The sequence below is a fragment of the Myxocyprinus asiaticus genome, chromosome 42, assembly GCF_019703515.2.
Source record: "Myxocyprinus asiaticus isolate MX2 ecotype Aquarium Trade chromosome 42, UBuf_Myxa_2, whole genome shotgun sequence".
Lineage (NCBI taxonomy): Eukaryota > Metazoa > Chordata > Actinopteri > Cypriniformes > Catostomidae > Myxocyprinus > Myxocyprinus asiaticus.
In genome coordinates this window covers 22,461,209-22,605,387 of record NC_059385.1, presented here as the reverse complement: position 1 = coordinate 22,605,387, position 144,179 = coordinate 22,461,209, and the positions used below count along the sequence as shown (strand labels likewise).

General features: G+C 38.7%; 4 protein-coding genes across 6 annotated transcripts in view; 3 read left to right on the top strand and 1 right to left on the bottom strand.

Annotated features, from left to right (window-relative positions):
* The first annotated feature begins 30,526 nt into the window (after positions 1–30,526).
* On the top strand, positions 30,527–57,196 carry LOC127432757 (serine/threonine-protein phosphatase 2A 55 kDa regulatory subunit B alpha isoform). The gene is made up of 10 exons (XM_051684164.1): positions 30,527–30,576; positions 37,845–37,922; positions 41,797–41,894; positions 41,987–42,152; positions 46,933–47,045; positions 47,423–47,600; positions 47,755–47,919; positions 48,080–48,249; positions 53,422–53,513; positions 56,337–57,196. Exons 1-10 carry the CDS (start codon positions 30,570–30,572, stop codon positions 56,614–56,616), a joined length of 1,347 nt encoding a protein of 448 aa, XP_051540124.1. The 5' UTR covers positions 30,527–30,569; the 3' UTR covers positions 56,617–57,196.
* Positions 57,197–57,338: 142 nt separating this feature from the next.
* Positions 57,339–88,789, top strand: LOC127432785 (BCL2/adenovirus E1B 19 kDa protein-interacting protein 3-like). Of its 2 annotated transcripts, none has more exons than XM_051684206.1 (6): positions 57,339–59,186; positions 78,324–78,543; positions 79,951–80,023; positions 80,146–80,243; positions 80,340–80,489; positions 83,423–88,789. In XM_051684206.1, the coding sequence occupies exons 1-6, from the start codon at positions 59,111–59,113 to the stop codon at positions 83,469–83,471; spliced, it is 666 nt and encodes a 221-aa protein (XP_051540166.1). In that variant the 5' UTR covers positions 57,339–59,110; the 3' UTR covers positions 83,472–88,789. The 2 variants fall into 2 exon arrangements, with proteins under 2 accessions (XP_051540166.1, XP_051540164.1); XM_051684204.1 differs by lacking the exon at positions 57,339–59,186 and adding an exon at positions 65,281–65,777.
* A 598-nt stretch (positions 88,790–89,387) lies between these two features.
* On the top strand, positions 89,388–132,268 carry LOC127432746 (dihydropyrimidinase-related protein 2-like). 2 transcript variants are annotated; one of them, XM_051684138.1, is made up of 14 exons: positions 89,388–92,753; positions 105,124–105,212; positions 105,502–105,686; positions 107,148–107,312; positions 107,483–107,544; positions 109,365–109,445; positions 109,817–109,885; positions 110,010–110,130; positions 110,934–111,090; positions 118,698–118,839; positions 119,070–119,240; positions 121,465–121,644; positions 124,536–124,701; positions 125,070–132,268. In XM_051684138.1, exons 1-14 carry the CDS (start codon positions 92,502–92,504, stop codon positions 125,159–125,161), a joined length of 1,932 nt encoding a protein of 643 aa, XP_051540098.1. In that variant the 5' UTR covers positions 89,388–92,501; the 3' UTR covers positions 125,162–132,268. The 2 variants fall into 2 exon arrangements, with proteins under 2 accessions (XP_051540098.1, XP_051540099.1); XM_051684139.1 differs by lacking the exon at positions 89,388–92,753 and adding an exon at positions 95,587–95,985.
* Positions 132,269–139,499: 7,231 nt separating this feature from the next.
* The window catches only part of LOC127432314 (alpha-1A adrenergic receptor-like), a 4,756-nt gene continuing 76 nt past the window's right edge, over positions 139,500–144,179 (bottom strand). Inside the window, exons 1-3 of the mRNA XM_051683211.1 lie at positions 143,355–144,179; positions 139,858–140,349; positions 139,500–139,534 (exon numbers count right to left, since the gene is read on the bottom strand). The exon at positions 143,355–144,179 is cut by the window's right edge and continues 76 nt beyond it. Of these exons, the coding sequence (XP_051539171.1) occupies positions 139,500–139,534; positions 139,858–140,349; positions 143,355–144,179 (1,352 nt within the window). The remainder of the gene's footprint in view (positions 139,535–139,857; positions 140,350–143,354) is intronic.

The following is a 144,179-nucleotide window of genomic DNA, read 5'->3' as shown; positions in this document are numbered from 1 at the left end:
TGTTTGCCTCTGTGATATCCTGGCCTCTTCTCCATTTCCTGTTGAGATTCTTTTTGACCTCGTTTTCTCTCCCTCTGATACCTCACATCCATCTGTCTGTCCCCGTCAGAGTCTTCTCAACATGAAACAAGCGGAAATGGCACAAAGATGCAGTCGACTGCTGAGCATCTCTTTCTGTTTCAATCTCTCCGCATCCCTCTTTTCCGCACCTCTTTTCTACTATCAGTTAGAATTGTTTGGTGAATGAGGAAATGAGTAGAAGTGGCTTTACCGGTGTAAATAGCAGTGGTTTAATTTGGGCATTCTGCTGGAAGCATATTGATTGATTAAAACTGTCACTATAATTAAGCAGGGAAAGGACAAAATGACAGCATTTACAAAGTGTGATCTTTTGAAGTGGTTTTCCAAGGTACCGTTTGAAGCAAGTCAATAGCTCGCTTCAAAACCTAGAAAGCTGCCAACCTATTCAGCATTTAAAGGAATATTTAACTCCAAAATAAAAATTCTGTCATCATTTACTCACCCTCATGTTGTTCCAAAACCAAATGACTTTCTTTCTTTTGTGTTAGGCAGAATGTTAGTCTCAGACACCATTCACTTTAATTGTATGGTAAAAAGATGCAATGAAAGTGGATGGTTTCCAAGGGTAACGATGAAAAACCCTGTGTGCAGGAAGTTACACAAAGCCAGCCAGTAAGACTATAGCTACTCAGATTGAGAAAGTGCTTTCCAGTTTTGTGGGCAATTTGCATGAGAAGGTCAGTAAACAGACTGTGGGCTAAATCTGAGACTAAGACTAATCTGATATATGTCTTTAAATGAGTCTTATAAAGATGTATTGAAGGAATAGTTCACTCCAAAATGAAAATTCTCTCATCATTTACTCTCCCTCATGCCATCCCATATGTGTATGACTTTCTTTCTTCTGCTGAACACAAAAATGAAAAAAGTTGACAATTTTTTTGGAAGAATATTTCACCTGCAAGTGAATGGTGGCCAAAACTTTGAAGCTCCAAAAATCATAGTAAGACAGCATAAAAGTAACCCATACGACTCCAGTGGTTAAATCTATATCTTCTGAAGCGATGTGACAGGTGTGGGTGAGAAACAGATCAATTTTAAAGTACCTTTTCGCTATAAATTCTCCTCCCTGCCCAGTAGGTAGCAACATGTGTGAATAATGTGAATCACAAAAAACAAAAGAAGAAGAATGTGAGAGTGATGGTGGATCAAAAAAAAGGACTTAAATATTGATCTGTTTCTCACCCACACCTGTCATATCACTTCTGAAGACATGGATCTAACCACTGGTCTTAAATTTTTGTGCTGCTTTAATGTGCATTTTGGACTTTTAAACTTCTGGCCACTATTCACTTGCATTGATTGGAACTACAGAGCTGAGATATTCTTCTGAAAATATTTGTTTGTGTTCTGCAGTAGAAAGAAAGTCATACACATCTGAGATAGCATGAGGGTGAGTAAACGATGAGTGAATTTTCATTTTTGAGTGAACTATCCCTTTAACATTTGTTCCAGTAATCTGAGTATTGTACATCATGATCATGAAGTGAATCTGAATTATTAGCACATCATTTACAGTGTGCATGTGTGGGTGTTTGGGGGGGTCCTAAATGTGCCTGAAACAGATGTGAACTCTCGCTGGAAGGATTAACCAGAGAGACACAAATAAAAACAAAAATAACATGGATGGAAAGAAACCCTTCAGGTCTCTTTGGTGTTAGCACAGAATAGAAAAGACAACAACTCCTTCTCTTTTCCTGAGGGACTAAAAAGAGTAAACATGAGGGAATAGGGAATCATTTTGCATAACCTGGGTAAACCTAGTATTAAATATCCCTTCAAAATGATTGCAGTAACAGCTGAATTGGTCTTTCCTTCTTCAGACCACAACCATGAATTAGGGCCAAATTTGGAAAACATTTTCTGAAGCTGCTTAGTAACTTGGACATCCATTTTTGTACTAAGAACTCTTTAAACTTTTGAGTGGTGCTTTCCTGTGCAACATTTGGCGCCATGATGCCAGGGTATTGTACGTGTATGCCAGGGTGTTGCCCTGCTGTTGCTATAGGGTGTTATGGCTGGTTACCAGGGCTAGGGTTCCCAAGGTCACGGAAAACCCGGAAATATCAGGGAATTTTAAAATTGTGATTTCCAATCCTAGAAAAGTCATGGAGACTAAAAAAATCCTTAAAAGTAATGGAAAGTGTTCTTGTTATGCTCAGCTCTAAAATATTTCATCAGCTTGAGATGCAATCTGTATGAAATGATTTATAAAAATATTTTCCCAGTAACCAATTATGATTGGAAAAGTTGCTGAAAATAATTGGTCAAAATTTGTGGGAACCCTGCAGAGCGTTGCCATGCAGTTACTATGGTGATGTGGTTGTTTGCCAGGACGTTGCTACAGATTGATCGCACCATAATTTCAGCAACAGTAGGTTGAAAGTTTTGCTGCTGAAATCGGTCTGTGCTTACAGAAATTTGAACCACTGCTCTCAGCAGCCAAAGCTAGAAGTGTTGTTGAATGTAGGGGCACGTGTGAGCTCCAGTTTCCAGAACAATTATACACAGAGTGGTGCCAAAAGCAATTTGTATTTTGGGTTGTAAATGATGTAATTTGGACTGTCAATCGATTAAAATGTTTAATCAAATTATTTACATGATGTGCCAATTAATTAACCAAATCATAATTAATCACATATTTAAATTTTTTATGAGAAAGGCCACCAAATAAAAATGATTTGGTACATTACTTAAAATTGCGATTAATACAATACAATACAATGCAATACAATACAATATAATATAACTATTATAATTCAGATCATTCAAATATATTTCAACATATGCAGTGTGCAGCAGAGAAGTAAAGCATTTAGACAATACAAAAAGTGGATTTAAAAGTCAAAATATAGTTTGTTTTATTTCTATACTAATAAACATAACCTTATTATTTGCGTACTTCCATTTGCGCTGTTTTAAATTGTTGGTCTATGTACTGATGCATCAGATGAACACTTTTGGAGCATCTCACTTTGGTTGCATCACATCTCGCTATTTTGTAGTCATATGTGCTGTGTTTTTAGTATGCTGTGTCAAGTTAATATGCTGCATCTCGAGATCCCTGCATTCTGTTGTGCTCGGTCCAGCTGTCATTGTGTGCATGATAATGTCATCTATGGACAGGGTTGGGGAGTAACAGAAAATGTAATGGGATTATGTATTTAAAATACAAAATATAAGTAACTGTATTCCACTACAGTTACAATTTAAATCATTGGTAATTAGAATACAGTTACATTCATTTTATTGTCATTTGTTTCATTTAATATTTAGTCCTTTCAAATGGAAAACATTTATACATATAAATGATGCGATCCAAAGTGCATTTGAACAGTGGTGAAACACTTTCTTATGATGTGTTACATTCATATGAACAGACAGAGAAGTAAGTTTGAAGTAATTTTGGAGCAGAAGAAATAGAAATAAACCTTGTGTAAACTGTCAGCTTTATACTAAGCTAAAATGCTTTTTCTAGCCATTTTACATGCACATGTTACCAGGCACGATCATATTTTTTATCAAGAAAATTCACGTTAGATACTAATTTCTTTTCTTTTTCTAGTAAGACCTTTGATATTAGGGCAAAAATCATATTTTTGATAATAGTTTTTGTATTGTTTTCCTGTAAAAAATATCTAAAAATCCTTGCTCTCAAGATCAATTTGTTTTATCTTGTTTTAGAAACAACACTGCATAAGATATTTGGGTTTTTCAAAGAATGAATTTTAACATGTGTATTTTGTCTTACTGTACTGGCAGATTTTGTATAGTCAAAAAAAGTGTAAAAATCTACCAGTGCTGAAGTAATCCAAAGAATTTAGAATACGTTACTGACCTTGAGTAATCTAACGGAATATGTTACAAATTAAATTTTACAGCATGTATTCTGTAATCTGTAGTGGAATACATTTAAAAAGTAACCCTCCCAACCTTGCATGTGGTTACAGACAAAAGATATAGACCAGTGAAACCCCTCACAACATTATATCTTCTCCTCTGTCTTGCTTGCACTTGAAACCAATATTTCACAGGAGATGGATGACGTGAGCTCCATAGCCTTCTCTCACATTGGTAGGCACTCCCGAATGTCGCTAGTTTAGTTTTGTTTGCTTATAAAGTTAAACTTTTCTCAACTTTGTTGTGTCGCTCACCATGCCCACATCTTTTTGGCAATGGCCTCTGTCGCTCGTTTTTGCCAGAAGTTGCTCTGCTCTCATTGAAAATGGATGACATCCTGTCACTTTGTGTCACTGGCGATGTGAATGGGGCTTTAGTCCCCATTTATTGTAAATGTGTGAAAAAAGCAACAATTGTGCAAAGTTTCTCCTTTTGTGTCCCACAAAAGAAAGAAAATCACGCTTGAATGGAATGAAATGAGGGTGATTTTTGGATGCAGCATCCCTTTAAGTCAAAATTAGCCTTGTATCACTGGCTGTGTTGGCAGAGGATTTTAATTTGAGAAATTTCACACTGTAAACACAAAAAGTACATAATACGTTTGAGTTTTCAGTGTACATTCAGCAGCAGGGTGCATTAGTAAAATATTACATTTTAGAGCCTCATTAAGCACATTACTGCTATAGCATAGCTCAACAGAGAAAAGTTTCTGTACATTTACTAAACGGTCCTCAGTGAAGGGTGAAAATGAGGTCAATGAGGTATGTGAACAGTGGTGTGGAAAGGTTAGTCTGTTAAGAGGCCTTTGGAGGGCATGTTAGCAATCTTTTCAATGCAGCTCCCAACGCTTGCAAACAGCGTGCATCAACAAGACCATTGTTCATGTTGTCATTGTGGCAGATTGTTGCAGAGGCACATAATTCCCTGACTTTATCTATAATTCAGAGCAGACTTTTTTCCCTTGGACAAGGGATCTCTTTACACAAGTCAGAATGGCAAACACATTAAATTTTTCATTGATTCAGCTTTTATGAAGAAGCTGGTAAATAGAACACTGAAAATTAAACTACAATAATACAATGTTTTGGGGCCCTACTAAAAAGTAGTCAACAAGATTATAGAGGACAAGACATAAAATTTATGAAATCTAAAATGGTGGGATTTGCTATTTAATCAATTATATATAACATAATCAGAAAATACAGTCTACCTTGTGGTATAAAACTATATGGAGAGAGTTTTGTGCAGTTTTATAGCTCTCTGCAATAGCATTTTCGCAGTTCAGAAATTATTTCCTAGTTAAAAGAATTCCTGTGGTAAAATAATTGCATATAGAAACTTCGCTAAATCATAAAATCCTTGCTAGTTCCTAATTGCATTTTAGTTTTGTTATGTTGTGAAGAACTACTGAGTTAACATGCTACTTATCACTGTAAAACCTGCATGTGTGAGTACTCAAGTAACTCTTGGAAATAAGTTAAAATATTCTTAAAGGGACAGTTCACAGAAAAATGTCTGTCACCATTTACTCACCCTAAAGTTGATCCAAACTCATGTGACTTTCCGAATACAAAAGGTCGGTCAATTTTTTTCTTTCTTTCTTTTTTTTAAAATTATTATTATTATTATTATTTTATATAGTTCACATTTTACAACCTCTGACTGATCTGACTGTGAAATCAGAAACAGTAAGTTGACTTTTCTTTAGCTAAAATCGGTCTGTACTTACCAAAATGCTAAACACTGCCCCCAGTGGCCAAAACAGCAAGTGTTGTTGGGTGTATAGGCACACGTGAACTTCATTTTCTAGGTGAAATGTCCACAGAGGGGCACAAAATTGAGCTGTGAACTATCAGTGCAGAAAAAAATGTATGTTAGAGGGAAATACACTATATTGCCAAAAGTATTCGCTCACCTGCTTTTAGATGCATATGAACTTAAGTGACATCCCATTCTTAATCCATAGAATGACGTCGGCCCACCCTTTGCAGCTATAACAGCTTCAACTATTATGGGAAGGCTTTCCACAAGGTTTAGGAGTGTGTTTATGGGCATTTTTGACCATTCTTCCAGAAGCGCATTTGTGAGGTCAGACACTGATGTTGGACGAGAAGGCCTGGCTCGCAGTCTTCACTCTAATTCATCCCAAAGGTGCTCTATCGGGTTGAGGTCAGGACTCTGTGCAGGCCAGTCAAGTTCTTCCACACCAAACTCGCTCATCCATGTCTTTATGGACCTTGCTTTGTGCACTGGTGCACAGTCATGTTGGAACAGGAAGGGGCCATCTCCAAACTGTTCCCACAAAGTTGGGAGCATGGAATTGTCCAAAATCTCTTGGTATGCTGAAGCATTCAGAGTTCCTTTCACTGGAACTAAGGGGCCAAGCCCAGCTCCTAAAAAACAACCCCACACCATAATCCCTCCTCCACCAAACTTCACAGTTGGCACAATGCAGTCAGACAAGTACCGTTCTCCTGGCAACCGCCAAACCCAGACTCATCCATCAGATTGCCAGATGGAGAAGCGTGATTCGTCACTCCAGAGAACGCGTCTCCACTGCTCTAGAGTCCAGTGGCGGCGTGCTTTACACCACTGCATCCGACGCTTTGCATTGCACTTGGTGATGTATGGCTTGGATGCAGCTGCTCGGCCATGAAACCCATTCCATGAAGCTCTCTACGCACTGTTCTTGAGCTAATCTGAAGGCCACATGAACTTTGGAGGTCTGTAGCGATTGACTCTGCAGAAAGATGGCGACCTCTGCGCACTATGTGCCTCAGCATCCGCTGACCCCGCTCTGTCATTTTACGTGGTCTACCACTTCGTGGCTGAGTTGCTGTCATTCCCAATCGCTTCCACTTTGTTATAATACCACTGACAGTTGACTGTGGAATATTTAGTAGTGAGGAAATTTCACGACTGGACTTGTTGCACAGGTGGCATCCTATCACAGTACCACGCTGGAATTCACTGAGCTCCTGAGAGCGGCCCATTCTTTCACAAATGTTTGTAGAAGCAGTCTGCATGCCTAGGTGCTTCATTTTATACACCTGTGGCCATGGAAGTGATTGGAACACCTGAATTCAATTATTTGGATGGGTGAGTGAATACTTTTGGCAATATAGTGTATGTAACCTCCAAATCGTGCATGTCACTGATAATGCGAACATGATTAATTCCTGGTTTCAATGCAGGATCCGAAGTCAGGTTGCCCACGCTGCTGATGCAATGTACTTCCAGTCATGCCACAGGAGAAGGTAAACACACCGGAACCGGTGCAAAAATGTCTGATAGAAGATGCCGCTTGTCGGTGAGTCAGCATATTTTGGCCAGTCCTAGGGTACTGGAACTCTCAGAAACAAAATGCCGACTTTCCGTGTGATCGTGTTGATGACCTTAAAGGAACGCCGTTTAATTTATTTACATGACCTTGCACATTGTCAGCTTATTAAGCATAATTGGTGTAAGAACCTACATGTAAAAGCGCTCATTGACACCTGGTGCGATGTGTCTTGACCTAAATATATATTTACCAAAACCTAAAAGCACACAAGCAATTAAAATTAAATCAAACTGGGTGAAGTAGTCAAAGCAGTCTAACTGGACTGCAGTGTCTAATTATTTAATTTTGTATTCAGTTATGCCAATTATTCCAGTTATGCCTTTATTCAAAAATGTACCTGTATAAACCAACCTAGTCTCATAGAATGAAAGACACTATAACTACAATTTTGCAAACTGACTTTTACGTGCCGCCCCTTATAAAATCAAAACTAGCCGAAATCTTGCCGCAAATTTTCCGCAGTTATGATATCGAAACACTTTTACTATAACATATAATTTGAAAAACAATCCATTTTAACGCTTCTATTACACACCCACCTACATTTACACACTTATTCCAATGTGTATTGCTTCTGTGGTAGCTCAGAAGAAATTGGCAGACAGCGGTTCAGGCCTAGCCAAACACGCAAGCTGACAGGTGAGAAGAAAGTTTCATAGAACCGGCACGAATTTACGTGGTTGCTTCAGTAAATTTGCTTTTGATATCACATTTGCTTTTTCCACACTGTCGGTTATGTTTAGATGTTGATTTAGGGTAACAATGTCTGTTTTGTTTACCTTTCATTTGCATTTACAACACTATCGGTTCAGTTTAGGTGTTAGTTAAGGGTAAAGATATCTGTTTTGTTCACCTCTCATTTACATTTAAAACACAATTGCTTACATTTAGGTTAAAGTTTTAGGTTATGAAGGTACTTTTTACTCATTAAAACCTCCATCTCCCGTACAAAAAATCTAGAGTTCTGGCAAACTAGCCACAAAATTTGCCATTATCAAATTTATTATTTTCACATGCAAATGAGCTTGTGATTTGTCACAAAGTTTTGCCAAAACTTTTCAGCTCTTCACCAGTAGTGGTGGTGAAACTGCAGCAAACCTTTGGCAACAAAGGACAATTTACTGAAAGTTTGCCAAAAGCTCATTTGCATGTGAAAATAATCTTTTTTAGCAAATTTGCCAAGAACTCTCGGTATTTGTAAGGGCGATTATTCACCTTATAAACCTTGTCTGCTTACAACATCATTTCACTTGTTTTTGGTGCTCCCTGCTGGACTTTTCACTAGAAAACTGCAGCATAACATGTTATGAAGCACGTTATTTCGATTTGTAAAAATCTTCATGGTCACGTAATGTTCATGAGAGCAGGCTTGTATAAACAGGTAAAACTCTCATTTCTGAAATATTTTAACCCTTTCTTCTTGTCAAGGAGCAACGTCTTCATTCATATCACATAATTGTAAGACATCCTGTAGCGTATACAAAATGTGTAGAGGCAGCATTTGCAATCTTCTTGAGAGAAGTCTAAGACAACATACACAAATTTTCCTTTGATATTCTTTTAACTGTGCCCATGAGAACAGTTGACAAAAGCAGTTTGAACCTGCCTGGATCATAGTGAAAAGATTTCAGACCGCCTTGCCAGAGTTATTTTTGGTCTGGACAGGGTGTGCTGTCCCTGATGCTTCTGTTGTTTGTAATGAAATGACAATCCAATGCCTGCCAAATTACTGTGCATCTGTGTTTCAATGTTACTGTGACATCGTTAAGGTATCTTGAGGCTTATTCTCATTCTCAGATAAATATGTAGACCTTTTAAAGGGAAGTTTTATTATTATTATTATTATTATTATTATTATTATTATTATTATTAAGCTGCTAAAATATGCTTGTTTTGACCAGAAAACGATGTGCACCTTCTTTTATTACTAATTTATGTTCCTGAGCCAATACTTTCTGTGTCTCTTTTGCATTTTGTAACATACTTTCTAGTTCTAGAAAACATTTTATTGGACAAAAATTTAGATACACCCCTGAGTGCAAGATGATGTCATCAATATTTTTGATCCATTTTCTCAGGAGAGAAAAACTGTACATTTTGAATGCACATCTGTTAAAACATTTTAGAAGTACATTATTATATACAGTAGATTGCCTCAAAGCTATATGGCATTGACAAAAGGTCAGAAAGGTCTAATTTTGATTTATGTTGGTCAAGTTTGAATATGTGAAAGTGCAAATTAGATTTAAGAGCTATGGCGGAGGGCAAGACTTTCTAAAACTAACATTTTGGTCTGTTCCTCACACAATGCTGTCAGATGGCTTTAAAACACTTGGAATATTGTGCACATGTCATTTAAATTACTTTTGTGGTACCTTTACGGTGCATTTTTGGAGCTTGACAGATCAGAATCACTATTCACTTACATTATGGCAACAAAGAACATCATTGTGCTTGTTGCAATATGAGGGTGAGTAAATGATGACAAAATTATATTTTCAGGTAAACTATGTGCCATTTTAGTTGTCCTCCTTGACATTCACATTCAGCTAACATAAAACAGATGTTTTGCATTAATGTGTTAAGCCACTGAACACTTAAGACATTTATCATTTGTAATGACTCCACAGAAAGTGGAGTGTAGTCAGCAAAAGATACCATTTTTGGGGCACAGGTTTAAAGGGGCATGAACACCACTGCTCTTATGCCAGTCTCAGGTTTTTATGATATTCATGAATTCCAGAGCGAGTGATCAGGCCTGAGCTACCCATGACCCTCAGAAACAAAGGCTATCCAAGCCCTCCCTGTGATAAGTCTGCTATCACTCTCCACACTTCAGTGGGTTCTGGAAATACATTCTCTCTCTCCCACAGGACCTGACCTTTTCATATCTGAGCCTTTGAGTTTTTCTATTAGCTCTGGGAAGATTACACAGACTCAGGTCTTTCACTTCTGACTGCCATTCATAACAATTTTCTGGACGTGACCAAAGCGGATCTAATCCTGTGGATCTATATACTTATTAAGCAGGACAGAGCTTATTTGATTTATGGAACAAAATGTTATTTTTTGGTGGGTGATCCTTGCAAGTTCCAAGCAGGTAGCTTCTTTTAAAATGTAGAGTTTCAACAAAATAACACAAAGTAACACTATTTGATATTATTTATTTTTAAAGTATTGTTCAATATTTGTTATGGACAGTAAATCAAAATAGAGAATATTTATATTTATACAACAAATATAAAATGAATAAAATAGCATTAAAGTCAACAAAAAAGGGCATTCACAATCCATTTTATTTCCAAGTGAAACTGGATTTTCAACAAGAACAGAAATATTTTGGTTTTTATTCATGGAGAATTAATTGAAATGCGAAAACTGGGTGTTCCATACCTAATTGAAACCAGACATGAACTCATGAATGAGTTTGCAGTCAGTTGTGGAGGACTACTCATCTCCTGAAATGCCAGCTTCACTTTTGAAAGGCTTTTTAACCAGGACATGGAGGCTGAGCATCTCCAGAGATATAGATATAAAACTTTTCATTTTAAAATGTAGTAGTTTTAAAGCTGTCGATTAAACATGTTAATTGAGAGCGATTAATTATATTAAAAATAATGTGTTAAAAAAATAACATAATTTATCATGTCCCCAGAGTGTAATAGGGAATATTACTACCATCATAGCAATTCAAGCTTGAAGTACCACCTGTTTTCAGCAGGGAGCAGTAAGCAAAACTCCAGCTGTATAGGCAACTTACAGCTGTACAGACAACAAACCACACTCAGGCTTGATTGACACCAGCGACAGCAAAAGATGAGAACATGTTCTTGTGTTCAAACACAGCTGATGGAGCGCAATTCCAGATGCAGGGATCTCGAGATGTGTTTCAAACTACGTTTAAGTTGACACAGTGACATAGAAACGCTGAGTAGACGTGACGCAACCAAAGTGAGACGCTCCAAAAGTGTCTGCCTGATGCATGTATACAATTACAAGTCCTCAGACAAGCCCTTATAATAAATCTATCTTGGACAGATTGACAAATTAATTGCAAAATGGACTGCTGTGGACTGTAGGCCCATGATTGGCTTATGTTCAATAAAATGGAAATAAACAATGCATTTCCTTCTAAAGCCAATTTTTGTACTGTTTTAATGCTTTACTGATTATTTAATCATTACATATTGTATTATTATTTTTAGAGGGCCTTTCTCAGCAAATATGTATATATGCGATTCATTGCGATTAATTCAATTTATCTGAATATTATGTAATTAATTAGATTACAACTTTTTAATCGACTGACAGCCCTAATAAGTATATCTGAAATGAACATTAACCAAGGTTAGTAAATGACAGCTATGTATCACCATCAGCTGCTACTGTACATATTCTTATTATTCTAAATATTAAGTGTCTGGCCAAGTCAAGAGTATTTTAGTCTGTGTCAAATCCGTGGTAGTTTTCCAAAAGTGAGTTTATTTTCCACCATAAGATTATTATCCAGCATGAGACATATTGAGATAATTTGGCACCACACCAGTTTATTGAAAATTCCATTTATGGAGAACTATTCCAGCTGATAAGACATCTCCAGAGTGCTACTGTCCCTAAAAAATGTTGCGATGTGTGGCACTCCCGAGTGTGAAGATGAGTGGTACACTCGGGAAGCAGTTCAGCTGAAAGAGTTGCTCACTAGCGGGTGAAATATAACAGTGAATGAGCTTAAAAGACTGAGGAAAGAAGGCTTGTGCTAATAGGCCTTCTAGAAACTCCACTCTGCCCCTCAAAACGCCAAAGTATAGCCCTTGTAACAAGCTGCGGGAAACTGATGTTAAGGAAGGAAAAGCCTATGAAGGTAAAACGATCAAGGGCTGCTCTCCCGCTGAGCCCTAAGGCCAAACCGACACAGAACAGCCGAAATGAAAAGGGAGGTGAAGACGTGGGTGCGATGAATCATATCTTAAAATATGAAGTGACGCACATCGGAGCTGTACATGCCAACAGTTGTGTAATCTGTTTCTGACATCTCTTTGTGCAATGCTCTACATTTTTATGTGGATGCTTTGGGTTATTTGGATTGGGTTCTTCAAAAAGGTAAAGCTATTTTCCCCGAAACGTCCTCATAAATCTACAACATTATTGCATGGAAAACACATCCACCTGTCATGGAATGATACAGCTGAGGATCTCCAATTTGGAGATCTGGACCCACCCAGATTGCAAATGATTTTTCATTCATTAAAGGAATAGTTCACCCAAAAATTAAAATCCTCTCATCATTAACTAATTTTCATGCCATCCCAGATGTGTATGACTTTCTTCTGCTGAATGTGAATCTGTGATTCACATTCTTTGTGCATATTGACACCTACTGGCCAGGGAGGAGAATTTATGGAAAAAAAAATATTACTTAAATATTGATGTTTCTCACCCAGACCTACCATATCGCTTCAAGATTTAACCACTGGAGTCTGATGGTTTACTTTTATGTTTCCTTTATGTGATTTTGGAGCTTCAAAATTTGGGTACCCATTCAATTGCATTGTGAGGACATACAGAGCTGAGATTCTTCTAAAAATCCTTATTTGTGTTCTGCAGAAGAAAGTCATACACATCTGGGATGGCATGAGGGTATTGATGAGAGAATTTTCATGTTTGGGTCAACTATGCCTTTAAAGCTGAAGTAACATCTAAAGGCCAATTTATGTGACTATGAGTTCTGGAGGAGGTCCCCATCTTCCTGTAAACAAAATTAACGGTGTGTCAGAGTCCAGACTTGCTATTGTATACAGTTTTTGTGGAAATGGACCACTACAACTGAGGTGGGCTGTTTCTGTTTAACCCTAAACAGAAGCATAAAGAGGTCAGTACACTGGGGAGGTGATTATCCTTTTGTCTGCTTAATGGCCCTCACTGACAGGCCTTAATGAGAAATAATGAAGACTCCACATCTCCATATCCTCACAGGAATATCACAAGGATAGTGGCTTAACAGATACAGTGCATGTCATATTCATATTTATTTGTCTGTCATCTTGTTTTTTAATTCAAATGTGATGATAGAAAGTTGTGATAAGGTTAACCCATATTAAATGAGAGTAAAATCATCATTGAAATAGATAATTAAATTGTCACAATTGTCACTAATATAATGTATATGGCATTTCTCAAAATTTCTGTTTTAAAAATTCCATGAGTAAGGTTAAAAATCTGAATCTTGACTTGAACAACAAGTTAATTTTTAAACAAATTCTTTAAATAGGAAATAATCTCATGTGAAGAAGGTCAATATTCTCAAACTTCCCTTGAGAGATAAACCAGTTAAAACATCACTCAATATAGGATCATTTAGTTTATTAAGACCCATGTTAATTGTGACTTGAGTTAATTGTGATCTTAATGGCATCTGATGTGCTAATGATGCTGCAGAATGGAAGGCTTTCTTATCAACAAATGAGTTCCACAAATACATTGCTGACAATACTGCAATCTATTTAAGCTCTATTTGTCAACACTCTGTTTATGACACATGTGAAAATTTCCAATGACAGTGATTCTTTTCTCATTGGCACTATTGCCATGTCCCATCTATAGGGGTTTTGACCTTCTCGATTGTATCCAACAATTACAATCATTCAACAATGTTAAAAGTTTGGCCATAATCTGTGGCTCTAAAGTGTAAATCCATTGTAGTAAAAAACTATTTATTACAAATTTTAATTACCATAAATGTAATAATTGCATATTTAATACCACATCAATACAATAAATATATTGTAATTGTTAGATTATTTTCAGGAAACTTAAACACATTTTACAATGATTTATTAATTGAAAGGCAGAAAGGAAGCACTACTTTGATGTAACTACATAACACACACATATACTGTGTGTGTGTGTGTATATATATATATATATATATATATATATATATATATATATATATATATATATATATATATATATATATAATCATGCAGATACAGGTCAGGAGCTTCAGTTAATGTTCATATCAACAACCAGAATGGGGGAAAAATGTGATCTCAGTGATTTCAACCGTGGCATGATTTTGCTGCCAGAGAGGTGGTTTGAGTATTTCTATAACTGATGAATAACTGTGTAATACCAATCCAGTCACTTGAATTCCACAGCCTATTTGAGTGTTGATCATGTGCATCCCTTCATGGTCACAATTTACCCATCTTCTAATGGCTACTTCCAGCATGATAAGGCACCATGCCACAAAGCAAAAGCCATCTCAAACTGGTTTCATGAACATGACAATGAGTTCACTGTTCTTCTTTGGCCTTTCCAGTCTACGGATCTGAATCCAACAGAAGACATTTGGGATGTGGTAGAACAGGAGATTCACAGCATGAATGTGCAGCTGACAAATCTGCAGAAATTTCTTGATGCAATCATGTCAACATGAACCAGAATCTGAAAGGAATGTTTCCAACATCTTGTGCAATCCATGCCATGAAGAACTGAGGCTGTTTTGAGAGCAAAGGGAGACCTACCGATAATTAAGTACAGTGTTCCTATTATATACTGTATATATATATATATATATATATATACCTTTTTTTTTTTTTTCTTTTTTTTTTTTTTTTTGTGGTAATGAGAATATTGCAATGACCACCTTTTTCACATTGCTGTAATTAGTTTTGGGAGTGTTAAAATGTCGTAAAAACAATGTCACAATGTAAGCACTCTAAATGGCTTAAAAATAGGCTTACATTTCTATAAATAAAATATAATTTCTTATTTGTTTCTTTTGATTTAGGTGTGAAATATGACCAGGACAGTTGCTTGACAGGTTTCGTGAGAATAATCCAAATAATCTTATTCCATTTTAACACTTTTTACTAAGGTTGTGTTGATTGCATTTATCAAACGCAACCTTCAACCATGCTACCAAATTTATTGTATGAAAAAATGATCAAAGAAATATTTTCTTTAATTTATGGGAAATATAAGTTTATCAATAGCTTTAAACCAACATTTGGTTCCATGCTAGCCACTATACTGAGTTATAACTTAATGTAGGCTAAAAAAAAAAATTCTAAATAAAAGAGAGCTTTAAACTGTATTAAAACATCCCGATTTCTGTAAAAGAAAAAGTTACAAACCTCATTTAGAATGAATAGAAAACAAAACAGCTTGTACAGTGTTTTCTTGGACCTCCTGAAGTTGACGATCAACATTCTTTCTTTGACCATTTATTGAAAAAAGAAATAAAAATGCTTTTTTAAAAGAGTTTTAGGCCCTATTTTGTACCAAATTCTTGACAGATGTGATTAAAAAGCTTACAGGTGCTACGACCATATCAATCCCCAGAAAGCCAGCACATTTTAGGGCTATTTCCAAAAGCCTCGCTCTGGCACACTGCACCAAGTGCAATCACACCAGATTCTCCTCTTTGAATGGACGTTCTCTCTGGAATAATTTGCAGCAATGGTCAAGTTCAGGGCTTGAGTGTCCTGGAGGTCTGGCACTCATGTGTGAGCGTGACTCTTAACACTATAATTAAACTGCTGTCCCTCAAAGTCTGTCAACACGAAAGACCGTTCCAAGAGAGCATTTGAATGCCAGAGACACTGCCCTCTACACTGCTGCATAGCCTAATGATGGTAATAATATCTGCCAGTCATCAAGCTTGCTGTTTCTTTTCTTATGGCTATAAATGTCAGTGCTAAACATATTGCAAATATTGGTGGTGAAGTGTATTAGATTTTGGCAGTCATCTCTTCATCTTCGTTGCATCTAATGTGTTTGTACTTTTATACGACCAGTATTGGCAAGAGTTATCCATATATGCTGATCCAAAATCATTTTAGAGGTTTAATAATACCATAGTGTATGGTCTGAAAGAGAAAATTGGTTGTTGATCAGCAAGGGTGGATCAATATTTAGGTGGTGCAAGACTGCCATCTGCTGGTATACTGATTGATGTCCTGGGTAACACTGTCAATAAGTCTGTTGGATGGGCATTGTAACCATCTGTTACAATATTCCCAGTTATGTTAACCAGAACATCCTTAAAAATGTGCCTTCCCCTAATTGCTTATATTGCTATTGGTTTTTTAGCATATTGTAAAACTCTGTAACCTTTTATTCTTTTCGATCCCATGTCCATCCATATGCGAGTTGAAATGTGGTTTAAAAGAAGCTAATTAAATCTTGTGAAGAGATGGGGAGCTATTGGAAACTGCTGTTTATGTACTAAGTGGTGCATACTATGTCACAGATCAAGTGTAAAATATATTGTTATATTGTTTCCACAACATTTGTCACTGAACTGCTGCACAACCCAGTTAATAATATTACAGAACTCTGAAGCAGCTCTAATGCACAGCTGCAGTACCCAGAGGCTAAGGACAAATGGTCACTACCCGCACTCCCACACAATGACTCACTCTCTGCTCTCCCCTATTCTCCATCTCAAATAAAAACTTCCAGCTACCAATCATGCACAAGTGCCTTGACTACACTTCTCAGAACCAGTGCAAAGAAAACTTTATTAATGTGGGCCTGAACAATCCTTCCTGCTACCTTTCAGCCTACAGTGTCTTGCACACATAAATAAAAAGGGAACATGGCAGTACTGTGATTTTAGCATATGCTGTCTGCACTTGTTCATCAAAATATAGCGTTCAAGTAACTAATAGTCAAAGTAGTGATAAATACACAGACATTACGCTATACCTGTTGTACCTCATTATCTAAAGGATTTTCATTACCATAATACAAAATAATCTTATTCTTATTACTGTAATGCAACACATTATGATATATTTAAATTGTACAGTATATATACATCATGGTAGTGAGTGATATATTTGTTGTACTGCCTTTAAATTATGCTCAAATTTAAATGGATTTGTTTGATTTAAACAAAACAAATCCTTATAAATAATGAGAATCACAACTGAGAACAATGGGGAATGAAAAGAAAAAAGCTCAAAAGTAAAACATCTGGATGTATTAAAGTAATGAGATTTTGAGGGGGAAATAATTAAATGAAATAACAGAAAAATTTGAATGGTCTTAAAAGTAGGCTTAGTTTTCTTTATTCAAAATATCATTTATATAATTTATTATAAAGGTATTGTTTTCCTTTTGACTGAATTGTGAATGTAATTACAGTAATTGAGTATTTTTTTAAATAATAAAAATAATAATAATAATATCATACTCTTTATTTAATATATACTTAATGTCATTTATTTTCTATAATTTCTTTCTTTCTTTCTCTCTTTTTTTTTTTTTTTTTTTTTGTTGAAAAAAACCTGTGACCTGGACATGTTTTCATGACATTCACCATGCAATGTAAATGCAATTACAGTAATTGAGTCATTGCATAATAGAAACCCTCTACTTCACCAATGTTTCAAAACTACAGTATAGTAGTATTATTATTATTTTTGTTGTTGTTGTTGTTACTTTTGAAATATTGGTCAAGTAGAGGGTTTCTGTAATTACTTAATTACTGTAATTATGTTGACATAATAATGATAATAATACTCAAGTGATATAATTCTAAGAGATGACTAAACTGGATTACTTATTAGAGTCATTTTCTGCGAAGGTAAAAAAAAATTGCGTTTTCATTTGGTTATTTCCCTTGTTCTTTAGAGTATCATTTTCATATACATTGCCGCCCACACAGCCTAGTCTGATAGATTATCACCCCTCCAGCTTGAATCAGACCCGAGGCAGTCTCTGGATGCACACTTGACTTGATTTTTCCTTGTATGAACTGAAACAGACTCTTGAAGGGGTAAGACACACTTCTCCAGGGAAGGATGAAGTGTGTTACTAAATGATTAAACATCTTTCAGAGGATTCATTAAAAGTTATTTTAGGGCCTATAATAAAATGTGGTAAATAGGAAAACTCCCTTCTATCTGGAAGCATGGAGTTGTTCCTGTTGTGAAACCTGGGAAAGATCATTCAATACCAACAAATTATCAAATCAAATCAAATCAAATCACTTTATTGTCACACAGCCATATACACAAGTGCAATGGTGTGTGAAATTCTTGGGTGCAGTTCCGATCAACATAGCAGTCGTGACAGTGATGAGACATATACCAATTTACAGTAACATCAAATTAACACAACACAATTTAAAGTCTAATATACACATAATTACACACAACACAATATACAAATAATAACATACAATGTACAGTATACAATACACACAATATAGATACACATTATTCAATAAAAATAAAAAATATATAAAAAAGTATATATATATAGAATGTACAGTATTGTACTGTATTGACATTCAGCCTGTCGGTTGATAGTCAGTTGTTAAGAGAGAACATAATATAATAATAATAATAATATAATTTATGACAGTCCAGTGTGAGATTAAGAGTAAGGGTAATAAAGTGCAGTGCTGATGTATTTTGATCGTGGGAGATCAAGAGTTCAAAAGTCTGATTGCTTGGGGCAAGAAGCTGTCATGGAGTCGGCTGGTGCAGGTCCTGATGCTGCGATACCGCCTACCTGATGGTAGCAGTGAGAACAGCCCATGGCTTGGGTGGCTGGAGTCTCTGATGATCCTCCGAGCTTTTTTCACACACCACCTTGTATATATTTCCTGGAGGGAGGGAAGCTCACCTCCGATGATGTGTCTGGCAGTTCGCACCACCCTTTGCAGTGCTTTGCGGTTGTGGGCAGTGCTATTGCTGTACCAGGCGGAGATACAGCCAGTCAGGATGCTCTCCACAGTGCAGGTGTAGAACCGTGTGAGGATGTGGTGGTTCATTCCAAACTTCCTCAGCCATCTCAGGAAGAAGAGGCACTGATGAGCCTTCTTCACAACGACTTCAGTGTAGATGGACCATGTGAGTTCCTCAGTGATGTGGACACCCAGGAACTTGAAGCTGCTGACTCTCTCCACCGGTGCTCCAATGATGGTGATGGGACTGTGTTCTCTGTCTTTTCTTCTGAAGTCCACCACAAGCTCCTTTGTCTTACTGACGTTGAGGGAGAGGTTGTGCTCCTGACACCAGTGTGTCAGAGTGTGTACCTCCTCTCTGTAGGCTGTTTCATCATTGTCAGTGATCAGACCTACCACCGTCGTGTCATCAGCAAACTTAATGATGGCATTGGAGCTATGTGTTGCCACACAGTCATGTGTGTACAGGGAATACAGGAGTGGGCTGAGAACACAGCCCTGTGGGGCTCCAGTGTTGAGGGTCAGTGATGAGGAGATGTTGCTGCCTGTTCTAACCACCTGGCGTCTGCTTGACAGGAAGTCCAGGATCCAGCTGCACAGCGAGCTGTTTAAGCCCAGAGCCCGGAGTTTCTCATCTAGCTTGGAGGGCACTATGGTGTTGAATGCTGAGCTGTAGTCTACAAACAACATTCTCACATAACTGTTCCTTTTTTCCCAGGTGGGAGAGAGCAGTGTGTATTGTAGATGCAATGGCATCATCAGTGGAGCGGTTGTTGCGGTAAGCAAACTGCAGCGGGTCAAGAGAGAGTGGCAATACAGAGCAGATGTAATCTCTGATTAGTCTCTCAAAACATTTGCTGATGATGGGGGTCAGAGCAACAGGACGCCAGTCATTTAAACAAGTTATTTTTGATTGTTTTGGAACAGGCACAATGGTGGATGTTTTAAAGCATGTGGGGACTACAGACAAAGAGAGGGAAAGGTTGAAAATGTCCGTAAAAACACCAGCCAGCTGGCTCGCGCACGCTCTGATGACGCCGCCCGGAATGCCGTCTGGGCCAGCGGCTTTGCGGATATTCACCCGTCGGAAGGATCGGGTTACATCCGCTACAGAGACGGAGAGTGAACCAACCTCTGTAGCTTCAGCCGCGAGAGCTCTCTCCGCGAGGGCGGTGTTATTTCCCTCGAAACGAGCATAAAAAGTATTTAGCTCATCCGGTAGAGAGGCAGCGGTGTTCATGTCGAATTTGTTTTTTTTAGTTTTTTTTTTTTTTTTTTTTTTTTTTTTTTTTATATAGACCTATATTCTTAACTTCTAATCTTTGCAAACTACGTGGTTATGTCTCGAGTGATTATGTCTCGGCTAATTTATGTCCTGGAAGCAAGGGGTTCTATATACCCAAATCAGAGTGGCTTTAGGAGGGGGCATAGCACATTGGATGCAGTTCTCTGTCTAGAGGCTGAATTAGGAAAGCGCAAGTGAATAAAGAAGTGTTAGTGGGAGTTTTCTTTGATATTGAAAAGGTTACGAAATGGTAAGGAAGGGCTTATAATTAAACTAGATAAAATGGGCATTAAGGGGAGGTTATATAACTGGATTATGGATTTTTATTTATTTATTTATTTATTTATTTTTTTGATGGATCGAACTATACAGTAAAATTTAGGGCAGGATCTTCCTACTCAATTGTATATTCTACTGATAATGGCTCTCCTCAAGGTAGTGTCTGTAGTCCTATCCTTTTTAATATTATGATAAATGATACCTTTTTAAACATTGGACCAGGGATAGGTAAATCACTATATGCAGATTATGGAGCTCTATGGAAGAGAGGACGAAACGTACAGTGTGTGGAAAGAGGAATGCAGGATGCAATGTGGGTCAGTTTGAAATGTGGGCCAATCATTGGGAATTTCGGTTTTGCAAAAACTCAAGTGATGTGCTTTTCGAGAAAGAAGGAAACTCCCACAGTTAATTTAAAACTATACAATAAAATATTAGAGCAGATATCAGTGGTCAGGTATTTAGGTGTGTGGATGGATTCTAAACTAACATTTGGTGTACATATTCAGAAAATAGTAGATAATTGTATGAAAGGAATAAATATCTTGCAGTGTTTGGCAGGAGTGGACTGGGGAGCCATACGTCATTCACTAAGGAGAATTTATTGTGCATTGATTAGATCAACAATTGACTATAGCAGTTTAGTATACAGTACAGTTCAGCATCAACATCATTGACTAAAATGATAAATGTAATTCAGTCTCAAGCTTTGAGAATATGCTGTGGTGCTTTTAGATTATCACCTATAGCAGCATTGCAAGTAGAAATGGGATAAATACCTTTAGACATTCAAAGACTCCAACTCCAAATGGTTTATTGGATTTCTATAAAAGATCGTTTTACTTATCATCCTGTTAAAAAGGTATTAGAGAATTGCTGGGAATATGAATATAAACATATAGACAGTTTCGGATGGACTGCATATAAGGAGTCTCAACACATAAGAATACATAATATTGAAATTAGCCAAACTGTGCCTGTATCAGTCTCAACCCTTTGTTTTTTCCCAATGCCATCAGTTGATCTCCATATAGTAAATATCATTAATGAAAAACAAAGGTGTGTTGCTAAGGATATAGTAGTACAACAGTACCTGGATGAAAAGTACTTCCTTTTTCTTTTGCAAGTATACACTGATGGTTCAAAAGATTCTGATTCTGGATGTTCAGCTGCAGCAGTGTTCATTCCTCATTTTAAATATAAAATTGCTAAAAGAACATAAAATGATTTATCAGTCTATACAACAGAGACAATTGCTATTCATTTGGCTTTACAGTGGGAGGAAGACATACATCCGATAAGTGTTGTGATTTGCTCTGACTCATATTCAGCACTTACAATATTATTGAGTGGCAAATCCTCATCTAGGCAAAACATTCTATTGGAAATCATGTATTCTGAGTTTGTTCAGAATACATCAGCTTAGAATAATAATTGTCTTCTTATAGGTACCTGTTCATGTTGGAGTGGAAGGTAATGAGGAGGTGGATAATATGGCTAAGCAAGCTCTTACGTATTCAATAATTGACATCAATGCACCATTAAGCAAATCTGAAGTCAAATGACTAAATAAAAGTGCTGTTAAAGGGATGTGGCAACAGAGGTGGGACAAGGAAATAAGGGACGTCATCTATATAATATCCAAAAACAAATTGGTTATGAAAGGACTATGGCAATAGGAGGAACGATACAGTGTTACATCTCGATTACGTATTGGACACTCAGCTCTCAATCACTCACTTTACATCATAGGTAAACATGAATCTGGTACCTGTAATAAATGTGGTCTTCCTGAGACTGTTGAGCATGTGCTACTAAATTGCACGCCATCTGACAGTTAAAGATTCCAGCTCAAAGAAGAATTAAAATCTCTTGGTATAATCTGTCAGACATTACAGAACATTTTGAACAAGCCTTCAAAAGTGTATAAAGTTCTCTTAAATTATTTAAAACAAACAGATCTGTATAGAAGAATTTGTTTTTTTCCCCTCTTCTACATCAACGCTTCACACTCATCCCAGTAGGTGGCGGAAATGCACCAAAAGCTGGTTTGCTAACCGCCATAAAACCAAAGAAGAAGAAGAAGAAGAAGAAGAAGAAGAAGAAGACTTGAGGCAGTTGCCCCACCCTCGTGCTCATGTTGGTGTGGATGGAAATGAGCAGGCGGATATTCTGGCCAAACAAACTCTTAAGAATTAAACAAGTAGATCTGCTAGTCCCATTAAGCAAAGCTGAAGCTAAGGTACACATTAGGACATATGTACAATCAGTATGGCAGAAATATTGGGATGACAATTGTTAGTAAAATACGATTCGGATACTTTATTCTGCCTTCCTCGCAGTCACTCTTCGATCAGGAGATGAATTCACTGATGGAAAGAAATACACGCACCCAGAATGTCACAAGCAGTTCTTCGATTTATTAAAGGAAAGCATGGGGTTATATGGTTCTTGTCACACAAGGCTGGTTACACCCTTTACCTCAAACTTTCTCAATCCTCCATATATGGGGTTGTTTCCTCTCCCTTACAGAAATACATTCTTATCATGTACATTTTGTGCTCAAGACAGTGCCGAAAACATAAAAGCAGATAAGCATCAAGGTCACATTGTTCCATCTGAGGCCTAATTCTCACATTGCCCACTTTTGTCTCGAAGAGACAAGTGCCTCAGATGGCTATTCAAAAATCACATCCTGTTTACCGTACATTCTATCTTTTACTCATTACCATCATAGTCCTCTCAATGTGTCTATTAACCATTTCTATCAGCATCTTAAAGGTTTATCAGAGTGTAATTAGCATTCAAAGCATTATCAAAGGTCATATTGACCAATGCTTTAGCACATGGAATCACACAACAAATCAGTAATGCTATAACAAGTAAAATTACTCCTATAGGTATTAAAGCATTCAAAAAAAATTTTTTTTAACATGTCAATAACTCGTTGACATAATCTACAGTTTCTCTCACTGTCAAGTCCGCTGCTATCTTCAGCATGTTTTTCAGGCCCATTTCTATGGCATGTCCATCTTCATTGTTTTCTGGAATGAAAGTACAGCAACTCGTTTCCACAATATCACATACTCCTCCACTGGCAGCTGTTATATGGTCAAGTATCAGTCTATTTTGTAGCGCTGTTAATCTTAGGAATTTTAGTTCTTTGCGTACTGCGTCAATCGTTGTTTTTGTCGAATTTATGAATGATATCAGTTCATATCTAGACATTTCAACTTCTTGCTGTATTACTGCAACACCCACTTGTGGGAACAGTGCTCCAAAGGTTTTCTCTGTTCCTTTCCATAATCTGTGTTCTCTCTGTGTGGTATTGGGTTTACTTATACTACTTCTCCTTCTTCTGTTTGTTGTTTTCTCAATAGCTCAGACCACCATGGTGTGGTCACTTAATTCTACCTTGGCACATCTACCTGTCCACAATTCCGGCAGAGCAGTGTACATTTACCACTGGTATAGATGCACTATGCAGTATATGCATGCATACATAACAACTACCTTTCTTTCCTGTGTTTTTTGGCCATAAAGTTAGCTAGTTTCCACCACAAATTGGTAGCATAGGTATGTGGTGCATCAACATCATCTATCCATGTCTTCATTTCTTCTAATTCTCAAGTTCCCGGTTAGGCACTGGCACTGCGTGTTCAGTTCCTCCTTTCACCATTCGCTTTCGAAATAGTCAGGCTCTCCCCAGGTGCAGGCTTCACTGGTTACTGCCAGAACCGTTGTTGGACCCAAACATTTGTGCTCACTGAGCTTCGTTGGTTTCAGACACTTCACAAGGTCCTGCAGGTTTGGAACAAATGGGTGAGTGTGCTTTTCTGTGGGCAGAGGGAGAGAAAAAGAAACATCACCATTTATGCTATTCAATGTTTTGACCAGGGAATCCACGTAATCAGCTACTACCACCTTCAAATCACCTGTGGACAAAGAGCATACGCAGCCTTTGACCCAAGAGGTCGGGAAAGGCCTACCCATTAGTATTTCAAATGGAGACAGTCTTGTTGTTGCTGATGGAGTCATTCTTATCTCTGTTAAGACTGCTGGTAGTATATCTACCCATTTTCAGCCTGTTTCCAGGCATGCCTTAGTGAACCTATCTTTTATTGTTCTGTTATTTTGTGCACACACTAAGCACGTGTCTACAATTAAAGAGACTCTCACATTTGAAATGCAATACAATTCATTGATCATCTGTATCACCTTTTCTTTTGAAATATGTGATATGCTGTGATAATGTCTGCACAACAGCACTATTGCTGATGTTGGTAGTGCTAATCGTTTTTGTTTGTCTTTTAGCAGTCCCCTATCATCTGATACCTCATTGGCTGCCCAATGCTCATGTGCTGTTGGGTTTGCTTGCAAGATTTTTATGTCTAGATCACTAGTCAAGTGGAATGCATCATTGGTACGATGCCCACTTTGGTATCACATTCACCTATGTGTGGGCTATGAATTACTTCTTTTGCTGCCCACTTTGCTACTTCATCTGCAAGCCTGTTGCCCTTTGATTCTTCTGAGTCACCAGTGGCATGGTCTGCCACTTTGATTACTGCTAATTTGGAAGGCAGCTGTGCTGTTTTAATCAAATCGCTACCACATTGTGATGTGATACTGGTTTTCCATCCGAAGTTTAATAATTTCTTTCTTCCCATAATTTTGCAAAATCGTGCACTTCCCCATATGCATACTTTGAATCTGTATATATATATATATATATATATATATATATATATATATATATATATATATATATATATATTTATGCATTGGCCTTTTGCCAATTAACAGGTTCTCTTTAGCACTACTAGTTCAGCTGCTTGCGCTGATTTGTATGGTAACGAGTATGCTTCAATAATTTGACTGGGTAGCTCAGTGATTGTGTAACCACACCAGTACACATTGTCATTTGGTTTATAGCATGAGCCATCTACATACCAATGTCTCCGCTCTTGCAGAGCGGATGCAGAAACATCCAGTCTGCATGCAGTGGAAACCTGTATTCTCTCCATACAATCATGTGAGTCATGCTCGAAAGTGCCCTGAACCAACAAATTATGCAAATGAATCATTGGTCCATGGACCACACTGGTTGGTTTTAGAGTCAAATTAGCAATAGATGTTAAAATAGCTTCACAACCAGACCATCTTTGTGCAGTCATGTGTTGTGTTGAAATATTGTGCATAATAGCACCTACCTGGTGAGTTGTGTGCACAGTCAAAGGATGTGAAAGCACAACTTGTTCTGCATCCTGTACCATTATTGCTGTTGCAGCCACTGCTCGCAGACAACCAGGGAAGCCCTTTGCAACCGAATCCAGAGTTTTAGATAAATACGTCAATGGGCGGTAAGAACCCCTGTGGATTGCAGCAGCAGTCCCTCCCCCCCCCCCCCAGCCTCGTGCATGTACAGATGGAAAGGCTTGCTGTAGTCTGTAAGACCCAGCACTGGTGGTTTCCCAAGGCATTACTTCAGATGTTTAAATTCCAAGTCCATTTCCGTAGCCCACTGGATTGCATCATCATTGTTCAGTGTTGCAAAATTGTCTTGATTCGATCTGCAGACATGCGTACAGTCCCCTTTGTTAGCACATGTCCAAGGTATTCAACCTTTTGTTTGACCCACTGTAGCTTCAATTAATAATTGGTGCTTTTCTGCAATCCTCTGATGTTTCAGCAGTAACCAGGATGTCGTCGGCATACTGCAACAGGCATGTGTCAGGTGGCAACTTCACATCCAGTAATGTACAGTGCACAACAGCTGAGAAGACAGCCGGCGAATCTCTGTACCCTTCTCCATGTATATTGTTGGCCCCCGTAGGTGAATGTGAACAATGGCTGGTTCACAGGCGAAACAGGTACACTGAAAAAGGCAGAACATAAATCAATTACAGTAAAATGACCATGTGCTGATGGTATTGAATTAATAATTGTTTGTACATCTTGGACTATTGCAGAAAGTGGTTCAATTAAATCATTCTTGTGTAAATCCCCAAGTTCCGTTAGCCTTTCTCACAGGATTTATTGGAGTATTTTATGGAGAGTGTGTTGTTATTAGAATACCTTCTTCAATCAATTGCTCAATGATTGGCCTAATACCTTCTTCCTTTTCAGTCGATAGTGGATATTGCTTACAGTATACTGGAGTGGTTACAGCTAATTTAGCTGTATATGGTTTCACATCTATAAAGCCAGCTTCATCTTTGTGCTGAGCCCAGCAGTTGCTGTCCACTCACTTTCTCCCCCACACCTCCTGTAGGCACAGTGACTTAATACACAGCAGGAAACATGAGTTGCAGAGAAGCACTGTCAAAAACTATTTGTGCACCAATTTTATGCAATAGATCTCGGCCCAGTAAACAAAATGGAGAGTCTGGTATGATTACAAAAGCATGCATTTTGAACAAATCTGGCAAAAGATCTTGTTTACGGTCTGATAATTTGATTAGAAATTCTGTCATATGTCTGAACATCTGCGTGTTAGCCCATTTAAAATCTAGTGTTCATTTTAACATTATCTTACCATCTTTCCCTTTTGCTTGTGACCTTAATTTCGTGGATTTGGCTGCTTCTTCCATTTTTATTTCCAGTAGATCGTGCGTGCAAGCCAATTCGGGGACTTCGTCAATTAATTCTTTCTCGGTCACCTCAAATTATTTTTCATATATCTATAATCACATTCTGGAACGCCCCATCCTTTGTTCACCATTGAATTGCTGTTGTCTAAATCCTATTTCTCACAACAATGAAACCGGAAGACATTTATATAATATACAAAAACAAGTTGGTGCTGGGAGGATGGAGGGCAGGAATCAAAGGGAAGGAAATATCATCACTCGTCTGAGAATAGGTCGTACTGGACTTAATAATACATTGTATAAAATAGGCAAGCACCCAACTGGGAAATGCGCATACTGTAGCCAACCAGAAACAGTCGATCATGTACTATTTCATTGTAGGAAATACAATACTGAGAGATAACACCTTCTTCAGTTGCTAAGGAAGGCAAAACATCATGCCTTTTCTCTATCAGGTCTCTTAGGGAAAACAACTGGAAAGATATATGATGATATTATTAAGTTTATAAAAGAAACTGAATTAGTTAAAAGAATATAGGTTGTTTTGTTTTGTTTTTCTCCTGCATAATCCTGTACCACACTCCAGTCCAGTCGGTGGCGGTAATGCACCTATAAGCTGGTTTGCCAACCACCAATAAACACCAAAGAAGAAGTTGCCCCACCCACCGCGATCATAATGAATGGTCAATGTTGATGACGTATTACAGGGCGGGGTTGCACCATTTTGAAAGTAGGAAGGAGTGTAGGAGGAATAGAGCTGAGGAGGAAGGCTATTAATTATCTTAAGGGGAGCTTAAGATTGCAAAGTGAACAAAAGGTATGCCGAAAAGGGATTCTTTCCAAGATCCGTTTTCATTCATTCCCAGACAAACTGCTTGCAGTTAAATAAACCTGGCAAAGTTCTTAGGACAGTTCTGATCCCAAAAATCAGCAGCAGCAAGCAGAGACAAGAGGCGGATGTGACGCAACACAGGGTCCGTTCGCTATTTCCCTTCAAAATAAAGCTAGAAGCGTTTTTATTTATTTATTTATTTATTTTTTTTTATTATTGTTACTAAATTTCATGTTTTTACAATATGTCTTATTTGATTTCAGAATGTACTTCTTTTGCAAAATACCTTGTAGTCTACTTTGTTAACTATGATTTTGAAGTTTTTTTTTTTTTATTGCTTCAAGATTAAGCAAGTGAAATGTTATTTTTTCTCTCACTTTTCCTTTTAACATAAAATATCGTAAACATTGAATTGCAATGTAATTGATGCACTGTATAATAAATATTATATCAAATTATCACTTACATTTTTAACTAATCTGATTTTTCAAAAAGAACATCTTAAATGATGACACATGTAAGCGGCAGAGGAATGAACAAAGTGGATATTTCCCAGTTGCAGTTTGGGTGCACTCAGTAATTTTCTCATCATTAAAAAAGTTTTACCCTTTAAGAAATTAAAGTTTGAAATATAAAATTGAAACATATATATCACATGAGATAAGACTTCAGTCATATCAGTAACCTTATAAAAGCAGTTTTATTCTACATGGAGCATGTCCCCTCATGGAGGCGGTCATGTTATGATCACATGACCAGTCAAAATCTACCCACCTAGGGTGCTTTTCAGTTGGAAGAATGCAGCCTAGTTAGGCTGGATAACTCGGCTGCCAGGTCATCAAGCACCATCAAAGGCCATCTCAGTTGTGAGGACACTTTGAAGACAGCCTCATTTTGCAGCCTTCATTCTGCTTAATCTGGAGGATGCATCAGGTGCATCCTTCGTGGCCTTCAATCACCCAAATCCTTTGTACAAATCAGAATTAAAAAAAAAAAAAAGACAGTATAGGAAAACAAATCAAATGGATGTGCACCCTCCTGGTGGCTTCTTCCATTTCTACAAAATAGTTGTAGTAGTTCACAAATAATTTATTTTCGAAATTTTCACGCTATGACTGCGGAGTAGCCATGCAGACTTACTAGACCGTCTCATTCATAGCGCTGAATGCTGAGGAGGAGCCTAGCCTACAGCCTCAGAAGGACTGGTCTAGGAAGGATACAGCCTAACTAGGCTGCAGCCTTTCGTTTGAGAAGCACCTTTAATCTCTGCAACCGCTCTGTTATTGGACACTTTCACTCATGGATTAAACTAATCATGGCTGACTGTAAATAGTGGTTTTCTACATGGCATCTTTAAAGGGATAGTTCACAGAAAAATGAAAATTCTCTCATCATTTACTCACCCTCATGCCATCCCAGATGTGTATGACTTTCTTTCTTCTGCTGAACACAAATGAAGATTTTTAGAAAGAATATCTCAGCTCTGTTGGTCCATACAATGCAAGTGAATGGCGATCAGAACTTTTAAGCTCCAAAAAGCATATAAAGGCAGCATAAAAGTAATCAATAAGACTCCAGTGGTTAAATCCATATCTTCAGAAGCAATATGATAGGTGTGGATAAGAAACAGATCAATATTTAAGTACTTTTTTTTATATTTTAATGTCCACCTTTAAATAGCCCTCCTAAGCACTCTTCTTTCCTAGGAGTTCTGAGTAAGGGTGAGTAAATGATGAAAGAATTTAAATTTTTAGGTGAATCCTTTGTGTGTGAATGATGCTGCATCCACGCCCCTAGGTGTCAGTGTAAGTCCAAGATGACATGAACAAAAACTTGCTGAGTGCGTCTTGAAAGATGAACATCATGGCTGTCATAAAACTGATATAATGTAACAATAAATTGGATGGACCTTATAGAATTGTTTTAAGTAAATTGGACTTTGAAATTGAGTTGTGTGTTGACATCCTTCATCTTCACTTCAGTACCAAGACTTCAACACGTGCATATCACTAATGGGTTATTTTAGATAAATGGATAGATGTTGTTATTAAGAGAGATTGATGAATTTATATCTGAGATTGCAAAAAAACAGTTATACATACAGTATAACTGTATACAGTTACAGTAGACACTGCGAAAGATGTGTTAAGGGGTCCCTGTGAAACCTGTGATTAGGAGTAGCCCACTCAATGGGCCCAGAGAAGAGTGGGCCCTGTCCTGGGTCCCGTGAATTTTAGCAGCAGCCCTGGCTCATGGAAAAAAAAATAGATTAGCAAAAATATCCATTGGATGATGCCCCTTGTGTATTACACAGACAAATATATGTATGCCAGTTTGTTTACCTTAACTACATATACTGCGTGCATAATGCTTGTATTGCTAATATTTGGTGGTATTAACAGAAGATTGTTCCCCCACTTTTCACAGTATGCGGATACACACGCTTTTATTTTGATAAAACAGCATTTCCGGCGACTCTCTTGGAAAACTTGCTCTTGTCTCTGCCTTCACACTGCTTATCAAGACTAGGGTTTGACATCGCCACTCTCGCCATGGCAGGTAACTGAACAAGTTTATGAGTTGCTCAGCCGCTCTGTTAATAATAACTGCTTCTATGTACATGCTCCCTTACTTCCAATGTTTCGCATGCTGAGCATTGATCGTACTGAAATCATCATCATCAGCATTACAGGTGTACTGACAGTAGCCTAGCCAGTTAGCTGCCTTTTCCCATCCAGTTAGCCAGCAAATCAGCGAAACTGATTTCGATCGGGTTTCATTCATAATGTCACAATCATTGTCGTGTGTTCTATAAGTACCAACCCTTCTCTGTGATTTTGAATGTTACTGAGAGCCATGTGGTGAGTGACGAGCTGCATTTGGGTGGAAATATGTCTGACTAACCCCCTCATCGTTTGTTAGCTGAGATGCGCGCTCAGGTTGCGGGATTTTTATTAAATGTCGAGTGTTAAAATGAATCGATTGTCAGTGTCACGTTATGCTTTTGTCTATGAGTATATATATTAGCAGGCCTGATGTATAATAAGTATGCTCTTAATCTCGGCCTCGTTCAATCACCTCCCCAAAACTAGCGAACTTTAACCGGCTTCTGCAGAGTCCTATGCAGCTGAGGAACCGCCGCGCGCTTCCCACTGTGACTTTAAACCGCTAAAACCACCAAGATGTGAAATTAAAAACTTTATGATGCTTTCGGTTTCTAAAGCTTTACAGATAGCTGCTCTTCAGAAATATTGGAGAAAAGTGACTGTGAAGTGTGGGATGATTCCGTTAGATGGTACTGACTGAAATGTCAGCCCAGCACTGATACGCAGATTTGGTTTTCCAACGCCTTTTTATTATTTTAAAAGAATATACACTACCGGTCAAAAGCTTTGAAACACTCATTCTTTATTAGAATTTTTTTTCTTCTTTTTTTTTCACATTTAGAATAATAGTAATGTCATCAAAACTATGGAATAACATAAATGGAACTATGGGAATATGTTGTGACTAAACAAAATCCAAAATAAATCAAAACTGTTACATGTTAGCATCTTCAAAGTTGTCACCCTTTGCCTAGAATTTGCAGACATGTACTCTTGACATTTTCTCAACCAACTTCTTGAGGTATCACCCTGGCATGCTTTTTAAACAGTATTGAAGGAGTTCCCATCTATGTGTTGGGCACTTATTGGCTTTTCCTTATTATTTGTTCCGAGTCATCAATTTCAAAAACTTTTTTTATTTTTTTAATTAAATTTTAGTTTTATAATGAAATAAATTAATATGGTGGCACAATTTTATTTTTGTATACAAAACTAATTTCAAACATTTAAGCATACGCCTTCAGAGCAAAAGATTTTTAAGATCATGAGAAACATTTCAGTCAGGTGTTTCAAAACGTTTGACCAGTAGTGTGTGTGTGTGATATATATATATATATATATATATATATATATATACACATACACGCACACACACAAACAGGGCTTGACATTAAGCACTGTCATGTGCTTATCCTCCGGACAAGTAAATTGGTAATTCACATGTCCGAGTAAAAAAAGTTACTTGTCCAGAGAGATAAAAGGACATTTAAGTTACATGCTCAAGTAACATGTCAAAGTTTATGTTGTATATTTTTCTCAAATCAACTCAATTCTCTGGGATAGAAATGTAAACTGCACTGGGTAAGGGAGGAGGCTATTGTCATATGATAATTATTTTATGTCACGTTTGGTAGTCAAATAAAGGAAAGCCTCCATCACCACCATTAACAGCAGGGATGCTCACACCTCTGTGGAATGAGATCTACTTTTTCATCATGTTATTGCAGCAAGATCATAATCATTAAAGGTTATACATTATAACAATACCAAAATTTCAGGAGCCTGTAGTGAAATTTGACGATTCTCAATACTAGCTTTAAAACCACAACAAATAATAACACTAACTAATATGTTAATTATGGAAGAATGGTTTCAAGTTCTTAAGTATTCAAGACTAGTAAACAGTCGATAATAAAAAACAGCAATGAATAGAAATAGATTAAAATAATAGAACAAATTAAGAAAATTCAGTGCTTTTTTAACAGCTTTAAAAGTTTTTTTTACAGCAGTTGGCTATCAAATATTCAAGTAAACATTCAGAATGAAATGCAACATAAAACTACTACTGTTCTTTACTGTATGATTATAATACATTCATACTTTTTAAAGATACTTAAGTTACTCAATCAAGAGCAGTGAGTGTTTTCTTGTTCTGGTTGTTTGATTATTATAATGACTCACTAGACAGCAGCAGGTCTATTAGCTTACATTTATACTTACAAGTCCGACATTTTAATACAAATCCACTTTTTTCTCCACTGTTTACATTCACTTTAGACATCACTCTCTGTGTTTACATGAATACCTCACCAAGACGGGCATTTTGGCGGAATTTTGAAATGTATTTGACCGATCATGTGCGAATTAATGCGAGCATTTTCAGCACACACACATACGCCGACTGTCAATCAAACAGGGCGCAGCTGTTACTGGATCACTAGGGAATTATAAAATTACGTGCTCTGGATTACTTTCAACAGCATATTAAGATTATGGACTTTCTAATAAGTGGCACAGGCCTAGGCTATCAGAAATATAGCCGGTTATTTTTTGTTATTGACGTTATAATCAGTCTGCTTGTCCATTCGGGCAAGTAAAATTCTCTTTCACTTGCCCCTTTAAAAATCCACTTGTCGCAGACAAGCTTTAATGTCGAGCCATGTATATACAGTTGAAGTCAGAAGTTTACATACACTTAGGTTGAAGTCATTAACTCGTTTTTTTAACCACTCCACAGATTTAATATTAGCAAACTGTAGTTTTGACAAGTCGTTTAGGACATCTACTTTGTGCGTGACAAGTAATTTTTCCAACAGTTGTTTACAGACAGATTGTTTCACTTTTAATTGACTATATCACAATTCCAGTGGATCAGAAGTTTACATACACTAAGTTAACTGTGCCTTTAAGCAGCTTGGAAAATTCCAGAAAATTATGTCAAGCCTTTAGACAATTAGCCAGTTAGCTTCTGATAAGAGGTGTACTGAATTGGAGGTGTACCTGTGGATGTATTTTAAGGCCTACCTTCAAATTCAGTGCCTCTTTGCTTGACATCATGGGAAAATCAAAAGAAATCAGCCAAGACCTCAGAAGAAAAAATGTGGACCTCCACAAGTTTGGTTCATCCTTGGGAGCAATTTCCAATCATCTGAAGTTACCACGTTCATCTGTACAAACAATAGTATGCAAGTATAAACACTATGGGACCACGCAGCCATCATACCGCTCAGGAGGGAGACGCATTCTGCCTCCTAGTGATGAATGTAGTTTGGTGTGAAAAGGGGAAATCAATCCCAGAACAACAGCAAAGGTCCTTATGAAGATGCTGGAGGAAACGGGTAGACAAGTATACTATATCCACAGTAAAACGAGTCCTATATCAATATAACCTGAAAGGCTGCTCAGCAAGGAATAAGCCACTGCTCCAAAACCACCATAAAAAAAGCCAGACTACAGTTTGCAAGTGCACATGGGGACAAAGATCTTACATTTTGGAGAAATGTCCTCTGGTCTGATAAAACAAAAATCGAACTGTTTGGCCATAATGACCATCATTATGTTTGGAGGAAAAAGGGTGAGGCTCGCAACCGTGAAGCATGGGATTGGCAGCATCATGTTGTGTGGTGCTTTACTGCAGGAGGGACTGGTGCACTTCACAAAATAGATGACATCAGCCATGAAGTTAAAGCTCAGTCACAAATGGGTCTTCCAAATCGACAATGACCCCAAGCATACTTCCAAAGTTATGGCAAAATGGCTTAAGGACAACAAAGTCAAGGTATTGGTATGGCCATCACAAAGCCCTGACCTCAATCCGATAGAAAATTTGTGGGCAGAACTGAAAAAGTGTGTGCGAGCAAGGAGGCCTACAAACCTGACATAATAGCATTCTGAGATGATATTCTTCTCACCACAATTGTACAGAACAGTTATCTGAGTTACAATAGACTTTGTCAGTTTGAACCAGTCTGGCCATTCTCTGTTGACCTCTTTCATCAACAAGGTATTTCCGTCCACAGAACTGCCGCTCACTGGATTTTATTTGTTTTTGTCACCATTCTGAGTAAATTCTAGGGATTGTTGTATGTGAAAATCCCAGGAGATCAGCAGTTACAGAAATACTCAAACCAGCCTGTCTAGCACCAACAATCACCATGCGATTATCTAATCAGCCAATCGTGTGGCAGCAGTGCAGTACATAAAATCATGCAGATATGGGTCAGGAGCTTCAATTAATGTTCACATCAACTATCAGAATGGGGAAAAAATGTTATCTCAGAGATTTGGACCTTGGCATCATTGTTAGTGCCAGATGGGCTGGTTTGAGTATTTCTGTAACTGCTGATCTCCTGGGATTTTCAAGCACAACAGTCTCTAGAATGTACTCCGAATGGTGCCAAAAATAAAAAACTTCCAGTGAGCGGCAGTTCTGTGGATGGAAATGCCGTGTTGATGAGAGAGGTCAACGGAGAATGGCCAGACTGGTTCGAACTGACAAAGTCTACGGTAACTCAGATAACTGCTCTGTACAATTGTGGTGAGAAGAATGCTATTCTGAGATGCGGGTTGGCGCTGTTTTGGCGGCATGAGGGGGACCTACACAATTAGAGCCCGACCGATACCGATTATAGAGAGGGAAAATTCACCGATATAGTAAATTTTTGAGCTGGAATGAAAACAGACCTTTTCTATGTGGATTGTTCACCGATATGACTATGCAAAGGTACTCAGAAGGCTGCTTTCTTAAATATTTTTATCAAAAAATATTTGATATTATTATTATACATTGTCAACAAATTCTAGAAATGAACATTGAGAAAATAAATAAATAAAAATACAATAAATAGCTAAATAAACATCAGTACTGCATGTTTAGTATGTCAATTGCTGACCATTAAAATAAATAAAAATAAAATAAATTGCTAAATAAACATCAGTATTACTGTTTAGTATCAGTCAAATGCTGACTATTTTAATACTGCCAGTCAGTTATTGGCAGGTTGTAAAACAAGAAGCATTTACACCTGCCGAGACAAGAGAAAAACAGCGGCAGCAGTGTTACACCGTATTCTGTCATACATGTTCAGGGGAAACTTTCAGCTTTCAACATTTTGTAAATGCAATGACTGGAATTGTTCAGTTGAAGTGGGTACCAAACTATTAATCCTGAATAAAACAGTTTGGTGAATACATGTTTACTCATTAGCTTCCACTCAACTGACAACAATGAAAGTAGATATGTGATTAGCTAGTTAGCTATAAGCTCGTTGTCATGGAGAGTAAAAGACGGATATTGTTTATTTTACTTTCCAGCATTGCGTCTCACCAACTAGGTAATAACATGGCGTGAAATCAACACTAAACAGACACAATCCACCACCGCACTGTTGTCTGCTGAGCTGCAAAAAGATGCTCTGATGTTTACCTTTCAATCTGCTACATTAAGGACTGCACTGGCAAACTATAGCTGGCAAACAGACATGAGTGACATGGTTGTCAGGGACAGCGTTAACATTATATTAATAATATTGAAAAGGGAAAATTATGGGGTCATTGTTTATTAACTTTCCAGTATGTATTTCACAAACTAGTTAGCAACTTACCATGAAGAGACCGCTCAACTCCGCACCACTGAACTCCACCCTATCTGCAGAGCCACCGTCAGTTCAGAATCAGCTCTGTAAACAATGGAGTCAGAGCGCGCTCCTCTGGACAAACTACATAATGACACCAATTCTAAAGCATTGTTTTCTGCAGTATATGTTCTGAAAAAAAAATTCATATCGGTAAACATATACGCCGATACCGATAAATCGGTGAAAGGCTAATATCGGCCGGGCACTATACACAATATTAGGCAGGTGGTTTTAATATATAATATTGCTTAACGCAGACCACTCTGGGGCCAGATTTATGAAAATATTCTTTAAAAAAATGTCTTTGAATAAATTATAATATATTCATAAGAATATTCCTAGTGCAAGAAAATATTTTATTGTCTTATTTTTATAAAAAAAATTCTGAAGAATAAAATGACAGAATTTGTTTATGTCTGATTGTTCTAGTGTATAGCTTATGAGGTTGCCTTGTCCAATACAACAAATCTAATACTTCAACATTGGGAAATCGTAACCATAAAAGTATTTATCTATTAACCTTGTGATATTTTTTGGGAATTTTAAGTGCATGAGATGTGTTAGTTTAACAACATTAACTGTCATATACAATATACAGTATGTGGTTAGTATTATAATGTTGTAATGCTTAATATTTGTGATCATCTCCATCATTTTAAGTCGATCTGACCCAGAAACACATTTTATCGTATTTCTATGGACTCTAGAGATTGTGGTGTGAGAGTGCAATGCAGTGCATCCATTTGAATCGACTAGCATTATTGGTCGAAACCTACTATGTGGTTTGAAAGGTGAAAATAACATAAAACGCAAAAGTTTTTTTTTTTTCCAGAAATACAAAAATTCTTAACTTTATTCTCTAAGTTAGATTTAAGATTGGTTTGTGAATTCGGCCCCTGGAAAAATGTTGTAAACACAAATAATTCTCATATGGCTTTATTCAAAGAAGGGCAACTGACTTCTTAACTTGGTCTCTAAAAGACTAAAATTAGCTAAATATAAACATGTTTTGGCATTTGAACTGACCCACCCAATGGGCGTTTGTTTCGGTCTCCTGTAGCCACATGTCTCGTGAACAAACCCAACCAGTTTCACGCTGCCTCTGAACGGCCTCTTGAGATTTGCCTCAGCGCATTTCTCATAAAAAAATTATGCAAGAGCTATCATTCAGACATTTGTGTATTGTTGGGAGTGAGGTGGTTACATTTTAAAAGTGCTTACAAGATTGGTTAAGTTTGTGTCAAATCAGGGAACTTTTTGAGGCAGACGTTAGCGAAGAGTTGGGAGGTCTCTACCTCATTTCCTTTATTACGTTAGGTCTTTTCCTCTACCATCTTTCTTCAGTATTACTCTATTTCTTTTTTTTCCTTTGGGAATGAATAAATACATTTCTCAAATCCAACATTAGAGAACATTAGCAACTGATATGTTCTTATATCATCAATTTAAGCGTTTAGATAAAGGTATCAGAGCTGATTTCAGATTGTGCACATTTTATTTTATTTATATATATATATGTATATATATCTTTTTTTTTCTTAAGATGCTGGTTACAAGAAACTCTAACATGCTTCTATTGTTTCAGGAGCCGGAGGTGGGGGCAACGATGTGCAATGGTGTTTTTCGCAAGTGAAAGGGGCGATCGATGATGACGTAGCTGAAGGTGAGTACTCACCGGAATAGTCTCTGCCTCAGATGGCACACACATGTGCCACCCACAGTCTCTTCACTGACTGTCTAATACATCTTGCATACAAAACTAACAAGCTACAATTGGATTGTCTGATTTCAACTGCAAGGATGCTGTGAAGTAAAAGCATGTTTTAATGGATTTAAATAGTTGGTATGAGTGCCTCCAACAAATAACTAATCTGGATTTGCCCAAGTTTGACAGACTCATGGCATCACATCTTTGAAAGATACTCAGAGTTTTGTTTGAGGCACTTAGTAGGAAGTAAACTAGATTTTCACGAACAAAAACATGCGTTTTGAGTTATGTCAGTACTTCACTGCTAATCATGTGCATATTAATGCAGAGCACTTTGTCGTAAGCTTCTTATTAGAAACCATACATGCTTTGTCCAGTTTGCGTAGTACCACATCTAGAGTAAATTATGTAGTTCGTACTAGTGCCCGACCTTATATCGGTATCGGCATATATGTTTACCGATATGCACAGATATGAACTTTTTTTCAGAACATAATGCAGAAAACAATGCTTCAGAATTGGTGCCATAACGTAGTTTGTCCAGCAGAGCGTGCTCCGACTCCACTGTTTACAGAGCTGAACTGATGGTGGCTCTGCAGACAGGGCGGAGTTCAGCGGTGTCTTCTCCGTAAATTGCTAACTACTTTGTTTATTAACATTCCAGTATGTATTTCACAATGACCCCATCATTTTATATAATATAACGTTAACCCTGTCCCTGACAACCATGTCACTCATGTTGATCACATCTGTTTGTTATGTTAGCCAGCTATAGTTTGTCTGTGCAGTAAGTAATGTAGCAGATTGAAAGGTAAGCAACAACGCATCTTTTTGTAGCTCAGCAGACAATGGTGCGGTGGTGGATTGTGTCTGTTGAGTGTTGATTTCACGCTACGTTGTTACCTAGTTGATGAGATGCAGTGCTGGTCCATCTTTTACTCTCTGTGACAACGAGCTTATTGCTAACTAGCTAACCACATAGCTACTTTCATTGCTTGTCAGCTGAGTGGAAGCTAATGTGTAAACATGTATTCACCAAACTGATTTATTCAGGATTCACAGTTTGGTACCCACTTCAACCGAACAATTCCAGTCATTGCATTTATAAAATGTAATATTTAAAAGCCTGGTTTGCCAGACATTAAAATAGGATATGTAATAAAAGTAGATTTAATAAATAGTATATTTGCCCTGTGTAAATGATTAAATATAGGAACTGTATCTAAAATAAATAAGGGGTGATAAATACTAATACAACAGGCTAGAAAAATAGACATTTATTCATTTTAATATCCTATATATATTTTGAATGTGTTGAAACTTGACACCGGGCGACGCAGCCTAAAAACTGCACCGTAAGATCGGTTTCATACTGAAGAGAAGCTTAAAAGTACGTTTTTTTTCTCTCTCTCGTAAATGTAAACGAGTGTTAAGCCTGTCAACCAAAACATGAGCTCATTGATGTCATTAAATCAGTCTGCTTTTTTATTCCACCAGTCTGCTTTTTTTATTCCTCCTGGTCGGAGGCTTCCGTAAATATTTAGTTTATATTTAGGGTTACGTCCTACATAAATGTAATGGTGCAATGCTCAAATATTTAGTAGTGCATAAATTTGAACTTGGTGCCGATTTACGGCACAACTAGGCTAAGTTGTAACGTACATATAGCTGGTGCAACCGGCCCCTGCTGTTTTAGCTATTTATTTTATTTTTATTTATTCTTTATTTAAATGGTCAGCATTTTACTGATACTAAACAGTACTACTGACGCTTATTTAGCTATTTAATTTATTTGAATTTATTCTTTATTTTAATGGTCATCAATTGACTATACTAAACATACAGTATTGATGTTTATTAAGCTATTTGTTGTATTTTTATTTATTTTCTCCGTGTTCATTTCTAGAATTTGTTGACAATGTATAATAATAAAGTCAAATATTCTTTGATAAAAATATTTGCTTAAGAAAGCAGCCTTCTGAGTACCTTTGCATAGTCATATCGGTGCAAAATAGGTGCACAATCCACATAGAAAAGGTCTGTTTTCATGCCAGCTCAAAAATTAGCTATATCGGCCACCATATTGGTAATCTGTGAATTTTCCCCCTCTAAAATCGGTATCGGTCTCAAAAATCCCATATCGGTTGGGCTCTAGTTCCTACTGTATAAAGCATATAAGCTTCACGATGTAAAATGTCTGATCACCTGAGCGAGGTCACTTTGTGGAATTCTTGCACATAAGTAACATTTTACTGTTCAAAGATGATGTCAGTTATCTACGATATTACTACTCATTTATTCACTAGCGCATGCGGAAAGCTTGTCTTCATATATCAATAGAGTGCAACATTCGGTTTCTGTAAGTAAAAATCCCATTCTTTTTTTCCGTAGGCCAATTGATTATTAACAATAACTTATAAGCCTTTAAAGACAGACCTACCATGAGCTCCAAGGTTGTTAATAGTTGGTATATACGTCTATTGAAGCAATCAGTCTGTGTTATTTCGACTTTATTTTTTAAATAAAGTCGAAAGTCCTTATGAAGAACTACTCTACATATTAACCACAGGGAGAAAATCCAACAATCACAGAATCTCAGCAAGCAAAGCACGCCAAAAGAGCTCTGCAGGGGCTGCCCAATTCAATAATGCACTGCGAGTGCTTATATTTGTGTATAACTGCATATTTTGCAATATACTTAATATATACTGATTCTATACTTACCAACAAGTTTAAATCTATAGTTTTAATTTTTAAATCATTTTTTTATTTGATTGCATCATTCGCAATGTTTCATGGATTGTCTTGTACCTTTTTTCTTTTTCTGATTTGTAAAAACTTTTTGCTTCGCATTTAAGTTTGTAATTTTATGATTAATTTTGGAGCTGGTTGGTTTGGTTCATTGCTTACAATACTTATGAAATCCCTATGGGAAAAATGAATGGGAAAAATAAGCCACTTCTGCAACTGAAGTTGAAAAAGAAGGTGGGAACTGTTGCACTCTTAATGTTTTTTCACATGGATGCATATGAGATGAACCATTCTGAAAAATACCCTTTTTTTGCACATTATGAGCTAAAAACAGGAACACAGTTGACAGATTTTGTTGATTTAAAATGTTTGAATGCAAACCATTTAGTTGATTTAGCTCTTTCCCCATTCATGTTTATTCAGGCTGTACTTGTATGAGGGGAAATAGCTGCCCGGTGGCGTTGCCCATGCGGTCGCTGAGTGGACTGATTTGCTTTAAATAACTTTTGAGTATATTTAAAGGCTCTTGTGCTTGTTTCAAATTAGATGGTCTCTTTTATCAAAGCCTTCTGGTCTGATGCAGTGATGCAGTTTCTTTCAGTTTTGCACAGAAGCTCTGGCTACTGCATTGGCCCCTGGGGGGGTCACATGAACACAAAGGGCCCTTGCTTTACTCTTTTCTCCTGTGTGCTTCTGCTTTAGTGGTTAATAAAGAGTTCAATTTGTATGAATCAGCCTGCTCCTTGCTGTGCATCCAGCAGCTAATCTGTGTCCTATGAGGCAGGAACAAGCGAGGCAGCTGTCTCAGGAGCATATACTGTGGCAGGAATCTAGGTTATAGATTTATGCTTGGTGCCTTTTTATATTTAAAGAATATCTCGTTTGAGTCAGTCAAGAGTGACTGTCTGACTTCCTGATACTAAATATGTTTCAAGCAGACCTTAGATTAAATGATGACTTCTGCCCATTGACTTTTAAAGGGATAGTTCACCCAAAATACATATTGTCTTCCTTGAGTACAAAGGTGGAGGAGATTTGACAAGTGTTTTGTGCATGTGTGTGTCTTCCCATCCAACAGCCGATATCATCTCTACTGTGGAGTTCAACCACTCAGGGGAGCTGCTAGCCACAGGGGACAAAGGCGGTCGGGTTGTCATCTTTCAGCAAGAGACCGAGGTACATGATCTAACAATCACAGTTACCCCCAAAATGATATTAGCTTTCATTCCCTTACAGTCTCTCACTCAAACTTAATTTTCTTTTTCCAGAACAAGAGTCAGCCACAGTGCCGTAGTGAATACAATGTTTACAGCACATTTCAGAGCCACGAGCCTGAGTTTGATTACCTGAAGAGCTTGGAAATCGAAGAGAAGATTAACAAGATTCGCTGGCTACCACAAAAGAACGCTGCACAATTTTTGTTGTCCACAAATGGTAAGTAAATTATTGGGACACTTGTTGCACATTCTCGCAGTTAGTATAAGCTCATAATCCAATCAGCTCCTCTTATTATTTTGCAAATGTAAGATAAATATAAGGCTGTCGATTTAACATGTTGATTCAGTGTGATTTAATACAGTATGTAAAAAGTAGCACATAAAAAAATTAGCAAAATTAATAATTTCCCCGGATCGTAATAATCGAAGAGTATAAATCCAGCAACACTTGTTGAAGGGAGAGATTTATTAGATAAAAATCGACGTGTTTCAGCACACAAGCCTTCATCCGGATCGTAATAAGGAATATTCCTACCATCCTAGAAATTTAAGTTTAAAGTGTCACCTGTTTTCAGCAGGGGGCAGTAAGCGAAACTTCAGCTGTGTAGGTAACATGCAGCACTCAGACTTAAACCTAAAGTATGTAATTTCTGCGCCAACAAACGGAACCACATTCTCCTCTGACCTCTGTCATTAACAAGCCGTTTTCACCCACTAGGATTGCAGCAGTATACCGGTTTCACAGTATACCACGGTATGAAAATTGACGGTTATCATACCATGTTCATTTGCTTATCTACGGTATTGAGAAAAAAATGCAACCGGACGGAAAATCTCACCTGCACGTATGCATCTCCTTTCCTGCTCGACTGCCTGTCAGACTCATCAACTTGCGCCACACACACGTGCATTGGAGAAAATGTCAGAGAGAAGCGAGGCGAGGGGTCTGACATAAGTGAGTGTGTTTGTGAGTTAAAGCAGTGTTTCTCAACTGGTGGGTCGCGACCCAAAAGTGGGTTGCAGGTCTATTCGAGCTGGGTCGCGGACAGCAGGTAAAGAACAATGCCATGGTTCTCCCATTGAAGATATTTCGGCAGCCGACCAAGTGATAGCCTATTTAGGACTGCCGAGGCAGATTTAATGATAATCTCGCAATCAGCTAAAGGCTTCTCATCTGCACTTTCGCACAAGTGTAACGGAACCAGCTCGCGATCATGATATACTCTGCTCTCTGGCACGTGCGTGCAACAACCGGGCTTTCCTCGATATTGTGGAGTGCAGACCTCAAAATTGATGTGACCAATTTCAATTCTAGTGAGACTTTTCTAGTTTAAAGCATTATGGAGGAAGTCAAGTCAATCCTCTCATACAGTAGGCAGCCCTGACATGCCAAACAGCACTGAGGAAAAGAGGAACACTGTGCTATGCACATTTTTTTTTTTTCATTATACATCACCTTTACAAAATTGTTTCACGATTTTACATGATAAAAGTAACTTATATTTTGACAATGTTATAGTTTCATATGAAATAATCTAAAGGTAGAATCTATTAGACCTCATTTTATATCAACAGTGGCAGTTGAAGTTAAAGTTTCAAGATGTGTTTTAGCTTGTACTTATTTTTTCATAAATACAATAATTTGTTGATATTATTACTATTATTTAAGACTAGCTACACTGACCTAACCATGGTAATGAGGAGCTTTTCCTCCTGTGTAATATGTATGTCCTGTTTGAATTATGTTTGAAATTAGGAACAGGCCCCCGATCAGGCCAGTGCTACATTTATAACATTAGAGCAAGAAAACAACAAGTGAGAGAGCACAAAAATTACACTGAGCGAATGAAGTATTCTAACCGACGAGCGAGAGCGATTCTATTTAGCTCGTAAAGATGCACAAGCGCATAATATACTGGACGCGCCAAGCCACAGTCATGTGCAGACACCGAGTGCACTCTCCTAGTACTGTCCTCGCTCTTTTCCAAGTGTCTTAGCAGCAGCTATTACCAATGTGTAGAAAATAGAAGGGAAAAAAACCCACTTAATGAATTTCGTAGGGGGATTGCACATCTTGCGCAACATTTTAAGTATCCCCACACATTCCGTGTTCACAGTGTGTGAAATCCCCACATTTTTCGTTTTACATGTTGGTGAAAAGCAGTAATTCACACATTGCAACAAGAAATCAACAGTTTCTTTCTATAGGACTGAAAATCCATGTCTCTCCATGCATATGTCTCATCATCATCTCTCTCAGTGCAGTATAGACTGTTTAACGTGCATGCGCTCTCGCAAAGGGACAGAGCACTAGTTTTATTCCTACTGTAAAAAAACAAACACATTTTCTCTCATTAATTCGCCTTTAGAGGTGAAGCGCAGAATGAGACGTAATAATCTTTGTTAAACCCCAGTTATACACGTGTCTGGAAATCACAAGCTGCTCAATATTCAAAATAAGTATAGATTTAATTAGGTAATGTTTCAAAACGTAAACATTAATTCGACATAATAGTGTTTGATATGAAAAGAAGCAAAATCACTATGGCTGTTAGGCTCTTATTATCAGAGCTGTTCAGCTGCAGGGTGAAGATGAATATTCAAAACAGTCTACTTCATATCATCCTCATGAAACACCAGTTACATTTCTCATTTCTGGACCGTACAGGTATTTTTGTTTTTGTGCTTTGTGCATCAGTCTGTGTTGGTCTTTAGGTTGTCTGATTTCATGTTATATACAGTACACATTGTTAATTCACAGATTAGGCCTAATATCTCCCTAATGTATATTACACGTCACAACCGATTTGGTAGCAAGTCTCTTCTCAGTGATTCATATGTTTCTTACATTCAGACAATAATCACATCTTTAACTCTGTGAATAATCTTTGATCCTGTGTGTGAATACACTACACATGGCCAAAAGTTGCATGACTAAACGGGTGACTGAAAAACACATCATCTCCTCCACAGAACTCTTCACTTAAAAACTCATGTGGAAATGGCAGTATGGCTGAGGTTAATATGATGTATTTATGAATTTATATCTGTAAAGTGCATATATGGGATTACATAAGGCATAAATCATATCTTGCAAATTATAAATGTGATTCAATTTTGTGGGACATTGCCTTAAAAAAATAATATATGTAAAAAATATTTATCTTCGGACACATTTTTAAAGCCATGATTGTAGAAACAGTTATTTATAATTTTTGTGTTGGGGCCAGTGAAAATTTGGGCAGGGCCAGTAAAAATCTGAAGCACTGGCCCAACCGGGCCAGTAGAAAAAATCCTTAGCGTTAAGCCCTGAGGAAACAAATGGGATAATAATGGGCTCATATAAGTAAATATGCTCTTCAATTTTAAAAGGGGGGGAGAGAAAACTTCCTGTGGATTTTGTTGATGTCAACAACAAAAATAATGTCACTTGATGCATGTCCATGTACTTGAAAACCATGCACAAAACTATGCAACATAAAAGGAAATGCAACCCAGGATACATTAAATACAGGTTACGTTTTTACTATGGTGGGTCGCCACTTGATTTCCAATGTAAAATCTGGCTCCTGAAGCAAAACCAGTTGAGAACCACTGAGTTAAAGGTACAGACAGCAGCAGTCTGGCTGCGCTGTCGTGCACCTACAGTATATGTTAATTATTAATAATAATAGGACATTACTTTAAAAGCTCACACAGCTGATGTTATTTTTCATTTATTAGTTCATTTAACATGCTATGCTAACATGTAAACTAACATGCTTTAGTTATATAACATGTTATAGTTACGTGATATTTTTTATCATGTTTATAATTCGGTTTATTATAATTCTGTTAGCTTTCTTATTTATTCTATTTATTTTATTTCTAAAAGGGAGAATTTTTTACATATACTTCAATTAAAAAAAATGGTTTCAAGTTTCAATTATAGTAAAGCGTTTGTTAAAAAAAAAAAAAAAAAAAAACCTTCTGTTTTCACTCCTTTAAGGGCCATTGTAACTGATAATAATAATTGTGTAATACCGTATTCCGTGAAACCATGATATTTTCTGAGACGGTTATCGTACCGTGAAAATCTCATACCGTTGAAACCCTATCACCCACAGAACTGCCACTCGCTGGATGTTTTTTTCCACACTATTCTCTTTCATTCTAGAGACTGTTGTGCGTGAAAATCCCAGGAGATCAGCAGTTACAGAAATAGTCAAACCAGCCCATCTGGCACCAACAATCATGCCACGGTCTAAATCAGGGAGATCACATTTTTTCCCATTCTGATAGTTGATGTGAACATTAACTGAAGCTCCTGACCCATATCTGCATGATTTTAAACAGCACACTGCTGCTACACGATTGGCTGATTAGATAATCGCGTGAATAAGTAGATGTACAGGTGTACCAAATAAAGTGGCCTGTGAATGTGTGTATATACATACTGTGTATATATATAATGTTCATATTCTAGGGTTGGGAACCCTTGGACTATACAGATACAAGAATATACACGAATACAGTCCATATAATACAGTGCTTAGAACAGAATCATCCATATTTATGCCACAAGACTAGACATTTTCCTGTGGGATTAATTTAAGCTCTGCGAATCCTCCAAATCCATTTTCCCTGACTCACTGAAGCTGTCTCACTGCTGTCTAAAAATATGAACTCTCGGATGTGTTATACAACCAGAGTGTATTTATGAAGACTCTCTTTTGAGTGGACTGAACTCTGATCTTCTATTCACCCACACAACTGGAGAAAGTTATTTCTGGCTGAGACTACAGACTAGGCATGGGAAAAATGTGCAGATGTTTTCAAAATTTAGTCAACTGTCAGCTCGATTCGTTATGCAAGTCAAGCTACCGGTACCTCTTCTTGCACATGGAAATACTCTTGCTTTTTCTGCAAGATGACATTTACCAGATACGAGAAGAATATTTCTTTACTGAGCTGATCCTGAATTTTAAAGTTAAGCAATTGTTAACTTTTGTTTGCAGATAAAACTATAAAGTTGTGGAAGATCAGTGAACGTGACAAGAGGCCAGAGGGATACAATCTTAAAGAGGAGGATGGCCGCTACAGAGATGCTGGTGCCATCACAACTCTACGGGTGAGTAAAGGAGCGCACACTTGTCCACACTTTGCACTCGAGTACAATTACGAGTAAAGAACATCACCATACATCTTGGATGGAGAGAAGCTTTTTCATTTAGAGTCAGCCTAATTTGATGGCAATTCTTTTAAAACTGCTAATCTTATCGCTTTATTCACACATGGCATCAATATGGAACTTTTCCAGCAATGTTAAAACTTCTTACGATGGCGAATTGCTGGAGCTGATTTGCTGGCATTTCAACAACGGGTCTTGTTCACGGGTACTAAACTCGATTTCCTCGAGTCTGCTGTTCACATTGTCGACCTGGAGAAATGTTTTTTATTCTATTCTTGTGGCAAAAAACTGTGAATTTGAACTCTGTTTCTGTTCAGGTGCCAGTGTTCAGGCCAATGGATCTCATGGTTGAGGCCAGCCCTCGGAGGGTCTTTGCCAACGCTCACACATACCACATCAACTCCATCTCAGTCAACAGCGACAATGAGACCTACCTGTCCGCAGATGACCTGCGCATCAATCTGTGGCACCTAGAGATCACAGACCGCAGCTTCAGTATCCTATCAAATCTGGCAGGAAAGGCAATACATGTTTTAACATATGCTGGCAGATTTAAAGTTTTCTTAAGATGATACTCAATTTGCACAAAGAAATTGGCGGAAAGCAGTGCTTGTGTCTAGAGTGTTGTGTGCCTTTAACTGTGTGCCAGACATTGTGGACATAAAGCCAGCCAACATGGAGGAGTTGACGGAGGTGATTACAGCCGCAGAGTTCCATCCCAACCAATGCAACACCTTTGTCTACAGCAGCAGTAAGGGCACCATCCGCCTGTGTGACATGCGTGCATCAGCACTTTGTGACAAGCACTCTAAATGTGAGTATTAGATCAGACATTTCATAATGTAACCCTTAAGGTAGAATTTATTGCTTTGATGTGATATCACTATGTGATGTCATGCCTTAGTAGTAAAATGGCGTTGTTTTTTTCTGCACATGTTCCCAAAATGTTTTTTTCTTCCTTTTAACTTGACTAGTGTTTGAGGAGCCAGAAGACCCCAGCAACCGCTCTTTCTTCTCTGAAATCATCTCGTCCATCTCAGACGTGAAGTTCAGTCACAACGGCCGCTACATGATGACCCGTGACTACCTGTCTGTCAAAATCTGGGACCTCAACATGGAAAATCGGCCTGTTGAGACATACCAAGTGAGAGTTCCCTATTGCAAAAGTAGCTGTTCTTTACACGGTTGGGTTAAAACCCTATAAAAATTGCGATCCAAGGCTGTGTTAATGCTGTCACAAAAAAAATCTGATATTGTTGCACACATGTAAACAGAAGAATCTGCACGATATTTGATTTTTCGCATCCAATCAGAGCTATTTCCAAATGGGGTTTCAGATCAGATACATATCTGGACATCTGACCTAAGTCTAAATATGTACAGTTGAAGTCAGGAGTTTACATACACCTTAGCCAAATACATTTAAACTCAGTTTTTCACAATTCCTGGCATTTAATTTTAGAAAACATTCCCTGTCTTAGGTCAGGATCACTGCTTTATTTTAAGTATGAAATGTCAGATTAATAGTAGAGAGAATGATTTATTTCAGCTTTTATTTCTTTCATCACATTCCCAGTGGGTCAGAAGTTTATATACAGAACTGGTGTAACTGAGTCAGGTTTGTAGGCCTCCTTACTTCGCACACGCTTTTTCAGTTCTGCCCACAGATTTTCTATCGGATTGAGGTCAGGGCTTTGTGATGGCCACTCTAATACCTTGACTTTGTCCTTAAGCCATTTTGCCACAACTTTGGAGGTACAGTTGTGCTCAAAAGTTTGCATACCCTGGCAGAAATTGTGAAATTTTGGCATTGATTTTGAAAATAGGACTGATCATGCAAAAAAACTGTCTTTTATTTAAGGATTGTGATCATATGAAGCCATTTATCATCACATAGTTGTTTGGCTCCTTTTTAAATCATAATGATAACAGAAATCACCCAAATGGCCCTGATCAAAAGGTTACATACCCTTGAATGTTTGGCCTTGTTACAGACACACAAGGTGACACATACAGGTTTAAATGGCAATTAAAGGTTAATTTCCCACACCTGTGGCTTTTTAAATTGCAGTTAGTGTCTGTGTATAAGTAGTCAATGAGTTTGTTAGCTCTCACGTGGATGCACTGAGCAGGCTAGATACTGAGCCATGGGGAGCAGAAAAGAACTGTCAAAAGACCTGCGTAACAAGGTAATGGAATTTATAAAGATGGAAAAGGATATAAAAAGATATCCAAAGCCTTGAGAATGCCAGCCAGTACTCTTCAATCACTTATTAAGAAGTGGAAAATTCGGGGATCTCTTGATACCAAGCCAAGGTCAGGTAGACCAAGAAAGATTTCAGCCACAACTGCCAGAAGAATTGTTCGGGATACAAAGAAAAACCCACAGGTAACCTCAGGAGAAATACAGGCTGCTCTGGAAAAAGACGGTGTGGTTGTTTCAAGGAGCACAATACTTGTTGACCCCTCTCCAAACATAGCGCTTATGGTTGTGACCATAAAGCTCTATGTTAGTCTCGTCACTCCAAATTACAGTGTGCCAGAAGCTGTGAGGCGTGTCAAGGTGTTGTCGGGCATATTGTAACCGGGCTTTTTTGTGGCATTGGCTTCTTTCTGGCAACTCGACCATGCAGCTCATTTTTGTTCAAGTATCGTGGTATTGTTGACTATTTATACACAGACACTAATTGCAATTTAAAAAGCCACAGGTGTGGGAAATTAACCTTTAATTGCCATTTAAACCTGTGTGTGTCACCTTGTGTGTCTGTAACAAGGCCAAACATTCAAGGGTATGTCAACTTTTGATCAGGGCCATTTGGGTAATTTCTGTTACCATTATGATTTTAAAAAGGAGCCCAACAACTATGTGATAATAAGTGGCTTCATATGATCACTATCCTTAAATAAAAGACTGCATGATCAGTCATATTTTCAAAATCAATGCCAACATTTCACAATTTCTGCCGGGGTATGCAAACGTTTGAGCACAACTGTATGCTTGGGGTCATTGTCCATTTGGAAGACCCATTTGCGACCGAGCTTTAACTTCCTGGCTGATTTTTTTTGAGATGTTGCTTCAATATATCTATATAATTTTCCTTCCTCATGATGCCATCTATTTTGTGAAGTGCACCAGTCCCTCCTGCAGCAAAGCACCCCACAACATGATGCTGCCACCCCCATGCTTCATGGTTGGGATGATGTTCTTCGGCTTGCAAGCCTCACCCTTTTTCCTCCAAACATAACGATTGTCATTATGGCCAAACAGTTCGATTTTTGTTTCATCAGACCAGAGGACATTTCTCCAAAAAGTAAGATCTTTGTCCCCATGTGCACTTGCAAACTGTAGTCTGGCTTTTTTATGGCAGTTTTGGAGCAGTAGCTTCTTCCTTGCTGAGCAGCCTTTCAGGTTATGTCGATATAGGACTTGTTTTAGTGTGGATATAGATACTTGTCTACCCATTTCCTCCAACATCTTCACAAGGTCCTTTACTGTTGTTCTGGGATTGATTTCCACTTTTCGCACCAAACTACATTCATCTCTAGGAGACAGAATGCGTCTCCTTTCTGAGCAGTATGATGGCTGCGTGGTCCCATGGTGTTTATACTTGTGTACTATTGATTGTACAGATGAACGTGGTAACTTCAGATGATTGGAAATTGCTCCCAAGGATGAACCAAACTTGTGGAGGTCCACATTTTTTCTTCTGAGGTCTTGGCTGATTTCTTTTGATTTCCCCATGATGTCAAGCAAAGAGGCACTGAATTTGAAGGTAGGCCTTAAAATACATCCACAGGTACACCTCCAATTCAGTACACCTCCTATCAGAAGCTAATTGACTAATTGTCTAAAGGCTTGACATAATTTTCTGGAATTTTCCAAGCTGCTTAAAGGCATAGTTAACTTAATGTATGTAAACTTCTGACCCAATGGAATTGTGATATAGTCAATTAAAAGTGAAACAATCTGTCTGTAAACAATTGTTGGAAAAATTACTTGTGTCATGCACGAAGTAGATGTCCTAAACGGCTTGCCAAAACTATAGTTTGCTAATAGGAAATCTGTGAAGCGGTTAAAAAATTAGTTTTAATGACTTCAACCTAAGTTTATGTAAACTTCTGACTTCAACTGTATATCCGATTCTCCTTGGCAATGTCGTCAGGGATAGCTTTTCTTAATGGCGTGTCCTTATGAAGCAGGCGTGCCTGTAGGCGCTCGCACAAAAACTCAAAGCTCTTGTTGAGGTGGAAATTTGGTACCCACTCCCTGTCATCAAACGTGTGGACTTGGTCCCACCACTCCTGACTTCTAAGTCAAGCCATGTTCGGACGGGATAAGTTTTATATGGGAACGTTGGGTAATGTAATAATTATCAGAGCTTCTCAGTCATTTTAATCCTGTGCAAATTGGTCATGTCAGTAATTTTGTTTCTGCGTTCTCACACAGGAAATTAATTACAGCGTGCTTTACCTATTATAAAACACCCTGTAAAAATAACCCCTGGTAATATTTGTCCCGTGTGAATTGACATGTTGTTAAAAAGCCCACAAGTCTGCACTTTCCAGCCATTGAGCCTTTTAAATATTGTTGTTTCTTAAATTGTCCATGTCTGAGGTGGATGTTGGTCAAGAGAAGACGCCAGATAATATAAGACGCGCTTCACTTCAGATGAACTTCTGACTGTTGCGTTTGGACTGATGCATCTTTTTCTCAAGCTTTTTATGCTGTTAAGTGTTTATTTACCCATGCAAAAGAGAAACTGGCAGTATTTTTATTTATTTTTTTTTATTGTTTAGGAAAATTAGAAGGAACACAGGCATGTTTGTTTTGTTGTTGTTTTTTAAGCAGAGTGATTGCGGGAAATTGTCTTGAGCCCTGTGTTTCGGAAACATATTCTGGAGGGACAAATAAAATGACTGTGTGAAGGGATTGTCCATATCTTTAATTCAAGAGTGTAATATAAGTTTACAGGCTTGTTAATGTCACCAGTTCTGTTGTATTACAGATATTCCAATATTTTTTTTCTGATAATCACAGATGCAGTAAATGCTCATGTTTAATATTTCCTGCATAATTAATCAGCACAGTATACATTTTCTAATAGGTCAGTTCCACGTGACAGCAGTGTGTAAATGCTTTAGTTTAGACCCACCCAACTCTTTGATTTTTATAGATATCGCTTATCCCATGCGAATCAATGGTAAATATTAGACATCTGCAGTAATAATTACTTTACGGACATATGTCAGGAAAACTAATCCCGTCCGAATAGGGCTTTAGCCACAATTCTTGTCTGACCGAGGTTGAAATCATTAAAGCCGTGCTTACCATAGCAGCACTAAAAAGTCTCTTCTGCCTTTTTTTTTGCCTGACTAATTGCAATCGCGTACAATTTTGCCTACTTCTGAAATATGAAATAGCACAAGGCCATTCAACACTTGAGGGTGAACCATGGTGCTCATAATTGAAAGCGATCAGTAGTCTAATTATTCGAGTTTGGGCGGGAGATTAATGGAAAAACAGATATGAGTCATGTCTTCAGTGAATGTAAACAGGTGGGACAAAAAATCAGATACGGTCTAAAGATCGGATCAGTGCATTAAGCCTAGCAGTGTAAATGCAGCCCAGTAGATCCAATTCTGTTAATTTGGGCCTTTGCATGAAACATTATTTGTAGTGCACCTCCTGCCCTGCAGATGTCACCTTATGCAAAGTTTCTGCTGAACTGGCTAACTATGAAAACATTTCCCAAAATATTTAATTCAAATTGACAATGTAACCAAAATGTTACTTAGAACCACTATTGAATTGAATTGGAATTTAATAGAACTGGGAAATTAGTGCTGATATCCAGTCCTAGTGCTTTAGCAGAATTAAGAGACCATATCTTTATCAGAAATGTTTCTGAAAGAGCTAAGTTTTTAAAAAAGTAATGTATGTCTTTTTCAGCTACACTAAACCTGGTCTTAAAGTAGAAGATATTTTAATGGCAAAAAAAAAAATAAAAAACTCAAAGTTGGGGCAGTAACTGTTGCCCTATATAACAGATTCCATTTGAAAGAGAGGAAATTCCAGTATGTAGAATGCTTTCTGCATTATTTAACAGAATAGTGTTAAGATTCAAGGTAAAAGTTGCAATTCAGCAGTTTGCACCCACTGCATAGAACTGGGAGTGCCTGTCTGCAGTCTGCAGTATGTCATTCAACCACTCATTACCCTACTTGACCCTCAGGATGTTTTATTGCCTCTGACCCTGCAGTGAATGTTGTTACTGAAGATCTGAGGTCATGACCTGTTGTTCTTTTGCTTCCACAGGTTCATGAGTACCTCAGGAGTAAGTTGTGCTCGCTGTATGAGAATGACTGCATCTTTGACAAGTTTGAATGCTGCTGGAACGGAAATGACAGGTCAGAATTTCCACAAGCCCAAATGAGATCGTTTGAGTAATGGAAGAGTGCACTAAATGTAAACACTTTGAAGTACTGCTAAATATCTGTGGCTCTTATAAGGATGTCTGCAATATATAGTTCTACAACAGTGTTGGGTAGTATATTAACATAGCTATGTTACTAACTTTTTGTGCAGGGTGACAGTAGCTCGTCTGTTTTCAAAACAGTGACACTTTTCCACTTTGCCAATAAGTAGAGTTTTTTTTTCTTTCTCATTAAGCAAGCATACAGCTTTACAGACGAGCTATATGAGGTAATCAGACAAGCTCTCCTAAAATGTAGTGTTGTGAATTCTGATTAATTTAAGAGAATCTATTTGTTTGGAATGTTAATTCCATTTAACTGGTTTCCTAGGCAAAGTCAACTCACACACACACAACAGAGACTTTTTTGTTTGTTAAATCATTATCAAAGGACATAGACCCAAATCATTATCAAAGAATTTAGAATATTTACTTTAGCCATGACTGGATATACATAATGTAGATGTATCATTCTTATAGCCAACACAATGAAATTTCTGTATTACTTTTTGTGGTTTGACAGCTTGAATGAAGCCTATTCAAAAAAGAGAAATTGCATAATAGTCATCATTTCTAATCATTCAGTTTGAGCAGTTACACTAGTTTCATACACTAACCTGCAAACTCATCAACGTCACTTTGTTCATTCTTGAAGAAGTACAAAATCCTTCATAACTTTTGTATTTATGGTGACTAGATTCACAACTTTGGACTGCCACCTGCACCTCAATGACATGTCCTGTGTGCAACACCTGTGCCTTGTCCCATCCATGACGTGGTGCTTCTCGTCTGTTGTGCGACTGGCTTAACACTTTTAAACAGTGTATTGATAGATATTTAACCTTTTCTTAAGAGCTGCAATCTCTATGATTTGGCGTTGAATCCCCTGAGTAATGTTATTCCATTCCTTCTCCTTAAATTTTGCAGTTTGATTTTCAAAACCACGCTCTCATAACGCTAATTCAAATTTTACTGGCTGTGTGTTGTTTACATGCCTTGTTTTACCCACCCCATGAATTAAGGAAGCCTTTATTACAGTCTTTATTACAGGTATGGTAAGTGACTGTTTATGTAGCCTTTGTAGATCATGAATGCAAAACTGAAACTGAGGGAGCATGAATCAGATCTAAAGGGGCAATGTCCTCTTTTGCCCCCTCCTGGTGCCAGGCCCTCTTATTTTAAAATGACAGAGAACTTGCTCTGTTACAAAGCTCTGTATTCCCAATTAAGCCTGTTATAGCCTGTATATTCACCAGATGAAGGGTTTTGTATACATTTATTTTACAAGATGAGGTTCAATAAGGAATAAGGTTTATTATTATTCACAAGATATGAAGTTGAGGACACAATGTATGTGCTGATGAAGTCTAATTTTTCTTTGCATGCCCTCATTTCAATTTAGAACACTTGACTAATCAAAATAACATTTGCATTGAGGTATAAAAATATGGATGAATATTGTCATGATAAAATATTTAGATACAGAAAATTTCTATGTGATTGTTTTTATTTCATCTTTAGAGGCTGGTGTTATACTGTAGAACCAAGCTGTTTGAACTGTAGAATCTTCCAGCGCTGACCACAGTGGAATTAAATAAAAAGAAAAAACAATCAGCAACTATTGGCATAGATTTTTGCCAATAACCAATAGTTCCAAAATGCAACTATCAGCACCAATTAATCAGTAAACCTGATGTATCATTATATAATTTATAATTGAGTTGACTGTTCTACAACTTCGATCAAGTTAGTTTCAGTGTTTTGTTAATATGTAGTCAACACAGCTAAAGTAACACAAAGTGTCCACTCAAAGTATTCGTTCAAAGTTACAATAAGAAAACATAAAGCCTGGCAGAATTTTGAAACAAGGCTTTAAACTGTTGTGAATATGATAGTAGGTACAAGATGAATGCTAGAGTCTGATTTATCATTGTGAATGTCTGTAGTAAAGCTTATTACATTATTTAAATATAATTTTGAGATTGAAAATGCTAACGTCCAATCAAAAACATTTGTATTTGACATTGAGCATAACTTCCTGTGTGGCACTCCCTCTACTGGGGCACTTATCTTGAGGGAACCCTCTTATCACTTTTAGACAGACAGAACAACAGTAGTCAAGGTCAGTGGAAGATTGGGTTAGCATGTCACAAAGACGCGTCATAACTTTTTCTAAATGATAATTTGTCATGTAGCTGATGCTTTTTCCAAAAGCACCGTACAGTACATTTATTACAGGGACAATCACCCTGGAGTAACCTGGGGGATGCTTATCTTACTCAAGGGCACAGGGGCGTTGAAGTTGCCCTTTAAGAAGAGTACTTGGCAAATACACCAAATACATAGGTTACATAACTAGAACCTTTTATTGCACAACATGTCCTCGCATAAAAACTGACAGTACTTGTGCTTTTAAGAGGATGAATTTGATTGTTGCACTGTCCTAGTTCCTTTCCTGCTTTAATGAAATGTATCAACACGGTAGTTTTTTGACATCTTCAGACATAGTTTTAGCATGTATACCAAACACATGTAAGCCACGAATTATGGTAATTGAAACTACCTTATCAACATTTACACATTTTTGTAAACTAAAAAAATCAAGATAAACCAAGTTTACCTCACCAATTATTATTCATCTAGTTAGTTGTTGGATGTTACTAGCCTAGATCTTCAACCACCAGACTACACTGCAGCTAAAGTAGGTTTGTTAACATACTGTTAAAGTGTTTCTGGTTCTGTTCTTTTGTCTCGTTAGTGTGGTGATGACTGGATCCTATAACAACTTCTTCCGAATGTTGGACCGTTCCCAGCGGCGAGACGTTACCCTAGAAGCTTCGCGCGAGAGCTGCAAGCCCCGGCAGGTCCTGAAGCCACGCAGGGTGTGCGCGGGTGGCAAACGAAAGAAGGACGAGATCAGCGTGGACAGCCTGGACTTCAACAAGAAAATCCTACACACCGCCTGGCACCCGCAGGAAAATATCATCGCCGTGGCAACCACCAACAACCTCTACATCTTCCAGGAAAAAGTGAACTAATACGGTCATTATGGGGAAAGAAAACCTCTGAATCTCTCTATGTGCAAAAAGTTGAACTAGAAAAAATCATTTCTGTGACATCCACCATCACATACCATCCTTGGCCTACTCCAGGACAGGATGAACTAGTGAAGTCAAGTGGCTGCCAATACTGAATAAACTGGTTCAGACTGGTCTGGAGAGATTGCAACCTTGCTTCTGGCCTATGGCACCATGACACACACCTTACTCTGGTGATGTCGTGCCAACCTTTGTCTGTACCCTCCATCCCTTTTCCCTTTATCCACAAGTCCGAGCCCAAGGACAAAATGGGCGGCAGGTTCCAATCTTTGACAGATTTCAACCATAGTTTTTTTTTTTTTTTTTTTTTTTTTTGGCTTTGGTTTATGAAAGATTTCTGTATAAAAACTTATTTGAACTTGTGTGGCTGTGTTCCTGTGTCCTTTAATTTGTTGTTCGTGCCATTGTAACCATTTTTTTTATCTTATCAGAGAAACTGCCAAGTTGTTTAGCTTGTTTTAATTCTGTTTCAAGAATAAATGTTTTGATCTTTTTTTTTTTTTTTTTTTTTAAGGTTACTCATCATTTCTATACATTTTATTTCATCCAAACTGCTAAAAATGGTTTTGGCTGTGTCAAATTGCAGGGCCATATTTCTTTTAAATATATCCTCATACGCACACCCTCATGGTGCCCCAGAGAGCTTTATTTGGTACAAACTGGCCTGTGGCAAGCATTGTCACTTGCTGTGTTTGCCGTTTAGTCTTACGTCTACACTTAAGCACATACACTCCAATCGGACTGCTCACTCATGTAAGAGTCTTACAGCCTTGCAGGATTTATTTTCCTTTATGATCCATACCCACTTTCTGTCTACACTGTTTCTCTCTCAAGAGTTACAAGATGAAAAAGATTATAGAGATTATGGTAATGAAATGGTATTTATAAACTGAACAAACAAATAAATCAGAGTTGTGTCCTCTTTTAGATATGCAATGCAGAACCATTGAAAAGCTGAGGTGGAAATTACATTAAAAATCCAGCTGGTTTAGCCATAAATGTGTGCCAAAAACACAATCCGGGTGTCAAAATATGGAAGACTTTTGAGATCCATGTTCTATATTCTAGTTTTGCAATTAAAAAATACACATAAAACAGTAGATTTCCACACACTTTAATGGGTTGGTCCCAATGAGTTGACCGCAAGCGTTTTGAAGCCAAATTTCCCCTTTCAGCTGCTTTGTATGATTAGAGTTGAAGTTTGTGAGATGGAATTGGATCTTCAATTAGCTGCTTTGACCATTTAATTACAAATTACCTTCTCCCATCATGTGAAGGCAGAAAGTTGCCCACAAAATGTTTTGTTTTTGATTGTTGATAGGATTGTTAAAGGAATATTCCAGGTTCAATATAAGTTGAGATAAATCGACAGCATTTGTTGCATAATGTTGATTACCACAAAAATGAATTTCAACTTCTCTCCTTTTCTTTTAAAAATAGCAAAAATCTGGGTTACATTGATGCACTTAGAATGGAAGTGAATGGGGCCAATAATAATTATATATAAACTTTAAAATACTGTTTCAAAAGTATTGTCAGAACGCGTAAACAATATGCATGTGAACATGATTTTAGTGTGATAAAATCGCTCCCTAATCTTTCCTGTGTAAAGTTATAACCAGTTTTATAACATGGTTGCCATTACGAAGTAACGTCGGTGACAAATAACGAAGTTCATCTGCCTAGAACTTTTAACAGAGGAATTAAAGGAATATTCAATACAAGTTAAGGTCAATCAGCAGCATTTGTGGCATAATATTGATTACCACAAAAATTAATTTAGACTAGCCCACTCTTTTATTTAAAAAAAAAAAAAGAAGCAAAAATCTGGGTTCCAGTTAAGCACATACAATGGAAGTGAATGGGACCAATACGTAAACATTAAAATACATGTGTGTTAACGATTTGAGTGTGATAAAATAATTTACTAACCTTTTCTGTGTTAAGTTATATTCAATTTCACAACTTCGCTACCATGACGATGTAATGTCAACAAACCCTAAAATGACAATTTCAAAACTTTACAGCTCAAATAATACACGAGTTTTAATAGAATAATTAATGTAAATGCATTTATAAAATTACAAGCTTCACGGTTCTGCCTTTAAACCCTCCAAAATTGGCCCTATTAATTTTCCCTTTTTTTTTTTTTTAATCCACGTGCTTCTGTGTTTTCCCAAGAATTTGAAACCCCGTCGCTCCATTACGTAATCTTAGTGCCTTTGTTATCAGAGGCGGCGATTCTGTTTGCGTCATTTTAGCGCTGCTGGAAATCTGCCCTCCGCTCGACTGTTCTAAGATCAGCCACCAAACGCAATTGTTTCAGTGATAGCGTTCGGTCAATAGAACGTCCGTTCCGCGGTCAGACTCAGTCACGCGTGTGCGCGCAGGTCCGAATGAGCGAGCAAAGTGTGTTCGTGCAGTACTGACAGTTATGCAAGCCGCCCTGCACAGAGCCACGATGTCCTACACTGCTGCTCAAGAAGACAACGGGGATCCTGGATTAAACGGTACAAACAGTCGGAGCGCCCGGTTTTATTGTATTGTCATTTGTATATTCTGTTAGAAAAGCCTGCGACGTGTCTGAATTTGTGTTTTTCAACACTTTTCATTGCTTTGCTTAATGTAGAATTTTTTGTTCGTTTAAGTCAACATTTCTTTGCCAGAAACATGGCTGTGGGAGGGGTTTGCTGTAAGAGATGTGTGTCGTGTTCGTTGATAAGCAATTTGACCAATGGCTGTGGAGGATTTCTTTTGAGGCGGGCGTTAGAATGTGATTGACTTGTGCCTAAACCAATAATGTACCGGACGTTTTAAGAAGGCTGTCCAAAGCAGATGTCAACAAGGCGAGATCTCTAACTAGAGCAACTCGATAATGATGATTGAGCGGATGCTCGAAACCCATTTTTCTTTGTTTCGTTTATTGTAAATGTGCTTCTCTTTTATGTGGAAGTGAACAGGCTCTAAAGAAGAGCTGTTTGTTGTGTATTATTTTATTTGAAATGTGACACGTGCCAGCTAATGTAATGTCTTTGTCTGAAACATGCGAGATTGACAACAAACTGGTCTAGTAATTGACAAAAATAAATTCCCTATGACCAGCAGGGTTGGGAGGGTTACTTTTGAAATGTATTCCACTACAGATTACAGAATACATGCTGTAAAATGTAATTTGTAACGTATTCCGTTAGATTACTCAAGGTCAGTAACGTATTCTAAATACTTTGGATTACTTCTTCAGCACTGGTAGATTTTTCACTTGTTTTGACTATAAAAACTCTGCCAGCACAGTAAGACAAAATACACGTTAAAAATACATTCTCTGAAAAACCTAAATATCTTATGCAGTGTTGTTTCTAAAACAAGATAAAGCAAATTGATCTTGTTTTAAGGATTTTTAGATATTTTTACAGGAAAACAATACACAAAGTATTATCAAGAATAAGATTTTTGCCCTAATATTAAAGGTTTTACTAGAAAAAAAGAAAATATGATCCAACGTGAATTTTCTTGATAAAAACAATATGATCGTACCTGGTAACATGTGCATGTAAAATGGCTAGAAATAGCATTTTAGCTTAGCGTAAAGCTGACAATTTACACAAGGTTTATTTCTATTTCTTCTGCTCCTAACTTACTTCAGACTTACCTCTCTGTCTGCTCGAAGAATGTAACACATCATAAGAAAGTGTTTCACCGCTGTTCAAATGCACTTTGGATAGCATCATTTATATGTATACATGTTTCCCATCTGAAAGGACTAAATATTAAATGAAACAAATGACAGTAAAATGCAAAGTAATCTCTTCAGTAATCAAAATACTTTTTGAATGTAACTGTATTCTAATTACCAATGATTTAAACTGTAACTGTAGTGGAATACAGTTACTTATATTTTGTATTTTAAATACGTAATCCCGTTACATGTATTACATTACTCCCCAACCATCTATGACTTTACTGACCACCGTGTGATGTTACTCGCTAGCTAATTAGTAATTTACCTCATAGACCAAAAAGTTTTTGAGGCTGCACAAGTATCTCTTAGCATATGGAGTCAGGCCATACATTCGTTTGTCACAAATCTCATATTATAGCCTAATTTTTGGTTAGTCCATGTACTTCCAAGCCCGCATCCGTTTATCCGTTTTGAGAGTCAACATACAATTTTTGGTAACAAAACAAGCGAAAATTACTAGTTGCACTAAAGTTAGAGATAACTCCTGTTGTTATTCCTGATATTCCTTCTAAAAAACGAAGAGCAGACTGCTACATCTGTCAATGTGTAAATATTAACATCACGGCTTTTGGGAAAGTGTACTAAAGGTGTCATATATTGCATCAACAGTAAACAACCAATCACTAGTAAAATCCTGAGTTGGCTGGCACCAGCCCTTACAGCTGTGACCCTGGTTCAGGAAGCCAGTGTATGAATTCCATGAATATTAACTAAGTAACATTCACCCAGCAAGACTAAATTTATTGAGAATGATATAGCTGCAGGTAGAGCACCAAAATCTGTGAGCTCCAAACCTCACCTAAACCCTTTTCCTAACCCTAACCATGTGTGGAAGTGTCGCCCCCTTTTGGAGCTGGCACAACACCCTTCTTGAGCAACCACGCCCCCTTCTGGAGTTACCCCCCCCCCACCGGAGATTTCCGGGCTGCAGTTATATTCTTCTCCCTCATTCAGAGATCACCTTTTCCTGACCAACCACTGGGCTGTGCCATGATGATTCAAATTGCCTGAGTTCTGTTTCTAGTCTTGAGACGCAATAGAAAATACAATAAAAAAAAACTACCAAAATAAGAAATCCAGACTAGAGGTAGACCGATTTAACAGATACGATATCTAAGTTGGGCAATACCTGCCGATATCCGATTAATCAACCGATAGTTTTTAAAATTGAAAAAATAACACTCAAAGTAAAATAGTGCTGAGCTATTTAATAAATAAAATAAAATAATATTTTAAAATATTATTAAAAATAAACAGTACTGACTGAACCAAGAAAAGGTATTGTACTTTTTTAAATGTAATAAATATATAAATATTAATATATATGAAATAATATTCGAATTTTAAAGTCAGCTGATTTTTAAATTGACGTTGTTTCCTTAGTCCACAAGAGGGCACAATAAATACATAAACCATTCAGCACCGTTATATTATTGCATAGAACATTCCTATTCTGGCTGTTAAAAAAAGAGCATTTCATTTTCAACTAATGTGCATAAGTTTTAGTTGGTCCATATTCTCAAATGTTAAGTCAGAAGTAAAATGAGGGGGGAAACTCTTCACTAGACAGTTCACATGGTGTTACACTTGCACTGATTCCTACTACTCCAGACTCAAGCTTCATAATAACAGCAAAATACCACATTGTTTTTTACTGTTGTATGTAGAGTAGCAATATTCACAGATAGCAGTGGTATTCGGCTGAACTCTGTGGTGAAGCGGCTCAGACTATGAGCCCAGGCCAGGGGCTGTTCAGACAGACGGTACACAACAGAATGGAACCGAACACGAAGATCTCGAGACACACATTTCCAAGTTGAACATCTTTCCTGACAAAGCATTTAAACAACTCATTGCTTATTCTGAGAAACGCTTATAAGAGAGCAAGCTGCAATGGCCAAAGACCTCCACCAACTGTAAGGGTCTGTTCACACCAAACACTTTTGCAACCATCCATTTGTTTTTCTATGTAAACGCATGCTAAACGAACATCTTTGTTTCCCTTTGTTTTTGTTTATTCAGCGTCTCGTGCAGGAATGCTGTTTTTTAGATGATGTGTCTAATTAAAAAGAACTTTAAAAGCATATTGAGACACCTGCTTTCTATTAAACTATATTTTTTTGCGCTGTGTCTAGCCTTTTTTAGCGCAAGAATCATCGTCATCGTATTACAGTGAGGATAAAAACATTTTTTCATACATTTCTCTCGGCTGCATGAAGATATTAATTTGCTTTCTCATGTCACAAGCTTTAAATATGCAACTTAGCTGGCTAACGAATGCATAAACGTGACCATCTGGATATAAACTAATGCAAATAGATGGTAATAGATGGTAACAATCGTGACATTTAAACATTTGGGTAGGACTTGCGTGTATTTTTGTCACATTGTTCTAACCGCTTGAGGTTAGCTTTAATATTAGCATCCTCTCAGCTTTGTCGGCAGACATGCTGCTGTTCTCTACTAATGCAGCATCTAATCAACAAGTTAATTATTTTATAATGATATGAAAACGTGTACTGTAGTGTACCGTATACATACCTTTTCGTTGTTGATGTTTTAAATCAACATCTGAAGTGTTCCGCTCCATACAGAGTGTAGTCTCACATGTCAAAACAAACACAACAAGGCATCAGTGAAGGGATAGTTTTATTTAGCCTCTAGAGGCCGCTCTCGTACTGTATAACAACAGCGGATCCTTCGCAGCCGCTCCAGCACTGGACGCAACGGGGAAAAACTATCGGTGTAGATTTTTGCCGATAACCGATAGTTCCAGAAATCTGTTATCGGTGCTGATTAATCAGCAAAAGTGATATATATTGGTCGACCTCTAATCCAGACAGAGAACAACAACAATTTAAGTGTTATTTGTAGTAAAAATGAATCTCAGGCGTAACTTTTGTTGGCTGACATAACAACTCAAAGTAGTTAAAGGAATATTCTGTGTTCAATACAAGTTAAGCTCAATCAACAGCATTTGTGGCATAATAATGATTTCCAGAAAAAAAAATATTTCTGCCTGCCCCTCCTTTTCTTTAAAAAAAGGACAAATCTGGGTTACAGTGAGGCACTTACATTGAAAGTTAATGGGGCCAATTTACCGCCAAAGAACGTCTATAGCTATGTTTCCATCCAAGTTGTGAATTTTTATATGGGAAAAAAATATTGTAAAAAACTGATTGAATGTTCCACAGAGATCAGACATAGCTGGCAAACGATAACTGCTCTGAAGTTTTTTCCATAACACTGCACTTTCCCTTGGTGTTCAACCTTCGATGGATTTGTAGTGACAAAATTTAGACATCTAAATGAAGATTTCCGCCACAGGTATTTGTTTGTACATGCAATAATTATGTAATTTATTTATTGAAGGTAAAATACGTTTTTGGAAGTTCAAATAATCCATTAAAATTCCTCTTGGATCAAAAATCTAAGGGGTTGCATACTGCCTCAGTCTAAATGGGCATGATGCTTCTTATGGTAACCCAGCTTATGGGACCGCTGCATTATGCATTTTGTTGCTTACCTTGTAGGCTCCCCTTGATAGAAGGGCTCTGGAAAAACAGCGCAGATGGACGCACGTGTTCGGTGTGAACAACAATCAGGTGCCAATTAATGAACAGAAAGGCGTGGCTAATGAATATTGAATAGTTGAAGTACATTCAGCATAACATAGTTCATTTTTATGAACTAAGCCTTCACCATAGTAGGATTCATAATTTTGAAATCAGATGATGTTTTTTTCTCTTTTCTGGCAAAAGCGACAGTGTGTTGATAGTTGATAGAGTCAGATGGTTTTCAGTAAATAGAATTGGTAGTAGGGAATTTGTTGATTTTTGAGACCATAAAATATCAGTTTCAGTATTCAGTATTTTCCATGTAAACTAGGTAACTGTGTCATGAGGATAGGAGTGGCGTTATGGCTGTTATAGACCTTATTCACAGCAGTGGCATCTTTGATTTTTGACCGGAATGACAACGAGACTGAGAGGAATAGTCTCTTCAATGGGCTGTATTGTAGTTTAAAGTGTTTTTGGATTATTCTGCGGACAAAATATTAAAAACATATCTGTTCAAGAACATTCAATACAAAAAACACCAGACAACATGAGTTGTGGAAAAGTCAGATGGGCTCTAGGAGCTTTTTACAGCTTTATACCGTGCGTGCCATTGAAGAGATGGTAAGTCTATCCCTCAGAGCCTTGTTTTCATTCCTGTTAAAAAAAAGATGCCACTACTGTGAATAAGGTCTATGGTGTTGTATCAACATGTTATGGCTGCCAATGCCAAATAATGAAAAAAAGACTAAAGGATTTAACTTTAAGGAAGAAAACCCTAGAAGCCCTAGAAGTTCAAATTTAGGGAACAAGAGGATAACCCAGGATTAAATTAACCCAAGGGTTTAAATTACAAAGATTATGATTATGTGGCAATATTTTCCCTTCAGCCTTTGATTTTTGAGTTTTTCTAACTGAGAATAAATTGGACCTTGATATGTTTTTTATAATTATCTGTAACTTTCGAGTTCGTCTTTTTTTTCATTAGGCTACAGTCTAAAACTGCATCATCAGCACCAGTTTCTGAGAAAACGTAATTGGTTTTCTGCAAATTAGACTGACTTGGCCAGATCTGATTCTGAATGCAGTAATGTGTTGACCACAGCGTTAAAATGCACTGTTGCTGGAAAATAGTGAACTGGAGAAGTTCTTTACAGACATGTGGTCATAAAGTGAAATGACACCTTTGTGTTGACCAAACCCTTTTGGTGTAATAGATGGGCAAATCTGGGCTCAGCGTTTTGGCTTGCACTGTTGTGACGGCATGACGACTGCTAGCTGGAGGACGTGTGAAGAAACTTTGCCCACAGTTAAAGCTGTAATAGGGCGAATCTCACAAAACCTGTCAAGTACCAGTACATGTCCAGGTTGTATATCACATATGTCACAAGAAAATTAAGCCTATGTAAAGGCTCATTTAGATTGATAGCTTTGTGACATGATTTTCAAGACAATTAAGCACCCCTCCCCTATTCTCATTAATATGAAAAAATGTATAATTGTAAAGTATTTATACGTCATGGTAGTGTTTGCTGCACTGCTTTTATTCTGATATTGTTTTAAAGTAATAGTCTAATGAAAATTCTCATTAATAATACTAAGAATTACATACAGAACTCAAAAGTCAAATATCCAGACACATTACAGTAATAAGGATTAAGGACAGGATTAAAAAATAAAATAAAAAATATTTATGTTGGTTTTTTGTCACAATTTATATTTTTTTACTTTTCATATGTTAGTGCAGATAGCGATCAACATCAATCATTTTGGAGTCATTTTGCTTCTGCATTTCATCAGTACCGGTAAGCAAGGATAAGTCTTATTAAATCGCATACAGAAGCTGTGTCTCATTTCGAAGGCTGCACGCTAGGTAGGACGCGTCCTTTAAAGGCTGCAGTATACCGAGCATCCTCCTTTAAACAAGCCTCGTTTAAACGAGATGGCCTTCGTAGGACAAACGGAAACAGAACATAACATGGTTGCTATGACTCTTTAACAACCGCGAGAGCTGGGGGCCCGGGTAGTTCGGCGAGTATTGACGCTGACTACCACCCCTGGAGTTGCGGGTTCGAATCCAGGGTGTGCTGAGTGACTCCAGCCAGGTCTCCTAAGCAACCAAATTGGCCCGGTTGCTAGGGAGGGTAGAGTCACATGGGGTAACCTCCTCGTGGTCGTGATTAGTGGTAGAGAGTAGCATGAGCCTCCACATGCTGGGAGTCTCCGCGGTGTCATGCACAACGAGCCACATGATAAAATGCACGGATTGACTGTCTCAGAAGCGGAGGCAACTGAGACTTGTCCTCCGCCACCTGAATTGAGGTGAGTAACCGTGACATAAGAGAGTTGCTTTAAGTGACAAGGGAACAAAGTCCCTTTGGAAGGGAATGTATGAAGTACATTTTAGGAGAGAATGATATAGAGAGAGAAGAAAATAGATTTTACAGGTGTACTTTTAGTCTTTAATACTTTATTTTAATTATATATTACTATAATTATACATATTATATACTAGTCTGCACCCATCTACTGAGGTACTCCAACTTGGGAATTAACATTAATTGCATTTGAACATCATATTTTTTGTCAAATTGGCGTAATTTTTTTTAGACAAGTGATGTTCATTTCCTTTGAAGCAAAGAATTGTGGGTTGTGAGTACCCATAAAGGATACACCTCATGCATCCTCTGAATTCCCATGAAAGAAGGTTGCATTCGAAGGCTGCATTCGGAGTGGCCTACTCACTTTTCTGAAACGAGACCGCCTCTATGACGTATGCGGCCGATAAATGCGACCTCCAGAGGACACAGCCTTTGAAATGAGACACAGCCTGAATCTGAACAACTGAACTTTTGATCTATGTTTATTTCCTGATGATAGCCAATGCAGCTTGTTCCACCATTGGCCAGAATGTTCAGCTTGCCTGGTGTCATGGCAACAATGTTTATGTCAGTTGAGTAAAGCAAAGGTCAACAGACAGGAGCACAACTCTATGGGTCTGTTCCAAAACCTAGTGAGCTGCTTACGTAGACAGCATTTTAAGGCACCATAGACATTCTCCCGATGCAAATGTTGTTCAGAAAGGCTGTTCCAATATTTATGCTGCCTTCTAAGATACTTACTTTTGGCCAAAATCTAAAGCAGCATTGCCATGAATCCTTTGTGGAGAAGGCCATTTTATAATCCATTGCAGTGAGCTAATTAAAAGTCCATCCAAGATGGCAGACAATGCAGAAAAATAAATTAGTTATAAAATATTTTATACCCAAAAGTATTGATAAAAAATGTTTAATCTAAGATGGTCTATTTTACACATTGTGTGTTCTGTGTGTGTATATATATTTGTATGCTTGTTAGAGTATCGCATCATAAGCTTAGCAACATGTTAACGCCAAACTCTATTGAAATCAGTTAAGTCTCTTGTAAGTGAGGAACGCTATTTGTATGATGCTGAGAGATGCTGCCTATGTAGAGTGTTCAGTATTGTTCACTTATGAGGTTCCTTTTTTGGTTAGGATACTCCCTTTGGTGCTGTTCACACAGAAAGCGTTCCTGTATTTTAAAAAGCTAGACATAGTGCAACACAATGGAACAAAAAACAGGTGGCTTTAGTCGCATTTTTAACTTGACATGGTGCTTGACAACTTGACAAAATGTGGCACTCCTGCATGAGACCCCTTACAAAAATTGAGAGTGCACTGCAAATTTTCCACAAACTTGCCACAAATTCGCAGCAGATAATTTTCACATGCAAAGAACTTAACGGCAATCTTGCGGCAAATTGTCCATTGTTGCCAAAGGTTTGCCGGAGGTTCACCACTACCAGTGAAATGCTGCAAACTTCTGGCAAATATTTGCAGCTAGTTTAGGTTTTTTGTATGGGACGCTGAAATAATAGCGGGACACGGGACAACGCAACGGTCAAAAATGTTGGTCTAGTGTGTTTAAATAAAAAACAATTCAAAAACAGCTCAGATGTACACAGATGAGAGTGCATGGGCAACGCAGTGCAGTCTATTTGAACATATAACGTGTCCTTGCGATGTCTGTACTGTGACTGTAACGAACCTCAGTACTCAAGGGGGCGATAGAGTTACCTTCAAGTATACCTTCACAAAATACCTTTATTATTCAGGTAAGTTGCTCTAAATATATTGACCTTGCATTACTTGCTAATCAATATTCTCTTCAAACTGTTGCTTTGCTATGACAGTAGTTAACTTGAAAAAGATAACTCACCATAGAAGTGGACAGTTCACACTAATGCCCCCCATTGCGGGAACTTTGAGAATGCAACGTGTACTTGCGTTGTGTTATGAATTGCCGCTCTGACACATTTTGGAATGCAACAATGCAGAAATCAAGCTTGCAAAGCTAGAATCACCTGTGTTCATGTCAACCTAGTCTCATAGAATGAACGTTACTTTAACTACATTTTTGCAAACTGAATTTTATGTGCCGCTTTCTATATTTCCAGTTGAAATTAACACTAGGAGCATTACAACAACTATGCATTTTATTCACTTTCACACAATCACAACAACAACGTTTGATTATGACTTTATAAACACTTATTTTTCACACTATTACTCACACACTGCTATGTTATGATATTGACACACTTTTACTCTAATGCATTATTTGAAAAACATTTTAACGCTTGTATTACAGACCCACCTACATTTACACACTTATTCCAATGCGATTAGCTTGCACGGTAGCTCACCTAAGAGTGTGGGACTTTGATCTCGGAAGACCGTTGCTCGAGCCCAGCCAAAGACGCTCAAGACGAAAGGGAATGTAAAACCAAAGTAACAGAAGCGACATGAAATTACATGGTTGTTTCAGAAAAGAAAAATGCTTTTCATGTTGAATTTGCTTTTAAAACACTGGTTAGGATTCAGTGTTGGTTAAGGGTAAGGATATCTGTTTTGTTCACCTCTCATTTATCATTTAGTACGCTATTGGTTAGGTTTAGGTTAACGTTTTAGGTTAGGGATGTACGTTTTATTCAGTAAAACCTCTATCTAATGTTCACCTTACAAACCTCGTCTGATTACAACATCATTTCACTCGTTTTTGGCACCCCTTACTGGATATTTCACTGGGAAACTGCAGCCAAGTGTGTAAAACAGCAAGAACTTTGGTTTGCAAACATGTTGCCATTGAGCCTCATTCATGAAACATGAGCAAAACTCATTTTTGTGTAAATCATTCGTAAAGCCAGTCTGACGTAAATTTTCGGATTCATGAAAGTGTTCATATTTTCAAAACGTTAGTCGGTATGAACAAAATGTACACCTGCTCCCGACCATGTGTAAATCTTGCGTACGACATCCGAACGTGTTGTGTTCTTTCAGACGAACTGTCTTTACATTTTGACAGAAGTAAAATTAAAGAAGAATATAAATGTGGAGATGGGGGCATGGCCGAGCAACGTCTCTGGAGAGCAAGGCCGAGAGAGGAAGAGCGATAAAGATTGACACCTATGGGATATTATCTCTAACAGCTGTTTTGTGTTGCAGTGAGAGCTGGAGAGGAATAAAAGGGCAGTCCAGACCACCGGGAGAGAGAGAGCCGAGCTTGAAGCTGTGTGTGTGTGTATGCTGAAAAAGTGTTGTTAATAAAGAATTATGTGTACTGTTCACCTTGCCCCCGCTTCCTCCTTACCAACCGAGCAAGAGATCTTTCACAGTGGTGCCGAAACCGGGAAGCGGGGGCAAGTCTCCACAGACATCACTCGGTCACGCCCCCATCTCCACAATAATGAATAATTTAATGTTTAAAATTAACCTTAAAAAAAAAAAAAAAAACAATTTACTTAGAAACGTTTCTTTGCTGATTGCATTTATTTTTTCAAAGTAGCCTATAGGTTTTTCCCAACTCTGCTTATTTCCAACAGAAGTTCTTGACATGTGTTTGCATTTGATTTTCTCAAAATAATTTCAATAATTATTTAGATTTCATAATTTAATATATGCATCTGTAAATCGCGTTCAGTTGACGTTTGGTCAGTAGTTAAACCATGAATGAACAGGTGCGTAAACAATACAATGGGGGGAAAAGAAAAAGCCCGCACACTGTCATATAGCTTTTAAATCTGTAATATCTGACAGCATTACAGTCAAAGACCGAATTCTGTCAATTTCGTTGAAGAATTACCTGTTGCAAGGGAAGTATATCACTTGGATTTATTCAAAGTTTCTCAGATGATGCTGGCGATGCGCTCAACTGAACCAGAGAAGGTTAATGGTGGTGGACATCCTCCTGTCGGCACAAACTGAATTTTTTACACCAAAGCTTCATGTCAAACTATTTTTATTGACCTCTTGAACTGTTTAATACACTAAAGAACCTCTGATGGCAAAGATGTCTGAAAGTTCCTCACTATCTTTTTAGATGTGAGTGTTTGCTAAATCAATATTTTACGATGCGAATGCACTCCATAAAAAAAAAAAAAATTGTTTGCATATACAGTACTGTGCAAAAGATTTAGGCACTTGTAAAAAATGTTGCATAATGAGGATGTCTTCAAAAATAATGCCATAAACAGTTTTCATTTATCAATTAACGTCATACAAATCCCAGTCAACATAAAAAAGAGCTAAATCAATATTTGGTGTGACAATCTTTGCCTTTAATAAAGCACCGGTTCTCCTATGTACACCTGGACACAGTTCCCTATCTGTTACTCTCTCGACGTTGTGTTGATGTAGTGACACTAGGGGTCACTCTTGGGAGCCCGAGACACCTCTGGTCTTTGATAAAAGGCCAATGAAAATTGGCGAGTGGTATTTGCATGCCACTCCCCCGGACATACGGGTATAAAAGGAGCTGGTATGCAACAACTTATTCAGATTTTCTCTTCGGAGCAGAACGGTCATGCTCACTGAGCTGAATACTACTGTTCATTCACCTCTGCTGGATCTGACGGCGCATTTCAGCGGCTTCTCCCCCCTCTGCACTGGTGTACAGCAGAGAATGCCCCTGGGCGCTTCGGCAGAAATAAAAGAGTATATTTCTCTAAAAGAGCGGCACACACGGAACGTCTTTTTAAAGACGCTTTTCCGATTGTGTGCTATTCCTTGTTGCGCTCGTTATCTCTCGCCTTCTGATGGTCACGATCACTGTCTTTTGTGTCTGGGCACTGCTCACGCAGAGACAGCGTTCGTGGATGGTCATGTTCTCATTGCGAGAATATGTCCATGGCAACATTGCGGTCGCGGCTCGCCTTCATAAGAAAGCAAGCCACCCCAGAGGCTCCCGCCTCGGTCCTTTTACCCACGGGTATGAGGCCAGCGTGTCTAGCACTGGGGGCGATTTGGGGACCCCAATGGGACCGCCTCTGCCGGGTATCCCCCCATGGACCTCCCATTCCCCAGCACGCTCGTCTGCCCTGATCGGGCTTCCGGATGAGTCCGCCGGCTCGTCTCAAGGCGAGCTCGACCTCTTATTTGGAGCCCGCGAAAGTGATGAGCTCTCGAGCGCAGCATTGGAGAGCGGGCTCGTCCAGTTGGAAGCCTCAGCTGGGCTCCTCCCTTCGGGGTCGATCGCCCAGTCACAGGCTGACGCGGAGATGAGGATCAGTGCTTTCCTTCCTGCAGGAGAGGTTGGAAGGAAGGCTGTCCCCTTCCACCATGAAGGTGTACGTTGCCGCCATAGCAGCACACCACGACGCAGTCGACGGTAAGTCCTTAGGGAAGCACGACCTGATCATCAGGTTCCTAAGAGGCACCAGGAGGCTGAATCCCTCCAGACCATGCTTCGTTCCCTCATCAGACCTCTGTAGTTCTTCAGGGTCTACAGAGAGCCCCCTTTGAGCCTTTGCAGTCAGCCGAGCTTAAGGCACTCTCCTTGAAGACTGCCCTCCTGACTGCACTCACTTCCATCAAGAGGGTAGGTGACCTGCAAGCGTTCTCTGTCAGCAAAACGTGCCTGGAGTTCGGTCCAGGGTACTCACGTGATCCTGAGACCCTGACCGGGCTATGTGCCCAAGGTTCCCACCACCCCTTTAGGGACCAGGTGGTAAACCAGCAAGCGCTGCCCCAGGAGGAGGCAGACCCAGCCCTGTCGTTGCTGTGTCCGGTGCATGCTTTACGCATCTATTTGGATCGCACGCAGAGCTTTAGAATCTTTGAGCAGCTCTTTGTCTGCTTTGGTGCACAGCGGAAAGGAAGTGCTGTCTCCAAGCAGAGGATCACCCACTAGCTCATTGACACAATAACTATGGCATATGTTGCCTAGGACATGCCGCCCCCGGTAGGGCTACTAGCCCATTCTACCAGGGGTGTAGCGGCTCCCTGGGCCCTGGCCAGGGGTGCCTCTCTAACAGACATTTGCAGAGTAGCGGGCTGGGCAACACCCAACACCTGTGCAAGGTTCTACAACCTCCGGGTGGAACCGGTTTCGTCCCAGGTAGTGGCACGCAACACAAGCGGATAAGCCCGTGATAACTGGCCGGGTGTATCGCTTGCACATAGCACCTTCCACCTCCCTTGGAGCTGAAGACGTGCGCCATTAATTCCCAGTAGTGTTCACAAACTTTGTTCCCTGGTTGACTTCCTCCGAGCCCTGTGGCAGTCGAGTTTTCGGAGAGACTTACTGCCGGCCCAGTACACGCGCTAACTAAGAGCCCTGTTCTGGGGTAGGTGCTCCGCATGTGCCGGTTCCCTGTAAGGCTAACCCCATTCGATATATATCTTCCGCTAGTTCATTTCCCTGCTGGCAAACTGCTTCTTCCTTGGGCAGAACCCCTCTGCCCCAGTCTCCATGTTTGTAGTAACTCCTCCCCCATTGGGCAGGATCTACCTTGAAGGCTCTCCACATGGTTGGAAAGACCATGTGACGTATACTTCCACTTAAATATCCCCCCCTCTCTTTGGGCGCGGTGTCTTCCTCTTGGGAGGGACACCCCCCGACTAGACCTGGCGGCCCAGTCGGATAATCCCCCTTCTTTTTTAGGGAGTGCTAAAAGAGAAGGGGAAAAGAGGCCACGACTGGGTTAAGCCTGTCTCTATCTTTGGGTAGTTGACTTGTCCCCAAAAAGGGCCGTTCGACACTCATAACTATGTTGGGGGAGGTTACGTGCCAACTTGGTGCGCTGGCTATGAGGCACACAGCAGTCTGCCCACCACACACCGCCAGTTCACGTAACACAGTTCAGCCAGTTGTGGCGTTTTGTATAGGGACCCCTAGTGTCACTACATCGACACAACGTCGAGTGAGTGACAGATAGGGAACGTCATGGTTACTTGTGTAACCTCCGTTCCCTGATAGAGGGAATGAGACGTTGTGTCCCTCCTGCCACAATGCTGAACTACCCACTGAAATGGCCGGACCTTAGATCGGCTCCTCAGCATAAAACCTGAATGAGTGGTTGCATACCAGCTCCTTTTATACCCGTATGTCTGGGGGAGTGGCATGCAAATACCACTCGCCAGTTTTCATTGGCCATTTATCAAAGACCAGAAGTGTCTCGGGCTCCCAAGAGTGACCCCTAGTGTCACTACATCGACACAACGTCTCGTTCCCTTCATCAGGGAACGGAGGTTACACAAGTAACCATGACGTTTTTCTTGGTTTTTGGCAGATAGGATGTTCCAAGCTTCTTGGAGAACTTGCCACAGTTCTTCTATCTATTTAGGCTGTCTCAGTTGTTTCTGTCTCTTCATGAATTCCCAGACTGACTCAATGATGTTGAGATCTGGGCTCTGTGGGGGCCATAACACCTGTTGTAGGACTTCTTGTTCTTCTTCAGTTCAGTTCTATTTGCAAAGGCAATGTTGAAATCTAAAATTGATATTTCCTACTGATAAACTAAAAGCAGAATATATAAAATAACTGTTTTAAGACACATGTTTTTGTGAAAAATATAATGCGCCTAAGACTTTTGCACATTACTGTATGTTAAAAGCTTAATTTTCTCATTTACTAACAAGTCTGAAGCCTTCCTTATATGCTGTTTTCATGGGCGTGGATTATGATATGTGAATGAACGTGCAGACACTTTATTTATGAATGTTTGGAATTCACTAACATTACACAAGTTGTACTAACAAATCTGGGGAATACGAAGCGTTCGTGAATCCGGTGGAAAGTTTTCGGGAATCTCAATTTCACACGGAAATTACTCCCAATTCTTTCATATATTTAGGACATTTTCATGAATGAGGCCCACTATCACATAAACTTGGTTCATGTACTTGTGTAGAGTGTATTTGAGTATCAGCCTTTAGTAGGCAGCTGCCTATGTTGGCAGTAAACAGCAAGGCAGATCACTGAGTTTTGAAACAGAACTAAATGGAATATCAGAATTAAATGAAAATGTATGTGCATGACCATGTTCATGGAAAGATGTAATTGATGAACATCATCACCGCCAAGTCAAAACAGGACCCAGGTCATATGATCCATGCATACTCAACCTAAGGAAGTCATGTGTTGTGACTGTGGGTCTTCTTTGTTTTCCTGGAAATGGAAGTGGGGCTTTGGCCAGAGAGACATTCAGTTTATACTTAGCTCATCCTGATTGGTTAGCAGTGTGAGCAAGCAAACAGAGCCAGCATGTTAAGCCAAGGCATAGACGGTTGTAAACAGAGGATTCACTGTGCTATAACACGGGCGTTTCTGATGAGACAGCAAAGCAGATGTGGGTGAAAGGGGAACATGGAAAACTTAGCTCCCTTCATCTCTAACTTGAAGATAAAGAATCTGTGTGTTTGTGTTTGAGTTTGTGAAACTGTCCACTTCTGTGATGTGTGTCCCTGCTTGCAATCATGTAGAGCATAGAGCAGTGAAGTCAGGTGTGAGTCATATATCATTGGGGTTGTAATGAGCTGAAGAGGGAGGCATTTACTGCCCTTTCATCACACTGTAAATAGAAGTTCAGCCAGACCACCACAGACGTACAGGGAGATCCCTCTGTCTGCCTCAGTCTGTCTCAATCTGCCTTAGTACCTTTTGGATACAATATTGCTCCCTGGCAATTTTCTACATATTTTCACAATAACTACACAATCTAGTTGGACGAATCTTATGTAAGCATGCAACCCCAAAATCAAAAGAAAACAACAAAGTATTGTTAATAAAATTTTGCATAAAGTAAATGCAGACTATTTTAGGACCATTCTTTGCATTGTAACATTGTTATAATGACAGTTGTCGGGACAATTAAGCCACTTTCCCAGAAAATTCTGAAAGCTGAAACATACTCTACGCAAGTACGCAAACGCAGACACATATAGCTACACAAGCTCGATTTTCATGTTGTTGCGTTCCGAAACTTGTCACACCGTAATTCACAAAACAACGCTAATATGCGCTGCATTCTCAGTGTTGCCACAAGGGGCGCTATAGCAGACATTAGTATGAACTGTCGCTTCTATGATGAGTTTCTCTTACAAGTCAACAATTGTAATGGCAGAGCGACAGTTTGAAGAGACGATATATTCATTAAAACTTTCCTGAATAACACCGGTTTATTTCACAAACCTATGAAGGTAATTCCATTGCCAACTTGAATACTATTGAGGTTTGTTATCTCCACAGTAATGTAAAGACGCACGCTAAGTATGTTCAACCGGACTGCACATAGGCAAGGTGTTGGCCAAGCGAAGTTTCTGGCCTTATTGCCGTTAGGTGTCTAGATGTTTGACTTAATTTGCAATTCCCATTATTCTTAAAGTTGATTCTAATTAGATTATCTTTACTGTAATACAGTACTTTAGTGTATTTATTTTAATACTGTAAACTGTTTTTTATTATTATTATTTAAAGACCCCATAAAGAAAAATTGGGCTTTTGTGTCTTTTAGTCCATGCCTTTAAGCTTTGAGGTCATCTATGTGCTAGTAAACTCCTAAAATTTGACAAAATTAACTTTAAGCAGATATAAACAACATTTAATACTTACAGTCTTTCTCTTCCTGGAAAACATACCATAAATATTGATGACTCAGGAGTGTATCTAAATTTTTGTCCAATTAAATTCTCGCTAGAATGAGAATAAGACCCCAGCACACTTCCTAAGAAATTGAAGAATGAACAGGTGTGACATCATTTAGAAAAAAATCTGGCCAAAAAGAAGGTGTTTTTGAGTTTGTTTCAGTGGTTCGAAACAGCTCGCCAGGGCGCACTTTAAGGAAAACTTCTCACTAGCTGCTAACACCTTCTTACTGCCATTGGTCCATGTCATTGGTAGATATGACATGGAGCACCATCTACTTTGAGGCCGACAGCTAATTCCCATTTAGTCAGTTAAGATCAGTCAAACATGAACTCACCGGTGTAGTGCAGAGTTTCGACTCCCTAGTATCCTTATGTTTAGGCGTAGGTGTAGGGCTTTATGTGGAGGGACCAATGAGGTTAGGGTTAGGGGTGGGCTTTAGGGATAAGGGCCATTCAGGTAGCGGGGAGTAATAATCTGCCGGGGAGTCAGATTTTGACACATCACCGGTGTGCAGAGTTATTAGTGAACTGGTGCAAACATACCTAAATCTGAACAGTCATTTGCGTATAAATATTTTCTAAGAACATGTCATCCATCCATCCATCTTCCATAGCCGTTTGTCCTGTGCAGGGTTGTGGGTAGTGCTGAAGCCTATCCTAGCTGTCTCGGACTGAAGGCAGGGAAACACCCTGGACAGATGTCCAGTACATCACAGAGCAATACACACAGACAAACACATTCACACTCACACCTACGGGTAATTTGCAGTCTCCAGTTAACTTAACCTTCATGTCTTTGGACTGTGGGGGAAACTGGAGCACCTGGAGGAAACCCACGTGAACACGAGGAGAACATTAAGAACATGTCATGCTTTTTTCTTTCTTTTTTTTATTAGTCAACTAAATAAATCTGATCTACTCAAATAACCTTTTAGTGCCCATTCACTGTTTTGTTTTATATGCTGCCTCACTCATGTTCCATCTGCAGCCGAAAGCCATTCACACATCTTCCCAAAGTAAGATATGCCTGTCATCATTCTTTTGTCTGTATTCTACCCATTAACACTCTTTTATACACCCATCTTTGCAGTAGTATCAGTGTCATTATAAAGTACAATAACAGTGTACTCGGCACATATAACGGCCGCATGTAGCATGCTAGCCCATCAATTCAGAAAACAAGACAAAATACACATTATCTACTGCATATACAGTATATTACTATACTGAGTAAATAATACAGCTTCTTTTAATGATCTTGTGTGTATTATCCTAATAGAATGAGGCATGAAGTCATTGATAACACATTTTAATGTCATATTACATCTGCACTGAGGCCGTTGCTCCACACTGAGGCCGTTGTCCACACTGAAGCCATTGTTCCACACTGAGGCTGTTGTGAAGAAGGCTCACCAGCACCTCTTCCTGAGACGGCTGAAGAAGTTTGGAATGAACCACCACATCCTCACACGGTTCTATACTAGCACTGCAGAGAGCATCCTGACTGGCTGCATTACTGCCTGGTACGGCAACAGCACCGCCCTCAACAGCAAAGCCTGCAAAGGGTGGTGCGAACTGCCAGACACATCATCGGAGGTGAGCTTCCCTCCCTCCAGGACATCTATACCAGGCGGTGTGTGAAAAAAGCTCGGAGGATCATCAGAGACTCCAGCCACCCAAGCCATGGGCTGCTCTCACTGCTACCATCAGGCAGGCGGTATCGCAGCATCAGGACCCGCACCAGCAGACTTCATGACAGCTTCTTTCCCCAAGCAATCAGACTTTTGAACTCTTGATTGATCACAATACATACTGTATATCAGCACCGCACTTTATTAGCCTCAGACTGGACTCACATTTTATACTTCTCTTAATAACACACCGGCAACTGATTATCAACCGACAGCTGAATGTCAACACAACACTTCATATTTATTTCCACTGATTACATGTAAACTGTGTTATGTGTAAATCAGATGTTTATTGTAATTGTCATACTGCTATGTTGCTTGGAACGACACCCAAGACTTTCACCCACTGTTGCACTTGTGTATATGGTTGAGTGACAATAAAGGGATTTGATTTGATTTGAGTTGATGTTTAACATGGTCTTTTTTAGCATCCTCATATTTAAATGCTCCTTTTAATGCCTTTTCTTCCCCTAAATTATAAATACCACCTGCTTCTGATTACCAGTCGTAAGTAGCAAATCATGAGCCCTTAAATGTGTCCCACCCAACGTCTTGTTACAGTAGGAAATACAGTAATAAAGAAAAGAAAACTGCACTTATCGGCCCATTTCCTTTTATGAGATTCACCAAGTCAGTCCCTAGACTTCATTTTTTCATAGCTTAAAGCAGTATACTTTATTTTACTGCCTGTGTATCATTGTTGATATCCGTTTAGGATCATGGGTGGAACTGGAGATGAACAGAAACTCTGCATCCCTCGCTTCATCCAACGTCTCCGTACTGCCTCCTCTAGCTCAGGTTGAAGAGGAGGATGATGGGATGGTGGGAGGGCTAGAGCACGTTCCCTCATCATCCTCCATCCACAATGGGGACATGGAGAAAATCCTCCTAGATGCCCAGCACGAGTCCAGCCGCAGTAACTCCTCTTGTGACAGGTAGACCACCACCTTATTTATATGTCACCAGTTCTTTAAAGGTTTACCTCACCCCAAATGAAAATTCTGTCATTATTTAATCACCTTCATGTTCTTCCAAACTAGTATGACTTTGGTTCTTCTGTGTATGTATAGTTGCAGTAGATAGCAAAATATTCATCCAAGTGGTATTTATTTTAATGAAACATAGCATAAGCACACTTTTCAAGCAAAACATTTCACAATAAATATGATTGTTTGTTTTTAAATGATAAAACAATAAATATACTGTTAAAAATTAGGACATTCTGGCTTTCAAATGGATGTGAAACATGTCAGTAGTTAATGTTCTGAACTACACCTGTGGTTACTCAGCTTAGACACCTGTGTGAACTTGAGGGGAACTGACTTCAAAAATCTACCAGGAATCACTTTGAAACTAGATGGATAATTTACTCACCCTGCTGGCATCCCAGATGTGTATGGCTTTCTTTCTTCAACAGAACACAAATTAATATTTTTAGAAGAATATTTCAGCTTTGTAGGTCCATGCAATGCAAGTGAATGGGTGCCAAAATTTTGATGCTCCAAAATCCACATAAAGGGTGTATAAAAGTAATCCATATGACTCCAGTGCTTAAATCCATGTGTTCAGACATGATATGATAGGTGTGGGTGAGAAACAGATTCATATTTAAGTTATTTTTTATCATGAATTCTCCTCCCTGCCCAGTAGGGGGCGATGTGCACAAAGAATGTGAATCACCAAAAACAGAAGAAAGAGAAAGTGAAAGCGAAGGAAAAAGGGCATAAATATTGATCGGTTTCTCACCCACACCTATCATATCGCTTCAGAAGGTATGGATTTAACCAGTTGTTTTATGTTGGAGTATTTCTATGTTGCCCATGTGGATTTTGGAGCTTCTAAGTTTTAGACACCCATTCACTTTCATTGTGTGGACCTACAGAACTTAAATATTCTTCTAAAAAATCTTCGTTTGTGTTCAGCAGATGAAAGAAAGTCATATACATCTGTGATGGCATGAAGGTGAGCAAATGATGAGAGAATTTTCATTGTTGGGTGAACTAAACCTTTAAGTTAACTCTACATAATTTGTTTGCAGATGCCACTTGATTTGATATTTTGTTTCATAACACAATTTTTTCATTTTGTCTTAAGTGTTCAAATACGTTTTTGGGGGCTTTTGTTTGTCCTAATCTTTCATATGTTATAAAAAGAGCAAATTCGATTATGAAGTAATTTGACTTGCAGAGAAATTATGCTGTGTGTGAGTGCTTAAATAGGCAAAAAAAAAAAAAAAAAAATTTCTAACATGCTACATTTTCTCAACAGTCTTCCCACAGTAAGGTGTAGTAACTTGTCATCACACTATATCAGTGTATTTGTTGTTTAACTCTTTCCCACAGCCCTCCTCGACCCCACAGTCCTCAGGATGATGGACAGATAATTTTTGACGTGGACATGAGGAGAGACAGTCAGGTACTCCCTTTAGAATTGTGTGGGGATCATGTAGAAATAATTTATGGCATATTCTGGCGTAGATTAAAGACCTGGTTTGTTTGCATATGTGAGTGTGGGTGTGTGTTTTCATGTCCACTTAGGAGGAAGTCATGGAGAAGATGAGAGATGATGACATTTTAATGAAGGATTCAGACTGGGTGGCAGACTGGTCAAGTAGACCAGAGAATATTCCACCCAAGTAAGTACTAAAGAGGACAAGCACACAGATATTCACACAAGCCATGTTTAAGTAAATGACAATGATGATAATGGTATGGATTTTTCTGTCTTGCAGGGAGTTCCACTTCCGGCACCCACGGCGTTCAGTGATTCTGAGCATGAGGAAGACAGGAGCAATGAAGAAAGGAGGCATCTTCTCTGCTGAGTTCCTCAAAGTGTTCATCCCATCACTGCTCCTGTCCCACATCCTGATTCTAGGCCTTGGGTACATTGACCTAAAACAAGCACAATCACACATGCCTAGTTCTTTCATTTCCACATTTTCGTCTTCAGAAAGATGCTCAGTCTTGCTCTTATAGACCTACCATCCTGCAAAGTTTAGCAGGTGTAACTTTGCTAAACAAAGTCTCTGTTGATTTTTAAACACAGCATCTGGATCTCTGTTTTGTCCAGCAGAGGGTTATCTTAGAGAAGTAAGCCATATTCAGAAAGTCTCCCAAAGCCAGACTTTTTCACTATGGGCATAAAGTCTGGTTCATTTTGCAGTTTATTCTGGCTTGGAACTGCTCACTTAGACAGGAAGAGACCCTCTGAACAACACATGAAATGGCCAACCACAACCTTTTTTTAGGAATGAGTAAATCTGAAATTGATGATATCTTAATATCACATCGACTTGCAACAAAGTAGTAACTCATTCATATAGTTGGCAAACAGTTGTAGAGATAACACCAAAGAAATAGTGGAAAATGGTCCCTCCAATATGTATGGATTATTTCACGGATATAACTCTGCATATAAAGGAAATTTATAGGTTGAATTCCAATCGAAAGGGAGCATTCCTTTCATTTCTGCACTGCGAAGGGCAGAAATTAATCGTACGGACATGTCACACAGGATCATGTGATATTACCACAAAAATGTATTTCGACTTGTCACTCCTTTTCTTTAAAACAAGCAAAAATCGAGATTACAGTGAGGCACTTACAATGGAAGTAAATGGGGTCAATCCGTAAACATTAAAATACTCACCGTTTCTAACGTATTACCAGAAGATGAAAACAATATGGGTGTTAACATGATTTTAGTGTGATAAACCACTTACTTACCTTTCTGTGTAAAGTTATTTACAAATGTACAACTTCGTTGCCATGACAATGTAACACCATAAACCATAAAACCCTAAAACAACTATTTAAACAACTTTACGTAAGGAATAATTGTCGATGGCCTGTTGAATTATTGAAAAATAATGCACACTCGAGGTTCAAATTGCCAAAATGTAAGTTTAGGTTTACTTCTCAGCAGCACCGAGTGTCGCCATTCTTGTAAATATCTTTTCGATTGCTAAACAACTGTTTACAATCCCAGTGAATCGCGGGGGTGCGCTGACTTTACTCCCGAGAGAGTTTGTGTGAGAGCGAAAGAGAGGGGGAGGGGTAGCGCGGTGCTTTCCACTATAGTTATGTGAGGCTGATTAGGGTGAAATGCATTGAAGCATAAAAGTTCTAGATATTGTTTGTCATTCTTATCCAATGTACTTAACCAATGTCTTTGTTTTAATTGGTTATTTTGAAATAACTTAAATAATTTGGTGAAGTGATATGGAACCGTTATGCGGTCAAGATCTGGAACTACTTCATAGCTGTGCGTTTACTTGAAAAATAATTGCACACCTTAGAACATCTGTCAACCAATCAGAATCAAGCATTCAACAGACCTGTGGTATAAAGCTCAAATAGTACACAAGTTTTAAAGGAAGAATAAATTTAAGTGCATTTATAAAATAATAAGCTTCGCATTTCTACCTTTAAAAGGGATTGTTCACCCAAAAATGAAAATTCTCTCTTCATTTACTCACCCTTATGCCATCCCACATGTGTATGACTTTCTTTCTTCTGCAGAACACAAATGAAGATTTTTCTCTGTTGGTCCATTCAATGCAAGTGAATGGTGACCAGAACTCAAAAGTTCCAAATAGCACATAAAGACAGCATAAAAGTAACCCATAAGACTCCATTGGTAAAATTCATATCTTCTGAACCGATATTATAGTGTGACACCGATCAATATTTAAGTCCTTCTTTACTGTAAATCTCCACATTTGACCAGCCCCAACCAGTAGGTGGCTGAATGTGGAAGTCAAAGTGAAAGTTTAGATTTTCAGTAAAAAAACAACTCAAATATTGATCTGTTTCTCACTTCATATCACTTCAGAAGAAATGGATTTAACCACTGGAGTCTTAAAGATTACTTAAAATGTGTTTATTTCCCTTTTGGACCTTCAGATTGTGGTTACAATTTGTCGTGTCTTAAGTAGACAAGGAATGCAGATGGATCATCCTTTAAGAATTTATACACTTCTCTTCTCTTCTCTTCTCTTCTCTTCTCTTCTCTTCTCTTCTCACATGTTTAACTACAATCAGAAAAGCTTGAGTGCAGTCTAACTGTGAATCAATGTAAGGACACCACAGCATTCACTTGCATTGTGAGGACCAACAGAGTAAAAATCTTTGTTTGTGTTCTGCTGAATAAAGAAAGTCATACACATTTGGGATGTCATAAGGGTGAGTAAATTATGAGAGAATTTTCACATTGAACTATCCCTTTAAACCCTCAAAAAACTGGCCCCATTCACTTCAACTGTAAGTGCCACTCTCAAGCTTTTTTTTTTTTTTTTTTTTTTTTGTGGATTTTCTCCCCTTTTCTCCCCAATTTGGAATGCCCAATTCCCAATGCACTCTAGGTCCTCGTGGTGGCGTAGTGACTCGCCTCAGTCCGAGTGGCGGAGGACGAATCTCAGTTGCCTCCACATCTGAGACCGTCAATCCGCACACCTTATTACGTGGCTTGTTGAGCACATTACCGCGGAGACCTAGCGTGTGTGGAGGCTTCACACAACTAGTTCATCCTCGCATGCGCTTCCTCATGAACACTACTTCTCGGCAGACTGCTAAAAACCTCTTCACCCTGACTCTCCAGCCAGCCAATCTGGTTGGCCGGAGGCTTTTGGAAAGCTCTTGCCATTTTAGTGTGCAATATGCATTGTTCTGTGGCTGAGACTAACACTCAGCTGCCTAAACCACTAGTTGACTGCCACCTGTTTGAACATTCACACACCCCTAACAATGTGCATATTACACCCCCCCAATATTCAACGTATGACTTCCTATTTCTCTCCCTCTATCTCTAATACAGGGTCTACATTGGGAAAAGACTGACTACTCCCCCTGCAAGCTCCATTTGAACAGAATTCTGATGAAGTGCCTCAGGCATCGACCCAGGTGGATTAGGGAGAAGGTTGCAGTTTGTACAAAGAATGACCCCTGCCCCTTTTCTTTCCTTTTACTTTTTTCCAACCCTACACTTTTTATTTCCTTCCCTTTTTGGTATTTTCTTTCATTTGGCCTTTCCACAAAGAGAAGTGACATTCGCACATTGTAGATTAACAGAGAAGTTCACTTCTCTTCATTTCAGGCCCTTTTTACTTTCTGTTTGCGGTATCCCTTTATTTGTTCAGTTTATTTTCAAAACAATTGAGTGTTGCAATACCCCTTGGCTCTTTATAGGTAGAGTGGCATTTAAGATTGGAAGTATTTGTTGGCAGTGGGTTAAATCAAACCTACATGCTATTTCAGCACTAGCTTGAACAGAGATCTGTCTCTTTAGTTGCCCGTTTGGGTCTGATCATGACCCAGAAGTTGGCCACACACACATAGTGACTGAGTGATAAAGGATACTCCTAGTTTTCATCCTGAAATTTGGATCAAGCAAAAAAATATAGACTTATCGAAGATATATGAGTATGCCTGGGTGGTAGCTAAGAGTTTGTTTATTTATTACTACAAATGCTTTCCTTTCAGTTATTTTATTTACGTTTTGGAGGAGATGTTAGAATGATGGACTTGTATATGTTTTGGGAAGGATAGGGCTCTTCGTAGACAACCTACACATCCTGTGATGATGGAAAATGGCAAAATTAATAGCTTGATAATAAGAAGAAACATAATATATGTATTTGACTGTACCAGATGCAATTTTATACCAAGTTTTGCATAATCTTTTACATACTTCTGACAGTACACAAAGAAAGTGCTTGGTACCAGGAAATGTCTAATACATAAATTAATGTTTGGAATATTTCATGTCATAAACATATATTAACCATCTAGTCGGATGGGGCTGACGGGTCCCTGTATGAAAATTATTTTATTTTATTTTATTTTTTCTGTGCTTGTTTCTCTGTGTTTGTTGTTATTTTGTTTGCCTCTAGTAACTTTTAAATACATATCAGGACCTAGCGATTTCATAACTAGGTATGTATGGCAGTTAAGGGGCCTTTCAGACCGAATGCGTTTTTCATAAAAAAAAAATTAAAAAAAGGCTAGACACAGTCTAACAAATAGAACAGAATGTAGGTGTCCAGAGATGTGTTTTTAAAAGCTGAAGTTCTTTTAACTTGACAAGGCTTCTAAAAATGTGGCGCTCCTGTGTCTGACCCTGAAAAAAACAGCGAGACATGACACAATGCTCAAAAACGTCCATCTGGAGAACTAGAAAAACAATTGGAAAACAGTGCAGACGGACATAAAAATACACTCGGGCAGCCTGCTTGTGTGTTTTGCCATGTCAAACAATTTGGAAGTTTGTTAAATCATCTACAGTATCTTATTGCATTTTCATGCTGTTAGCTTGAGGAGATTGTCTTGAAATGTAAGAGGTTTTTGCACCACAGTACAACAAGTGATCAGGTGTGATGTGTTCCACCTAGCAGAAAAATTTACCTTAAAGGAATTACAGTAGTTGCAAATTCAATTCTATCATCATTTACTCATCCTCATGTCATTCCATATGCGAAGGACTTTCTTTCTTCCGTGGAACACAAAATGAGACATTTTGAAGAATGTTCTCTCTGCTCTTTTCCAAACAATGGAAATTAATGGTGACAGACTTTATAGAGCTGTACAACTAGTCCATATGACATGTGCACTGTATTCCAAGTCTCCTAAGGCCATATGATACTTTTTTGTCATTATTTGCTTAAAACTTGGTGCGTGAAGATGCGTCATGCCAGGTTTGAATGAAGCATGAATGAGATTAAAGAACTGCGGCTTAAATTTCTGTCTGTAACTCCATAAAAGCTTCCATATGGCTTGAGAAGACTTGAAATTTAGCACACAAGTCAAATGGAATACTTTTATAGTGCTTTTTTGTCGTTGTCATATTTGGAGCATTTACATGCAGCCCATGACCACTATATGAATTTTGTTGCATGGAAAAAAGACAGAATTTTCATTTTGGGTGAACTATTCCTTTTACCCATGCAGAGTCTAGTCACACACATTTAGTTAACACTAACACTCCAGCACAACAGGTGACAATGCATAAAACCAGTGGACATGAACATCCAAATGCTTATTTTTTTGGTGCAGAGTTTGTGTTTTCCTATAACCCTGAAGAGAATTATCCTCAAGTCTAGTAGTGTTTTTTTTTTTTTTTTTTGTCAAGACATTTTATGTGTATTTTGAATGTGTGCGCACATTCCTTTGGTCTTCATTGTCTAAATCTGTGAAGGATTTGTCTCTCCTCAAACAGCTGCCAAAACCAACTGAGAGATCATCATTTAAAAACTTTGTGCCTCGGCTCCATAATCATGTTTGATACTTTGTGATGTTATTGTTTCCAAAAGCTAATTTTTTCAGTTTTCTGTGCCACATGCTATTTTATTTTCCTTTTTTTTTTTTTTTTTGCGCCACCTTGTCTGTGAACACAACATTTTGAAGGTTCCTCTAATGCTTTGTTTAAATTTTTTGATGCTTTAAAAACCAAGGCAAACTAGTGTAGATATTACACAGAGGAGAAGATACAAGATAGCTGTTAATAAACAAAGATTTGTTAAGTGGGTTTTAGTTTTATTGTTAAAGGGATATTTCACCCAAAAATTACAATTCTCTCATTATTTACTCACCCTCACGCCATCCCAGATGTGTGACTCTGTTTCTTCTGCAGAACACAAATGAAGATTTTTTTAAGAATATCTCAGCTCTGTTGGTCCATACAATGCAAGCAAATGGTGACCAGAACTTTGAAGCTCCAAAAAGCACATAAAGGCAGCATAAAAGCAAATAATAAATAAATGACATTTATTTGTCCAGTGGTTAATTTCACTGGATTTGGTTAATCACTGGATTTCTAAAGTGGTATAATCTATATGCTCAGAAGCTATATGATAAGAGTGGGTGAGAAACAGATCAATATTTAAGTCCTTTTCTACAGTAAATCTCCACTTTCACTTTCAAATTCGAATTCTTTTGTTTTTGGCTATTTGCATTCTTCATGCATATCGCCACGTACTGAGAATTTATAGTATTTTTATAGACTCCAGTGGTTTAATGCATACAACTCCATGTCTTCTGAAGCAATCTAATCAGTTTTGGGTGAGAACAGACCAAAATGTTACTCCTTTTTCACTGTACATCTTGCCATTGTAGTCTGTAGTCACGATCATGATTTCAAGCTCAATTACACTTCCTAGTGCTTGGCTTATGTGCAGAGTGCTAGATGGTGCTATAGGAAGTGTAATCCAGCTTGAAATCATAATCACCAAGAAGACTGCTGATGTCAAGATTTATAGTAATAAAGGAGTTATAGGGTAAAATGGGGCTAAAGGCACCCCTTAAGGAAATTTAGCTTTTTTCTGGTCACAAAATGTATCTATCTATCTATCTATCTATATATATATATATATATATTAATTGAAAATTGATGGAGCAGCATAATTTGTGTGAAAAGCAATAATAACAGAAGGTTGTTTAGATTAAAATCCAGTTAAAAAATAAAAAAGGTGGTGAGGGAGCCTTTTACCCCAGTTGGTGTAAAAGGCCCCTGGGGGTTTAAAGCGATATAGTGTAGATACCAGGCCAATAGTTATAAGGCATAATTTGTCAACTAATGCCAATAATTTTGAGACAGAAAAATAATTTTTGAAGATCAAATTAAAATGATGTGTATTCAAAATAACTACAGAAAAAAAGTCAACTGTTTCCTGTTAATTTCAAACACATTTGGCATTTTATTACATCTCAAGCATTCTATAAACAAGCTAATCTCTATTATGATTGGATCAGTCAATGTGAGCCCACTATGAACATTTTTCATAACAAATCTATTCCCGGCACTTTAAAAACAACAAAAAAACCCATGTGTTTAATAGGGCCCTTTAGCCCCTACAACAGGGGGGTCTTTTACCCCAAATGCTATGCTTTCACTATTGGACAGTTATTGAAAAATGTTTAATTTAATGACCTTAAACAAAACTGAAAATGCTAAGTATTTAGTCACAAAAGAAATGTGTTAATTTCAGGGATTTTCATTAGCTACATAAATTTGCAACATTTTAAAAAATAATAAAAATTTGATCAGATTGCCTCAAAATAAACCTATAGATATTATACACAAAGATCTCATGGATCAGGTGCAGTGCATAGTGTTAAATAGGTGTTTAGGAAAGTACTGTGGTAGTTTTTGTTGCTATTTAGTATTTTGGGAGAAAATAAAATCAATGGAGCCTTTTACCTCGTGGAGCCTTTAGCCCCATTGTACCCTACTGTATTTTGGTCTGTTCTCATCCAAAATCGATTAGATCGCTTCTGAAGACATGGATTAAGCCACTGGAGTCGTATAGATTACTTTTATTTTTATGTATGGATCTACAGAGCTGAGATATTCTTCTAAAAATCTTTATTTGTGTTCTGAAGAAGAAAGTCATACACATCTGGGATGGCATGAGGTTGAGTAAATGACAAGAGAATTCATTTTTTGGGTGAACTATTCCTTTAATTGTTGTTGGAAAGAAGTTGATAAACCACCTTTGTGTAGAAACGTTCTTCAGACTGCAATGATAAAATTGTAAAAAAACAAAAACATGTTACTATGTTTTATTGATTTTACAGTAACCCCCCCCCCCCCCATGCTTTATAGTATATTGTTTTATAAATCTAAGTCTATCTCACTATCTGCTCTAAGACATGCATGTTTTATTCATGTTTTAAAAATTACCCCACAAGACATCCTATACTTTTCTTTAGTAACCTAATTTTTGCAAAGAATAATCTTGTGATTTTTAAACTTTTCCCTTAAATTCTCTCCACCTCTTACTGTGCACAAGCATAATTATTAAGTATTAAACCTTTGCACATAACTCCCATAGACTTAGATTGAAGTCATATCTAGGGACCAGAATATCACACAGCTGTTGGGGTGAGCTCTTAATACATAACACCCTAGCAACCACCAGAATTGTGTTAACAACCACTCAGAACAGCTATGCAAGTTAAGCTCAGTCGACAGCATTTGTGGCATAATGTTGATTGCACAAATTTTTTTTTTTTCGAGTTGTGCCCCTTTTCTTAACAAAAAACAAAAAAAACAAAAGCAAAAATCTGAGTTACAGTGAGGCACTTACAATGAAAAAGAATGGGGCCAATCTGTAACATTAAAATACTCACTGTATTAAAAGTATATCCACAAAAAAATAAAAATAAATAAACAATATGTGTGATAGAATTTTAGTGTGATAAAATCATTTACTAACCTTTTCTGTGTAAAGTTTTATCCAATTTTAAAACTTGGTTGCCATGACGACGTAACACTGTAAACCCTAAAACAAGGATTTAAACAACCTGACAGCTCAAATAATTCACAAGTTATAACAGAAGAATTAATAAAAGTGCTGTAATAAAATAATAGGCTTCACATTTCTGCCTTTAAACCCTCCAAAAAATTGGCCCCATTCACTTCCATTGTACGTGCCTCACTGTAACCTCGATTTTTGCTTTTTTAAAAGAAAAGGAAGGACGGGTCAAATAATTTTTTGTGGTAATCACTGAAAATTGAATGAGCACCACAGTGCCAATTATGACAGTCAGTAATATGATATTTGTCGAAATCCTTCATCCATCTCTAGATTGATTTGACCAAAAAAAAAAAAAAAAAAAACCAGAGACCAGAAACCTATACCACTGAATCCATCAGTTTTTGAGTGAAATACTTCACAAATTCATTTGTACTGTATTCTCAGGGGTTTCTACATACATTTATCCACATCTAAGTGGTTGAAAACCAATTTAACAACACTAAAAGGGCTTAACTGCTTTTGTGAGTTTACCTGGTTTTAATTTTATTAAAATTCATCAGTTTAAATGGACTGTAGAGCTAAGCTGGCTCCTCAGTGCATGACTAAACTGCCCTCTAGTGGCAGAGATTGGAAATGAAGGGTGTGCCTGGATGACTCATGACAAGAAAGAAGATGGATGGATGGATGGATGAATAGATGGATGGTGAATAAGTGTCATCAGTATTCCAAAATATTGTGGTATCTCTTTATGCATACATTCGTCTACAACTATAAATCTGTTGCACAGTTAGTCTCAGTCAGGTTCATCAGATCATGACTTGTGGTGCAGAAGCCAAATCTGATGAGTCAGCAATGGCTGCAACATGCAGGGCACAACACCACTGCAAAATCACAATGTGAATTAGGCCTATCTGTCATTTTTGTGATTTCCAAGAATTTCAACTATATTCTGCATATTTGAGTGGTTGTTCAGTAGCATCCACATTTGTTTGAACTGTGATTAACTGCATTCTATAGTGCTTTCTATCTAACAGCTTCCTCTTGAATGTTGGTTGTCCTACATCTTTTTCTTTCTAAGGACTTGTATGTAAATTAAGGCTATTTAAATAAACAGGACTATAGCCTTAGCATTAAAGAGAATTAATTGAAAATAAGAGGTATTAAATAGGACTTAACTTTGAGTTTTATATTACAATTTTAATGTCTAGTAAGGGCTGCCTCCCAGTAACCCATGGCAACCGTACAAACTGTTGGAGGAGGAGCTGCAATTGAATTGTCTTGTAGTGATTGGCTGAAACAGGTGTCCTGAGGTTCTGTAGTGAATGACGACGGAAGTATGCATGTTTGTGTGTGTGTGTGTGTGTGTGTGTGTGTGTGTGTGTGTGTGTGTGTGTGTGTGTGTGTGTGTGTGTGTGTGTGTGTGTGCAGTGCTTCAACAACTCAGGACCATTATCTAAGCTACACAATGACCCCTAGGGACCGCTCTATTAACCGGAAAGTGGTTTGGAGAAATGTATTAAATATGTTCACTCTTTACTGCATCAGTCATACATGCATTATTAATGGGATGGATCCTTTGTTTGTTTCTTTACCCAGACTATCTTTCTCTCTCTTTTCCCCTCAGTCCAACAGTAGCCAAAGCACAAACTCTTTTATTCGCGTGTTAGGGCACACGTTGTTGTTATGGAAACTGGGATTTTGGATCTATTATTATGAGGCCGCTTTGGAGAAGTGAAAATAATGGTCTTGTGTCTGCACTGCAATTTGGATTGTTCACTGAAATATGTGCTGCCGCCCAAGAATCTTTTATAGATGTTTTTTATTGATATAAATAGGGTAGCCTACTTGCCAAAACGTGATGAGAACAGCTACATAACATTTTTGTTTACCCTTACTTGAACGCAAACTCTTAAAACTTCGAAACAAGCGTATTTTAAGGCTTTAAAGATTTTTTTTCTTGTCCACAAAACAATGTAACCAAAGTCAGGGGCTGTTCATATCGAACGCGTCTTTGCGCTAAAAAGGCTGAGGCTGACGTGACGTCGTCGTCGTCGTTGTTGTTGTTTTCAACAGTTAAAGTTATTTTAAAGGTGCCAATTCTTTTTTCTACTTTTCTATTTTTTATTTTTTTTTATTTATTTATTTATTTTTTTTAAATAAAATGCAAGCAGAAAATGTCCATATTCCTCAAATATATCAATGAAACGGATACAATGAAATATCACATCTGTCGCTGTGACATCTCTCTGTAAACGGTGGGGGGAAATAATAATAATATAGCCTATTTATATTGGCCGCGGTCCGCGGTCAGTGTGATGGTTGTTAATACTCGTTAAATTTGAGAACGCTATTGTGTTACGTGAAGTTCCAGAATTGTTAAATTGCTTGCTGCACCTTGAAAGGAATATTCCGGGTTCAGTACAAGTTAAGCTCAATCGACATTTGTCACATTATGCACAATGCAACTCGTCCCAACTTTTCTTTAAAAAATGTTTTGGGCGGGACGGTCAAGACGTCCGTGTTCGGTGTGAACGGGCCCCTTGGCCCACACGGAAAGCGTTCTTGCGTTAAAAACAGCTACGGAGCTTAATGGAATGGAACGTGGGGAACTCGAAAGGTGTCAACTATTTAAACTTGATGCAACGCCCATGGCTCGAAACGTTCAAATAAATAAATAAATAAATAAACAGCGAGAGGCGAGGTAACGGCCAGCACAAAAAGCATAGAAGAACGGAAGAACGCTGGTGAACGGCCCCTGTAGTCACATAAACATTAAATTAAAGCCACGTCAGTGATTCGTCGCGGATCTGGCGTGTGGTGCTGAAAGGACAGCGCCCTTAACTTTCAACCTGCATGGGCGTGGCACTTCAACTAGGCTACTCGTGGAGCAATGATTCGTTATAACACCACAAAAGAAAAAGGAATTGTGCAGTCATACATTCAGTAAACCTAATGTACATATTTGTCTCCTCACACATCTACCATTTCAGCCGTGTTCATGGGCGTGTTCACCAATCATATTGTCTATGCCAACAATGGTGTCGCACAGCACAAAGGATATTAAGTAGGAAAAAAGAGCCCTTAGATATGGACTCATTGCATCTTTAACCCTCAAAAATCCGCATCACTTCCGTTGTTTCACTTCTCAGCCCTCCAGCAGAGCGTCACCACATACACTGTTCTCACATCTACGGTAACATCATCTCTGAATTTTCTGCAATCTACAATCTGACATCACTTAAATTTATCACTTTTTTTTGTTTGTTTGTTTTTTTTTTTAATTCCTCGGATAATGTATCAAATGTAATACATTTAACAGTTTGCGTTATTTGCGCAAATTCTTAAGGTTTTGTGTTGTTCAACAGATTGGAGAAAATTGTTGTTTATAAATGAGTAAGCATAAATTTTCTAATAGCGTTTTCAAAAGCAAATTAATATGTACGGTTGAATGGTAATGAAACCCAGCATAAAAGAAAAAAAGAGAGAGAGAGAGAGAGAGAGAGAGAGAGAGAAAATAAGAATCATACCGTCTGACCATATGATGCTGTTTCTAGTGTTGACAGAGCATCCTCCTCTGGTCTAACAGGAGGTTTACATGCCTTTGCACACAGAATAGTTCTCTAACAGAATTCACTGAGAGAAATGTCTGCCACCGGAGATATGTCTGCCTTCTTCCAGAACATGGGGAGCTCCAGTCCCAACCAGCCGCGGCAGAAATTTTGTGGCATGTTCTGCCCGGTGGAGGGTTCGGCAGAGAACAAGACGCTGGACTTTGACTCGCTGTCCTCAGGGAAAGGTCAAGTGATAGAGAGGCAGAAGGATATCTCTGAAGCACGAAAGGTGGAGATCAGAAGAAGTGCCGGTAAGGAGATTCTCCAGAACCTAAACGACGAGGTAAGAGCTTCAGTGATAGTGCACATTCATGCGGGTGGAAGCACCTACATATTTGAAGAGTTGCATTAAAGTGTCTGATTTTCACCATTTTAATCATCTGTCATTATTATCATGGCAATCAACCAGTAAAAGATTCACAATCATGTGTTGAATGTTTTGTTTTTCATAAACATACAGCTTTGAGTATGTTGATATACCTTGATCTCCAAATTGTTGCTTAAATAAGGGTAAATTGCTTTGCTTCTACTCAGAAACTATATACATAAAAATAGGATACATAATTGCATATCATACAAAAGAATGCAATACAGTGGTCAAGTGGCCATCAAGTACTTTCCTGCAAAGTTGCAGACTGATCTCACAGTGAAATTGGAAGAGTAGGTTGACTTTTCTTTAGATAAAATCGGTCTGTGCTTACCAAAATTCAAAACACTGCCCCCAGTGGCCAAAGCGGTAAGTGTTGTTGGGTGTTTGAGCACTGTGAGCTCCATTTTCCTGCTCTGAAAACCCTAATAAGTTCATTGCACTCATTTGATTGAGTAAACTCGTTCCCTCGATTCCATTGAGTAATGGGGTCTCCCAAAACTTGAGCATTTAAGTTCAATTAACTTGGTTTTCAAGTAGAGTGAACTTAACTATTTAAGTTGAGTTAACTACATGCAAGTAGATTTAACTCAGATTTTAATTTAAATATTGTTGTTTCTACTGTTGTACATTTTAATTGAACTGATTCATTTTTAGATCAAACAACAGCACCACTCAAATAAAGATGATAACTGATATAGGTCAGTTATTAAATAATTCTTTACAGAAATGCATATATTCACTTCAGCTGCACATGCACGAAGAGAACTGAGAGATTGTGACCAGGGTCCAACTTGATCAAAGAGACACAGATCACCCTAATGGTGACATTACACCAAACAACTATTTGCAACAAAGCATAAATAATACAACAAAAGAGCTAAAACATCTACGAATTCTTAATGACAATAATTTAAATTCCCCAATCTGTTCCCTCTGACCAAGGAAACATAATTCAAGCAGCAATGGATTGTGGGTATTCCCCATAGCCTCAATTTTATACTCCGTAGTTTGAGTTATTAACACTTCAAATCTCAAGTCTATGGATTTTTAAGAAAAATAAGTTCAATGAACTTAAATATTTTAGATATGAGTCCAAAACTTGACATTTCAAGTAACACTTAATTAAGACAACTTGATTTTACAGTAATGACAACTTTAGGGTTTACAGTGTGGTGTAATGTCCACAGAGGGGCGCCAAAAGCGAGTTGTTTTCAGCTGCACAGGCTATAAGAGGAGTGCATATTTTATAAGCTTTACCCCTAAACCTAAACATCAGTGAAGTAAAAATGTAATATTAGTGGAAAATTGCAATCCCTGAATCACGTTGTTCACTGACTATGCAATGCTATTATTTCCTGGTTTCAACTCGGGATCCGAACCCTGGTCTCCCACGCTGTTGAAGCAACACACTTCTGGTTGCAGCACAAGGGAAGGTATAAATGCCGGAGGCGATGCAAAAATGTCTGGTAGGAGATGGTGCTTGTCATTGAGTCGGCATAATGTGGCCGATCCTAGGGTTACCCAAAGAATCGAAAACAACATGCCGATGTCCGGTGTGATTATGTTGCAAGACATATCAGAGATGTGAATCACAAAGTATTAATTTCTGGAAGCCATTCCATCATCACCAAAGAATATTCAAACTTATTTTCAGGCTTCTTGCAAATGAGTATAATCACACATTGTTTTAAGGCGTTACTATCTACTACTGTTGTAAACCCTTCTGTTCAGGTCAGGGATGCAAACATGAACTTCATTGGTTATCATACCATGCCAAGTTTTGTACATTAACCTGCAGATCATTTTCACTGGTCTACTTAAAATGTACAAACTACTAAATGAAGTTCAGAAAAATCTGATAAGCCTGTGAACTTCTTTTTTTCACCCTCCAGTTCTTGTTCCTTTGAGCCCAATAATCCAAGAGATTGAATGTTTGTGGGCCTTGGTCTCTGGGATGCAGTAACCATAGCTGCAGCTGACTGAAGAACACCCAAATAGGACTTTAAGAGCAGTAATCTAGGAACTGTTAAAAAGCCATAAGAGCCTGCCTATTTTCCCTTTAATATTCAGAATTACCCTACTCGTTCTCATAAACTATTATAAAGAAAATGCTATTCTAATACTGGTCTGTTTTCTAATTCTCTGTACCATTTATTTAAATGTTGTTATTCAGGGTAGATGCTTCTATAATGGAAATGACTTGGCCTGCATACATGGTAACACGATACAACGGTCTAAAAAACTGCTGTCACCCACCCTGCAGCAGGAAGTGGTTCTGTGTTTTACACATGTGATATAAAACCATGGCTATGCTTTTTTCTTACTGATTGACCTTAATGACTGCAGAGATCAATATTATGTTTAGATCTGCTGCATTGAGACCACATGAAGCCGTATATTGAGCAATAGCCTTTGCATTTATGTATACACAAGTGCTTTAAGCAAAAGATTGCATTAAGTGATTATTGAGTTTCCTTTACTTCGCTTAAAGTAATGTACAATAATTTCAAGGTCCATATAGATCCATTTACATTCTCTTATGGCTATTTGTTATCATGATGCTCATAGTGAGTGTAATTGTAGGCATAGAAGAAAACAGTTTAAAATGAAATTGCAGATTGTAGAGGTGGGTTAGATTTGGATAAGAATATTCAATCAGAACTTGCATTAAAGTTTATTTTTATTGCTATTTATTATATCAGCTTTGATTTTATAATGCAAACAGTGGTCGTGTGACATTGCAACCACTGTCTGAAACACTGGTCACCCTCTCTAGACTCGGGATCAGGACTCTAGGAGGAGCTGCTTGCTGTTCAGGGCGGGGTTGTGCGCATGCGCGCTGCTATCCGTTATGAAAATCTCTCGTTTTGTCTGAGACAGACTGGGTGGACTTGGTGCATTAGTGGAGAAAGGGAGAGGAGAGGAGATATTAGGCACGGGTCCTTTGTCCTTCATTTCTAGCGCTTTTGCCTTCTCCATTGGCCTCTTGATTTCTTTAGGACTGCAGACTTGTCCTAGACCAAGCCATTTCCCCTCCTAAAGCAGATCTTTACATCCATTATTGCGGTGATAACGGTTCATCAAAGGGAATAGAGGATAGAAGATGTCTGGCTATCAGGGCAAGAAGAATATTCCCCGCATAACCGTGAGTTATGGAATATCTTCTTTAATTATTTTCTACGTATAAAGCGTGTTTAGAGACATTTAAGATCTATGATGTTGTAAAAAATAAATGTAGGCTATTTGACATTGAAATGCTCCTAAACACTGAGCCGAGCTGGAACCCCCATTCGCAACAGTTGCTAAACGACCGCTGACGGGTAGATTAAAATAAAGTGTTCGGAGCCAGTAAAGAAAAAAAAAAAAAAAAAAAAAACTTGCCGTTGCATGTAACTTGATGTCTTTAGTTGTTAAAGTATATACCAGTACTGCAGCACGGGATTGCATAGCCTACTGTTAGAGGCCGTTCACACCGAAAACGTTTTTGCGTCCTGTTTTTCAATTGTTTTCCTACGTAAACATGCGCAATGTGTCTCGCTATTTTTTTCAGCGTCTTGTAAAGGAGTGCCGCGTTTTTAAGACGCGGTGTCAAGTTGAAAAGAAATGTAACTGTTCAAAACGTGTCTCGAGACACCTGCGTCTAGCTTTTTAACATTAGGACGTGCTCGGTGTGAACGGCCCCTTATGGGATTCACACCCCATCTGCATGACAAGCGACGCGACGAAACTAAACGCTCCCGTTATAATAAATGAAACTGTCTAGCAAGCGCGTTCAGAATTCTGCGTGTGAAGTGTAAACAACTACGTTACAGGCGTTGATTGTTGAGTATAATGAGCGGTCTAATTTCGTCGCGTCGCTTGCTCGCTAGGTAGATGGGGTGTTGCTGTTCAGAGTGTTACATTGTATAACGAATGATTCAAACCAAAAGTTTGCACTAAAATAGATAATATAAGAAACCACAAATTCTTAATTCGTTTGTATGATGCGGACAAAACGCACCGGAATGTCTCCGAACATGCTGTGGTGACACGGCGACGCTCTTTGTTAAGACTTTCAAGGCTCATCAACTGCCATCGCTGGTTGGAAATCAGGGTCTTGTTCAGGCCGCATTGATGGACTGGTTTCCACAGAAAAGCCGCACGGTGAAATGAGACAGCGGTATAGGATAATGGAAAATAAGCACAGCAAACGGGGAAAATTATCTAATTTCCTTCCTCAACCTACTACCTTGATTATAATGGATATGGAAATAGTAGAAGCAGTGAACCTGTGTGTTTCTGCCTTACATCAATCCATATCTTGAAAAAATTCCAACCTCCACCAGTCCTTAGAATCACAAAAGGATAGATATTGTCATGCGCCCCCACCCCTCTAAATGTAACTTATCTTTATGTCATCACAATCTTTCCTAATTACAAAAGTTTTGGTACTATTTTTAATAATAATGTGTGATAGCACAGTCGAATGGAGCTTTCACTTGGCTCTGCTGCTGGCGGGTGTGCCTTTGTTTCTTTTTCAAAGGGAGCACTTTTAGTCTGGCTTAGGCAAGGAGCTGTGGGGGAGAGCTTTAGGACACCCTTTTAGATTCTCTGAGCAATGCTGAATAAGAATTAGGTGGGTTGTTGTTTCCATCCGGCATGTTATGGAAACCACATTCAGCAATTCTTACTGATCTAAGTGGCTGGAGACAAGCCAGTCCAGACTTCATCCCCGACACGTTCAGAATTGCATGCAGAAAAAAATAAAAAAATAAATAAAATATTCCAGCTAACATGTCACCATATTTTCAGAGAGGAAAAAATGTATAAGAGGGGGAAATATGCAAGAAGAATGACAAACTGGAAGTCAAACCACTGCATGGAGATACATGCTTGAGGATTTAGTCGAAGCTGTCTGTGCCACACCCCTATTACAGTGGCTATCATTTAGTGTTGCGTTTGTGTCACATCAACAACAGTTACAGTAATCGGAAAGGAATTCACACTTGAAAACAGAGTGGTCGATTGACATCAAATGCCTCCTTGATCCAGTTATCTCTTGGTTTATATTTTTACTTGTTGCGTCTATTCTCACTGTAGTTACTCACAGCTTGGCTTCTTCAGTCATCACTCCCTGCTCTCTCTTTACTGTAGTGGAATTCATGTGCAATGGATTGCACACTTTGGACCTCCCAAGCACACTGCAACCCAAAGACCCTGAGCATAAATATCATCCTCTGAAAAGCTTCAGCACAATTCAGTGAATTGTTTTGGCAAGAGTTGCCGAATCCGAGAATATTTAAGAGCAAGTGAAATGGCTGAGCAACTCTTCACACAAATACCCTATACATTTATGGTTTGATGCCACCAAATATCCAGCTTAATCTGATTTTGAAAACATTCTAGGTTTATTAAATTTGTGCACACCGTATTTCCTGTCATCTTTCCTCCTGTACAAATAGACACAGGCGTGGTTAAAATACACACATAGTTCACACACTCAAGCATATGGCCGCATGGCTGGTCTGATGTCGGGTTGCTGGAATGGTGAATGGGGTGGGTCTGGGTGGGCCAGCTGCATTGGTCAGCTGCGCAGACAGGCGGAGGAGGGTGACATCTTCTTGGGCTTTATTAAAGATGAATGTTAGCTTTAATTCACCACCTGCCTTTTCACTTTTAGCTATAGTCATAAGGTCATATTTCAGTATACTACTTTTAGTTTCATAAATTCATTGAATGCATTAATCACTTATTGGTATTGTTGCGTAGGCACTTATTAATTACTTAGTTTGCTGATGCCGATGATAGTTCTTTTACATTCTTCTTTTCATTTTTTTTTTCGCCATTAGACCTACAGTTAAAGTAAAAATAATATACATTGAAAATAATTGCTTATTGCTTAAATATTAAATATGAAATAGTTTATTTTGCTATGACGACATAATGTAAACACTTAACCCCTACAACGACTGTAAAAATGATGATTTAAGCAATTTTACTGCTCAAATAATGCATGAAATATAACAGAAGAATGAATGAAGAATTAAAGTGCTTTTATAAAATTATAAGCTTGACATTTCTGCCTTTAAACTCTCCAAAAATTGGCCCTATTCACTTCCATTGTAAGTGCCTCACTGAAACCTACATTTTTGCTCTTTTTTTAAAGAAAAGGAGGGATGAGTAGAAATCATGTTTTGGTGATAATCAACATTAAGCCACAAATGCTGTCGACTGAGCTTAACTCGTATTGAACCCAGAATATTTCTTTAAAATAAATTAACTTTTTTGTTTAGTTTTGTGGATATAGTTGCTATGGAGTAGAATGCTGTCATTCCAATGAAAACCCTCTGCAGCAATGTCCTCTGGTTACCATGGCAACCACAGCAGCTCCAGCGCAAGAGCTTTCCCAGAATGCTCTGCTGACCTGCTGTTGTGTCTTTTTTCACTCCCACAAAGAGCACAATCCAGCTCTGACACATACCAAACATTCTGCCAGGAATGTGTTTTCCTACCTGTCACATTATATACAGGATTTCCCCATTCATAACAACTTAGCAATGAGCTATTTTTGCCCCTCAAAGGAGAAAGTGCTTGCTAGTGGTATATGTTGCTAGTATTTCAGGCTAATAACATGACTGCACACTAGAGCCAAACTCAGAAACACACTTTCAATTTTCTTTTAAGAGGTTCATATGGGGATCAAGCTGGCCTCTGAGCCAGATTCAGGTTTCACAAAATCTGTTTGAGGGATAGAATTGCAAGTAGTTAAAATCCAGAGCCTGAAAGCCAGTCAGCTTGGATCATTATGCCTGCAAGGCTCTTTTTTTGGAGATAATTCCTTGAGTGCAAATTAATATAGGATGACTCAATTAGCATCACTATATTGGTCTTTCCTGCTTCAAGCCTCAAATTTGAGACTCCTTATGGCTCATAAGTCTACACAAGTATAATTATTGTTAACTGAAACACAATTTAAAATTGTGTGACAAAAGTACTTTACAAAGTACAAAAATTATTTTAACAAAAGTAAAAATGGAGATCCCCAAAAGTCAATGTGTAATTCGCACCCTTGTAAAACAAAAACGTTTATGTAAATGGAAAAATAAATAATTAAAATAAACTTACAGTAACTGGAAAAACTTAAACTATGGTAAATATTTTCTTAAGTTATCTAAAATAAAATAAAATAAATAAAAGTAATCACAAAATTATTAGTTTTAGTTTTTGATACACAGTATATTATTATTTTTTTAAATCTTTACAACTTACCTTCTACAGTGTTAAACTTATATAAATTATAAATGTTATTTGGGACATATAGTAATCCTAATATTACTATTGCCCTGTTGACATTGACATGGACATGTTATGTCACTGCCATGTGTATTTTGCTGATTCATGTCTTTTATTTTGAAATGTTTAGTTCCTGTTTCCCTTGTCATGTGATTCCTGTTTTCCCTCCATGTTCATGTGTCATGTTTTCATTGGTTTATTGTTTAATTAGCTTGTTATGAGTTCTGTTTATTCATTGGTTTATGTTCTCCCATGTCTTGTATTTAAGCCCTCATGTTTTCCGTTGTCCCTTGTTGAGTATTGAATGTGAATGTATGTGGATGTGTTTTGTGCTAGCCAAGTCAAGCCAGGTTATGGTCAAGTCAAGTCAATGTTTTATCTTTCACGTTTGTAGTTAGGGTTATAGGTTATCACGTTTGTAAATAAACTGCACTTTGGTTCTCATCTTCACGTCATCGTCATTGCCAGCAGCCTTTGTTACAGAATACTTGACCGACTATGAACCCAGCAGTTTGACTCATACAGCTACGTCAGGGGAATCATCCCCTGGAGGATTATATTGAGGAGTTCTGTGATTTGGCCAGCCAGGTGAACTTTAATGAGGTTGCCCTCAAGGACATTTTTAGGGTGGGGTTAAGTGAGCCGATCTCCTCCTTGATGCCTGGTGGTCGCAGTTCCCTCAGCCTGGCTCAATATATCGACCTTGCCCTACAGATCAATGGTTCCACGTTCACTGTGGGGGAGGCGGATGCCGAGCCAGAGTCCCACGACATGGCCGCCGCCGAGCCAGAGTTCCACGTAATGGTCGCTGAGCTAGCGCCATCTTTTGCTCCATGCCACGTCACAGCAACGCCTCAGCCTGCTCCATGCCACGTCACAGCAACGCCTCAACCTGCTCCATGCCACGTCACAGCCACACCTGAGGAGTTGGACCTGGAGATGGTTCCCACCCTTATACCCACCCTTAGTTCTCCTGAGCAGGCAAAGGGAATTTTCGGCCCTCCGACCCTGCCTGGACCCTCCGAGCCCTGGATTTCGCCTTGGCCTGTCGGTCCCTCGACATTGCCTCAGCTCTGCGTTCCCTCGGCTCCACTGCGGTCCTTCAGCTTATCGGCTTTGCCGGGTTCCCTCGTCCCTCCGGCTCCTCCTTGGTCTGTCGATCGCCTGGCTCCGCTTTGGCTCTCCGATCCTCTGGCTGTGCCTCACCCCTCCGATCTGTCAGCTCCACTGGGGACCTCCTTCCCTATGGCTCCACCTTGGTCCTCAGTCCCACCGGCTCCACCTCAGTCTTCCTATCCCTCAGCTCTGCCTTGCTCCTCCGAGCCTCCAGCACCGCCTTGGTCCTCCCTGCCATCGGCTCCACCCTGGCCCTTCGAGTCTTCGGCTACTCTCCGGGCACCAAGTTCCATGGCTCCGCCCCTCGAGCCTCTCATGGCTCCACCCCCCAAGGACTTTGCCCTGGTCCCATGCCCCTCGCCCTTTCTCCCACGCCATGCCCCACGCCTCAAGACACCCCCCCCCCCCCAAGCTCCCTACAGAACTTTGGAACTTTGTAATGTTTTTTGTGTTTGTTCTTGTGTTGGGGCGTCGGGAGCCGCCCCTCAGTGGGGGGATATGTCATGTGTATTTTGTTGATTCAAGTCTTCTATTTTGAAATGTTTAGTTCCTGTTTCCTTTGTCGTGTAGTTCCTGTTTTCCCTCCATGTTCATGTGTCATGTTTTCATTGGTTTATTGTTTAATTAGCTTGTTATGAGTTCTGTTTGTTCATTGGTTTATATTCTCCCATGTCTTGTATTTAAGCCCTCATGTTTTCCATTGTCCCTTGTTGAGTATTCAATGTGAATGTATGTGGAGGTGTTTTGTGCTATTCAAGTCAGGTTATGTTTATGTTAAGTTTTAAGTCATAGTCAAGTTTATGTTTGTAGTTAGGGTTATAGGTTATCACGTTTGTAAATAAACTGCACTTGGGTTCTCATCTTCACGCCATTGCCAGCAGCACTACGTTACAGTCACCTTATTAATATTCATTAGACAAGCTGATAAGGTTTATAATGTGTCCCACTTTTCGGATCATTGCCATGCCCCAGTTTTCCTGATACAGTAGAATATCACTTTAAAACACTTAAAATACCTAAAAAATTTGATTCATGTGGGAACATCTTAATGAACTGGTCTGATTCATGTCAAAAATCTTATTTAACATCTCTAAATCAATGGAAATACATTAGATTCCATGAACAAAACACATTTTAAGGGTTAGAATAACAATTGCAGGTTACCACTTTTTACAGTGTAGGTTAAAATGTACTTACTGTAGACAGCATGTAACAGTTCAGGCATGTGTGGCAAGCCTACCTTGCTGATAGTGAGAACAGTACAAAACCCAAAATGACTTATAAATGACTGATGACATGATGTTCACAAAATACATCATTTATAGCAAGCAGTGGTCAAACTGTGGTTCAGAGCAATAAACGTGCCAAGCAGAAGACTTTCTGTGAGCGTGTGTTCCCAATATGTTCTCATGCACTGTGATTCTATGGAAAAGGTCCAACATAAGCAATAATCCAGGCACAGAGTCCATATTTTTTCCCCCCAAACTTCCTCTAATTAACATTATGACCTGTTTGATGATGTCGTAATGCTTTAGCACAGCATTGATTGAGGCAAGTGGCTGGTGTTTGGTTGCGCTCTCAAGGATAGATTATATTTTGTATGGCTGAATCCACTTTATGTTGTCTGCAATTTTTTCATAATTCCTCAAATCAAGACTTGTTTTATGATGTCATATGGTCAAGTCGTGCACAGATACAGAGTAAACAGATAACATTGATTGTCGGTTATGTCATATGTTATGAAGGTAACTGGAGGATTTTCTTTCATCGCTAAGTGAATCAGGGCAGGGCTTGGGAAGTTACCCAGGGCCCCATGTTGCTGGGTTGCCAACAAGCATGCAAAGAGGCAGAAACCCAGACAGAGCCACCTTTGTCCCCGGACGATGCAGAGGGCCTTGTGACGGGAATTGTTCCATCACTCCCCTTTCATAAAAATGAACGTTCTACTGGGGCCTTGCATGTAAAGAGAATCCTGGGTGGCAGTATCCGTACCAGGGTGTCTAGTCAACTGTTTTACCCTTAATACAAAGAGCTGTAAGGAAAGATAGACCTTCTACAATCCATTTTTACCTCATTCATTCATCGAAAAGTGGTTGTAGATCACAATCAGAACTGGGTGTCCTGTTAAATTTGAACTAGACACTTAGTCCTAATCAAGGGCATCGTCGGGAGGGGGACAGCTGGGAGTATTGTCCTAGGTCCAGGGATTGGGGGGGGGGCGGTTGTGTGTGGAACTGCCCCACTAAGGTTGTGTGTGGAACTGCATACTTCAGGGCTATTCAAATCTGGTCCTAAAGGGCCACCATCCTGCAGAGTTGAGTGCCAACCCTTATCAAACATAACTAACAAGCTATGCAAAGTCTCCAGAATTACTTAAAAAATTACAGATAGGTGCATAAGAACAGAGTGGAACTAAACACTACAGGATGGTGGCCCTCCAGGACTGGATTTACTGTAAATAGTCCGGGCCAACCCATTGGGCCAGAGGAAAAGGATGCCCGCCCATCAAAATTGTGATGTCTCTAATCATACACCAAGATCAGCTGTCTTTGGGATTTGGAATTGGGCTGTTTCCCAGTCAGCTATGATAACAGTACCATATACTAAAATGAACAAGTATAGGGTAAATCCTGGTAAATTGTGTCACTTTTGACATTGAGTGGTGCACACCAATACTCTGCCAACAACCAAAAATCTGTTTATTCAAAAGTTCAAACAACGTAAATAAACCATGTTTACATGTGATTACATGAAATCATTGGATTATTCTGTTTTTGCTGTCAAAACGAAAACAGTCATGCTCAAACTGGAAAAGCCGGTAAGAACACCAGTAAAGGTGTTTACATGCATCGCAAAATCTGGGTAATTGGCAAAAATCTACCTGTGTCAATTGTTTATTATCTTACACCGATAAAAAATAAGTCAGGTGTTTACATGATCTTACACATTGATGGCTTATTAGGCATAATCGGTTTAAGATAATGCATGTAACATGCTCATTAAGATTGGTGTGTCAAATATTTGAATTGTAATTTGACATTGAGATGTCAAAAAGTTGCCTGAATGGCCTGATTTCACCCTACCTTTGATTGACTTCAGCCACATATCAATATTAACTGAGATATAAATACCTTTGAAACAGCATGTGGAGAAAATGGACAGTACATGTGCTTCATGTTTTAACATCTAAAAAGAATCTGGTTTGATTCAAGTCAAAAATACTATTAAACATATCTGAATCAACCTGAATACATTAGGTTCCACCAACAAAACTGAGGTTAGATCAGATAGAAATAGTTCCTCAAGTTAATTATTACAGGTTACTACTTTTTACAGTGTATGCACAACACATTAGCCATGAAAATATTACACTTTTGAATGAATTTTAGCTCAGCTTGTTGGATTGAAGCAGTATCTTTTGCAACACATTGCATCATGGTCCAGCTAAGCACATTGTAGTGCAATGACAGATACATGTTCCATGGTGAACATATGTTTATAATAGTGAAGGCCACAGAATTCACTGATGCTCCTTATAAAGAATGTGGCTGATGCCGCATTGGTGCTTAAAACCTCATAAGCTTCTTTTATTTGTCCTGGTTAAATTTGCACATTATGTTATGTTACATTTTATTTAACATTTTAGTGCATTTTAGTGGGGAGACTAAATGTAATTGGTCATTGAGAAACCCATATCAGCCGACCACTAATCTGAATGGTGGTTGCGGCCCTGCTGACCAATGTTTCTTTCTGCATACTAATCTTGAGTGTTATTACGCATGCTAACACTAACACCTTGGAACAGTTCATAAGTGCTGTGTCAAGGTGAATAGATACCTTCTGCAGCGTGCATACTTCAATATGATACTAACACAGTTTTTATCTCTCTCTGCAGAGTGACCGTCTCCTGATTAAAGGGGCTAAGATTGTGAACGATGATCAGTCGTTCTGTGCCGACATCTATATTGAGGATGGCTTGATCAAGTAAGTTTGAGAGATAACAGAATTTGATGATTTTCTTTTCTTTTTTTTTTTTTTTTTTTTTGGAGGGGGGTGGGGGTGGGGGTTGAACTATTTCTTTAACACACATTGATTATAACTTCCATTTATGTTGAGTTTATAGGCACGAAAATCCCCTAATGTCATATGACATTCTTTTAGAATCGTATGAAATAGCTTAGGCCCAATTTAGTCAAGATTCATTGAATTCACCAAACTGTATAAATGATAATGTTTTTCAAATCTCACTCTGGTCTTCCGTTGTGCTTTACAGACAAATTGGAGAAAATCTGATAGTGCCTGGTGGGGTAAAAACCATCGATGCTCATGGGGGCATGGTGATGCCAGGTGGCATTGATGTGCACACACGCTTCCAGATGCCCGATAGGGGCATGACTGCAGCGGATGACTTCTACCAAGGCACCCGCGCCGCCCTGGCTGGTGGAACCACCATGATCAGTATGTTTGACTTGAGACTTGAGGGTGGGCTCTTTTAACTTGGGCCAGTAAGCAACCTCATAAAAATGCACTAAAAACCACTTAACAACCTTCTTTTTTTGTGCTTTCATAAATCATATTTTTTTATAATTATTTCATATCTATTTATGTTTACTATCACAGGATGTCTATTTATTTGTTTATTACTAGACAAATGAGTGCTATATTCATTCAAATTACTACTATGTCACGTTGATTTTCTGTGTGAAAATTGTGAATTATTAGTATTCCATTAGTGTGTACACATACATATTATACATGCTATTTCTTACTCAAGGTGACACTAATGTTTCAGTGATTGACTTTATTTACATTTGACTTTGCTATTTGATGAAGAAGCAACATGGAAGTAAATTACAGCAAGTGTAAAACATGAACAGTATGATATGGCTATTGTCCTTTGGGTGTATTACTGAAATTATGTAAGTTGCATGTCTATTTAGAATCAAAAAGTGTCAGAGAAAAAAAAAAAAAAAAAAAAAAATATATATATATATATATATATATATATATATATATATAGACACACTACCAGTCAAAAGTTTTGAAACACTTACTCATTCTTTATTATAATGTTTTTTTCTCACATTTTAGAATAATAGTAAAGTCATCAAAACTATGGAATAACATAAATGGAACTATGGGAATTATGTTGTGACTAAACAAAATCAAAAATAAATAAAAACTGTGTTATATTTTAGCATCTTCAAAGTAGTCACCCTTTGTCTAGAATTTGCAGAAATGTACTCTTGACATTTTCTCAACCAGCTTCTTGAGGTATCACCCTGGGATGCTTTTTAAACAGTATTGAAGGAGTTCCCATCTATGTTGGGCACTTATTGGCTGCTTTTCTTTATTATTTGGTCCAAGTCATCAATTTCAAAAACTTTTTTTTTTTAAATACATTTTAGTTTTGTAATGAAATAAATTAATATGGTGGCACAATTATATTTTTGTCTACAAAACTAATTTCAAACATTTAAGCATACGCCTTCAGATCAAAAGATTTTTAAGATCATGAGAAATATTTCATTCAAGTGTGTAGCTTATGTTTATGTGTAGCTTGATCTCATAAAATGTACAAAATGTAGTTGTAGTAACGCTCATTCAATGAGACTAGGTTGGTAGCTCAATATATGTTTGACAGCCAGTTGTGTCTCATGAAATTGTATTGTGAAAGTAATGAATCCTGTTCTATAGTTGTTGCATCATCTCTTTTATATATGAAAAATAAAACCTCAAAATATATCATAATATATAATATTCTATTCATTTCTAATTGTCATGAAAATGTTTTTAAAGTTTGGTACTATCTGGGCATTTTGTAGATCCATTTGTTATCGATATGCATTTTAGGGTTAATGTGTAGAAGCTTCTTAATATACACCCAACCACTGTGTGTATATTTGTGTGTGTAAATAGTTGACCATGTGGTGCCCGAACCTGGGACGAGTCTGATCTCTGCCTTTAATCAGTGGCATGAATGGGCGGACAGCAAAGCGTGTTGTGACTACTCCCTCCATGTGGACATCACCGAATGGCATAAGGGTGTCCAGGAGGAGATGGAGGCACTCGTCAGAGATCATGGTAAACTACTGGCAGCTTTTACTCATGCGAACATCTGTATCTGCTGTACAATCTACCAGAATTAGCGTTTACTCCAACAGTAAGGAATTTTACTGCTGTGCTGTTTAACCTTATGTCTCATAGACTCTCTCATTGCCCTCTGTAATTTCATACTCCGTCTTTGTCTGCAGGAATTAACTCTTTCCTCGTCTACCTGGCTTACAAAGATGTCTTTCAGCTCACTGATTCACAGGTATAAATTCCTCCCTGACCTACTTCAGGTTATATACCTAAAGTTGAGTTATACCCACCTACTTGTCTCTTACATCTTTTACAATGTATATGGCACATGTTTTACACTTTATGAGAATAAAAACCTGGTTATGCGCATTATTTTGAACATAATGCCATGGTAATACAGACTTTTTGACATGTACTGTGGTAGTACAATGGTATTATTTGGTGTAACATACCATGGTTTATGAATATGGTTATCATTCAGTACCATGGTATATATCAAGGTACTGTGGTATAACCATCTATAGCAGGGTCAGAAATTAATTAGGGCTCTGAATCAAAATACCAACGAAAGTGAAACAAATGCCAATTAAAAGTGACAAAAATGCCAGTTAAATTCAAAATGTACAGTAGGGGTAAAAGTGCCTCTGTAAACAATTCCTCTTTGTTTGTTTTTTTTTTATTTTTTTATTTTTTTTTATAAGTAACATCTGATATATTTCCTAATATTTTATCTATCTAGTCCTAATTCATGTGATTGAGTTGATGCTGATTTGATTTAATTTAATAGGAAACAACTGTATTTTTATTTTTTCTTTATTTTCAGTATATATACAGTATGTGTGTGTATATATATATATATATATATATATATATATATATATATATATATATATATATATACAGTTGTGCTCAGAAGTTTGCATACCCTTGGAGAATTGGTAATATATGTACCATTTTTAAAGAAAACATGAGTGAGCAGGCAAAACACATTTCTTTTATTTCTTATGGGATTCATATTCAACTGTAGGTTATAACAGAATGGCACAATCATAAAACAAAACATGGCAACAAAGAAAATAATGAAATGACCCCTGTTCAAAATTCTGCATACCCTTAGTTCTTAATACTGTGTATTGCCCCCTTTAGCATCAATGACAGCGTGCAGTCTTTTGTAATAGTTGTCTATGAGGCCCCAAATTCTTGCAGGTGGTATAGCTGCCCATTCATCTTGGCAAAATGCCTCCAAGTCATGCACAGTCTTTGGTCGTCTTGCATGAACCGCACGTTTGAGATCTCCTGAGAGTGGCTCGAAGATATTAAGGTCAGGAGACTGTGATGGCCATTCCAGAACCTTCACCTTTTTCTGCTGTAACCACTGGAGGGTCAACTTGGCCTTGTGCTTAGGGTCATTGTCCTGCTGGAAAGTCCAAGGCATCCCATGCGCAGCTTTTGTGGAGAAGAATGCAAATTGTCTGCCAGTATTTTCTGATAATATGCTGCATTCATCTTGCCGTCAATTTTCACAAGATTCCCCATGCCTTTAGAGCTCACACACCCCCAAAACATCAGTGAGCCACCACCATGCTTCACAGTGGGGATGGTTTTCTTTTCACTATAGGCCTTGTTGACCCCTCTCCAAACATAGCGCTTATAGTTGTGACCATAAAGCTCTATTTTGGTCTCATCACCCCAAAAAATGCCCCTGAAAATCAGATCAAGGGGTCAAATGTTGTAAAATATTATAATAAAACACAGTAAAAAAGTTAATTTCTGACACAGTTATTAACATCACTGCACTATAGTACCACCACAGTTCATTTTTGTATGGTGGTGGTCTGAATTCAGCTTACACAGAGACATATTTAGTTGGTGTAGGTGTTTATCTTCTAATTCCCAAGAGTATTGCGCTAAAAATGTATATCTACAAAAAGAGTCCCTGCCTGGATAGTTTGGCAGTGATTGCTGCATTTGGTTAAATAATGCTTGCACTATATTTTGCATTCCTTTCTAAGAGTCTCGAGTTTGCGTTTACGTGTATGTATTTCTTTGCAGATCTATGAAGTGTTCAGTGTCATTCGGGATCTTGGCGCAATCGCTCAGGTTCATGCAGAAAATGGAGACATCATAGCTGAGGTGAGATATATAGAGAGGGTACATAGTCCAACACTGAGCTCTGATACACAACATTACTATTAACAGTAAACTGTTTGGAGATTCTAAATCAAAACATGTGTTCTACAATGAACACTTAGACTTTGTACTGGCTAGCGAAACCAAAGCAAATATTCTTACATGAGGTCGATATAATTAATTGCAGCTAACTTTTGGCCTACAGTTATGTGTATTCATCATGATCATCTCAGAAGATAAGAGAACTCTTTGTACTGAGGACCAAGTTTGATTGCGGGGATAAAATCTGTTTTTTTAGATAAAGTATACAGAGAGACTATGACATCATCAATTCAAGCTCATATTTTCTCTTTGTCCTTTTTTTCCTTCAACAGGAACAGCACAGGATCCTGGAGTTGGGTATCACTGGACCAGAGGGACATGTCCTCAGCCATCCAGAAGAGGTTGCGACATGACATTGATTTCTGAGAAAAGACATTTTCCATTTTCCATCGGAAAGAAACTTTCCTTTTGTTTGTTTCTCTTTAAAGAAAACATTTGTAATGGATGGATTTCTCGATTGATTAGGTGGAGGCAGAGGCAGTCAACCGCTCTGTAACAGTGGCCAATCAGACCAACTGCCCTCTTTACATTACCAAGGTGATGAGTAAGAGTGCTGCTGATGTCATCGCCCATGCCAGGAAGAAAGGTCAGATCCAAACCCGAGACAGACATTTTGCAGTTTTTTTTATTCTTTTGCATGTAAACATGTGCTAGATGGATGTCTTTGTGTGTTGTGATGTTTCTCACTGTTGGTTGTATTTTTAAGTGTCTCACACCATGAGCGCCATGTTGAGATGCCATTTCAAGTTAAATACAGTTCAACTTTTAAAAGTGCATCTCGAAACATCAGGTTTGTTTAAATTCTGTGAGCTCCATCTCGCTGAATGCAAGAACACATCTTGTGTGAACATCACCTAAGAAAGAGAAGACAGACCACTCTTAAAAAACGTAATACAAGAAATCGCAATGCTCAATGTGTACAAAAATGTGCACTCAATATACACACATTTTTTTTGTTTTGGTGAAGACATCATCTGGCCTCTTTACTATAGAATGCACATAAGCATTACTTGGACTGACTAGATTCAAAATGAATTTGTCCAAAGCTAGGGGATACATTCAAGGCCGAATTACCAACATACTGTTTATTTCAGCCTTGAAATACATGTACATAATCTATGAAGAACATTCTCAGATGATTTGAAGTTTGAGTTGATTCCACACTCTTTGTGCCATTAAAATTAGGTTTTTTATGTCTGGACAAGCAAGGCAGGTTTTATGAGCAGGGATGCACTGCAGTCCAACAAAAAATACAGCATACTATGACTCAGCTGTTCTTGGCTTGACAACAAGAAATTACATCATGCTGGTCAGGCCTCAGAATTAGGCAAGGTTATTACAATAAAATTATATATGCTGTTACTAATTCAGGATCATTGAACCGTTTAGGCACCGTTGTGTATGGAGAGCCAATCACAGCAAGTCTTGGCACAGATGGATCGCACTATTGGAGCAAGAACTGGGCCAAGGCTGCCGCCTACGTGACGTCCCCACCCTTGAGTCCAGATCCCACCACACCAGACTATCTAAACTCACTGCTGTCATGGTAAGAGCCCTCAAAGACTTTATTAGTAGTATTCATTTTAGATATTCATTTCATTTTTTTCGGATGTGTAACATAGTGGTTAAAGATCTGGGCTGGTAACCACAAGGTTGTAGGTTCAAATCCCTTAAGGGTTGGTCCATGAACACCACTGAACCCTTGAATAAGACACTTAATACCAGGTTTTTAATAAGGGATTGCCTCTGTAATAAGTGAACTGTGAGGGTGTTTTCACACTTGAGAGTGGTTCAAAATAATTTTGGCTCATATATGAAGGCTCCAAAAAAGCTTAGACCCTTTTAAGAGGAACCAAATTTTGACCATCTTGGGAGGTGGCTTGAATATGGTTTGTTTTAAGTCTGTGGTGAATGAAATATATAAAAATACAGTATTATAAATATATATTTAAAATATATATTTAAAATTGTTGAACAATCAATTAATTATTTATTATTATGTAATAATTTTAATAAATGATAGTTATTTTTATTTTGTTTTATTATCATTTGCAATAGTTTAGGTATTGGTATTATTAGTAATTATTTAGTAATAATATTATCAAATGCACATGAAGCCGTCTAAACATGTTAAGCATTATTTCCTGCCGCACCTCCACCAGTACCCTTCAGTCATCCAGCTACGGAGTCATCAGCCGTGAGTCACCCATAACAGATGTTTCACCCCATTAATCTCGGAACATCTCCAGGTGCGGGGCAGTGGTCAGGGACGTCTCCCTTCCACCCCCACAGCTGGACACCAGATTCTTTCCTTTGCTTCTAGTTCTTGCATCCCCATCAAGACCTTCCTCCTTTACAGGTCACACCATGCAGCCAGGGTTTGATAACCCCAACCATAAGTAGTCCTACCCTAAATCCAAGGCCTCGTCTATTTTAGAAAAGACTAGCTATCAGACTACACCTACTATCATCCTTAAACCAATACCCCAACAGATTAAGTATGAGAGTGACATAAGAGGCAAGCCACGAGACTGCATCAGCCACCACTCCAACACCTAGCTTGGCATGGTTTCACTCCCCCACTCAATCACTCTCTGAGTGGGTCAGTGGAAATAATTCCTACCCACCCCTTCCCCTCTCCCACATACTACATCACCACATACTGTATCACAGATGTTCCATATTCCTACTTTCTCACTTCTGTATACTCCACTTTTTGTCCTTCCTTCTTAACCATAGCCAGAAGCTCCCTTTCTCAGATTACTCTACCTTATACTTAGAGACATATTCAATGCTGATCCAATGATACCGTTGTCCTTCAATAGATGCTGCATTGATCTTCCCATAAATCCTCAATACCCGACCTCCATCCGTTTTCCCTGCACTCAGCGGCCAGATCAGCATATTTGAGCTTCTTCCTCTGATAGGCTGCCTCCAATCCCTCTTCCCATTGGACAGTAAGCTCAATCATTATAACTTTTATAGCTGTTGCCGATCATAACACCACATCTGGCCTCAAGTAGGTAATGGTGACGTTAGAAGAAAATTTAAGTTGCTGGCCAAGGTCGACCACCATTGACCAATCACTTCCAGGTGCCAGGATTGATCTTTCTTCCCTCTGTGCAGTACCTTGTGCATCGCCTCCATTTTTTAACAAACTCAATTAACTTCCTCTGAAGAGCATGGTGGCCTTTATTTGCCTTTACTCTACACACCTCTAGGATCTCTGCCAGCTTTTGCTGGACGTGCTCATGCTGCCACCTTTACTGTCCTTATGCCAAGGTGATCTTGCACCCAGCCAACATGTGCTGCTTATTTGCTCTTGGGGCCTCACACAGGGTACAATTCTCCCCTTTGCCGTACCTCAGAGACAAATTTACAGGGCTTGGAAAAGAACATATGTGGATCTTATTAGAAAACTGAGCCTGGCCTGGGGTTCCATCCAGAGGTCAGCCCATCCTAAAACTCTATCAGATGTACCCTCTCTTACTGTCCAGCACCCTTGCTGCTGCCGGCTGACTGCTCTAATAATTTACCCTTCTTCTTCCGTCCTGGATACTTCTTTTACTACCATCACTTTCCTCTGTTTTTTAGAGGCTGCTGACCACAGTTTGGGAATCACCCCACATCCAAGGCCTGCTCTTCCTGATTTGGTTCTTCCAACAATCTCGTGTTGATTCAGTTTTGAAACTGCCCTGTTTACAACTTTCTCTGCCTTCCAAGCACAGCCTGTTTGAACCTGGGCCTGACTAGCCCTCACAGCCAGATCTGTCAATTCCCTCAGTTCTAAGAACAGCCTAGTCTTCTGCTTGTAGCCCAGGATGATGGACTTTTGTGGCATTTCTTCCAAACTATGCTACATCTGAAAGACAATGAGGCAAACCCAGCCACTTCCTGATGTAACTGTTGGCTTTGATGTCCATCTTTTCCACTGTCGCTGCAGTGATCTTACACATTATTAGTGGCCACATCAGGTGATGATACAATGTAAATTGGTAACACCAGACCTCATATTTGCCTGGCAGATGACAATGGCCTATCTTATCCAAGCTTTCTTTCAGCTGCTTCAGAACCAACCCTGCCATGTGTTTATTTGAAAGATCTGCTGTGTATTCTCTCCCTAAACTTCGAGTAGGCTGCTCTGTCAGCACTGTGATTTTTTCCCCATCAACTGTACTTCAAGCTATATCTGGTTGCTCCTAACTCTCTTACAAACGGAAAGGCTATGCAGTTTTGTTAGCTTAATCTTCATCTTGGCCCATGTCAAAAGCTCTCCCAGCCTTTTCAAGAGTAAGTTTGTACGTGCAGCAGTCTGAAGGTTGCTTGTGACATTGTCCATATAGCTGTGCAGCACTGGAAATCTCACTCCAGACTGTGCATGGGTTCCTCAGGCCATCTATCTGGCACCAATTAGGATGATCTCGAATGCTGCTGTGAACAGGATGGGAGAGATTGAACATCCCATCACAATTCCTTTTTCCAGTTGCTGCCAATCAATTGTGTACTCCTGTGTTGTATGACATATTTCCAGGTCCCCATTGAAACTGTCTACCAAGCTCCTAATACACTTAGGTTGTACATGGAAAAACTCCACTGCATAGCAGATCAGCTGATGCATAGGCATTTGACAGGTCCAGCCAGACTCTATGGAGATCTTTCTTGTCTCTCTTGTCTCTTCTGCTCCCATATTATTGACGCATGCTCCACACACCCCGGAAAACCTGGTACACCTGCCTTCTGGCAGCTGGTGTCTAAGAATCCATTTTTAGGAGGTAGTCAGACATCTTCCTTTGTACCACCAAAAAGAAAAAAAAACTCCCTCTACATTCAGTAGAGCAATACTCCTAAACTGACTAATGTTAGTGGATTCTTGTTCTATGGGTATAAAGATGGTGACTGCTATTCACAATTCCAAGGGTATGCACTGCTTCTTCCAATAGAAACAACGTCACTAAACATGTTAAGCTTGCCCTCCACCCTTCCAATAACTGGATTCTCCAATGTGGAGCACAGGTCCTGATCTAGTCTGTTCCATGCTTCATTGTCATTAGATCTTGGCCAGTTGATTAGTTTCCTTCTCCCTAGCTTCTTCTCGTTGTTTTGCCTTCCTGGTCTTGTCTGTGGGTTGATAGTTTTATACTCCTGCGGCTCACTTCGCGGGGCTCGACTTGACCTGCTGGCGGTACTGGTCTTCTTGTTACCCCTCTACTACAGTGGATTCAGTAGCACTGTGGTGCTCAACCGGGCTCTGTATTCTTCTTGTCTGACCTGCTGCTGCAATGCAAGGTTGTGTCTGGCTGTTCCTGCCACATTTTATCCTTCCTAGTTGACTATGAAGACCCCTGTTAGTTGTTACCCTCATCCACCCTCAACTACATTTCCTAAGGATCATTTACTCATTAGTCATGGTTCCAGTCGTGTCCGTAGAGTCTGTCTTAATTGGCCCATATTCCATCTCACCTCTCGGAGGACCACTGGGCTGTTTTCCTTTTATTGTTCTCGTAGTTGGTTAGGGTGTCCCCTGTATGAGGACCTGTGGGTAAGGTAACTAGCCCACCCATACCTGTGCAAACTTTCCTGCAGTCGGTCAGTCTTTTCCATTATTAAAACAACTTTTGTTATTATTATTATTTTTATTATTATTGTATACTTTCATTCAATAGTAAAGTTATTATTATTTAGTTTTATTATTATTTAGTTTATTTATTAGTATTATTATTAATTATTAGTATTAGTATTAATAATCATTATCATCATAATAATAATCCTAAATTAAATATATTTTAAATTTGTTTTTAATTTAGTTTAGAATTATTTATCTTATTTATTTATTATTATTTACATTGTTTTTGTTGTTGTTGTTGTTGTTGTTGTTAAAAAGAAGAAGAAGAAGGGAAGGGGGAAAAATAATTGGTCTGGACGTAAGAATGTAGTTGTCATGTGGCATTATCGTCCCATGTCTGTCTTGTGTTTTCAGTTGGTCTTGTTTCATGTCTGGAGCATGGTGTCTGGATCCTGACCCTTCTGTCAGGTTCGGTTTTGGTTTTGGTGTCAGGATCCGGTTCCGGACACTCGTGTTCTATGTCTTGTTCTGTATTGGCGTGAGTGCATTGCGCTTGTCATCTTGGTGGCATGCACTCGCGTCAATAATCTATGTCTGTCTCTCGTGACCGTGGACTTGCTTTGCCTGGGTCGTGAGCTGTTTTCACATTGTGATGAGGTTCGGTCATTTCTGTCTGAGGTTTTGGGGTTGTGTGTGGCCGAACTCTTGCACAGGTATCCTGTCTTGTTTTTGTCACCTGTTGCGTGCATCACGTGCCGTTTGCCCTGCCTCCTTGTTTGCTCATTATTGTTTCATTAATCACACTTGCCCTGTATTAACCTGCTTGATTTCTCTCCCTATTTGAGTCTCCTCGTGTGTGCTGTCCAGTGCTAGGTCATCTTGTTTCCTGTCATGCTTGTATCCAGCCGGTCTTGTTTGTTTGTTGGTCCTGTATCTTGGTCCTGTTCCTGTCTTCAGTACGGTCGGTCCTGTTCCCTATCACCCCTGCCCCAGCCTGGATTACATTTTCCCGTATGGGGTAGTTTGTGTTTTCCCCCTCGTGGGAGTTTTATGTTGGCTTTTGCCTTTACTTTTATATTAATAAATTAATTTGTTTTACTTATTTGTTGGGTCCTCTATCTCTGCTCATAACTCCTGACATTACGAACTGGCCACAATGGACCCAGCAGAAATTTTTTTTCTCCCGCTCCAGTCCGGCAGGAACCAGCCTCCCATTACCCGGCCTTGAGCCGCAATCCAAGGAGTTGGCTTCAGAGCAACCGCCCTTTTGGTGTTTACGCCGAGGCTCTCCTCGATGCAGCTCAGGGCTTGGGTTTTGGTGAGACCACCCTAATACATCAGTTCCTGTATGGACTTGAAGAGCCAATTGATTGGGAGATATGGGGAGACATGCAAACTTGGTCCTTCTGGAAGGTGGTAGATCATGTCATTGAGATGATGGAAGAAAGGTTCCTACTCGGGCTGTGGGAACCCAACATCAATGCTCCCACCTCCCAGCCATGGAGGCCATTCCCCAGTCACTGCCAGAGCTCCTGGCCATGGAGGCCATTCCCCAGTTGCTGCCTGAGCTCACACTCATGAAGACCATTCCCCCATCACTGTCAGTGCCCATGACCACGGAGGTAATTCCCCTGTCACTGTCTGTGCTCACAGCCACTGAGACTGTTCCCCTGTCCCTGCCAGTGTTCACAGCCACTAAGACTTTTGCCCTGTCCCTGCCAGTGTTCACTACCAAGGAGACCATTCCCCAGTCTTCGCCAGCTTCCACAACCACAGAGGTCATTCCCATTGCAGCCAGTGCCTGTGCCTTCCACAGCTTTGCCCCTGAGCCTTTCACAGCTTCGCCCCCTGAGCCTTCCATGGCTTTGCCCCCTGAGCCTTCCACAGCTTCACCCCTTGAGCCTTCCATGGCTTTGCTGCCCAAGACTTCCACGGCTCTACCCCCTGAGCTGCTCCCTCCTGATTCCTGTCCAGTGGCAGCCACCCTGATCTCTGTTCCCTCTGACCTGAGGCTGTCTCCCAGGTCTCCTGAACCCACCTCTGCTCTGAGGCCACCTTCCAAGCCTCCTGACCCCATCTCTGCCCTGTGGCTGCCTCCCAGGCCTCCAGGCCCTGTCCCTGCCCTGAGGTCATCTCCCAGGCCTCCAGAACCTGCCCCTACTCTGAGGCCGTCTCCCAGGCCTCCAGACCCCAACTCTGCTCTGTGGCCACCTCCCAGGCCTCCAGACACCACCTCTGTCCTGTGACCACCTCCCAGGCCTCCAGACCTCGCCCCTGCCCTGAGGCTTCCTCTCAGGCCTCCATACTCCACCACTGCACTGTGGCCACCTCCCAGGCCTCCAGACCTTTCCCCTGCCCTGAGGCTTCCTCCCAGGCCTCTAGAACCCACCTCTGCCCTGTGGCCGCCTCCTAGGCCTCCTCCCAGGCCACCGGACCTTGCCCCTTTCCTTAAGTTCCCTCCTTCCCTCCCTTTCTGTTGTATTTTCTGTTCTATGTTTGTGCTTCTTTTGTCTGTCTTGTGTATTGTTTGATGTTCCCATTTTGGGACACCAGGAGGGGGGTACTGTCATGGTCCTGTCACTCTGTCAGTCTGGGTTTTCATCTGACAGGACCATGGCATTATCGTCCCATGTCTGTCTTGTGTTTTCAGTTGGTCTTGTTTCATGTCTGGAGCATGGTGTCTGGATCCTGACCCTTCTGTCTTGTTCAGTTTTGGTGTCGGGATCCGGACACTCATGTTCCATGTCTTGTCCTGTATTGGCATGAGTGCATTGCGTTTGTCATCTTGGTGGCATGCACTCGCATCAATAATCTATGTCTGTCTCTCATGACCGCGGACACGCGTCTCACTTGCTTTGTGCCACACCCTGGTCACGAGCTGTCTTCACGCTGTGCTGAGGTTCGGTCACTTCTGGCTGAGGTTTCAGGGTTGTGTGTGACCGAACTCTCGCACAGGTGTCCTGTCTTGTTTTTGTCGCCTGTTGCATGCATCGCGTGGCGTTTGCCTAGCGATGTACGCTCAGGTTTCGTTTAATGTGAGAATGCGTGGCATCACTACGTTTGGCGTTGCTACGCATTCTCTCGTCTTGTCGGTCCTGTTCCCTGTCACCCCTGCCCAAGCCTGGATGACTTTTTCCCCTACGGGGTAGTTTGTGTTGTTTTCCCCCTCGTGGGAGTTTTATGTTGGCTTTTGCCTTTACTTTTATATTAATAAATTCCTTTGTTTTTCTCTGCGTTTGGGTCCTCTATCTCTGCTCTGTGACAGTAGTGGTCTGGATTCCAAAAAATAATTGTATAAATGGAAAGTGGACTGACACTGATAACTGAACCAAAATTAGATCTAAGCTCAATGTTAGAACCAGATACAGTGTGAACCCAAAGAGCACTAGTTGCTTTTTCACTTTCAGTTCATCTACTTTTTGATTTAAAGGGGTCTGAGTTTCTTTTTTTAAAAGGACCCAAGGATGAAGCATCTTAAATCACTCTTGATAAAAGGGTCAGCTAAATGAATACATGTAAATATTTATGATAAACTCATTTGTTTTTGTTTTCTTAACATGGCATTTGCCTCTTCATACTTCACCCTTCAGTGGGGATCTGCAGGTTACAGGCAGTGCTCACTGTACCTTTAATACTGCCCAGAGAGCTGTGGGTAAAGATGATTTCACCCTTATCCCTGAAGGAACCAATGGCACTGAGGAAAGAATGTCCATCATCTGGGACAAATGTGTGGTGAGACAAAAAAAAAAACTGATCTGCAAACAATAAGGGGGGACATTTAATCACAAACTACCAGTATGATTTTGTTTACCATATCTATTCATCTTTCAATCATAAAAGCAAATTGAGATTTGAGTCTAAATATCCCCATCTTGGAATACAACCAAACACACGTGGATACGGATGGGAAAAAAAAAAGAAAAAAGAAAACATTCTCTCACAGTGGTCCCCATCTTTCGTAGGTAACTGGAAAAATGGATGAAAATCAGTTTGTAGCCGTCACCAGCACCAATGCAGCTAAGATCTTCAATTTGTACCCACGCAAGGGTCGCATTGCCGTGGGCTCAGATGCTGACCTGGTGCTTTGGGATCCTGATGTTACAAAGATTATCTCAGCGAAGAGCCACAATCTGGTGAGTTCTGCTGTCAGGAATACCATGTGTACTTAAAGTCAATTTGAAATCAAAATTGACTATTTGCATTAATTTGAACCTATATGCATTAATTTACTTGACCCTGTACAACTCTAACACAAATAATAGAATAAGACATTTTTTTTTAATAAAAAAAAAAAAAAAAAAAATATATATATATATATATATATATATATATATATATATATATATATATATATATATATATATTTATATATTTATATATTAGAATAAAACATGATCTATTATCACAATACTGTAGGCTAAATAAATTGTTAAATAAGAAAATAATCAATAAACCCTTTATTTTCAAAGTATAAGTCATGGATTTGAAAATACAAAATTGAACCTATTTACTTTCTTAATACACGTTCTTGGTATTATGGTGCATTATGGTGTATCATCACAGAACATTATTGCAAAGAAAATGTTTTATCAAAATGTAAAAACTTGTTCTGCTTCTGAAATGGTTTTCCTTTTCTCTGGCGCAGAAAGCGCAGCTTTAAATTCAACCACTTAAATTCAGAGTTTTAAAAGTTATTTTCAAAACAACAGCAGACATTCAAATGATAAAAGCTAATTCAATGATGAAAAAAAGGAAAGTGCACATTGTATGGATGCCATCATATTTATATCCTTATATAGTAGACCAGTTGCCAAAATTATGTTTTTACGGATGTGGTTCGCAGCCCTGACCACAGAACACTGGTTGTGCTGACCAGTTCTTGGGCATGGGCATGTTACTCATGGAAGTGATGTCATTCTCAGCTCTCAGCTCAGCTAGGTAATTGATTTCTCCCCCTTGGTTTTAAGGCGCAACAGAGTACGCAGCAAATTAAAACTATTTTTTTAAATGTGTTCTATTTGCGTGTGAGCTTATAACACCAGCTCTCCAAGATTGGGTTTCTTTGTCTTGTAAATGTTATATTCAACACAGTCAGAAAAGACATGGACAGCATGTAAGTTTCAGAGGAAGGAGACAGTTAGTGTGTGTGTGAGTGTGTGCATGTGTGTGTGCTGGTTATCAGATAAACTGAATGACTTCATGCTGTTTTTAGGCCATGTGGGTCTTACTATATTGCTTTTAGCAAAGCGCCAGTAGCATTTAGAAGGGTGGTCAGCACACACACCCAGACACACACCCTGCAAACTTTTAAGATACTTCCTCACTCCCTTTATTTCCAACCTACCATGTTTTCTTTGCACTGTATATGCTACAGTAAAACAGGGTGACTTGAAGGGATCAGTAACGATTTCCAACATGTACATTTGTAATGGAATATCATGTTGCAGTTTGTGGAAGTGTTTAAGAGCAGTTCAACATAACTATCCCACCAGGAGAGCATGGCGTTTGTCTAATGATTTCTTGCTTCATAACTATAGAATGCTTACAAAATGTCATGTATTGGAATCGTTTGTATATCAATAGTATTCTTCAGGCACACTCTTTGCACCAGTGGTTTAATATATTTTTTGTGCTATATACCCCCTTAGCCAACTCGGTGTCATAGAATTACATTACTATACCTACGTTTTTTGCTAAATCATTTTTACGTGGCTTGTTGTATGTATTGTGGCAGTTTCCTGGTGAAATAAACTCTAGAGGCACTACAACGACAATGATTTGTATTCCCTTTTACACAAATCACGAGTAAAACGGCAGATTATCAGTTCATAAACACATACTTTTTGCCCTGTTCCTCACACAATGTAAATCTTATGACATCTCAACACTTTCACTATAGGGCATGACTTAAAAGACTGGATATCTTTATTTAGCATTAGCAGTAATACTATTAAAGTGACCGTTAGACCAACAATGATTCACTTTTAAACTAAAAATAATCAATACTCTACAAGTAACGTCCTCTCTCTTTAACGGGATAGTTCACCCAAAAATGAAAATTCTGTAATCATTTACTCACTCATGTTGTTCCAAATCCATATGACATTTTATTTTCTACTGTGGAACATGATTGGAGATGTTAAGCAGATACAAAAAGATGACATTCTGCCTAATATCTCCGTTAGTGTTCCATGGAAGAAAGAAAATCAGACATGTTTGGAACAACATGAGGGTGAGTTAATAATGACAGAATTACATTTTTGGTTAACTACCCCTTGGGATACGTACCCCTAGTTGGAAATTACTGGTCAGTGCTGTTCCTAAACCAGTGTCATAATGTTTCTTCTCATTCTCCAGGCAGTGGAGTACAACATCTTTGAAGGCACTGAGGTACGCGGGGCGCCCCTGGTGGTCATTAGCCAGGGAAAAATCGTTTTGGAGGATGGGAATCTCCACACCACTGAGGGATCCGGCCGGTATGTGACACGTAAGCCTTTCCCTGACTACGTCTACAAGAGGATAAAGGCTCGCAGCAGGGTGAGTGTGCAAAGACTATAGATTCAAATTTCTATGATCTAGAATGCACAAAACATTAGTGACCATTTTGGTATCGGCCAATATCAGTTTTGTTTTACATTTTTAATTAAATGAATAGTTCACCCAAAACATTTTATTCTGTCATAGGTCTGATTTACACATAATGTTGTTGAATTATATTCTAATAACAAGAACATGATGTTACTGAATATTCTTGTCCCTTTTTTTCAATACAATGGCAGTGGATAGTGCTTCACTTTAAAACTTAAAAAGGTCTCAAAAGCATCATAAAAGTAGTCCATGCAACTTATGCATCATATTCCAAGTCTTCTGAAGGCATACGGTAGGTTTTGGTGAGATACAACCTGAAACTGAAGTCATTTTTCAATGAAAATCTGGAAATCTGTTGCACATTTAGCAGAATATTATGACTGAATTAGTATTTTTTTGCTGAACTATTCTTTTAACTATCGACATCGGACTGATTAGGCTAACATCGTAAGCAGGTAATATCAGGCATTGTTTTCTTCTAATAGTATACTGTTTTTGGAGCCAGGTTATAGAACAGATATACACCGATCAGCCACAACATTAAAACCAACTGCCTCTACCACCCCTGGAGTCACGAGTTCGAATCCAAGGCATGTTGAGTGACTCCAGCCAGGTCTCCTAAGCAACCAAATTGGCCCAGTTGCTAGAGAGGGTAGAGTCACATGGGGTAACCTCCTCATGGTCGTGATTAGGGGTTCTCGCTCTGAATGGGGTGTGTGGTAAGTTGTGCGTGGATCGCGGAGAGTAGCATGAGCCTCCTGTGATGTGAGTCTCCGCGGTGTCATGCACAGCGAGCCCTGGATAAGATGTGCGGATTGACGGTCTCAGAAGCAGAGGCAACTGAGACTTGTCCTCCGCCACCCGGATTGAGGTGAGTAACCGCACCACCACGAGGACCTACTAAGTAGTGGGAATTGGGCATTCCAAACTGGGAGAAAAAGGGGATAAAAAACAACAACAACAATAAAAAAAAAGACCTGCCTAATATTGTGTAGGTCCCCCTCGTGCCACCAAAACAGCACCAACCCGCATCTCAGAATAGCATTCTGAGATGCTATTCTTCTCACCACCATTGTACAGAGTGGTTATCTGAGTTACCGTAGACTTTGTCAGTTCAGACCAGTCTGGCCACTCTCTGTTGACCTCTCTCATCAACAAGGCATTTCCATCCTCAGAACTGCCGCTTAATGGATGTTTTTGTTTTTTGGCACCATTCGAAGTAAATTCTAGAGACTGTTGTGTGTGAAAATCCCAGGAGATCAGCAGTTACAGAAATACCCAAACCAGCCCATCTGGCACCAACAAACATGCCACACTCCAAATCACTTAGATCATTTTTTCCCCATTCTGATAGTTGATGGGAACATTAACTGAAGCTCCTGACCCATATCTGAATGATTTTATGCACTGCATTGCTGCCACACGATTGGCTGATTAGATAATCGCATGGATGTTTGTTGGTGCCATACGGGCTGGTTTGAGTATTTCTGTAACTGCTGATCTCCTGGGATTTTCATGCACAACAGTCTCTAGAATTTACTCTGAATGGTGCCAAAAACAAAAAACATCCAGTGAGGGGCAGTTCTTTGGATGGAAATGCCTTGTTAATGAGAGAGGCCAATAGAGAATTGCCAGACTGGTTCGAACTGACAAAGTCCATGGTAACTCAGATAACCTTGGACTTTGTACAATTGTGGTGAGAAGAATATAATCTCAGAATGCTATTCTGAGATGCAGGTTGGCGCTGTTTTGGCAGCACGAGGAGGACCTATACAATATGAGGCAGGTAGTTTTAATGTTGTGGCTGATTGGTGTATTTTTCTTGCACTTTATAGAGTTTTGATGCACAATTTCATCATCTTGGTCATAGGATGGTCTACACTCTCAATAGACAATAAATTAATGCCAACTAAAGCCTTCATCAGCCAAATGAAGTGCACGTAGATGCATTGTCCTTTGTTATTTGGCTGATTTTATTTGGTTTTTAATTCAGTATGGACTTCAAAGACACTTGATCATTAATCTTACAGTTCATACACAATCCTTTTGTTAACACATTGGTCTCCAACATACACTCAGTTTACTCATTTATAGCATGACTTGTACTACACATAGAAAAATAATATTGCTACTTAAACTTTTTTTTTTAAATGGTAAAGATAAATGTAATTAGCAGCTAACAGCATTGGTCCAAATTTCTATGTGGATGTGTCCCTATTAAAATTTAAATGCAAGTAATTTTTTATGAACATAAGCAAGTTTTATTTAGTAAAAATTGACATAGAACAATATTTTTTTTTCTTTGATAATGATAGTGTTATCAGAACCCTTCTAATAGGGGAGCCTACAAGCTTAACCTAAAATAGCATAACACAACAGTCCCATAGACATTCTATGGCGGTACACTTGTGAGGAGACAAGAGGCCGTTCTTTTTGAATGGATGTCTATGGAGGAGATGCTTCAGTGTGCTGAATAAAACTGCTTTTGTGAGGAAACAGCTCATCACTAAATTAATTGACTGCCTTTCAACTAATTTTCAACATGTTTTACACTTAACAATGCTTTTGGAATGAACTATGTGTGGAGTTTACTACGATAAATGTATGTTTTAAAAGAGAAGTCACGGACGATTTTGCGACAGGTAGGTGTCACTTTATGGCTCTCCCCATTGATTTTTATTGTATTCGCAAACGGTGAATTACTGCCGTAACACGCTAGTTGACCGTTACGCTCTCTCCTATTGTAGAGCCACAGAGGTTATCATCTCCATATACCTGTATATAAAAGAATATCTGATTTGATATATAACATTGTCATACCCATCACCATTGTTTTTTAGCTTGCTGAACTGAGGGGTGTCCCCCGGGGTCTCTATGATGGGCCAGTCTGTGAAGTCTCGGTGACGCCCAAAGCAGTGACCCCTGCTTCCTCTGCCAAGACCTCTCCGGCCAAGCAGGCAGCTCAACCTGTCCGCAACCTACACCATTCTGGCTTCAGCCTTTCTGGTGAGTAAATGGACTAGAAATTAGTAAGCTAATTATTGTAAGTCACTTACTGTATTACTTCATTGCCCTAGAGAATTTGACTTTGATCAAACATCTGGAATTGCTTAGGAACCATTAAAGCCACAGCGACATGTAGCATGATGTCAGTGACATGGACTAATGCTGACTACTTTGTATGCAGAAAGAGAACAGAGTCATCACTCTTTAATATAAGCCAAGAGGTTGATTTAAGGGGATAGTTCGCCCAAAAAAAAATCTGTCATAATTTACTTGCCTTTATATTGTTCTAAACCTGTATGACTTTAATAATTTTCATTTTGGGGTGATCTATCCGTTTAATATCGGTTAATCTGTTTCCTTTTTTTCAGGTGCTCAGATAGACGACAACATCCCTCGTCGCAACACCCAACGTATTGTTGCGCCCCCTGGTGGCAGGGCTAACATTACCAGCCTGGGCTAGACCTCCCTTCAGCCGACAGGAGAATAAGGGGTTAGGGGGGAGGGATGTCTATAAACGGAGGTGCTCGCTCAGACCACTGTCATATCAAGTGCCAAACCCTCCAAAGGGCCTATGATTCTCCACTCCCTAGTCTCCCAGCCCCTTACCTCTTGCCCCATTACCCCTGCTTTCTTTCCTGACCCTACACCACTCCCTAGAGGAGACATCTAGAAAAAATTATTTGCCTCATTTGAAGAGAAGGAAAAATGTAACAACCACATCTGAGCACTTCTGATTGTATGATTTTTATACTGTACTTTCTGCCCACCATAAGTCATGTTATTATTTTTGTATTTAACTTTATTTTCTTTTGAAATCAGAGGGATCAAATGAGTGTAATTGAAAGCTGTTGTTTATCAGTGTTAGGTTATTAACAAGGCAAGTTGGAGAGTTTACTGGGTTTCTCCTGTCTTTGTTTGTGGCTAAAAGTGTACTAAATGGATAGCTCACCTAAACTTGAAAATTCTGTCATAATTTACTCATTCTCATGTTGTTCCAAACCTCTATGACTTTATTTCTTCTGTGGAACAAAAAGAGGAGATGTGAGGCAGAATTTTAGCCTCAGTCATCAGGTGTTGGGTGTTACAAAGTAATTAGTTATTGTATCTAATTACTTTTAAGTTAAAAAAAATAATAATGTAACTTATTACATTTGAAAATCTTGTTATTAGATTACAGTTACTGAATTTTAATTAAGGTAGATTCTTAATTAAATTACTTGGGTTACACATATTTTTTAAATAATATTATGTAATACATTTAAAATATGAATTAATATGTTCATATGTATGTCTGTTTGTTTCTGTGACAGCTGAAGGTTGTACTACAATGAGCAAGGAGGAAATATAGACATTATTTTGAATTTGTAAAAGGTGTGCTCAGTAATTTATTATTTTAAGTTTTACTCCTAAATAAATTATTTGTAATTTTTAAACATATGAATAAAACCATGATAACTCAAATGAGATGAAGACTCACAGTCATAGCAGTAAAATTATAAAAGCAGTTTTCATCTACACAGAGAGGGTCCCCTCATGGGGGGGCCATGTTATGATCACATGACCATAGAATACTATTCACTTAATCTCAGTAACCATCTTGTTATTGGACTCTTTAACTCTTGGATTAAATTAATCATAGCTGACTGTGAATAATGAATTTCTACATGACATCTTACATCATTTTGAATGATGCTGTGTCCACGCCACTGTAAGTCCAAGATAGCACATGCAAAAATAGTTACTATGTGCATCTTCAAGTGGAAAAACAAAAATGTTTCTGTGAAAAGTGTTTTAGAAAGTAACTTAAAAGTCATTTTTAATGTGATTTTTTTTCTTTTTTCTTTTTTGTTTTTTATGAAGTAATCAGTAAAGAAACTTGATTACAATTTTGAAAAGTAATTAGTAATTTGTAGGGTATTACTTTTTTAAGTAGCTTGCCCAACACTAATCACCATTCACATTTATTGTATGGAAAAAGGATGCAATGAAAGTGAATGGTGACTAAGATTGAACATTCTGTCATACACCTTTTGTGTTCCACATTACTGTATAAAGAAAGTTATATGATTTTGGAACAACATGAGGGTGAATAAATGATGACAGAATTTTCAGTTTGGGGTAAACTATCCCTTTAAGACAGGTAGGAACGTCATTATTCTTGAATGTCTCATTAGGTTATAATAGCCTTTTTGACCAGTATGAACAGCTGACCATATTCCACCCATGACATTCAATGCGATAATTTCCAAACCCAGTTAATAAAAGAAAGCTTTTCCAGTGGTTAACCCACAAGACTGGGTAATTGAAATCCACAAGTTGTTTCACAACCAGAGATATTTATGCGTTGCACTTTGAATGTTAATGAAGAAGAAACCGCATGTAAAAACAAGCAGTGAGCTAAGCTGGAGAAAACAAGACTGCAAGAGAATGCCTTTGTTTTGGCCGCAAGTCTCATTTCGAAGTAAACACATAAACATTTTTTTGTTTGTTTGTTTGTTTTTTGTTGTATAAGCTGCTTTAAAGGTGCACTCAGCGATTCCTGAGAAACACTGTAGATATTCAAAGTCAGCTGCCAAAACAAACACACCCCTCCCTTCATTGCTCCTTTGGAAGCTCCGCCCCCCAAATTCATGCACATGAGACGGTTTTATGTACACCAGCTCCAGACACTCACAACTCTCCTGCTACTAAATCTAACATCACAACAACAGCATATATGGGTTCTGTGAAACATAGCAAAATTTATGTTGCCCACCTATCGAGAAGAAGAAGAGCAACTTCTTCATCCGTCTTTAAGCCTTTTACCTCTCGGAGGTCTCTCCACCACTGAAAAGCCTCGCCGATGTTGACGTGGCTCCTAGCCCTCGACTTAGCATAATTGTTCTTTTTTTAGTTTATATTCATCTGACCTTTTTCTCTTGGTCTGTTTCTCAGCCATTTGTCCTCCTTGGAGTTTCGAAAGCTCGCATCAGCCAGATTTGCTGTCGCTCTTCTAATGAATTTCCCTCTTGCTCTGCCCCCATCCCCCATCCTGTGCACATGCAAGAACCACCCCCTGTTGCTGACTGGCTGGAGTAGTGTTGTGTGAATCGGTCTGATCCACTTTGTTTTTGTCCCATTTACAGAGCCAGGGCTGTGTGCAAATACTAGATTTTTTTTTCAGTCCACCCACAGAATGGACAGCTAGCAGACTGTGAGGAGATATTTGCAGAATTTGACAAAAAGTATATTGGATTAGAATTACTGAGTGCACCTTTAAATCCTAAAGGTTCCATCCATGAAAGTGAGGTTTGTATTTGGCAGTGAATGAATAGTGAACTGTTAAGACACTCTGAGAGGTTGTAGAAACTGAACCCCTCATAAAGACAAACTTCTGGAAGCGTTCTTGGCACATTTGCAGCAGGTGCAATACATTCTAGGCACAGTTAATAGCTAGAGAAAGTGACGAGTTTAGGTCAAGTATAAAGATGCAGTCGCACAAGGCTTTGAACATGCAAAATTACTTTGGACACTGTAACGATTATGGGATATGTTGGCACGCTCTAGGGGATCTATTTTTAATTAAAATAAATCATAAATAAAAATAAATAATAATACATTCAGAATGTTAAAATATACAATTCCCACAACAACATTGCAAACCATAGAGCTTTGAAGTTTCTATTCCTTGTATTGAGCCAAGAGATCAATCTGTAAGGTCTACATCCTCTATACAAATTCCTTAATTAAGGCTATGCGAACTTTGGTACTCAGTGGAAGATGAAATTTCAAAGGGAGCACATAGTCTAGTGTGATCACACTGTAAAAGGATAGTTGTTGTTGAAACAACATTAGGGTGAGTGAATGATGACATTATTTGAATTTTAGGATGAATTGTCCCTTTAAGATTAAAGAGGAACTCTCTTTCTTGGTGTTACTCCACTAGTGAAGAACATGTAAAGATGGTGTGACACTGTGAAATTAAAAACAATTTCCTAATGTTTGAGAGTATTACGACCTAAAAACCCAGTCAAGTGCTGCCTGGTTGCCGTGCACTGCAAATGTGCCATAAGACCTTTAACCCCAAATTTTACGCAGTATTAAGTGACTATGCAGCTACTCTCTGTGTCAGTAAATGTGATTTCACAGAAACGAATGACTTCTTTTTTGTATGTTCAACTCCAAGCTGTGCCTGAGCTGTACTGATCCCTTTGAGTAGTCCAGTGTAAGCTTGTTCATGTTTTTTGTTGAAAGAATTGAAAGCCTGTTTAATGTAATGATACAAAGGTGCCAGATTGTTCTCAACTCCTTTTCATTGTACTTTTGCAAGACTTGATTTGTCAAAGCACCATTCCTAACGATTAGATGATGTCCATTTTAGTGTCGTAATGAAATACTTAAAATTGTCATAATATCACAAAAAATAAAATGGAGAAAATTCGACCATTTTCAACTGCCCTTCGGCAGTGCCATTATTTATTTATTTATTTCTTCTTCTTCTTTCAAAGAATGAATGTAAGATTTGTCAGTGTATGCTTGCTTACCCTGCTGAAAAATATCTTAAACCAGCCTAGGCTGGATTGCTGGTTTAAGCTGGTTTAGCTGATCTCCCAGCTTGGCCAAGCTGGTGTTCAGCATGTTTTGGTGGTTGAACAGCCTCCTAGCATGACCAGCTAAGTCTAAATCCAGCTAATTCCAGCAAACCAGTTTAGGCTGGTTTAAACTGTTTATTTCAGCAAGATTTCTTCTGATTTGGTTCGAAAACACACACACACACACACAAAACATACCCTAAAAACATAAAGGGCAACAACTGATTTGCTAGCCCGCTAGGTTAGCTATGTTAGCACACTGTTTGAAGTAGAGCTAATAAAAATACACATTTTGTGGATGGTGCTTAGCCTCATTGTCAGCCCAGAAGTAGAAAGTAAAAAGTAGTGATAAAAAGGCTTTAACTGGTTTTAATGTTCCTTGCTTAAATCTCGAAATGGATAAGCGATGGCAGACTATGCTAATTCACCCTATTTTTCTTTTTATACAGTCTGTTTTCATTTAGTAAATCCATCCTTCAGCTGATTTTTATTTTTTTATTCTCCATCTTTTGCACATCCGCAAAATCTTGGCCTGTATCATCATTCTCCATTGCGTGCCTTTTCTTCTCTGTAACTCAACACACTTACTGTATATTCACACATATGAGGCAGCTAGCTCTGATTCTTTCCAGCACTGATATTTGAGGTTAAACCTTGCATTTTTGTGGTTATTTATATGCAGCTGTGTTTAGTGAGATTTTGAAAGACACTGTTGATTGTTCCTAAATGAGGTAACCTGCAAGATCTCCAAATATAAGTTAGTAGGACACTTTCAGAGTGAACAGGCCTCTTGATCAGTGGTTCTCATTTGTTTTGCTTCAGGACCCAAATTTTACATTGGACATCAAGTGGTGACCAACAAGATGTTCTTTTGATTTCTGTGTACATTTTGTGCAAATACAGTGAAAAGTGAGAGAAAACAGAGCCAGAAAACTGGATTTTTTTTAATTTAACGATGTGCACTCACTTGCAGTTTGAAATGTGCATCTTTAAAAAAGGAGGCTGATGCAAGTCTAAAATTCCTCTGTTACCATTTATTGATTTATTAATGAAAGCAGTGCCAAGGGTTGCTGCACTATGGTTAACAATTTGACAGTTTGAAAAGTCAAATTGGCCCCTACACTCCATGGGGGAAATGTCTGCTTGTTATCACCTCCTGTCTGCTATAATTTGTTTTCCTTTTCCTGTTTCTTGTTCCTTTCTTCCTGACCTCACTGTTTTTTCCTGTTACTATGGCTACATGGCCTGCTAGACAACAGGATCGGACTCTTTATTTGTTATGGTAACACACTGAAAATCGGAAGCATTCTCCTAGCAACCCTTCTGGGCATGGTGCTATTAAAACAACATTGTATTGCTGGATTGTTTCAACTAAAGCTGTGATTACAATGTAACACAAACCATATTTGTGCCCACCTTCCCAAACAAGACATCTCTCATGTCCCTACTATCTTGGTGGCATATTCTACCCCTGAACTGTGATTGAAAGGACAACACTTCAACAAAATCAGTTTTTAATCAGTATTTTATCTCGTAAAAAAAATCTAAACATTTTTAAAACAAGATAAATTTGCTTGCTATGAGAGAATTTATCTTGAATTTTTTTTCCTTTCTCCATTGGCATTTTGTTGTTGTTGTTTTTAAGAATATTTCTCAAAATGTTGTTTGATTTATGCATAGAACTATTTGCTAATTGGTTGAGAAAATTAAAAAAATTAAAATTCTCTCATCATTTACTCACCCTCATGCCATCTCAGATGTGTATGACTTTCTTCTGCAGAACAAAAAGAAAAATATTTAAATGAATATTTCAGCTCTGTAGGTCCAAACAATGCAAGTGAATGGGTGCCAAAATTGTGAAGCTCCAAAATCCATATAAGGGAAAAATAAAAGTACTCCAGACAACTCTGGTAGTTAAATCCATATATCCTGAAGCGATTTGATAGGTGTGGGTGAGAAACAGATCAATATTTAAGTCCTTTTTTACTATAAATTCTCCTCCCTGCTCAGTCAGTTTCCACTACTTTCACTTTCTCATTCTTCTTCTTCAGTTTTTGGTGATTCACATAATTCTTGCATATCACCCCCTATGGGGCAGGGAGGAGAATTTATGACAAACAAAATGATAAAATATTGATCTGTTTCTCACCCGCACCTATCATATTGTGTCTGAACACATGGATTTAACCACTGGAGTCATATGGATTACTTTTATGCCCCCTTTAAAAATTTTGGCACCCATTTACTTGCATTGAATGGACCTACAGAGCTGAAATATTCTTCTAAATACGTTAATTTGTGTTCTGCAGAAGAAAGAAAGTCATACACATCTGGGATGGCATGAAGGTGAGTAAATCATGAGAGAATTTTCATTTTGGGTGAACTATCCCTTTAATATCTTAAAAATGACGAATTTTGTTTCTCTTTAAATTTTGTACGTTTTGTCTGGAAAACAAAAATACTGATTAAGTTCATGATGTGCAGTGAAGTTGGTGATGAAATACAGGATGAACTGGAAACAGAATGGCCCTATGTGAGTTGTACATGTCTTTACCAAGATACCCTGCTCAGAATGCCATAGCCACATACTGTATTATGAGCATATGCAAGAGTTCATATAAGACATGTCTTTAGCGTTTCCTCTGATCTCATTTAGAGCAGCTGTCCAGCACTAACACCACGCATTTGTATACACACACATTTTGCAATGTACACCTGAATGTTCTTCTATGCCTGGTATGTGATCTGTGTCAAATGTAGATGGGAGTTGGAAGATTGTTCAATATGAGATTGCCAATGGTTTATAATCCTGCCCCTCTGTTTCCCCTGTTGTACCCATGAGCGCTGACCCTGTCCCCACTACAGAAGTGAAGCTGTTGTGTGCTGGTGGTGTTTATTCTGTTGGCTGTGCAGTTTGAGGTTGCTTGCTTGCTCTGAAAAGTGTCAAATTAGATAGTGATGTAAAAAAATGAAAATAAATAAAAGCAAGAAATTCCTGTGCCTCCTCTATCCTTGAAATGCACTGTATATCTAATATATGAAAGCATTTGTATTGTGTCAGGAAACTAATAATGAACAGCTAATAATGCTGCATGAATCGTTGTTGCCACTGAATAAACTAATATATATATATATATATATATATATATATATATATATATATACACTATATTGCCAAAAGTATTCGCTCACCCATCCAAATAATTGAATTCAGGTGTTCCAATCACTTCCATGGCCACAGGTGTATAAAATGAAGCACCTAGGCATGCAGACTGCTTCTACAAACATTTGTGAAAGAATGGGCCGCTCTCAGGAGCTCAGTGAATTCCAGCATGGTACTGTGATAGGATGCCACCTGTGCAACAAGTCCAGTCGTGAAATTTCCTCGCTACTAAATATTCCACAGTCAACTGTCAGTGGTATTATAACAAAGTGGAAGCGATTGGGAATGACAGCAACTCAGCCACGAAGTGGTAGGCCACGTAAAATGACAGAGCAGGGTCAGCGGATGCTGAGGCGCATAGTGCGCAGAGGTCGCCAACTTTCTGCAGAGTCAATCGCTACAGACCTCCAAAGTTCATGTGGCCTTCAGATTAGCTCAAGAACCGTGCGTAGAGAGCTTCATGGAATGGATTTCCATGGCCGAGCAGCTGCATCCAAGCCATACATCACCAAGTGCAATGCAAAGCGTCGGATGCAGTGGTGTAAAGCACGCCGCCACTGGACTCTAGAGCAGTGGAGACGCATTCTCTGGAGTGACCAATCATGCTTCTCCATCTGGCAATCTGATGGACGAGTCTGGGTTTGGCGGTTGCCAGGAGAACGGTACTTGTCTGACTGCATTGTGCCAACTGTGAAGTTTGGTGGAGGGGGGATTATGGTGTGGGGTTGTTTTTCAGGAGCTGGGCTTGGCCCCTTAGTTCCAGTGAAAGGAACTCTGAATGCTTCAGCATACCAAGAGATTTTGGACAATTCCATGCTCCCAACTTTGTGGGAACAGTTTGGGGATGGCCCCTTCTTGTTCCAGCATGACTGCGCACCAGTGCACAAAGCAAGGTCCATGAAGACATGGATGAGCGAGTTTGGTGTGGAAGAACTTGACTGGCCTGCACAGAGTCCTGACCTCAACCCGATAGAGCACCTTTGGGATGAATTAGAGCGAAGACTGCGAGCCAGGCCTTCTCGTCCAACATCAGTGTCTGACCTCACAAATGCGCTTCTGGAAGAATGGTCAAAAATTTCCATAAACACACTCCTAAACCTTGTGGAAAGCCTTCCCAGAAGAGTTGAAGCTGTTATAGCTGCAAAGGGTGGGCCAACGTCATATTAAACCCTATGGATTGAGAATGGGATGTCACTTAAGTTCATATGCATCTAAAGGCAGATGAGCGAATACTTTTGGCAATATAGTGTATATATATATATATATATATATATACATACACCGATCAGCCACAACATTAAAACCACCTGCCTAATATTGTGTAGGTATTCTTCTCACCACAATTGTACAGAGCGGTTATCTGAGTTACTGTAGGCTTTGTCAGTTCGAACCAGTCTGGCCATTCTCTGTTGACCTCTCTCATCAACAAGGCATTTCCATTCACAGAACTGCCGCTCACTGGATGTTTTTTGTTTTTGGCACCATTCAAAGTAAATTCTAGAGACTGTTGTGTGTGAAAATCCCAGGAGATCAGCAGTTACAGAAATACTCAAACCAGCCCATCTGGCACCAACAATCATGCCACACTCCAAATCACTGAGATAACATTTTTTTCCCCATTCTGATGGTTGTTGTGAACATTAACTGAAGCTCCTGAACCATATCTGCATGAGTTTATGCACTGCACTGCTGACACACGATTGGCTGATTAGATAATCTCATGGATGATTGTTGGTGCCAGATGGGCTGGTTTTAGTATTTCTGTAACTGCTGATCTCCTGGGATTTTCATGCACAAAAGTCCCTAGAATTTACTCAGAATGGTGCCAAACAAAAAAACAACAACAACAACAACAAAAAAAAACATCCAGTGAGTGGCAGTTCTGCGGATGGAAGCGCCCTGTTGATGAGAGAGATCAACAGAGAATGGCCAGACTGATTCGAATTGACAAAGTCTATGGTAATTCAGATAACCGCTCTGTACAATTGTGGTGAGAAGAATAGCATCTCAGAATGCTATTCTGAGATGTGGGTTGGCGCTGTTTTGGCAGCACGAGGGGGACCTACACAATATTAGGCAGGTGGTTTTAATGTTGTGGCTGATTGGTGTATATATACAGCTCTGGAAAAAATTAAGAGATCACTGCAAAATTATCTGTTAAAGTTTCTCTGGTTACTATTTATATGTATGTGTAAAATGAACATTTTTGTTTTACTCTATAAACTACTGACAACATTTCACCCAAATTCCAAATAAAAATATTTTCATTTAGAGCATTTATTTTCAGAAAATGACAACTGGTCAAAATGACAAAATAAAATGCAGTGTTTTCAGACATCGAATAATGCAAAGAAAACAAGTTCATATTCATTTTTAAACAACACAATACTAATGTTTTAACTTAGTAAGAGTTCAGAAATCAATATTTGGTGGAATAACCCTGATTTTCAATCACAGCTTTCATGTGTCTTGGCATGCTCTCTACCAGTCTTTCACATTGCTTTTGGGTGACTTTATGCCACTCCTGGCACAAAAATTCAAGCAGCTCGGCTTTGTTTGTTTGCTTGTGGCCATCCATCTTCCTCTTGATCACATTCCAGAGGTTTTCAATGGGGTTCAGTTCTGGAGATTGGGCTGGCCATAACAGGGTCTTGATCCGGTGGTCCTCCATCCACACCTTGACCTGGCTGTATGGCATGGAGCATTGTCCTGCTAGAAAAACCAATCCTCAGTGTTGGGGAACATTGTCAGAGCAGAAGGAAGCAAGTTTTCTTCCAGAATAACCTTGTACGTGGCTTGATTCATGCATCCTTCACAAAGATGAATCTGTCCAATTCCAGCCATGTTGAAGCACCCTAAGATCATCACCGATTCTCCACACTGTGGTTTGAAGGCCTCTCCAGGTCTTCGTCTAACCATTACATGACCAGGTGGAGGATCGGTGATGATCTGGTGGTGCTTCACTAAACACAAAATACAGTTTTTAAATGATAATGTTATTTATTGAAGCAAAAAAGTTATCCAATACCAGCTGAGCCTGTGTGAAAAATTATTTGCCCCCTTAGTTACTAAATCCCCAAATCTATAAAACTGCATTCATAATATAGTTTAGCTGGACTAGACACACCCAGACCTGATTACTGCCAGCCCTGTTAAATCAAATCAACACCTAAATAGAACTTTTTCAGCAGCATGAATTTGGCTAAAAGGTCTCACCCAGTAGCACACTATGCCAAGGTCGAAAGAAATTCCAGAAATGATGATGAGGAAAAAGGTGATTGAAATACATCAGTCTGGGAAGTGTTACAAAGGTATTTCAAAGGCTCTGGGACTCAAAAGAACCACAGTGAGAGCCATTATCTCCAAATGGAGAACACTTGGCACAGTAATGAACCTTTCCAGAAGTGGCCGACCTTCCAAAATTCCTCCAAGAGCACAGCGACGACTCATCCAGGAAGTCACAAAAAAGCCAAGGACAACATCCAAAGAACTGCAAGCCTCACTCACATCAATAAATGTCACTGTTCATGTCTCCACTATCAGAAAGACACTGGCCAAAAATATTATCCATGAAAGAGTGGCGAGGCATAAACCACTGCTAACCCAAAAGAACATTGTCTTGTTTGAATTTTGCCAAAACACACCTTAATGATCCTAAAAGCTTTTGGGATAATGCTCTGTTGACTGATGAGTCGAAAGTGGAACTGTTTGGAAGACAGGGGTCCGTTACATCTGGTGTAAATCAAACACAGAATTCCACAAAAACAACATCATACCTACGGTCAAGCATGGTGGTGGTATTGTGATGGTGTGGGGCTGCATTTCTGCTGCAATAATTGAGGGAAACCTGAATTCTGCTCTCTACCAGAATATCCTAAAAGAGAACGTCCGGTCATCAGTCCGTAAACTGAAGCTCAAGTGCAACTGGATTATGCAGCAAGACAATGATCCAAAGCATAGGAGTAAGTCCACCTCTGAATGGCTCAAAAGAAGCTAAATTTAAGTTTTGAAGTGGCCTAGTCAAAGTCCTGACTTGAACTGGATTGAGATGCTTTGGCAGTATCTTAAACAGGCAGTTAATGCTTTAAAACCCTCCAATGTGGCTGAACTAAAGCAGTTCTGCAAAGAAGAGTGGGCCAAAATTCCACCACAGTATTGTGAAAGACTGATCTCCAGTTATCGGAAGTGTTTGGTTGCAGTTGTTGCTGATAAAGGTGGCACAACCAGCTATTAAGTTTTAAGGGGGCAGTTCGTTTTTCACATGGGTGATATAGGTGATATATAACTTTTTTGCTTCAAAGAAAAAAATATTTATTTGAAAACTGTGTGTTGTGTTTACTCAGGTTGCATTTGTTTTATGTTATATCTCGTTTGAAGATCTAAAACAATTTAGTAATTGTAATAAAAGAAATCAGTAAGGGGGCAAATACTTTTTAACAGCACTGTATATTAGATAGACACTGAACGTGTCACTGAAAAGGCCATTAAAGAACAGTGGACTCATTTTCATGTTCAAGCAACCAGTTTGAGATGACTTTTGCTTTGTGACATGGTGCATTATCATGCTGGAATTAGCCATTTGAAGATGGGTAAATTGTGGCATGTAGGGATGCACATGGTCAGCAACAATACTAAAATATGCTGTGGCATTCAAGCGATGATTGATTGGTATTAACGGGTCCAAAGTGTGCCAAGAAAACATTCCCCACACCATTACACCACCGCCACCAGCCTGGACTGTTTACACAAGGCAGGTTGGGCCATGAATTCATGGTGTTGGTGCCAAATTCTGACCCTATACCATCTGTGTGCCTCAGCAGAAATCGAGATTCGTCAGACCAGGCTATGTTTTTCCAGTCTTCAACTGTCCAGCTTTGGTGAACCTATGCCCACTGCAGCCTCAGCTGTTCTTTTCTTGGCTGACATAAGTGGAACGCGATGTGGTCTTTTGCTGTTGTAGCCTATCCGCCTCAAAGTTTAAAGTGTTGTGCATTCTGAGATGCTATTTTGCTTACCACAATTGTACAGAGTGATTGTACTGCCGCTAACTGGATGTTTTTGTTTGTTTGTTTTTGGCACCATTCTGAGTAAACTCTAGAGATTGTTGTGCTTTAAAAAATCCCAGGAGATCAGCAGTTACAGAAATACTCAAACCAGCCCATCTGGCATCAACTATCATGCCACGTTCAAAATCACTGTGATCAAATTTTTTCCCCCATTATGATTGTTGATGTGAACTGCAGCTCCTGACCCGTATCTGCTTGATTTTATGCACTGCACTGCTTTCACACAATTGGCTTATTAGATAATCATATGAATAAGTAGGTGTACAGGTGTTCCTACTAAGGTGTTCAGTGAGTGTATATATACACAGTGTATAGTATACTGTATACTGTCTATATATGTACAGAATATACCTGTATATATGCAATGTATTGTCTGAATACAAAACCAATACTGCAGCAAATACACAAATATTACTAAGGTTATGCTGCTAGTTTCCTTTCATTGTCATCATCTTTTCATTTCATTGTTAAGTGGGGTCCAAAAGCCTGAGACTACATTTAAGCACAGAAAAGAAACAAAGTTTTAGGATTTTGAAAATTTTCAGTGAAAGTTATGATGCAAAATAAGGAAGTCATTTTTAAAATTCTGCTTTATTTCTAGATTACTAATTTAATGCAAGCACAGTTGTGAGATTGACCTCATTAATTCCTTTGTACAAAAGGTCAGCTTTTCTTTCATCCAATTAAGCACACAAGAAGCTCTTATTCTTGTTATTCACAAACTTACTGTATGGAACAGTTGCCGTCATTTAAGCAAAAGGCTGACATCAGACACCCAAAAATTCAAAAAACAATTTTAAACTTCATTCAGATGGCTATGATAGTAAAAATGTTTAACCCGCTCCCACTGCCCCATTTTTTGGAGCTCAGACCTGAATTGGACATACTCAATAGTAATGGCTGTAGTTCATCACCTCTTTGTATTAGTCATAATTTTGGTCTTTTTTTGACAGAAGACACTTGTTGTTGCCCAGATGTCGGAATTGATTAAAGTCATAAAGAAAATTAGTTATAAAAGCTCAAATTTATAGGAACTGATCTGAAAATTATTTTCATGAAATATTTTTATGAAAATATAACTAGCACTGGACTTAAAAGGAACTAGAGTCACTATGGAGCTCAAGCCACAAGTCTGATAATGTAATATTCCAAATCTGTAAAACTCAATTGTTTTATCAAACCTTATTTGTGCCTACTATGGTGAAGGTTAGCATGCTAGCATTAGCTTAGCTCCATGACAGCAGCATGTAAACAATACAACTTAAACATAACATACTGCATATATCTTAGTTTCAATTATCATAAAGTGGTTATAACAGCTTCTTTTATTGATCTCATTTGGATTCCATTCATAGAATGAAGGAGAATTCAAAACATTTATAGAATATGCAGCCTATAGCAAACAGCAGGTTCAGTGACAGATAATATATATATATATATATATATATATATATATATATATATATATATATATATAAATTATTATTATTATTATTATTATTATTATTGTTATTATTATTATTATTTACATTATTTACATTTCTGGCTAAAGAAACATGCAGTAGACATATAAAATCTATCATCATTTCCAAAATGTGCACACTTTTCGACTAAAAGATTTAATGGAAGTTATTTAGTGAAGCCATCAAATGACAAGTATACTGTATCTTACAGGACTGGAGATTGCAGAATTTTTTCATAATATGGGATGTATGATACAAATGTTTTAATTTTCACTCCTTAGATAAATTATAGAAATGCATTAGCTATACAATTTTGATCATGAAACAGCTTTCGGTCATCAAAGCAAGAGATTTAGACCTTCCAAATAATGTACTAGTTTTCAAGATTACTTAACAATTTACCTTTTTAAATATGCAGTAAATATAAATGAGCTTTCAGGTGGGTTAGCAGAGATTTAATCTTTTTTTTAATTATTATTTCTTTTTAACCCAATTAGAAATAAGTGCTAAATATAAACATTTTTCACTAATGGTCTCAGACGTTTGGACCCCACTTTATGCTCAGTATATCTGTAATACAAAGTACAAGAAACAGAAATCAAAGCACAAATGAATAAGTTATCCCTGAATTACCTGGCTCAATACAATGAGTCTTTTGAATGTGGACACATATTAGACATATCCTTAACAAAGATGCAGTGAGTATTAAACACAGAACATAGGGTTGTCAGTTTTGCCATTAGGTGGCACACGTGTACCATTCCACAGAAGCTTTCCAAGTTTAACAATTTGTTGTTCTTTGTAAAATGCATCTTTAATTGAGGTGCAAGATTTATTTAAAAAAAAATCTTTAGAGTCTGTAACTCTCTCTAAAATATTTCATATAGCCTCACCTTCCATATCACCTATAGAAACCTGATGAACCTTAGTCAGAGATTGTTCTGTTGTTGTGTGCAGTTCCATGCAAGAGCATGCAGATTTCTCAGTGGTATTGAAATAGCAGGTCTTCAGTACACTCATACCATGGCCATGTGCAGAATAAGAATGCTCAGTCAGTACCACAGTGGTATGTGATGCCTTATTAGACCTCCAGCATGCTGCTGAATCTATAGAGCTAGATGCTAAACCCTGTGGAGGCAGTGCGAGGCTGAATGGTGAGCCTGGTTTGGGGTCATGCAGGGTCATAGGGCTTTGACAATAGCCTGCCTGGGGAGTCCTAGGCATTCTGCAGAGGCAGTGCCCACGAAGAACATTCTGGAAAAACTTCTTGAACTCCTGTCTGAAGCACGAGTAGATGATGGGGTTGAGGCAGCTGTTGAAGTAGACAAGCCAGAAAGTAATTTTGAAGACAGTGTCTGAGGGTCTATGGGAGGGGGAGGTGGAGCCTTTGGGGACATGGAAAGAAATGAAAATGTATTGTGTTCATATAGAAGACAAAGGCAGGCCTAACACAGTCGTAAAAACCTAACTCAGGCCCCCACATACCAGGTCATAAATTATACTGATAAAAATCGCGCCAAAATCAAACAAAGGAAGTCCAAAACAGACTACAAATCCCATGAAGCCTTGCTCACTAAAGGATCGAACTCTCAACTCCTATTGGATGAGGCACACAACAGAACGTCCCTCAAACATGACATCATCAGGAGTTGAAATACCTCTGAAATGCTTCCGGGATTGGCTTCCAGCAACTTTGTTCACCGAGTATAGACGTAGCTCATCGCTGCTCTCAGGTGCAACCTCGTGGCACGAGGAAGTAATGTCCGACTTGAAACTGTGGCCATACAATCTCCATCTCGCTGGACGAGTTGAGATTACTCTGTATTCAACCGAACACTCTAATGGATCCGAAAGAGACCGCTGAGCAATCCGCATCTTCATCCGTTTGCCTGCAGAAGTGAAGAGATAAAAGATTTCTCTTCCATCTTCAATCAAGTCGACATTTCTGATTTCTCCGCCAGCCCACCGAGAAGGTGGCAGCCGTACGCCCGCCGACAGAGCGAGGAAACGGCCTCCCGTCATCACCTGAGCCTCAAGGAACCGGGTCGGAGTTAAAGGACGGATGAACACACATTCTACCTGTGTCCTCATGCGATTCAAGTAAGAGGTTTACGTCTGGGCAGAGATAGAATATTATAGAGTGTTATTCTTGTGTTTCAAGGTTTTTTGCTTGTACAGTTTACGGACCACCATGTCCGCTCATTATTAATACTCAGGGTATTAATTATCACGAATTTGTTTTGCTGTATTGTGGTCCAACCAAATTGGACTCTTGTGCAAATTTCGCCATCGCGGGTGAGACAGGTAAACTGAGTTCATCCATTAAAGAGTCAAAGAACGCGGGACTGTTTACGAGCCGTCCACCGTGTCTCTGAGCGATAAACTAACAGCTGCTTTCTCTCCCACGATCGCGAAATCGGCTTTAGGGCCGTCACTTTATTCTCTCTCTCGTACTAACCACACACACACACATGCGACCCCTCACAAACACACACACCCTCATGTGTTATAGGATTATTTTGATTTTCATATCTAATCATATCACTGTTTAGTTTGTAGTTGTAAGTCAGAAGTTTATTGACTGCATTGTATTAATTATTAATTGATATTACTGCATAAATAAACTTTGTTTATATTACAAAGAGAAGTGTTTTGGTTCGTTTTGCATACGCCTGTGTCATACTGACGGGATGTCAGTGCTCGGATTCAAGCCTTCATTCATTGTTTTTTTTTCCTGAAAATCAATATTCTTCGGATGTCGATTTTCCTAAGAAAACAATCTAATATTGAGACTGTTTTACTATCTGGTTATTAGTCCCTGATTCCAGGGTGGTGCCCCGTCAATGTTAATCCTTATTAATATTCTATTGATTTTTGATAATTTATAATTATCTTTGATGATTGTTGAATTTGAATGATCAATAAGCTAGTGTTAATTTTAATTAATGTTTCATCGATGTTAACAATTAATGATTATCTTTGATAATTGTTGAGTTAAAAGATTAGAAAAGTTAACATTGATTTTCATCAATGTTCTATTGATTTTAATAATTGATAATTGTCTTTGATAATTATTAATTATTGCTAATAACCAAACCCGCTCCTAAACGTAGCGCACTACATTTACTGGAGCCCCATATGAGGTTTTAATGAGTTAGATTAAATTAATTAATTTAAATATTAATTAATAACTAAAGAAATAATTATTAATTATTTCTGATAGTAACACTGATCTAAACAACCAGTAAAGCCCTACAAAAGAAAGAATCATTATCTGAGGCACACAACCTCCAGCTGCATTCCTAATGTGACCCCAAGACAGCAGGTGACCCTGGTGTTTAATATTTTCAAAGGCTGAGACTTTTTTTGTGCAATTTTGCTTCTTTTTGCTTTTGATATGGACATATCTTTCAAGTATTTTGAAAGCTTTAAATTAATAACCCAAATGACTGACTCAGAGAGTATATAATAGTATCTTAGTGATCCGCTTATTAAGCACAGGCCAACAAATAAGCTATATCTCCATCAAAGATAATGAAAGCTCAAAGTAATCACTTGCAAATAAATACATATTCCATCCAGAACATGTTGTTTTCTCGCAAACCTGGTCTGTCACAAAAAATGAGGAGGGTTGAAAGAGATAAAAATACTTGTACTTTCTCCCATAATTCAGTCTTTCTTTCTAAACAGCCTCACTGAAATGAAATCTCAAAGGCCCAGGGAGGATTATGGCAATGCCTTTTACTCTTACAGCTCTGATGTGGGAGTACAATGGATTTGTATTGAGTCTTTGGAAACACAGGTCAGAATAAATAAGAGAAAGTAAATGAAGGCTTAACATTCGAAATGTGTTTTCAGTGCCTGAAAACAGTGTGCAGATACATTAATTGTACACTTCTCATCTAGAAAAACAACAACAAAATATTTTCAACATTACTTTACCCATACTTATATTCTTTTGCATCTGTATAACAAAAGTTAAAGGAACAGTTCATCCAAAAATTCTGGGTAAGGCTGACGTTTCACTCCAAAGAGCTCAATGTATTTAGCAAATCCGATGCAAGGCATGTGGAAGCCTCTTAAGACTTCAGAAGACTTAGAATTTAGCACACAAGTCATATAGACAACTTTTATTCTACTTTTATAGTGCTTTTTTTCTCATTTTTGGAGCTTGATAGCATGTGCCCCCATTCACTTTCAATGTATTGGAAAGAGCAGTGTGACCATTCTCTCCTTCTGTGTTCCACAGAAGAAAGTCATATGGGTTTGGACTGACATGAGGGTAAGTAAATAACAGAATTAAAATTTTTGAGTGAACGATTTCTTTAAACTGACCAAACCGATAAGTTTTGTGGTGTGTTAACAGAAATTACTTGTTGATAGTACTCACTTATGGGCAGCACTAGGAAAAAAGGCAGCCAGCACAGAACAAAACAACCCACCACAATCCCCAGAGTCTTCGCTGCCTTCTTCTCTTGGGAAAACTTAAGAAGACGCATGAAAGCAAAGTGAGACTGCCTTGATGGCATGGCTCCTTCCTTCCCAGCGGCATACTGAGCATTGCGACAGTGGATCCGCAGTGTCACCCCATGCTCCGTTAACACATTCATCTGCCTGCCCTTACTCATGGAGCGAGTCTTGTGCCGGGCCACCACATACACCCTACAGTACATTGCCAAAATCACCGCCAACGGCACGTAGAAGGAGCACGCAGCAGAGAAGATTGTGTACCCTGGTTCTTCGTTGACTCTGCACACTGATTCATCCTCCGGCATGGGCTCTCTCCATCCAAACAGTGGGCCTACAGATATGGCAGCTGAGAGGGCCCAGAGAGCCACGACTGCAGCCCGTGCCCTCCGTCCTGTGGCCAGGGAAGGGTAGCGCAGTGGGTAACTGACAGCGATAACGCAAAGGCTGAGGATTGAGGCCGTGCAGCACAGTACGTCAAGTGCAGTCCAGGCGTTACATAAAGTTCGCCCGAATACCCAATGGTCAAAGACTTCAGAGGCAGCGGAGAAAGGTAGCACCACAGAGCTCAGAAGCAGGTCTGCCACAGCAAGACTGGCGATAAAGTAATGTGTTACAGGGCGAAGGTGCCGATGGTACGCCACAGAGAGGATGACCATGATGTTGCCCATCACACCAAATATTATAAAGACCATCAGCACCAAGCCTAAGGCCAGTGTCTTACTGACATCTATGTCGAAAGAAGATA

Excerpts from the sequence above, each read along its gene's own strand:
- LOC127432757 (XM_051684164.1), top strand. Across the intron at positions 41,895-41,986 it reads TCTTTCAGCAAGAGACCGAG|AACAAGAGTCAGCCACAGTG; the intron begins GTACATGATCTA and ends TTCTTTTTCCAG. Across the intron at positions 47,046-47,422 it reads GTGCCATCACAACTCTACGG|GTGCCAGTGTTCAGGCCAAT; the intron begins GTGAGTAAAGGA and ends GTTTCTGTTCAG.
- LOC127432785 (XM_051684204.1), top strand. The coding sequence starts at position 65,666 with ATGTTGGTTTTTTGTCACAATTTATATTTTTTTACTTTTCATATGTTA. Across the intron at positions 80,024-80,145 it reads ACATGAGGAGAGACAGTCAG|GAGGAAGTCATGGAGAAGAT; the intron begins GTACTCCCTTTA and ends ATGTCCACTTAG. Across the intron at positions 80,490-83,422 it reads ATCCTGATTCTAGGCCTTGG|GGTCTACATTGGGAAAAGAC; the intron begins GTACATTGACCT and ends TCTCTAATACAG.
- LOC127432746 (XM_051684138.1), top strand. The coding sequence starts at position 92,502 with ATGTCTGCCACCGGAGATATGTCTGCCTTCTTCCAGAACATGGGGAGC. Across the intron at positions 105,213-105,501 it reads ATTGAGGATGGCTTGATCAA|ACAAATTGGAGAAAATCTGA; the intron begins GTAAGTTTGAGA and ends TGTGCTTTACAG. Across the intron at positions 124,702-125,069 it reads TTCTGGCTTCAGCCTTTCTG|GTGCTCAGATAGACGACAAC; the intron begins GTGAGTAAATGG and ends CCTTTTTTTCAG.